The sequence below is a fragment of the Elgaria multicarinata genome, chromosome 5 (assembly GCF_023053635.1).
Source record: "Elgaria multicarinata webbii isolate HBS135686 ecotype San Diego chromosome 5, rElgMul1.1.pri, whole genome shotgun sequence".
In the NCBI taxonomy this organism is placed as follows: domain Eukaryota; kingdom Metazoa; phylum Chordata; class Lepidosauria; order Squamata; family Anguidae; genus Elgaria; species Elgaria multicarinata.
In genome coordinates this window covers 35741541-35885719 of record NC_086175.1, presented here as the reverse complement: position 1 = coordinate 35885719, position 144179 = coordinate 35741541, and the positions used below count along the sequence as shown (strand labels likewise).

At 41.6% G+C, this 144179-nt stretch overlaps 5 protein-coding genes across 11 annotated transcripts; 1 reads left to right on the top strand and 4 right to left on the bottom strand.

Moving 5' to 3' along the window:
• Positions 1-19625: 19625 nt before the first annotated feature.
• LOC134398703 (protein-lysine methyltransferase METTL21E-like) lies at positions 19626-37530 on the bottom strand. 2 transcript variants are annotated; one of them, XM_063126126.1, is made up of 5 exons: positions 37447-37530; positions 36142-36272; positions 25728-25885; positions 22008-22125; positions 19626-20267 (listed from the first exon to the last, which is right to left on the bottom strand). In XM_063126126.1, exons 2-5 carry the CDS (start codon positions 36212-36214, stop codon positions 19846-19848), a joined length of 771 nt encoding a protein of 256 aa, XP_062982196.1. In that variant the 5' UTR covers positions 36215-36272; positions 37447-37530; the 3' UTR covers positions 19626-19845. The 2 variants fall into 2 exon arrangements, with proteins under 2 accessions (XP_062982196.1, XP_062982195.1); XM_063126125.1 differs by lacking the exon at positions 37447-37530 and having other exon boundaries at positions 36142-36475.
• Positions 37531-44407: 6877 nt separating this feature from the next.
• Positions 44408-65670, bottom strand: ERCC5 (ERCC excision repair 5, endonuclease). The gene is made up of 16 exons (XM_063126121.1): positions 65567-65670; positions 64357-64475; positions 63216-63391; positions 62088-62228; positions 61938-62020; positions 61765-61825; positions 59394-59537; positions 56155-56362; positions 55049-55981; positions 53525-53766; positions 52646-52765; positions 50421-50634; positions 49170-49314; positions 47752-47952; positions 47267-47351; positions 44408-45223 (listed from the first exon to the last, which is right to left on the bottom strand). The coding sequence occupies exons 2-16, from the start codon at positions 64442-64444 to the stop codon at positions 44675-44677; spliced, it is 3390 nt and encodes a 1129-aa protein (XP_062982191.1). The 5' UTR covers positions 64445-64475; positions 65567-65670; the 3' UTR covers positions 44408-44674.
• Positions 65671-70212: 4542 nt separating this feature from the next.
• On the bottom strand, positions 70213-86374 carry BIVM (basic, immunoglobulin-like variable motif containing). Of its 2 annotated transcripts, XM_063126120.1 has the most exons (10): positions 86307-86374; positions 82685-83266; positions 80621-80747; positions 79097-79192; positions 78839-78943; positions 77415-77509; positions 76532-76664; positions 74482-74565; positions 72950-73046; positions 70213-71534 (listed from the first exon to the last, which is right to left on the bottom strand). In XM_063126120.1, exons 2-10 carry the CDS (start codon positions 83163-83165, stop codon positions 71241-71243), a joined length of 1512 nt encoding a protein of 503 aa, XP_062982190.1. In that variant the 5' UTR covers positions 83166-83266; positions 86307-86374; the 3' UTR covers positions 70213-71240. The 2 variants fall into 2 exon arrangements, with proteins under 2 accessions (XP_062982190.1, XP_062982189.1); XM_063126119.1 differs by lacking the exon at positions 86307-86374 and having other exon boundaries at positions 82685-83443.
• Positions 86375-87874: 1500 nt separating this feature from the next.
• On the top strand, positions 87875-108725 carry POGLUT2 (protein O-glucosyltransferase 2). 2 transcript variants are annotated; one of them, XM_063127464.1, is made up of 10 exons: positions 87875-88439; positions 90740-90945; positions 93505-93710; positions 94907-94984; positions 98903-99075; positions 100983-101220; positions 103022-103231; positions 104226-104315; positions 105445-105549; positions 108584-108725. In XM_063127464.1, exons 1-10 carry the CDS (start codon positions 88255-88257, stop codon positions 108599-108601), a joined length of 1509 nt encoding a protein of 502 aa, XP_062983534.1. In that variant the 5' UTR covers positions 87875-88254; the 3' UTR covers positions 108602-108725. The 2 variants fall into 2 exon arrangements, with proteins under 2 accessions (XP_062983534.1, XP_062983533.1); XM_063127463.1 differs by having other exon boundaries at positions 88293-88439; positions 90757-90945.
• Positions 108726-110949: 2224 nt separating this feature from the next.
• On the bottom strand, positions 110950-140402 carry TEX30 (testis expressed 30). Of its 4 annotated transcripts, XM_063127459.1 has the most exons (7): positions 140241-140402; positions 139320-139412; positions 115083-115152; positions 114115-114345; positions 113064-113115; positions 112013-112215; positions 110950-111258 (listed from the first exon to the last, which is right to left on the bottom strand). In XM_063127459.1, exons 3-7 carry the CDS (start codon positions 115119-115121, stop codon positions 111097-111099), a joined length of 687 nt encoding a protein of 228 aa, XP_062983529.1. In that variant the 5' UTR covers positions 115122-115152; positions 139320-139412; positions 140241-140402; the 3' UTR covers positions 110950-111096. The 4 variants fall into 4 exon arrangements, with proteins under 4 accessions (XP_062983529.1, XP_062983531.1, XP_062983530.1 ...); XM_063127461.1 differs by lacking the exons at positions 139320-139412; positions 140241-140402 and adding an exon at positions 126250-126306; XM_063127460.1 differs by lacking the exons at positions 139320-139412; positions 140241-140402 and adding an exon at positions 117133-117220.
• Between the last annotated feature and the right edge of the window lie 3777 nt (positions 140403-144179).

Here is a 144179-nt window from a genome sequence, read left to right as displayed (position 1 = left end):
GCCACAGAACCTGGAACAGCTGCCTCCACCACCAACAGGACTTACCTTAATACTCAATTACAGCCACCATTTTACATGAAGATGGAGGCTTTGTAGTTTTCCTAGATCTACAGTCAAAAATGGCTCTGTATGGTAGTTGTAATTTGCTTTCCAGGAGGTTTACTTACCACTAAAATCCAGGAATGTAGTCTTTTCTAAGGTTGTTACATGAACTGTCATTAATATTTGCCAGAGACTGGTAACAAATAATATTTAGACCAGAAATAGTACTCAAATCGTGCAAAGTCTTTCCCAAACAGGCCCGGTTAATATTTCTGCTAATAACTAAACATGGCAATATAGATTAGCATTCATTCATACATTTTCTGATTCTATAACAAGGAAAGTTTGGAAAATGATGCCCTAGAAAATAAATTTCACCTGCATTACTTTAAGTCTGAATATTTTCAATAGATGTCTCAATACAATATTACTGGATGCAAATATGCTAGCTGTTGGATTTTATAAACCGTACCACTTGCTTTGTTGAATGGCACAGGGAGCCTGCATTTGCGTTTTCTGTCTGCCATCATTTTGATCCTTGGAATTTGCTTCAGAAGGTGCTGTGGAAGTGAAATTTACCTTTCTGAGGTGACCTTCTGGAAATAAATATGGCCAAATCGTGGGGGGAATCATGACAAGGTTGAAGTTTACACATTTATTTAGGTATTGCTTTTGATAAAGAAAAAGAAAAAAGTGCCCTCTGGCCAACCTTTTGGTACTGAATAAGACTAGAAATCAGGCTTCTCTCTCTCTCTCTCTCTCTCTCTCTCTTAAATTAGACAAATAATGCATAAAAACAGCTTATTTGTTGATTATCTAGATTAGCCTTCCCCAACCTGATGCCCTCCAGCTGTTACAGACTACAACTCCCATCATCCTTAGGCAGCATGTTCAACCAGGTTGAGGGAAGCTGCTCTATAGTCATGTTTGGTAGCAGTACATCCCTGACCCCCCAAAAGGTTGGTATAAGATTTGCTCAAATGAAATGATGCCGAGTTGCCACAAAGAATAGTTCTTATGTAAACTAAATACAATGGGGCAGCCATGTTTCTTTGAGGGCAGTCTAAATCAGGGTGCAAGGCAGGTGAACATCCAAGATGATGAATACAAGAAGAGAGAATAGTCTCAGGATGCTATAAACCAATTTTATTGCAGAAAAGCCTGGTGCGTTTTCGGCTCTTGCTTTTCGTTTGGTATTCTTCAATGGGTTGTAACAATGTCTGCAGAAATTATTTGCCAGTGTATAAACGCAAGACAATCTGTTGTAAATGAAATTTGTTTATAGCATCCTGAGACTATTCTCTGTTTTTGTGGGCAGTCTAAATCAGCCTACCTCAGTCTGGATAGGAGTGATGGGTGTTGTACTTCAACACATGCAGAGAGCATCAGGTTGGGGAAAGCTGATCTCAATTATTTATAACTAGCTTGACTCACATGGATCGTCTGTGCACTAGTACTTTATTGCTCAGTATCATATTTTTCTAGATTTTCCATGGGTGCCCGGAAAAGCCAGGCCGACCTGGCCCCCACAAGGCACCTTACTCCCACACTTGCATTCCTTTCTGGCATCTGCATGGGAAGGAACACAAGTGCAAACTTTCCCAGTCTTTAAATGTTTAAAAAAAAAACGGGGGGGGGAGAGGAACGTCTGCGCAGATACACATAATAAAATTTTAAAAGGGGGAGGAATCCCCCCCCCGGTTTGTTTATTTATTTATTTTACTTTTACAGGTGCGGGGCCACCCATGGCGACCAATCAGGGGGTGCCATGGGCTCCACTACCAAAAACGTCAGGGTAAGAGCCCGGCTTTTTTGGAGCAGAGTTTCCAGGGTTTGCCCCCGGATGGCTTCGCAATGGTGGCTGCATCATGTAGATGACGTGCCACTACTGCGAAGCAAACCCAAGGCAAACCCTTCGTGTAGATGTGCCCCTGGGGTCCATTGGATTCCCTCCCCCAGAGAGTTTTGGGCAGTATAGAAATGAAATGGGGGAAAAAATACCACCTAACATCAACTTTCTATAGCAGTGGGTTACAAACGGTGCTCCAGGGTAACACTGAAAGATTATATGGTTTTTGCTTTCATTGTGTATGTTGCCCTGAGAGCTTCAGCTATAGAGTGACTCATAAACTGAATAAAATAAATACATCAATATCACAAGTTCTTCAATAAGAAGATCAGTAATGGTCACTGAGACTCCCTATAGGACAGTTTACCCTCCAATACTGACCTTCCCTTACAATCTGCAGCTGCAGGGAGTGTTCACCATGTTGAGTGTATTCTAGGACTCTAAACCACATCCCACACTCCTCTGCAATGTACTGAGGGTTCATGGTAGAGAACTCAATGTGGAAACATTTCTAAAAGACAGAATGCTCAAAAGCCATTGTTAGTCTTATGGAGGAGTGTTTAGCTTTAAAATAACAGTGGGAGGAAAAAAGTTGTCATGACTCCTGACCCCCTGTTCCCATAGTACTCAGAGGAGGACATGGTATGGGCTGCTCCACTCAGGACAGAGAACTTGGTAGTTGCTCCTGTGCCCTACCTCCTATTGGAGGATTTGTCCCTATTGTTGTCTTCAGATGTAGAGCATCATCACACTGGGGAAAATTGTGTTTCCTTACCATCGCTTCTCCGCCCTCGTGTTTATTCTCATTACTTCCTCTTCTGACCAAAAGGGAAAGAGGAAGTAAACAAAGACCCCTCGTGGCCCATTCAGGGGCTGTTTTAATCGCACCGCTTTTCCTGCACACAGATGATCACGGCACATTCCATTTTTAAAAAAAAAGTCAGATAAAAAGCAGTCTATTTTGTGGTGGAAAAATGAGTGGAAGGAGCGGGAGGTATGGAGGTGCTGGACAATGTTGTTTAAAGGATGTGTGCACATCCATAAGTGGGAGGTAGAGAATATGCGATAAAACGTACATCTGATGAACCTATCAGAAGGCAAGTCCCCAATCATGCGTCATCTCCACAATCTTGCAGGAGCCTACAAATACATAATCAGATGAGGGCTGTTTAAAAAACACAGCCATCTCCTCCAGGGAGGTGGGAAACATCTACAGTACAACCTATATAAGGCTTCAGCTCCCTGCTGAGACAACGTATCTTCACAGCTCAGCCAGCAGGACCTAGCAGTCCTGACTTCTGCTTAAATAGCCTTGCCTTGATTTTTGCCTTGACCTGACTTGTCCTGACTCAGCCTGACTGCTTCCACTTCTCATGTAAGCCTCAAGCCCCAGCAGAACAGAATAAAAACAGAACAAGTTGATATCAACAATATCAGACAATCCAAAACTAACAAAGCACCCAAGCACATACACCTCATTCACACACTGTTTTTGTGTGTGTACTTTTTTAGTGCATGTTTAAAATCATAAACTGTGAGTGAGACAAACAGGCGTTTTAAGGCATGTATAGTTGAGATCAGTGGGAGCTTCATGTTTTGCTATGTCAGTGGCAGTATCAGTAATCTCCACCAACAGTAATTACTGGCACCCATGGCTGGTGAGAACCCTTCCAGCCCTTTGCTTGACATGCTTCAAATAAGGAGAATGCTACTGCCACATTTATCCAAGAAAGCCTCACTTTTTGTAATACAGAAGAACCATGAAAATTCTCGCAGCTATTTCTGTTCCTTGTTCTGTCTGACATTGGTTGCTTTTCCTTGCTTTGAGAGAGCAATGCAATAAATGTATCAAATACACATAGAATCCAATGTCTTTTTGTCCTTGCATATTACATTTTGAACAAAATATTTTACAAAACCTTGGTTAAAATATGGTAGGGGCCACTGGAGGCCAGACAATGCTGTTTGCAGGGTGTGCTGATCCAACATGTGGACCACCAATTGCCCTGCACTGAGTTAAACAATGAGCATACAAAAGCAATATAATCTGTTAAACAAGACTTGAACAAAATTACTTGACTTCTCCCAGTTTATTCCAGAAATCATGAAATATCCAAGAGGTGGATCGCTGGGAGCAGGGAGGATGGGTGCTACTATTGATATCAAGGAAATTGTGTGAAGGTTATGCTTTCATGACCAAGATACCACAATATCCCTGAGAGAGTCTATCCTTCTGAGTTCATCAACTCCTATTATCTACTAAAACCACTAAAGGGACCAAAGTTCAAGAGAATCAATGATGAGTGTGAGCACCACGCCATGCAATAAACCACTCCCAAGTGCTACTGTTTATTAGGATTTAGAAGGTCATCCTAAGAATTGCTCAAGGCGAAACCAAGTAGATGCAATCCTTTTGATGGCACACCCTCAAACTTCTAAGAACAGTATCAGCCTGTACCACTTGCATGACTTTATGGTTATTTATTTATTGTCCTTTTTTTTAAAAAAAAATACTTCTAACAATAGTTATATTCCATTTCATTTCTGGATAATGTATGAAATAACATATCAAGAGGGGCACCCTCTGTCCCTTGGTAGATGCTGAATATTATGTTTCTACCACACTAGGAGCATCTCTACATCATGAAAACCCCACTCTTACCAGGATTTCTTCTTCTGGGGTCTTTTCTACGTTTACTATAGCTCCTTTAGACAGTGACCAATGACAACCATGTGATTTGTAACTGAAAACTTTCCCTCTCGGCAATGCTCCATAAAGTTCAATAAAATGTCGTCGTCTAGTGGCTGTATTATAGGGCAATACTGACTTTACACACTGGGGATATCCCACAACAATTTTAAATAGTGCATTATCTCTGATCTTTTTTAAAGCGAGATTACCATGGGAAGGAGCAAGAGGTCTCCTGGAGGGTTATGGCCTCATGTAAAGGACCACAAACCTCAGTAAGTGGCCAATCAGGAACGCACAATAAATTGCTCATGTAGAGAAGCTCTAGGTCTTGGAAGGAGAGAGGGGGACTTACTTTTGAACCCACATGGTCAGACAAATATATGCTCCATAGGCTGATCTTTTCCCAGTGTTGCCTGTGGTATTGCTTTAGAGATTAGTTTCGCATGGCCCCGTACACCATACCTCTTCCAAGGGCTTCAAGGCCAGCCCAAGGCATTTGCCACCTGAGGTGAAGGAGAAAGAACAAATTGTTACTTCCTGAATTTTATAAGGTCACTTACCAAGTCTAGTTAATTATGTTTGTACAGGCTTTGGCAGAATTGGCAAGTGCTTTATCTTATTTGGTGATGGTTTTATTGTATGCTATTACATTTGTAATTTTAGAGCTATGGTTTTAATGGTGTTTATGTGTTTTTCTGTTTTATATGGATTGTTTGCCACGTGGGTCTCCTTGTGAGGCAGGGCAGGATATAAATCAAATAAATAATGGGAAAGAATAACATTTCTCTCGAAAGAGGAGCCATAGTTCAGAGTTAAGGCACATGCTTTGAAATATCTGGGATGATGGGAGTTGTAGTCTAACAGGGCCCCACCTTCGAGTTAAAGGATCTGAGGTAGGAAGGGGAAGAAATTCTATCGGAGACCTAGAAGATCGGCTAGCTGCCAGTTTGTGCTTACCATTCTGCACAAGAAGAGCCAATGCTTTGACTAATATGATACGGCAGTTTTCATACGTTCACATGCTTTCCAGCAGGAGATTCCATGCAGCTTGGATTGAGTGAGCGTGGTGGCATAAATAAGTGGAAACCTCTCAAAACCATATGACCCTGTTCAGATGACGTGCTAAGCCGTGTCATCTGAGCTACGACTTAGCGTGTGATGCAAACCATTCCTAAACATGGTGGCTACATAACCACGGTTTAAACATGCTCACTAACCATGTACTGCAAAAGGGTTAGCAGCCTAACCATGGCTTAGCATGTCATCTGAACAGAACCTATGAGTGTGTTTGTGTGTACACACATACACACACTGCAATCCTTTACCTAATTGCCTGGGAATAAGCCCCATTAAATTCAGTGAGACATGTTTTTGAGGAGACAGATATAGGATTACACTGGTAAGTACTTGGCAGTGCAATCCCAACCATGTTCACTCAAAAGTTATTCACGACGCTCACTGGGAATCACACTTGAGTATATGTTTCAGGCTTGTGGGATCTACTTTATTTTTTACTAGAAGCCCCAGGTCCACCAATGGGAGCCAGGTGCAAAATGGGGATGAGAGTGGAGCCAGGTACAATAAGTTGCTTCCCATGAGCGATAACACTGCAATGATCTGCATGTACAAAATCTTCATTTGAGTTACTGCAGATGAAGGATTCTTACAACCAGGGCAGGATCTACACTACTGCTTATAACAGTTTATAAGGGTTATGACAACTGTTCAGGCCCAGGACACATTACATATACCATTTTCATAATGTTTTAAAAGTGTTATATCCTGCTTGGTGTAGATCAGCCCCTGATATAGAAAGGTTGAGGGGAGCTGTTTTGTTGTTGCCAAGAAACTCTTGATCTACTGCAAATCATTCAGAGGTTTACTAGTAGACCCCAGGCAGGATCTACACTACTATTTTATAACAGTTTATAATGGTTCTGACAACTGTTCGGGCCCAAGACACACTCCATATACCGCTTTCAAACTGTTTTCAAAGTGTTATATCCTGCTTGGTGTAGATCTGGCTCCAGTCTACCTCCCACCCATGCCTGCTCTAGTGTATTTAGGTTTACAGCCTTAATTTAAGGGTGCTGTGTTTAACAAAGATTATACAGTTTTTTAGGCATTTTGAGTTAGGCAAAAAACACCTTTTAAGTTTTACCTAAATCAGATGAGTTCTGATGGCATTTGTAAGAAGGTTAGAGAAGGATAAGGAAACTAAATACAAATTTAATTAGATGCAACATTTGTGTCAAAATGTCGAGTTTCCAAAAGCAAGTAGTTTTGAAATCTTTTTGAAAGTTAAAGAAAGAAAAATTGCCTTTCGAACATATGGTTGATTCACATCTTTTGGAAGGTATTTGCAGCTGATGAAGTTAGAGGTTGCTGGCTGATTTAAATTAAGCAAAGCCAGGGGCAGAAGTAGGCTGGCTCCGGCAGGTTGGCTTTCAAAGAACTGTGATCAAGAAGGGTGTTGAGATGAAGACGTAGACACAGCGTATTTCACTAGGGTGTGCACCCAAGGACTTTTTTTAAAAAAAAGGAGAAACATTTATTGAATAGTCAATCATAAAGGGCATTATTTTTTTATTCATTTGTTCATTTTTATTCATTTATTTTATTCATTTTATTCATTCAGCTTGCCTGACCGTGGGAGGGCCTTTCAGGGGAGGGAGGAGGAGGAGGAGACGCTCCTCAAGTCCCAGTATTGGTGGGGCTTTGTGGTGACACCGGCTGGAGGAAGGGCTTACGATGCAATATTAGCCTTAAGGGGTCTTCCTCCTGGCCTCTTTGAAGCACAGCTCCCTGCAGAGATGCTCCCAGCAGAGCAATTCCTTTTCAGTCCTGCTGGTAAGAGCAATGGTGTTCTCTTGGAGGCAGCAATTCTTCAGTATGGTAGTGGAGCAGCTGGAGGACTATTTCTGCTGCATCTAGATCCCCCTCTGGATCCTTGTTCAATTTCCCCCTTAATTCATGCCTATTGCTTGAGGCATTAGGATGTGCCTGGGCACACCTGGCACACCCCTTGGGCACACCTATGGATGAAGACAATGTTTCTCTCACTCACCTTACATAGAGGTCAACACCATCTAGGCTGGAGGGGGGGCAGGATTTGCTCCAACTCAGCCATCTATCTGATTGTAGCCTCTTGACTTTCTTCTACAGAAATGAATGGCTTCCATTTGCTTCTGTGGGTGTAAGCAAACATAGCCCATGATAGGAATGGGAACTTTGCCAGTCTCTATCAAATGATGCCATGTTAGTCCTGGGTACTTACTTAACATTACTGTTAGGAACAAAAAAATAGGGGTTTCTAGATTTTGTGAAATCTGTCCCACCTATGTTTCACGGATTGTGCAATGTCATTCATTCCAGCCTCCATTCATAAACGAATTCAGGTGTGTTTTTTTCTTGTTATGCAGAAAAACATGCAAAGAATTCTGTAAGAAAGTTTGCAACAATTTACATAGTTTGTATTAATACGTAACATTAAGCTTATTGTCCCCATTCCATTCAACTTTTCCTGATGTATATTTTACAGCATGGCATAGGTCTCAGTAGAAACTTGCACATTTTCCTGCAAATGAATTTGCATAAATTTCAGGAAAGTTTTTTTAAAAAAAGTAATAAAAATCCAGAAGTCCACAGACTCTGCATCTGGGGAGGCCGGTCCACAGTAGATTCCACAGGTTGGATTCTTAGAAATTCGAACTCATTTTAGCCCATCTCAAATTTCTGCAGCATCCCTAACAAGAAAGCCTTAAGAAAATCATAGACATATGTTTTGTGCCTTACAAATTGGAAGGCATGTGTTAAAGGTGAAGATCACAACATCAATGTGTCAGCCTGGGTAAGGAAATCCCTTTTGTATTTTATAAACAGATGTTTACTTCAACGTCATCTTCCATTAAACCAGAAATTATAAAATTTCTAAAATTAAGATGCTATCACTGGATCAGTTGGATAATGAGAATCTGATTGCCTCAATTATCACCTAGTACCAGGTATAATTGAGCCAATAGTTCTCAAATAGAATATTTTATAGTTTTTAGGTCATACTTGGCAAGAGTGCTGCTGCTGTGATGAATATGTAATGATCTAGTACCAGAACTGGTGAGGTGTGATCTCTAGCAGAAAGCATTATAGAAGGGAGATCATTCTAAGTGAGAACTTCTGCCCTATCTCATTAATTAATTGTGTTTCACAAAATCTTGTCAGTTACTTTGGAAAGGTCAGGTTGATTTCCTGCCTGGCTGATTCACTGGAGGCAATACATGTAAAATATCTAATTTATTAAAGCAACCAAACAAACAAATTGAGCATCCTATCTGTGACAGTTTCAGAGTGTGCCCAGTAAACCTTTGGCAGGCTGCTTTACGGACAGCCCAAGAGAATTTTAAGTCAACTAGTGCTGATTTTTCACTTTGGCGGTGGGTGTCTGTTGCTGTCTGTGCACGTCCCAAGGTCTACTTAGGGAGGCTCTAATTTTCCCTTATATACTCAATCTTCATCCATAGAACAATTCCGTTTCCTGCAGCCATGCACAGGGTGCCCCACTCGGGTGATCTCCAAACCAACAGCAAGTTGCATGCTTGCTGTCACAGTCATGGAGCTCCTCTACACTCCTATCATTCCCACCTGTAACTAAGGCAAAAGCAGCATCGAGGGTAGGCATAGTGGGGCACCAGCCTGGGCCCACTGACAAGAGCCTCCTGGAGTTGCTCCTCCTCTTCACCACTGCAACCTGCTTGTTCACCTGCCTCTTGCTCTGGCCCCGATAATAGTAGTGGTGAGAAAGAGGGACAATAGATACCCCTGCATGCTTGCTCACTGGGTCTCTGCCTGTCAAGCAAGCAAGTAGTAGCAGGGATAAGGATGAGGATGAGGAGCAATAGCAGCTGGTGACCATGGTAGTGAGAAGGTAGACTCAAAGCTCCATCTGACAAGCGTTTTACTAGACGCTCATTACTGGGCACTCATAAATTACTCACGTGACATCATCTGCCTCTCACCTGTATTCTGCCCCTTCTGGCCATTATTGTGCTGCAAAAAAAAAAAAACCCCCACCATAGAAAGTCCGGTTGCTGCTCTCTCCTACCGGACTGAATGGGGCTAATTACTTCCTGATTTCAGGAAGCGACATGGGAGCAGCGACAGAAGAGCCACGCATTTGACTAGGTGTGATGGAGCTTTTGCTGAGGGAGGGGGCCCATTGAGAGCCCTCAAAACCTGGAACTGGCACTGGACCACAGAGAAGTGTAGGAATTAAGAGAGGCAGTCCAACCTTTTAGAGTTGGAAGAGGGGTTGCACGAAACCTGGGGGCTGTCTAAACAATTGCATGACGCTGCAATCGCGCACCCACCTCGGGGCTTTCCACCAAAGCTGCGGAGAAAAAAAGTTGGAGACTTACCCTGACCTTTTTCTTCAGAGCAAGGTGAGGATGCGCAAGTCGACATCAAGACAATCCCAAAGCATCACTATGGAGTCGCACAGGAGGTGTGGCCAAGTGGAGCCTGATGGAAGGTGACCTGTGACTGGTCACCTTCCAGGAAGAGGGCAGGGATGGCTCTGGTCCCTGGATGGCCACCCAGAAACCCTGCACTCCCTCCTTGGCATCGGGTATTCCCTACGCAACCCCGGAGAAAGGAAGCCATGGCATTGCCAAGGGACATGGCACTGTGAAGACACCCCCACACCCAGAAAAGCACCTGGGATTAGAAGTTGGAGGAAAGGAGTGCAGCCTTTTAGAGGGCTGGATTTGGCCCCTGGAGTGAGGTTTTGCATTCCTGGGCTAGAATATTTTTGGTCAAGGCTCTGCCCTTCTATTTGATTACATGATTTTCTAATACCACCATCCCCACCCCCAATTTTGGTGGCTTTCTGTGGTTTTCAGAAATGTACTTCCCCACCATTGTGTGATGTCTTCAGTCACTGTTTCATCATGTATACAGTACACATATCACACGCTGTGAAATGTGCATGGCATCTGACTGTAGAAATATGTTATCCTTTCTCTCTCCCAGTGAAGTCATGGTGGTAGGAGGAACTGGTAAAAAGCAACTCTTGCTCTGGTCTTGACGTAGTTTCAGATTAGAGACAAAGCAATGAAATGACGCAGAGGCCAACCATTGCTGGGGGCAGAGGGTGTGATCCACCAGTTTCAGCTTCCGCCATCAATCAATCAATCAATCAACCAATGCAGTTCAGACCATCCTGTGCCACAAGCAGAGAATTGCTTTAAGAGCAAACAGGTTACAATGATGACTCAGGCGGACAAACTTTTAAAGAGAATTATGATCCACGCATTATAATCAGCAGCTAAAATATCCCAAAATTGTTCATATTCTCTGCGCTCCGTTGCTTTGATTGCTGCTCCTTGGACATCAGCACTGAATGCTGCTAATTGTCCCAATCATGCTTTTTTTAAAAAAAAACACTGATGCAACTCAAAAAACTGTAACCTCACAGAATCCATTACCTGGGTGAATCTTCTCCTAATCATTCAAATCAGTAGGGGGAGAAAGCAGTGTGTGTGTGTGTGTGTCCTTTGTAAGTGTTTGGCTTGCAGAATGGTGGTTCACCATCATTATAAAAATGGAGCATTTTTTAGTACTTCACCATGAGCAGGGCTGCCCTCTAACCTCTTTCGATGGATGTTTATTACAGCTGCTGACATCAATGGCTTTGCCTGTTGCAAAGCAGGGACAAAATAAAGTTTGTTACGAGGCACCCTCTAATATTTTGACAAGAGGGGTGCTCTTGTTTACTTCTGGCAAAAGGTCTGCTTAATATTCCCTCTCCTTAATATTACAGACTGGTGAAGACTTTTCTCTACCTTCTGTCAGCTGTATTCATTTTCCCTCAAAAAGTCTATCCTGCGCTGACTTAAAAGCAGAGGGTTTGCCCTGTCATGTTAAGATATATCAGTAAGACAGAGTTCTTCCACAGGAAGCTGTCACAGTACACGATGAACATCCCCAGCTGCTCACTGCTTGTGGAATGGTGCCTCAGTGTTCATGTGCAACGTATGTTTATATGCAAGCACAATAAAACCAAGATCCATCACTTGGAAATTTAATTTTCTAGAGACCCAAAGGAGGGGCACATTAACCAAATGATAAATTTCCAATATGGCAAAATAGGGACAAAATAAAGTAATGTAATTTACCAGAGACAATGACCAGAGAACTGGGACTGACCCTGATAAGTAAAGAGCAGAGGATATGCTGCACAATGCTTCTTCTATTGTCAGGGTTCACAACTCTTCTCTTGTTGCAGGGCAAGGCAGCCTGGTGCCCTCCAGATGGTTTGGACTACAAGTCCCATAAACCCCAACTGGTATGACCAATAGCCAGCATTTATGGGAATTGTAGCCTAAAACACATTTTCAAACTGTGCTCCAGGGTAACACTGGAAGATGATCTTGTTTTTGCTTTTATTGTGGGTGTTGCCTTGAGAGCTTCAGCTAGAGGGTGACTCATAAACTGAATTAATTAAATATCACAAGTTCTTCAAAAAGAAGATCAGTAATGGTCGCTGAGACTCCCTATAGGACAGTTTACCCTCTAATACTGACCTTTCCTTACAGTCTGCAGCTGCAAGGAGAGTCTGGACCCTGGAATCTAGCAAAGGCAATAAGAGACAACAAATGTAAGTTTTGAAGCTTCTTCTTTGCTTGGGCTGAAAAGTCACCGTAACTTGAGAGTAACACTGCTTGAAATAATCCCTCCTGACAATACTGCATTTCTACCCCCAGCCCTCCAGATCATTATTGTTGCTTGCTGGATTTGTTCCTTTCAGTTTTCATCTTATTTATACTTACTTACTGGTGTACGTTTCCCACCTTACCCCAAAATTCACAACTGTTATTAACAAATAAAAGGCCCAGGGTGGTTTTTTTTAGGAAGAGCTGTACTGACACCCAGTGGCAATGCATTGCCATGGCATCTTCTTGACTGCTAATGAAAGCTTTTTCTAGAGTGGTAACCAAACCCTGATCATTATCTAAGTGTGACATACTGGATGGGAACCAGAGACAGAAGATGCATCCACGGTATCTTGGATTTACATCAAAGCTGAAATGTTAGCTGTATTATCTCCAAACTAGGCAGACCTGCCTTTAAAGCATTCATTATTGAACTGCTCCTTTAGCAGTTATATCTTAATTAAAATACAGCTGACAATGCACCTGTCTATAAATCTTCTTAATAAAACCCATTCATTGGAGGGAGGCAAGGAAGGGTCACCCTTTTCAGTCCCATTCATCAGAACTGGAAACCTTTAGTTGCTGTTGTTGTTAGCTAGTTTTATTTTACAAGTGCACTTAATAGTTTGGAGAAGTGTTAACATTTAAAGACTCTGGGAAAGTTTACTTAGTAGCTCCAGGATGGAAAACACAAAAACCAAGCCATGTAAGTTAGGAATGGAGGGAAGGACACAGATGAGGTCAAGATTCCAACTGCTAAGTGTTCCATGTCTAGAGGAGACTGATCTCCCTGGGAGAATATCACCTTTCAGCCTGTGCCACTTCTAAGGCTTGGTATATCATGTTCTTTTTCTTCTTCTTCTTTTAATCCTTACCTGTCCACCCTCCCCATCTGCCTCTCCCAAACCTCCCCCTTTGCTTTGGTTGACAGAAAATACAAATGCCCAGGACAGAGCCGATATATTTTGCCAGTCATGGAAAATGCCGGGAACAGCTCTTTGTTCTAGGGTGGCCACCTGTCCCACTTTACAGCGGACAGTCCTCCATTTGAATGGCTGTCTGGTCCATGCCTGTTTCAAAGAATAATTAAAAAAGGGATGTGGGCGGGGCCTTGGAGTCACGTATCAACAATTAGCACCTGGACAGCAGATGAGGTGGGTCACCTGGTCACGGTACCCCCCACTATGGGGAGATGTATTTCTCCTTAAATTCTAGTAATTCTTTTTCCTAAATGTGCATCTATACATCTAGATTAGCATATGCAAATCTGTGCCCTCGTTTGTCTTCTTTTTTGATGAGGTATTTCTTCCTTTTTGGTGATATGGAAGTGGCCGCCCTTATCCAACATATGTGCTTTCAGCACACCTTACAACACTGCAAATGGGTTTGGCTGCCAACTTTTTTTCTCACCAGCCCCTGCTCCTGTGTCTTTTAACAACAGCTTAGGTAGGTCAATTTGTTTCTTTCCAGGGCCAGCATGACAGACAGCACCACTGGGCAGCTGCAGAAGGCCCATGCCCTGAGGAAGACCCAGTAATGGCTGCACCACTGCCCCCGTTCCCAACCTGCCACTAGTTCTCCCACAGGAACACTGTGAGGAGGCAATGGGGCTCAGGTCAGTAAAGCTTGCCTCCTCCCATCTGCTGTCACCCATTGATGACATCATCTGAAAGCCCCGTCTCCATGTTCTGAAAGGCTTTACCAGCTCATTTCTGCTGCTCAAATTGCTGTGCATTTTGGTTTTTTCCGGGTCAGTAAGCGATCCAAATTACCAGAAATCCTGAGACACACTTCTTGGCTTCCATGTTACTACACTGGTGCCCTTAAAATATTGCCATGCCAAAAAACTACTTGGGTTGCTTTTGCAATAGGTTCGGCTCTGTGAATTACACAAGTGGACTATTTTGGTAGGGTTAGAATTTCCTCAATTTTGGGTCTTTTCATTTGAGACAATAAGTGTGGTGGATGTCTAAGTAATGGTAAGAGGAAATGTAGTGTAAGCCCAAGACATTTTGCTGCCTGAGGCAGAGCAGCAAATGGGGCTTCCCTAGCCCAATAGATACACACACAAGTTCAAAGTGCAGGCTGCCCAGTGCTGATCAAGCTATTTCGGAACTTGTGATTTAATGTCCCACAAGTATCTCTCCCCCTCCCTGGCAGAAAAATAGAATAAAAATAAATTACATAACTAACCATTTGCTGCCTGTTTGTGACATCTAAAATTAGCTGCCTGAAGTAATCACCTTGTTCTTCCTAATGGTAGGGCCAGGCCACTGAAGATATCCTTGACACAACCTCCAAGGTGCTAATTACTAAAGTGCCTTCAGGAGTAGCTGTGTAAGATGGAGAAGGAAAACAGTAAGGTTGCAAATGGGAGGGGGCAAGCTTGCTTTACACTCTCTTTTTTCCCCTCCTATGAAAAAAGGCCTCTTTTACTCTTCCTTTATTTTTTTTTATCATCAAAGGTTAATTCCCCTGGTCAACGAGGAAATACTTCCTATTTCACACCACTCTCTATGCTTTGAGCCAAAGCTTACAGAAGGGGGTGGACCACTTTCATTTAAGGTGTCCAGTGGGATCAGTCACCCTCACCCTGTGTTTTCCATCAGCCAGGTTTAAAAGAATGACTTTGGGAATTCATAGGGACAATGTCCTGCAGCCCCACTTTTTAGCCCTGAGGCAAAGCAGAGATGAAAGCAACTTCAACATTACATACTAAAGATCTCAGAGCTTGTTATCCCACTTCTCATAGAGGCCGAAAAATGCAGCACTGGCCTGAACTAGGGTGGCCAGGTGTCCTCTTTTGCCGAGGACTGTCCTCGGTAAGAAGGGATAGCAGAGAGCCTTCTTTTATTTGAAGGGGTCCTTTATTAGAAGTTCTGTCCTGTCCAATTCCAGTTGAAAGATAAAGAAACATAAGAATTGTTGCCCATCCACAGTTAGCACCTGGACAGTAGGCTAAATGGGCAGGCATGCATGTCACTTTGGCTAGATCTACACTACTGCTTTACAGCGGTATTGAAGTGCGCTGATAACTGTTGGGGCACAATCCACATTCCATGTACCGCTTTCATAGTGTTATTTCCTGCTTTTTATTCCACATTCGTAATGATTTGACACAAGGTGTAGATCTGGCCCTATGGTTGCAGTCTTCCACACTATGGTAGAATGTACTGTATTTCTATTTAAATTATAATAGTTATTTCTAAATTTGCATTGATATGTATAATTAAGCCTATGCAAGTGTTATGCAAATCCCTGCCCTCTTTTGTCCTTTTCTTTGGTGATGCAAGTCCTCTCTTCTTCTTCTTTTCCATTCATAAACAGCCAGCCTAATGAAGTAGCAGTGATTCTCATTTCAACCATTGCATTGAGAAGCCTTTACACCAGGGATGGGGGGGGGGGACCTGCAACTTGCGTCATCCCTGACCATTGGCTGGGGCTAATGGGATTTGAAACCCAATAACATCTGGGTGGCCAGAGGTTCCCCATCCCTGTTTTATTCTGTCTGCATTCTCTGCATGGAAGCCTGTTTAAAATGTACAGATAACCAACTCCCTAGGACTGATCAGAATAATAATAATAATAATAATAATAATAATAATAACAACAACAACAACCACTTGACTATCCATCTGGATCAACGCGGGGAACAACAACAAGTATAAAACACATAAAACTGAATTAAAAACATAGTATACATTAAAACATCATAAAAACATCCTAGCATCCTAAAATTCCACTGGAAAGTGCCCCCACCATCCGCTTCTCAGCCTTATTGGGCCTGTTCAGACAACACGCTAAGCCATGGTTAGGCTACAAACCCAAATGTTACTGAGCAAGTTTAGAGATGCTAAAAGATCCATTGGCCATGATGTCTGAGGAGGATGGGAGTTGTAGTTAAACTCATCTGGAGGATGCTAGGTCATTGAACATGGTGTAAGCATTCCTGTTACCAGTGTTGCTTGCAGGATAATACTCCTGCTTTATTGGGAAAGATGAATGAGCAAAAGGAGGGGGGCATGAATTCCCTCATTCTCAAGTTCCCATTCTCCACCTGCGAGCCAACATCTTTATCTGCCACACAGAGAGCTCCCCTGCAATTGATACCTTTTGTGCCAATAGGAAGGCTAGGCTTGAATGATTCTAACATTCCACTGCAGGATTTTATCTTTTAAAATTGTCCTGAAATATGTGATCCCACATCTGCAGTCTGAAGCAGTTCAATCCTTCCCGGGCACTGTGACAAAACTCAAACGAGACATGCACCCTGTCTCTTGAAGCAAGTACAATGTGACAAACAAAGAACGAGGCAAAACCAGACAACAGTGCGTGGCTACGTGCATTGGTTGAGACACTGATCACAACAAGAGATGGTCTTGTGTGCACTGATACACCTCCAAAGTGGAAATTTTCTCCATCAGAGAGAGCACAAGTAAACTGCATGTGATGCACAGTAAAGACACCAATTTTTGGTATTTTTGGCACTCAATTCAGCTTTGTGCTAGGAGCTCACTTTGCTTGGATCTCAAACAACCACTGGGTGGCAGCACAGCTGAACATTTCTGGCACAGAACCCTAACCCTGTACATGCAGTAAGGTGTATTTTTTTAAAGGAGCATTGCTAAGGGGACTGGGCATTGGAGGGAATGTTACTGAATCACCCGCTGAATTGTTCATTTTAATATGAACTTGCCAGAGTAATGCAATTGCAGAATTGATTGATTGGCACCTGCTGTTTAGAATAGCTCTAGGAGAGAAAAATGACAGAAATATATGAGTTATTCAATGATTTAAAAAAAAAAACTACCTGCCAGTTTAAGACCAGAAGTAAGGCTATCTCATGTTGCTTCAAGCTTCACAAAGCCAGGAAATTGGAAGCTAAGGCTGATTCCTTAACAGACATGCCCCGTGATCAGTAATGATATTGTGCAATGTCACCAATTGTTCTTTCTCGAACACATTAGTTGCCACTTTTGGGGAGATGATTATTACATAGATTTCGTATTGGTACATTTTGTCATATTTGCTGATGCACATGCTCTTTTAAATGATCTCCGTGCTTCCTGGAAATTAACGCATGGTCAGCACAAATGTATTCTCCATGACCTTCTAACAGCTAGAAGACTGATATTACAACATTGGAAGGATAAACACTTACCTCCTATAATGCAATGAGTTGAAGACCTTACCATGCTTTCAACATTTGAATGGGTGGTATATAGATGCCACCTGTGAATGGACACTTATTTGGATATTTGGTCTACTTTTGTTGAAGTTATGTATAGTTCTGAACCTTCTGTATATTCGTACAAACATACACACACACTTCATGTGTATGTATTAAAATTGATATATTCAAATCTATGTAGCCACCTCAACTTGTTTCATGGGTGAGCCAGCTGTGTTCCTCCCCCCACCCACAATATTTTATATAATTCTATTACTCAACAGCACATGATAGCCAAGACGTGAACTGACTCCACTGGATAGCATTGTTCTAAATGATGTGAGATCTCAAGAAATTTATCAGCTATCATCAATTACACCCACTTCATCCTTTGATGTTAAAAACAAGCTATGAACATGCACGTGTGAATGAACCCTCTGACATTACTGTGTGAAGTCTATCAGTGACAAGCATTACATAGATACTTTAAATGTGTAAAAATGTACTGTTATATTTTTTAATTACAGTTTTCAGCCAAGCCTCAGCCCAAAGTCTCGAGGTTGGGGAGAAGGAGGAGGAGGAGGAGGAGGGAGAGATAACACATTATAACAGGAACACCCCTACAGAACATGCAAAGTTACCCAATGAAAGAAGTCAGCATCGTTGACTTTAAAAATTACATATTGCAAGATGGTGAGTAGGTAGTGGGATGTGTAGTAAATCCTCTGAGAAAAAGATGAGCGAGAAAACACCCCATCTCAAATCCAGTCACCACCTTATAGTGTTAACAGAAGACATGACAAAATCTGCCTTGAAAGCATCCAAGTTGGAGCAGTCTTGTGAATGTACTTTTGGTTCTTAGAAACGCATGGTGACAGCCATCGAAATTAGCAGCCTATTGTTTCTTCCTCCTCCTCCCTCTAGAGTAAAGTGCAGTTTTTAAAAAGCATGACCAGGGGTGCTTCCAGACATTCCTCGAATGTTACAGTGGGTCCAGAAGAGAACTTCCTACTCATAAGTCTCCCATGGTTTTCTACCACTTCCTCATTCTTTTCTATTACCACAAATAATGTTAAGAAAGAAAAGACAGACTAGCAGCACAATGCCTTCTCATTGGTACCCCTAGGAGCCCTCCATCTGGAAGCACCAGAGATATCATTGCGCTTCATGTTTCCACTTCATTGGCCGCTGATTGCTAGGTGGGGGAACTCGGAAGAGACATCACCTCACATGTTTGTTTTATCAGGAGAGAAAAGATGTGTGAGTGTTGTTTTGGGTGACAGTCCCTCTTGTTAACAGCCACCCACCTCAACTCATTTGTTTGTGAAGGAGCATCAAGGCGCCTTTTTTAGGCCTATTTGTCAGAAACAGACTATGAGAAAGTACATTTGTTTGTGGGCTATACCATTTCAGTCTGCAAAAAAGGGATACATGATACCCACCCCACCAAAGTCCCAGCATTCAGGAAATTAGCATGTGAGGAGGAAGAGTCTTAGCCTGGCTTCCTGCCTGACAAGTTTATTTCCTGTTCGCCTGTATTTTATTTTATTTGATTTTTGTACTGAGCAGCATTTAATCATGTGAGGCTTCACAAATCCATACCTACCACTTCAGGACCAGCCTAAGGCATTTTCTGCATGAGGCAAAGGACATGATGGCACCCCCACTCCCCCTGCCCTATTCTATTCCACAAAAGCTGACGAGACTGGCACCTGAATCTTACTTCAACATCGGCATCCTCTGCCACCTCTAAGAACAGCCACAGGCTAGTATAGGGGGCAGAGGGCAGGCCATGTAGCACTGTAGTGCAGCTTTGTCCCCCAAGAGCTCGCTGCTTTCCCTCACTCCCAGCATCTGCTGCCTGAGGCGTTTGCCTCACTCTGCCCAATCATGGTAAGGCCGGCCCTCCGTCACCAACATAATGTTTTGCTGAAGGTGAAGATATTAAGCTAGGATGTGGGCCTGGCCTCACAGTCCAATATGTGTTTACATAAAAGCATGCATTGGCTGCCTGTATGTTTCCGAGCCCGATTCAAGGTAATGGTTTTAAACTATAAAGCCTTACATGGCTTGGGACCACAATTACGGGTTTTAAATTTTGTATATCTGTTTTCTTAAATGTTCAATGTTTTAATCTTTGTAAACTACCCAGAGAGCTGTTAGAAATGTAATTAACGACAACAACAACAACAACAACAAACCTTAGACTTGCAATGTCCCATTCTCACATCATGAATCTGTAGTTGGACTGTACAACTTCAGACTGCAGGGAAAAGATCAAATCCTCAAGCATGCCACCAATCTTGCACATTGAAAATTAATGTGTCCCCTCTAACAGAGCTGGCTAACAATTAGACATTTGTATAAACAGCCAACTAATTAACAGTCAGGATGCAGTATTCAGGGACCATTTCACCCTGTGTCTTCGCTTCGCTTTAAACAGGGTTATACTTAAGCTAGGAAAATCAGAAATCACTTCCAGGTCAAACAGCTTTTTGAATCTGTCCACAAACTGGTTTTCTTTCTCGAGTCTGAATCGCATGGCCCAGATAATGACAGTGTTTTCCGTACACAAGTGGTCAAAGGTGAGAAGTAGCTCTTCCAGGTAAGGGTGGTGGTAGACCACATCAGCAGCCAAGATGTAGTCAAACCGGTACAAAGACCTGGGGAAGTTCTTCTCCAGGTCAACCCCCCAAAACAGTTCTTTCACCTGGGGTTCATGTGTGCATCTCATCTTTGTGTTTCTGCGAAGGTTGTACTGAAGGTTTCCGAGTAATTCAGGCAGGTCGGTGGCAATCACACGCGCGCCTGTGACAGAAGGGGACAGAGAATGAAAGTCCTTCTGGTGGACAGTTCAAAGAGCAAGTTGAGAACAGCTTTGCCGAAATTCTTGCCAGTATAATTAACTGCCAGGGCCTACCCTGATAGGTACAATATTATTCTTTGCTCCCCAGTTCCCCAAGTGGTAAAGGCCCACAGCAACTTTAGTTTCCTTTGGATGAATGACTCACAGCGTTTTTGTATTAGTTGTTTTGCTTACAAAATATATGTTGAGCAGGGGTGGGCACAAAGTAGATCTCAGAATGTTTTATACTTCAGTTGCCAGCATTCCTGGCCATTGGCCATGCTGGCAGGGGATTCTGGGAGTTGAAGTCCAAAATATCTGGAGATCTACCTTCTGCTCACCTCTGACATAGAGCATAATCAGAGACAGAGAGGTATATCAAGTCCCCAGTCCTGCAATTTGCAATAGAAGATTCCCACTTGCTCCAGTAGGAGCTTTTTTTATCCAACGCAAATAGTAGGCGCAAGGCAGGGAAGCTGATCTGTATCAGAAGTAGAGATGTAAAATTTCCAGAAATTTTGAAGCCATGGGGAAAAAAACCCTGGTGTGTGTGTCTACTTCCCCGCCCCCCCAGAAAAGAATGGAATTTTTTTTTGAATTTTTTGTTTTTGTAAAAAATGCAATATTAGCACTTTTTACAAATTGAAAGTCACTTTGTTACTTTAGGAACATAAAATATAATTATGTACAAGTTGGTTTGGCATAAAATTATTTCATTTGGTATATTAAAAGCCCAGTGTACTCAAACAAGTATTACAAATTGAATTTACTTTTTTAAATGTTTGCTTTTTTTGGTAACAAATGGAGCTACAAACTCCTGAACTGTAAGGAACCTCTTTTGGTTTTGTCAGTTTATGAGGAGCAGGCAAAAACAATTAAAAAAAACCCAGAAGAAACCATCAACATTAGTAACAAAGAAAAACATTTATGTCTCCGCTAGTCCTCCAGTGTAAAGCACTCATTCCTATAAAAAAATGAGAAAAAGGTAGGGACCAAGATGAATATGCAAAAAAAAAAAAAAAAAAAAAATCAGAGTCATTTTCTGTGCTATAGCTATCACTATCAGTTTCAATCTCTGCTTCAACAGCAGTGCTCCCTAGAGGCAGAAATGCATCTTGCTCCTGCATTTGAGACTTGTAGTTTCAGTTTGCAACCTAGGACTTGCTTGTGCTCAGTGCACAGAAATTGTAATAATCTGATACTGTACATAGTTTTTAGAAATCATTTGGAGAAGTAAATATCTGAACACCTTGTTCTAAACATTTTATTCGTCATGCTAAAATAAAACATTCCATAATCCATTTTCTTCATTTCCCCCCCCCCCCAATTTCCCCAAGTTTTGGGGAAAAAACCTAAAAAGGCTTTGGGGAGGAAAACTTGTTTTTTCCCTAAAATTTTCAGTCCCACCCACCCACCCACCCAGGCCTTCACATCTCTAATCAGAACTGCCATCGGGGAGAAAGGAATTTTAAAAACCCTACTTTCCCACAAGCAGCTAGGGCCCTAATCTGTATCAGCAACTCCACAACAGCAATTCAACTTTTAATTGGTGTCTCATCTAGTTCGGCCCTTAGTATTGCAACAAGCTAATTTTGCACCTAACTGACATTGCCACTGCCTTTTGTTTTACATCCATGGAGATATCCATATCAGATGCGCTATTTTTGAAACAGAGGCCAAGTCTTTCAATTACTATTACTCACCAAGGAAGCTGGCTACTATAGAGACCAGACCTGTTCCTGCTCCAATTTCAATGACAGTTTTGTCAACCATGTTACACGATTTCACATTGGTTTCCAAAAAGTGGCACAGAACAAGAGCCTGGGGATGAAAAAGACAAACAAACCCAACAATGCAAGGGCTGATTGACATGGAAACTGTAGCAGTACAAAAACAGAATGAAAATAAATGCCTTTGCTAGCCACAGCACCAAGAAAATGTAATCCATACTCATTATAGGCTGCCCTATAATGAGTATAAACTACCTAGTAAAGGGGGAAATTACTGCAGTTTATATGGACAGGAACACCTTTTGACAGGACAAATATATGAACAGATATTCCGGCAGCTGTAACAGAGAGAGATGAAAGGAGGAAACAGGGCCATTCTACCAGTCCTGCTGAAAGACTTTATTTTTCCCGTTTTCCCTCCCCATTAAATTCCTTTTTCATTCTGTGTCGTGTTGTTTTAGATTGTGAGCCTGTGGACATGGCCTGTCTTGCTTCAGGAGACATTGACTGAGAAGCAGAATGCAAAATAAATAAATACTCTGGAATTTAAAGGAAAACCCAGAACTTCCTTGTTCTCTAGAATATTTTCTGTAAGCTGTAAAACCCCTTCAACATTTTGACTTAAATCTGGCTTGCACAGTGAATTGTAAGAGAGACCTTGTCTTGCTCTCTGTTCTAAAGAAGAGTCCTCTACTGTCACGAGTACATCTTCTGAACCACCTACATCAATGATTGTGGAAATGGTATATTTGGAGAACCTGCCAATTTGGTTACAACAGTCCTATCTGTCTAGCTGCCAGAAAAGAGTGTCGGGACAATGGGCTTCAGACAGGGAGAAATTGTGTTTCCTTACTGTGGCTCTGCTTACGGTTTCCCTTCTGCATTTGCAACAAGCTGAAATTACATGAGCAACAGAGTAGCAACTATGGAGCAGTGCTCCCTAGAGGGCACAACTTTGCCTAAACATTTTGCTAGCAGAAACAGCAACAGAAAACTGGACTCATCTGGAAATACCTAGGTAGTTACATTACTTACTACACTAATATACCATCAAATAAGTCAATTGAAGTACCATGGTGACTGCATGAGAAAGTTTTGGAAGAGGAGGAGCCAAATGTGAACCGCCCAGAGAGCTTCGGCTATTGGGCGGTATAAAAATGTAATAAATAAATAAATAAATGGCAGTTGGTCTGAGGCAAAATGGCAGTTGAAAAGTGCCTTTCTATCTCACCTTTCCCTCCGAGGCAACTAGATGGAGAGGTTGCTGATACAGACAGTTCTGGATGGAAGGAGCTAAATGGCAAATATTTAGTTCCTTTAGGCCCTTCCCCCCATCCTGCAGTGATGTCCTGAAATTTTGCAGAATTTACAGCTGGTAGCACAGGAAATACATAAACTCTACTGGCTCCAAAGTACTGAAAAATCCCAAGACAGTTTCTAAGCAGCTTATCTAAACCTTTGCAAGGTTTCCTTCCTCCACATGTTATATTGGGCATATAGTGCACAATTTTCATCCAGTCATTGGCTGGACTCAGAGCCATTGTGTTTTCTGTCCATGCCCTGGGACCTATAATAAAAAGCATGCTGCTGTATGTCATGCATCCACATGTTAAATTTTCACAAGTCTCCAGCCATGGGAATCATTTGTTAACCTGATCTGAATGTGCATACTAGAAGTGTTGTTGTTGTTTCTGTTAGATGTAATCAATGTCGAGTGTGCAAGAAACACAGCCTGTCATAAGGGAAGAGTGCAGCAAAGACTCAGATAGTTAATCAGTTAGAGACATGTTTGTATTATGTTGTTTATTTTGACTGGTTAGTATCTCTTTAAGTGAAGATTCTATGTGTGTCCCATAATGCAATTCTCAGGCTTGCTTTCTGTTGATAGTTAGTAAGACGTCTCTAAGAGGTCTTGATTAGGGCTGTGCAGGGGGACACCACCACCCCCGATCCGCCTCAGAGGCTGATCCGGCACCAGGTAAGCCCCCCTCCCCCCTTCTCCACTTACCTGCATCCGCCACCGGAAGTGGCAGCTTGCGTCCGGCAGCTTCCACTCTACTTCAGCGTCGTTGGAGTGGAAGCTGCTGGACGCAAACCGGTGGTGGACCCAGGAAAGGGGGGAGAGGGGATTACGTGTTGCCTCCGTCGCCGCCACCATCTTTCTTCTGGCGGCTTCCAGTGTTGCTGCCAGAAATGAAAGGGGTAGGCCACATGATATCTTAAAATCGTGCAGCCTACTCCCTTTCATTTCCGGTGGTGGCACCGGAAGCCGCCAGAAGAAAGATGGCGGCAGGAACAGAGGCAGCAGGAAAGGAGACTGGAGGGGCAGCTCTGAAGCACCGAGGCAGTCCGAAGCTTCAGAGCCAATTGGCTTTGGCTTCGGACCACCTTGGCCTTTGGCCAAACTGCCTCAGATCCATGATCCAGAGCTCTGAATCACCCCGATCCACTTCGGATTTGGGGTTCAGAACCGAGGCAGTGCACAGCCCTAGTCTTGATAACATTAGTTTATATCTCCACTCCTAGTCTATTAACGTTTCATATTTGTTCTAAGAATAAACAAATTCATATTTTTGTTTTCTACTATTAATGAAACATCTCTAGCAATGGTCTTTAAAAACACACAAATTAAAACTTCCGCCAACAGTTTTCACTCTATTGCGCTGTATGTTGTCCACCTGTCCCCCTCTGGCTACTATGCTCAGTTGGGGGAACATGTCATGAATGATTCCCATAGCTAGAAACTTGTGAAGATTTAACATGGCATACAGCATGCTTTTTTATTATAAGTCCCAGAGCATGGAGAGAAAATGCAAGAGCTCTGAGTCTAGCTAGTGTCTGGATGAAGAGTGCCTGGAAACAAAATGAATAATACCAATGTTGGAAGACAGGTGGGATAGAAGTGTAATAAATAAATAAATAATATTAATTGCATGTGCCTCGCTTCTGACATTGGGTTGTGGAAAGTACATTGGCTTAGGCCCCCTTTTGAACTTGATGCCCAATTCATGAACCCTAGCCAGGCCCAGGAATACGGGCAGGTAAACTAGAAGGACAGGTGAGACAGTACAATCCACACACACACACACACACACACACACACACACACACGTAGGCTCCCCAGATTTACAGACACGTTTTCCATAGGGCTTTTGGGTTTTTTGCAGGTTTCAACAGCTGCCCATATATTTCGAATAGACCATCCTTGCATTTAATATATTGGCTGGTTACCATAGGCAGCTAGGAATTCCATGCGAGCTAGTGAGCAGGCTGGCTGAGGAGGGACGTAGCGTTCCACCCCTCCTCCACTAGTTTGTTTGTTTGTATGTTTGTTTGCCTGGTTTGTTTCTATGCTAGATACAGAGGAAGGGCAAACTCTTGCTCCACAACCAGAATGGAAATGAAGCTGGCCCAGCAGATGGAAAATAGATCATTCCGTCCCTCCACCAATCTCCTTGGTAGTAGAAGGCTTGCTTTCTTTTTTTACCAGCCTGCATTCAATGCTGGTCAAGGTGGGGGGGGGGTTTCCCCCCTCCATCACCAGCATGGAAATTTAGAGCTTTTGATTCTTGTCAGGCTAATAAAAAAAAATTCAGACTTGTAACTTTGGACGTATTTACAAGGGTGACACATAACCCCTTATACTGCTTTGTTTCAGATCACAGAGCGAATAATATTTTTGGATTACAATACCGAAGGCCAGACCACAGCTCCGTAACTCTCGGTGGCTTCTGTAATCTTTATCTTTTGGCCAGCAAAATGAAATCCTTCCCAGGCTTGGTTAGTTATCAGTGATGGAAAGAAACACCTCCCCATGATTTCTGCAACTAGCTGCTCATCTCCATTTTGTCCTGGAAATAAAACAATAAAAAAATGGTATATATTAATAACAGTAGCCAAGCTCAGCTAAATATAGTGCAATGACCTAATCACAAAGCTGCTAACCTCTATCCGGGCAGCCCACCCTAGCCAATTGAGTTATGTCACTGCCCACAAATGTTCCCAACAATGAATTGTTTAGTATGATGGTCATCCATCATACTTCGCATTTATGAAGACGTAAAAATAGAACATTATTTTTCCTTTCCTCAACACCAATGAGACAAAGAGGCCAGTTAGAAAAGTCAAAATATTCTCGTAACTGGTTTAGACCTCATGAAGGAGGTTGGAGGAGTATATTTAAAAGCAGTCAAGGATGAGGCCATTTTCTACTTGTCCTGTAGGTTTCTTTAGCCCAAGCCATGACATCTTGGTTCCTGGGATAGCTAGGGACTGGATTTCAGAGGGTAGGATTAGGGCATTGGAGCTTTAGCCTGAGGGTTAGATTATCCTGGAGGTGGAAGGGGTACATTTATTTTTATTTCAGTGTCTGATTATTAGAAGTGATAAAGTAGGCAAGGAAATAATAAAAACTTGAAATGTCAATTTAACTACATGAAACTTGAGCTGAACTGAAACTTCTTAAACCTTATAAATAAAGTTTTATTTTGTTTTTACTAACCATGCAATGCTCGGTATCGTTCGTTACTAACAGAGGGCTAAATAAAACGACAGAAGAAATAAGCCAAATGCTATCAATCTACACACAAAGAAATTGAAGGTTCACCTTTCATAAGGAGGAGAATTGTGGTAGTGTCAAAATAAACGTATACAAAAGGTTTTTCTCACCAAAAGAGGAGAGTAGTGGTTGCTGAAGTGAATAAGCTAACTGATCAAGGGACAATCATAACCCTAAATGGGGTTATAAGTGATGTATTCCTTCCACATACACTTGCTCTAAGATAGTACCTCAAGGAGAAGGTTAATGGTATTTACAGGGACACGGCAATGTCCCTGTACTTAAGGTCGGAGAGTAGATAAAGCATTCTACCATTATAAAGGGGTAATTGGGGGGTGGTCATTCTAACGTTCATAAAATCGATAATGTTTCACCAATCTTCCTGAAATTTACAAATGCCAGGAAGAAACGTTGGTTTTACATACCCTGAAAATTTCAAGAAGATTTGTGAAAGATTGAGGAAGGGGGCAGTTTAAAGTAGAAAAGAAAAGAAAACCTCTCTGAATCAAAATGGTTCTGATAATGTAGGCTGGTGATTTTTTTATCTATAAAATTTGGAGTATTCAGCCCCTTACCCATTAATCCAGTGGTGGTGTCTTCTTCCTCCTTCATTGTAGTTGGTAGAATGCCTTTTTTTAAAAAAAAAAAAATCCCTTCGACTGATTTTTAATTAATATTTATTCATCCTGTTAGAATGAATACAGAAGCCTAATTCAGGGATAGCACGACACAGGCTCAGTAGCATCGCTCTCCCCCTCCCTCCTGCCTCAGATAGATTAGAATGTTGGAAATAAAATGGCTGCCTGCTTCCACTAGCACAAATATTTCCTTAGTGGAATCATCAGTGGTCTTCTCAGAAATTCCACTGAGTGTAATGCTCTTACTCCCAAGTAAGTGTGATGGGGATTGTAGCCTTTTTAAAACTGCCTGGAACCTTGGAAAGGGGAGAGTGAGAGATGTTACTGTGAATTTCCTCTCCTTTCCAGCACAATAATCCTATAATTAACAACTTGCTTTGTGTGTGTGTGTGTGTGTGTGTGTGTGTGTGTGTGTGTGTGTGTGTGTTCTTTTATTCTTCATTTCATCATTGCTGCTGCTTGATGAAGCTTCCTCCCCCATATCATATTGCATATCATAACCTGCTGCCCTCCAGATGTTTCAAATTACAAGGCCCAGCACTCCTGACCATGGGACATACTGACTCGCAATAATGGGAGTTGTAGTCCAACACCTTTGAAGGGCACCAGGTTGGGGAAGGGCTGCTCTAAACAAAAAAAGAGAAGTAGGTGGCCCTAAGTTGTTTGTCATCAGTTTTTCACAACCCCACAGTCACCTCTGCATACCATATTCTCCATCCTGACCTCATGGTTTACAGTATCTGCTTTGGGAGAAGGAGAATTTCACTTGCACTTATTGCCTCTTTAGGGAGGCTGTGGCTTTAAGGCTTGTGAGCCTTAACTCCCAATTTCCCCGCTTTTTGGTGCTTGGTTGAAAACTGTAGAGCCTTAACGTTGTTTTGTAAAACATAGGTTTTTTGTTTAATGAATATAGGCCTTAAGTTCTGGAGGTAGAATTTGTACTGGGTTGTTTATAAATATTAAAGTGGAGTGGTGATGATAAAATAATCACATGAGGGGAAGAATGACACATCACAGATGGAGTTACTCCAGCCCCTTCATCATTTTGGTTGCCTTTTTCTGCACCTTTTTGAGGTGTGCTGTCCAGAACTATAGACAGCATTCCATGTGTGGTATCACTGAATATTACTATAAAAGCATTATGATATTGGCAGTTTTATTTTCAATTTCTTTCCCAATGATCAACAACATGGAAATTGCCTTTTTCACAACAGCTGCATACTGGGTCAATGTTTTTATTTACCTATCTTTACTGGTTCATTCCTAATTCCTGATCATTTATAAACAAGTTAAAATGCACCACACCAGTCCTCCCAATAGAGATCCTTGTGGGAGCCCACTGTTTACATCCATCCATTTCAAGAACTGACCATTCATTCCTGCTCTTCTCCAAATGATCTACCAGGGCATAGGAGCAATCTCACCTGGGAATGAAAAAATCCACCTAGAATACTTAAGTTGCTGAAGAAACTATGCTTGTATCTCATCACAAAGTACTGACAAGGTGACTTTACCTCCAATTGTAAGGAGACAGTGGAGATCAAGATGACAGGGGTTATGGTACGGACTCCAGCGATGCCCTCAAGTGTCCTGAAAAGCTCTGAAGCAGTTCCAGTTGGCACAACTACCGAAACCCTAGACCATGGCAACATGGTGATGTAGCACATGCCCTGGCAGTGTTTAGCTCTTAGACAGCACATTCTTTCTCTGACACAGAAACTCTCATCTACACAGGGGCAGCGATGAAAGCAGGTGAGAACGATCCTACAGGGAGTCCTGGTGATGATTTCCTGACCATTCTTCAGGATGCAATGGGAGTCCGGCAGAAGCCTGAAACAGGCCTACAGCACAGACATTACTTTAGGGGAGGCACCCCAGCAGGGTGCTTCAGCATGAGGAAAGGCCCCAACCTGCAGCTTGACCAAAGCATTTGATATGACAGAGAAGAATTCTGTAGCTGACTGGTAGTAAGCACCAGAACCTAGTTATGAAAGCATCAGACAGCCTGATGGGAAGACTCCTGCCTGCTACCTTAGAGAGTTGTTGCTAGTCAGAGTTGGCCGTAGAGGCAGCCAGCAGGAGCTCCAGCTTCAAACAAACAAACAACTCTCCCACAACTTCCCTATATTTCCATGACCGTATATCTATTCACTTTCAAGTGGATATTGATCTATATGGATAGCCAGCTAGTCTAGCCAAATTGGCTCCAGTTTCTGAGGTTCCATTCAGAACCTCAGATTTCATCATGGGAGGCATATATAGCTGGATCCTAAAAGCTGCATTACTTATACAGGGCCAATTGACTGGAATGATTCAGAAGCTCTTTCTGGTCTGAGCACGTTTCTACATTAAGGGGGGGGGACTCGCACCCTTACCATTTTTTTCTACTTCTGGGGTATTTCTGAGTTGAGTATTGCTCTTTTAGATCGTGACCATGTGATTTGTAATTGAAAACTTCCCCTCTTCCCAATGCTCCATAAAGTTAAATGAAACAGCACTGTCTAGTGGCTCACGATATCCCACAATAATTTTAAACAGTGCATTGTCTCTGATCTTTTTAAAAGTGAAATTACCAGGGGGAGGCGTGGGAGATGTGCTGGAGGTTGATACCATTATGTAAAGGACCTGCAAACTTCCATGAGTGGCCAATCATGAGCGCGCAATAAATTGCTCATACAGAGAAGCCCTAAGTGTGACTCCTCTATGGGTGGCAAACATCAAAGCCTTCTCAACTCATGTCAGGGACTCAGGACCAACTAGAAGCAATGCAGGAGATCCATAAACAGGCTCTCTTGTGTTGGTTTTGTTGTTTTTTAGTTAAATGCTTTCAAAAGGTTAAAAAATAAATAAATTAGGAGTGCAATCTGCATAGAGAACGTAATACTGTGGGAGAGTGATTAACTCTTAACTCCCTGCACTACCCACTCTCAATTAAAATAATCCCAGACCTGTTATTTTCCCCACTGACAGTAACTTTCTTTTCTTGATCTATCATAGCAGAGAGAGAGAGAGAGAGAGATGGAGAGTCTTTTGCCTTTCGTGTTATACCTTCACTACTACCACCACCTCAGAAGTCGAGGAAGGCTGGTCAAAAACATTTGAAGTCCCACCCCAGTCTCCCCAGTTGCCCTCACAAACACTTTTTGTCACCCTGCCAAAGGCAGTCCTCACAGTGTAACCATAAACCTTACAAGGATTAATGCAACATTTATCTATCTCTGGCTGCAATTTTATACCCCTTTACCTGGGTGTAAATCCTATTCCTCAGTGGAACTTGCTTCTAAGTAGGGGTGGCGTGGGGTAGGCATAGAATTGCACTGTCAGTGGTATTGTAAAATCAAGCAAGTTCAAGACGAGCACATTCGAAGAGGTCAGCTGAGGACTTCACCCAGGCATAGATACGGCTTATGTACACACAATTATAAATACAACATCCAACCAACAGATTAAGGTATTAACGTTTGTGCATATTCCGTTCCACCCTGTTGGATCCTTACTAAAGTCCCATAAATTGACTGGCCATCTTATTTAGACTGCTCACCCAAGCATATTCCTTGAAACTGCTAAAGGTCCACCCTTCTACTCTTTCTTGCTTCTATTTTAAGGAAACCTGTAAATGCTGAGTTCACTTTAACTCCATAATCCTTTAGTGTCATTCTTTTTTCCTTTTGTATGTAAGATTCTGCCCCCTCCTCCCCCCACCCCTCTACCACCATTCCTAGAAATGTATCTGGGAAACTGCATCCATTCATGACTTCACAATGGGGATTTCAACATGTGAAAACATCTCTGTAAAGCTGAAGGCAATGAGTCCTTTGCCAAATACTAGAAAGTGGATTCAGGGGTTACTAGGTCACATGTCTATAAATGTGGTGAAGAAAAATGGTTGGGGATCTGAGCTGTGCTTTTGACAGATTCTTTCTTCCGTGATCGCAGCAACATGCTTCGCTGCTTCAGCTTAAATGTGCCCTATAACTCTTATCTAATATTTATTCATAACTCGTAGAGCTTTTCTACATGAGGCATTTATTGCGGCTCATGATTCCCTACTTGTGGTTATTTATGGTTTCTTTAGGCAACGACCTGATCCTCCAGTTTCATTTCTGTTTTTTAGAATGGGGGAAATGGGGTGTTATTTGTGAAAGAGATGTTTGCATTTGTGTATTTGCACTATTCTGCTATAGCACAGCTCCACCTAGAGGTTATGTAGCAAAAAAGCAGGAAAGGAAAAGCTCTTTGTATAGAACTCAAATCTCAGTTCTATGATGAAACCAAAAGTAGATACAGCAATTAACAGCTTTGTGTGGAAAAGCTCATAGATTGTCAGAGTCAAACTACATGCTATGTTAGTTGCGTAACATGTAGCTGAGCCTATTCTTCTTTTTGTACTTTAGAGGAAATTCCCGCTGCCTTGATTCCGATTGGGACTACAGTGCACGGGGATAGGGGATTAAACCTCCCCCTACCCATTCGCTTCCAGAAATTCCACCTTCACCTCTATACACAGGGCTTTTAAAAAGAGGAAAAAATGAAGCCAATTGAGATTCCCTTGAACTCCATTTCAACTCGATTGAAATGGAGTTCAATCGAGTGCTGGGCTGAAAACAACAGGAATGAAATTTAATAGGGATAAATGCCAAGTTCTACATTTAGGAAATAGAAACCAAATGCACAGTTACAAGATGGGGGATACTTGGCTCAGCAATACTACAAACGAGAAAGATCTTGGAATTGTTGTAGATCGCAAGCTGAATATGAGCCAACAGAGCGATATGGCTGCAAGAAAGGCAAATGCTATTTTGGGCTGCATTAATAGAAGTATAGCTTCCAAATCACGTGAGGTACTGGTTCCTCTCTATTCGGCCCTGGTTAGGCCTCATCTAGAGTATTGCGTCCAGTTCTGGGCTCCACAATTCAAGAAGGACGCAGACAAGCTGGAGCGTGTTCAGAGGAGGGCAACCAGGATGATCAGGGGTCTGGAAACAAAGCCCTATGAAGAGAGACTGAAAGAACTGGGCATGTTTAGCCTGGAGAAGAGAAGATTGAAGGGAGACATGATAGCACTCTTCAAATACTTAAAAGGTTGTCACACAGAGGAGGGCCAGGGTCTCTTCTCGATCCTCCCAGGGTGCAGGACACGGAATAACGGGCTCAAGTTAAAGGAAGCCAGATTCCGGCTGGACATCAGGAAAAACTTCCTGACTGTTAAAGCAGTGCGACAATGGAATCAGTTACCTAGGGAGGTTGTGGGCTCTCCCACACTAGAGGCATCCAAGAGGCAGCTGGACAACCATCTGTCAGGGATGCTTTAGGGTGGATTCCTGCATTGAGCAGGGGGTTGGACTCGATGGCCTTGTAGGCCCCTTCCAACTCTGCTATTCTATGATTCTATGAAGTCAATAGAAGCGTTTTTGTTTTTTTAATCCCCATGTTGGGGGTGGGGATGGAATTTGGGGAAATAAATGAGAGGAGAGAGGTTTAGTCCTCCCCTCTTGATGTGCACTGGTCCCAATCCAAATCAGGGACGCATGCATGTACTCTAAAGTAGAAAAGAATAGGCTCAGCTAAGTACATGCCAAGCAATTAATGCAACATGCAATTTCACCGTTAACCACTGACACACACATCTTCTTATCTTTCCTCCCCTCATACAACTGTTCCCACCATCCCTTGAAGCCTGAATTCCGGCTGCTTTGCTCTTTCATTCCTTCATTTAGTGTCTCTCTCTCATCTGTCTTCTTATGCCTAAAAAGGAGTGTGGTGCAGTGGACATGGGAATTTCCAGGCCAAATTAAAAAGGGGGATGTTGGCATCAATGGAAGCTCCCCCACTTTTTTTAACATCCTCTGGTGGGGGTGCTTCAAGCAGGGCATGGTGGGAAAGAAGGTTTAATCCTCTCTTCATGTATATGGTGGTCCTTATCCAAATCAGGGTCATGCACACTTAGTCTAGAGTAAAATAAAATATTATTCTCAGCTACGCTCTACGCAATTAATGTAACATGTAGTTTGATCATCACACCTGCATTCTAAAAGTAATATATATGCAGAGAATTGCAAAACATGCCCTTTCTGAACATAACTCTGTGTCTCTTCACAGGGTCGCAACTTCGTCTTTTCTTGACCATAGCAGCTGTGGTGTTCTCCTACAGGATAAGGCAACTATTTGGGGCAGCATGAGAAGTATGTTTCTGTTCTGAAAATAGTTCCCACTTCCTCCAGGCCATTTATCTATTGACTTATTATTTATTATTTGTGGCCAAACAAGCAGCTCTGAGAAGCCGAAGGGAAACAGCAAGCAGCTCAGACTAATCTGACTGAAGCACTAGCATTACTAGGTTAATTCCTGCAATTGCAAGTGAGCTTTTCTAGACGAGGCTGTTTAACTCGCTGTTTCTGCTTCTGGTTTTGTTGCAGAATTAAGATCAGATTATTTTCCTTTCCTGCTTTTCTGTAGTTTCCACTATATAACCTGTAGGTGGCACTGTGGTATAGTGGAATTATGGAACTACACTTGTGAGGACTAGTGCTTTGTTTCGCTTTCACACAAAAATTAGTGGATATTCCCAGTTAAGTCCTGCCAGTTTAACATTGCAGTTGTGTTTGCACACACATTATTCTTTCTATTTCCAATGTTCATGAATCATAGAATAGCAGAGTTGGAAGGGGCCTACAAGGCCATCGAGTCCAACCCACTGCTCAATGCAGGAATCCATCCTAAAGCATCCCTGACAGATGGTTGTCCAGCTGCCTCTTGAATGCCTCTAGTGTGGGAGAGCCCACAACCTCCCTAGGTAACTGATTCCATTGTCGTACTGCTCTAACAGTCAGGAAGTTTTTCCTGATGTCCAGCTGGAGTCTGGCTTCCTTTAACTTGAGCCCGTTATTCTGTGTCTTGCACTCTGGGAGGATTGAGAAGAGATCCTGGCCCTCCTCTGTGTGACAACCTTTTAAGTATTTGAAGAGTGCTATCATGTCTCCCTTCAATCTTCTCTTCTCCAGGCTAAACATGCCCAGTTCTTTCAGTCTCTCTTCATAGGGCTTTGTTTCCAGACCCCTGATCATCCTGGTTGTCCTCCTCTGAACACGCTCCAGCTTGTCTGCATCCTTCTTGAATTGTGGAGCCCAGAACTGGACGCAATACTCTAGATGAGGCCTAACTAGGGCCGAATAGAGAGGAACCAGTACCTCACGTGATTTGGAAGCTATACTTCTATTAATGCAGCCCAAAATAGCATTTGCCTTTCTTGCAGCCATATCGCACTGTTGGCTCATATTCAGCTTGCAACCTACAACAATTCCAAGATCCTTCTCGTTTGTAGTATTGCTGAGCCAAGTATCCCCCATCTTGTAACTGTGCATTTGGTTTCTATTTCCTAAATGTAGAACTTGGCATTTATCCCTATTAAATTTCATTCCTGTTGTTTTCAGCCCAGCACTCCAGCCTATCACTTTGAAGTTTGTTTCTGTCTTCCAGCGTATTAGCTATCCCACCCAGTTTTGTGTCATCTGCAGATTTGATATGCGTTCTCTGCACCTCCTTGTCCAAATCATTAATAAAAATGTTGAAGAGCACTGAGCCCTGCGGTACCCCACTCGTTGGCTCTCCCCAGTTTGAGAAGGTTCTATTGATAAGTACTCTTTGAGTCCGATTCTGTAGCCAACTGTGAATCCACCTAATAGTTGTTCCATCTAGCCCACTTTTAGCTAGTTTGTTAATCAGAATGTCATGTGGTACTTTGTCAAAAGCTTTGCTGATGTCAAGATATATGACGTCCACAGCATTCCCACAGTCCACAAGGGAGGTTACCTTATCAAAAAATGAGATCAATTTTGTCTGACAGGACTTGTTCTTGACAAATCCATGTTGGCTTCTAGTGATCACCGCATTGATTTCAAGGTGTTTACAGATTGACTTCTTTATAATCTGCTCCAGAATTTTCCCAGGGATGGATGTCAGACTGACTGGTCTGTAGTTCCCAGGTTCCTCCTTTTTGCCCTTTTTGAAGATAGGGACAACGTTAGCCCTCCTCCAGTCGTCCGGCACCTCACCCGTCTTCCATGATTTTGCAAAGATAATAGACAAAGGTTCGGAGAGTTCTTCCGCTAGCTCCTTCATTACTCTAGGATGCAGTTCATCGGGCCTTGGAGATTTGAACTCATTCAAGGAAATTAGGTGTTCTTTGACCATTTGTTTATCAATCTCAAACTGTAATCCTGCCCCCTCAACTTCTGCTTCACTTTTTCCAGGGTGGTCATAGACCCGCTTTTGGGAGAAGACTGAGGCAAAGTAGGAATTGAGCACTTCAGCCTTTTCTTTGTCATCTGTTAGCAATTTGCCATCCTCATTAAGCAGTTGAACCCCCATTTCTTTCCTCTGCCTTTTACTACTCACGTATCTGAAGAAAGCCTTTTTATTGCTTTTAGCATCCCTCGCTAATCTCAGCTCATTCACAGCTTTAGCCTTCCTGACGCCATTTCGGCACTTCTGCGCCACTTGTCTGTACTCTTCTTTTGTAGCCTGGCCTTCCTTCCACTTCCTATATGTATCCCTTTTTGTTTTCAGGTCATCTATAAGCTATGAGTGCCGTTCCTTAAGTAGACAAAATGACACCACTGATGTGCAAGCTTGGAGGAACCCTGAGGTTTCCAGAAGTACACACACACAAATCTTTGGGGCTGGAAACCTAAGGGGGAAACCCCCAAACAGCCCAATGAGATCTCACTGGCCACAGAATACTGACTGACTGGGTGGAGAAAGGAAAACCATCCTGAACAGTGATGCAAAACTCCAATGTTTTGTTGTTCATACTAGTAGCTAATACATCACCAATCAGCAAATATGAGGCATGTTTTTCCAGCAAACTAGCAGGACAAAACCAGGAAGCGGAATCAGCAGGGAGAATATTTACCTTCTTTGTGGTCTGGCTTTCTAGATATTTCTTCCGATACAAGGCGATTGTGCTGCAATGATTTTGAATCCATTTTGCACAACGTACTGGACAGATAAGGTTATAGTTACTAGAAATGAAAACAGAAATGCCTAGATATCAACACAAGGAGGAATTATACACACACCTGGGTATGAGTATAGTAAGGAGCTAGAACCCATGGCATTTCTCCCATTGGTCATGCATTTGCTTTCAGATAAATGTACGCCGCCCTGAGATCCCAGTGATATAGGGCAGGATACAAATGTTTTAATTAATAAATAAGAGGAGTTATGAATCTACCATGTTAATCAACAACCAATAATAATATTCGAATGCACCAATTTTTGGTAGGCTGTGGTAGCAACAATCAAGGCTAAAATATTAGTAAGCTCAGGTTGAAGTGTGTCAGAGCCATAAACATGGACTTTATGGCAGAATGAATGAAGTGCCTTGGTAGAGACTGTGAGCTCCATGTGGCTTTTCACAATGTTCTCAGAAGAAGGCCCTTTATCAGCAATTGTCCTCACAAAGCAATTCCTTGGAGGAATATCTGTTTCATTTAATATATTTCATCTGTGGACGCCTATTTTCCCCACTTCTTCATCGTATGAATGCTGATATTCAGTGACCATCAGCATTTTTTGTCTGGGCTTGTGAACACTAGCATAAGAATGTTAACATGCACCCTATTTTTCCCCCCAACAATCACTGTGACATATAACATGTTCACAGTAGTTACAGCAACCATGGTCAACCCCCAGTTATTAACCCCTATTAGGAGTTGTTAACCCACCAAGGTGACAAAGCAGTTTGTGGCAGAAATAAAATATACAGTATTACAGTGCATAGGTGGGTTGTCATGTAACAGCAAATGATAATAAACATCCTCACAACAGAGATCCATTTTTTTCTGGGTGTTACACATACTTGGAATTCCATTGCCATTCCATCAGAAGAGGAGTGACATTGAGTTGTATGCAATGGCCCTGTTCAAAGACACCTTAAAACATGGCTTTAACCATAGTGAATAAGGCTTTCTGGCTTAACCACCATGGTTAAGCCATGGTTTAAGGTATCTTCTTAACAGGGGCCAATGTTAGTCTATTATAAGTCCCATTCATTTCAATGGGTCCACTCTAAGTGGGACTAAACCTGGATACAACCCATTGTTTTGAGAGTCCTTACACTGCTAACAAGAATAAAAAACAAACAACGTAGTTGTATGTATATAGAATATAAACATAGATTTTGAAAAATGGGCCATATAATCCTAGGCATATTTACTCTGACGTAAGCTCCACCATGTTCAATGTAGCTTAATCCAAGTTCATAGGATCATGTATTAGCTCTGTAGAAGCAGAGAAAAAGGGATCACCAGAGAATCTTGCTGCATTTTGAGCCACAGCATTGTTTAGCTACACACTCTGGCCTTTTAACAAATGTTATTCTAAAGGTCATCCCCAGAGGACATTGTTATTTGTAATCTGGAACAGCCTACCAGGCTCAGAAATATCAGCTTGTTACCCTGCTGATTAAATTTGTATATGTTCTGACCAAGACTGAAACACTTCTGATAAGAACAGTTCCATATATCTAAACATACACTACCTCCTATGAAGGCTTGAGAGGCATTAAGTGTAATTTTTAAAATCCTGCGATGATTAAACTGCCTTCCTTAAACATCCACTGTGAGGCATTCAGCAACATACCTATTTTTTGCTGTTGTTGCAGGTTTCCAGAAAAGTGAAGGCAAAAATGTACAACTGCCGGTCCTTTCTCCTCAACTCTGGTTAGTTCATGAAGAGCGCTATAAAGAAATGGCAATAAAATTTGAGCAGCCCTCCACAGTATTAGGAACTAATAAACCCTGACAGCTGCCACATGAACCAAGTGGGCACACCCCTTAAATTTCATTGGTAAAAGAAAAGCTCAGCACAGTTGCATAACGGAGGGGGAAGATATTTCCTAGAAGATCTGGCATTATACCAGGCACACTCATCACTACCCAGCCTCAAATAAGGAAAAATGAGGCTGAAATCCTATATCCATTTGCCTGGGAGTGAGACCCATTAAATTCAGTGGGACTTACTTCTGAGCCTATATATATATATATATATATATATATATATATATATATATATATATATATAATTTCCCCTTTTTATTGTGAATATCAACAAAACAGAACTGAAAATACATAGTGTAGAGGAGGGGGAGAAACACATTACATATATAGGAATATCATCATTTTTCATCATGTGTATCCTTCATTCCAAAAACTGAACTGATCCACAGCCCATATATATAAGTATTTAGTAGCAGTAAATAAATATGATACAGTTGAAGACAGGATTGTAATAATGAATTGGAATGTCCTATTTTGCCTAATCCATGGACTGTTGCTCTAGCATCTGTATCTGAAGCTTCTACGGACCTTAGGCTACGTCTCATTCAGCCAAAAAAAAAAAGTATTGTTTTGGGTTTATTGGACTCCACAACGCCTTTTCAATAAAGGTCTGTCTAAATCGCACAATTGTTGGAGATGTAGTACATTTAATGCTTCCTTAACTCATATGTTTTGGCAATGTCCAAACTTGCTCTTTTGGGGGAGGAGGTTATAATAAGGATAAACGTCGTATTGAAACAATCTATAATATGGAATAACGTGCACATCTTCCTAAACTACTTACCAGCTTCTTGGAAGTTAACACATGGTCAGCGCAGATGGATCTTCAGGGCCATCATGACAGCCAAAAAACTTATACTATCACTTTGGAAGGACAGATGCTCACTGCCCATAATGCAATGGACTGAAGACCTAATAACACTATCAACTTGTTATATAGGCGCAAATTCCGAGTGGATAAATACACGGATATCTGGTCTGCTTTTCTTGAAATCAATGTCTAGAACAGAAGTACATTCACTGCATTCAGTAAGAATGTACCTGTCTCTTAGGAGAGAGTGGTAAAACACTCTACAAGTTTGAACATTTTACAAGTGTTCTACAAGTTTGCCGTGTGGTTCACTTTCTACTCAGGGAAAGCAAGCTATGCAGATCCAGCTGTAATAGCACTGACACAGACACACACACACAACCCTGACCCCTCCAAGCAGTTGTCTAAGTCAGGGCTGGCATCAATGGTAGGCATGGTGGGGCACCTGTCAGGGGCCCACACCCCAGCAGGGGAGCCCTGGCAAGAGCCCCCTGGAGCTGCTACTCCTCATTTATTTATTTATTTATTTATTTATTTATTTATTTATTTATTTATTACATTTCTATACCGCCCAATAGCCGGAGCTCTCTGGGCGGTTCACAAAAATTGCTTCACCATGGCAAGCAGCTTGTTCACCTGCCTCTCACTCTGCTGGTGAGAAGACGCTCTGCCCTTCAAGCGAGCAAGCAGCAGCAATGATGAGAGGATGAAGAGCATTAGCAGCTGTTGCCAATGGTGGTGAGAAGATAGGGTTACTGAGGGCGGGGGGCCCATTGGAGGTGTCATTTTAAAAATGTCTGTAGTTGCTTTATTTTAATAAGAGAGTGAAGGATGAAGACAAAAATGAATAAATGCAAGCATGCAGCATTTTCTTTCTTTTTTTTATGTAAGGCAAAGAGCCCATTGGAGTGGACGGAAGCAGAAGAAGAACCAAAACAGACAGCTGAATCTTGTTGTTCACTTTGCTGTCATCATGGATGTCGGTCATGCAGATTGGGAGGTGGAGAAATCCACTGTTGGTGATTGAGGTTCAAATGCTATGGATTTCACCTGAAGATGGTGCAGGTGAATAAGAACATAAGAAGAGCCATGCTGGATCAGACCAAGGGTCCATCTAGCCCAGCACTCTATTCACACAGTGACCAAGCAGCTGTCAACTAGAGATCCAAAAGCAGGACACGGTGCAACAGCACCCTCCGGCCCATGTTCCCCAGCAGCTAGTGTATAAGCTTACTTCATCTGAAACTGGAGAGAGCATAGACGCATCAGGACTAGTAGCCACTGATAGCCTTCTCCTCCAGGAATTTGTCTAAGTCATACAGAAGGGTACCATGGTCAGTGGTATCGAAAGCCACTAAAGGGCCCAGAGGAAACAACAAGATTTATTGTTTTTAATATTTATGAATTTGCATTAAAAGAAATTTCTAAGCAATAGTCAAAATAGCCGTACATCCTTAGTTAAGGTTCGACAGGAAAAAAGCATTCTACCATTATAAAGGGGTAAATGGGGTATTGGTCATTCTAACATTCATAAAATCAAAAATGTTTCACCAATCTTCCTGAAATTATCACTATATACTGATCAAGATTACTTTCCTGGAAATACTTGTTGGAACAAGTACGTTTTCAGTAGGTGCCGAAGCCCCAGAAGGGTTAGTGCCTGTCTAATATGCATCAATAAACAGCTTCAGAGAGTGAGTGTTATGATACTAAAGGCTCTACCTTCAGTGGTTCCCAAACTTTTTCAGGTCACCGCCCACTTAGTTCCACAAACTCATGCCCAGCGCCCCCCTACCCTACACTATAAAAATCATTATTCAGAATAGCGGTTTTCATTGACCCACTAAGGAAGATAATAACAATAAAATTCAAAACAGTAACAATTAATTGAATATTTATTCAAAATCCAAAGCACCCGCCGCAGGCTTGCCTAGGGAGGGAGGGAAAAGAGAGCGAATGCCTCTGTTTTGCAGCCAGCGTGGCGGGGCACACCAAGCAGGGTATGTCTCTTCATTAGCATTTTGGTGCTTTTGAAACATTACAATTCACCATTAAAAGGACTCTTCTTAAACTGTATTAATACATGTGTGGATTCTTCCCCTATATGGCTTGGGACTAAACTACCTTCTCCCATAAAAATGTCCCTGGGTTTTAAGACTTTCTAGAGAGGCACTTCTCAGAAAAGACCACCTCAAACGCCCCCCTGCCGCCCCTTTGCGCCCCCCCCCGCTGCCCCCTTGCCTCTTAACGCCCCCTATGCAATCCCACCGCCCCCAAGGGGGCACTACCGCCCACTTTGGGAACCACTGATATAGGCAGTCACTGCAGATCCCTTAGGGTTGCAGTCCACCTTCCATTCCCTGGCGTACGTCAACCAGGGTGACCAAAGCTCTGTCCCATAACCAGGTCTGAAACTTGATTGTAATTGATCTAAATAATCAGGATCACCCAACCCCACCTGGAGTTGAGAGGCCACTACACGCTCCAGGATTTGAATTTGACTTCTTCAGTGGGGACTTCATTGCTGCTTCCTTCAAAGCTGCAGGGACCTCACCATCCCTCAAGAAGACACTGACCACCTCCAAGGTCCAAATACCCATCCCAGATCTGGCTGATTTCACAAGTCAGGATGAGCAAGGATCTAAACAGGAAGTAGTAGGCCTCAGTCCTCCAAACAGTTTGTCCATGTCCTTTTTGTTTTAGCAATTTTTAAAAAATATTTTGGCCCTTGCTAGCACAAGCTAAGATGCATGTAGACAGTGGAGCTCTCCTGTCTCTGCGTAAGAATCTAAATAATGATATGTTTAGGGTAGACATGTGTCCTATTTCACAAAGGATAGTCTTCTATTTAAGGGCATCCTCTATTTGAAGTCCAGTACAAGTCCATTTTCAAAGATAAAGAATCCTATGAAAGGAATTAGGACTCTTGAAGTTGCCCATCAACAAGACCTAGTCAGCAGGCTAAGCAGGCACATAGCTCACTATGTGGATCATAGTTTTCCCCACTATGGTGAGATGTATTATACTTTTATTTAAATTATGGTAATTATTTCTAAATTTGCATCTAGCCCTCTAATTTAGCACATGCCATTTTAATGCAAAACCTATTTTCTCCATTTTGGGGGGTGGGTGATGCATTACCCCCTCTTTTAGCAGTGTTTAAATAGCCACCCTAGCTAAGGTCAGTTAAGGGGTAGGCAATACTCTGACTGCTTTGGACTACGATTTCCATTTATACATGCATTTCACACACACACACACCAAAATCCCAGTTGGACTGTAACACCTTGTGAACAAGGATTTCTGCCATTTTGCAGGGTTTAATTCTGGAACAAACTAGTTACAACAGTTGTACAAATCAATGAAAAAGCATCTTCCCAAGGACATGAGAGGACTAGTGGGATTGGATTTTGTTCAGCAGCAGGGATTAACACGGAGCACTCGGGTGAGACAAGACATGCTCTATAAAATCTCATGCCTGAAAAGATGGATTTGTTACCGTTATGAAATCCTACACTTGATAGAATGATAGGTCACCTTCAGTGCTCATCCTTAGGAGACATAGGTAATGTAATTTCTTGGTAAACTCCCTGTATGCTTTGTTGGAACTTTCAAGTAATAAAATGTTAAACAGCAACAGTCTTTTCCTCTCAGTAGGACCATTAAAAGATCATGCTCAGGGAAGGACACTTTTTCTTTTACAGGGCCAATCTAGATAGCCTTTGGCACCAGAAGGAGAAGCAAATAGTCTTCAGAAAATGGGATTTTCTCAGGTCCACAACAGGTGAGGAAAAGGCCAAATTCCCCCTTCACAACTCCTACAATCTCAATAATTATCATGTGCCCCACACCAGTAATTGCTATTTGTACTTGCACATTAAATGCAAAGATGCCTTTAACCGTTTAACGTGTTGCCTGGCCCTCAAACATGCAGAGCAGGTAATCTCCTTGCTCTATTTCTTTACATGGTATGTAGAGTTCTGCGATTCTTTCTTCCACGTATGCGTATCAGTTGGGTAGGGTAACCCATAAGACTATGATGGAGCAGAAGGGTACGCTTAACCCTCTCCTCTGGTCAGATGCAGCCTGCTCCAAGCTGATTTGGGTTGTGAAAAATATGTATTCTCTAACTCCACGTGATGCACATTTAAGGCTTCATCTTCCAGATCAAAAAATGAAATACTCTAGCTCTGACACAGAATTATAAAAGTGGAAATAAACACAAGCTTAACTAGGACCCATCTGTTACATGCTTCCCTTGTCCTAAAACCAGATGGAGTGGGGCGTTCTAGCAGGGAGAGACGGAAGTAAGCTGCCTTTGATATTTGAGGTAGCACATAACCCATCATGACTAGTAGTCTCCTCCTCCATGAATTTAACTAATCCCCCTGTAAAGCCATCAAAGTTAGCAGCCATCACTATATCTTGACGTACGAAATTCTACAGCACATCCATTGGTCTGGTATCACTGCACACCCCCTTCAACTACATTGGATGATCCCTGGTTGTAGTGTTTTCTTCACACCATGCATCATTTTCCACATTTCTAATCTGTCCACCCTCACTCACCCTTTTTCTAAGCTAAAACCCCCCAAATGTTGTAACCTTTTCTCACAGGGGAGTTGTGCCAGCCCCTTTGGTCACCCTTTTCTCTAAGCTACTGCTCTGTGATCCCAATAATCCACTAGATCTACGTCCTCTTCATGGCAGTAGACTTGTTTGTATATTGTTTGTTACACACACTTTTTCTTTGAAGCAGTGCTGGGATACTTTATGAAAACTTCTGGACTTCTCACAAAACTGGCAATGAAGACAAAGGCAAAATTTGTGTGTTTTGACTGTTCGTGTTCAATAAATATGCTCTACCTGGGCAAAATGAAGGAAGACCATCCAGAGAGGAAATAACACCACACCCTATTTGCAAACTTAGCACCGATGGCTAATGTTCACTGTTATGTCTGGGGAAATGTATGCCCATGTTTTTGATGGGCCTGTTCAGAAGACACCTTAAACCTTGCTGGTTAAAGCTTTTGGTTAAGCAGCAGGGTTTAAGGTGTATTGTGTGATGCATTTTGCTAAACCCTGCCCACTCGCTAACCACAGTTGGACCATCTGCAGCAGGGTTAGCGGCTCTAACCATGGCTTAAAGTGTTGTGTGAAACAGCACAGCTTGTGGGTTAGTGCTAACCCCAGAGAACCACAGTTTCACTAACCACAGAGCCTGAAGTGTCATCTGAACAAGCCCAATAGGTGTTCTGTAGTTTGCACTGAAAAATGATCAATACCCCCCCCTTCCTGTCAAATATAATTTTGCACAGAATGCCACACTTAAATTGATTTTGAATTCAGGCGAACAGCAAGGAATGAGGGAACTGAAGCTGCCCAAAATATTTCCTCCTAGCAGAATGCAGAAACCCTGCATGGTACGCAACTTATCATATTTCATGAAGTGTGAAGCTGACAGGCAACATTATGAAACGATCTCATTTCCATTATGAAAAACATATGCATTACAAATCACCTTCAGAAACTTCTCAAGGGAGGCAAACTCACATTTATTTTTCTCGATGGGGCAAAAATTCATATTATCCTTTTAAAGAGGTTTAAAAATTCCACCCGTTAGCAGTTCTCTGATGTAAATAGTGCCAATATATACCAAAAAAAAAAAAAAAAAGTTAATGGAGGTGGGAGTTGAGGAAGAGAGGGAATTCATCTTCTCCTAATGAAAGTTACATTGTGCTATTTATAGTTTTTTTTAACAAAAAAATCCAATGTACATTACTAGCGAGTAGAACTTATTTCCTACTCCTTCCCTTTGAAGACTTGCCCTTTGCTTTTTTGCCCTCAAAAACAGGTCTGGCTGTCACCATAGACATTTCCTCGTCTGCACTGGAGCTGCTATCCCCTGCTTCATCCCGTGTTGGTTCAAGCTCCACGTTGGTTTCACAACTTCCTGCGTCAGCTTTGAGCGTCTTTGCAGTTTTCCTTCTTTTGCTCTTCTCTGAGGCTTCCTTCCCCAGGTCTTCAACAGATGCCTCACTAGATGCCTCCGAAAGCTCAATCTCCCCTATAAAGCCTCCGCCTGAAGAACTCTGCTCTGTAGGTGAGGGGCACTTTTTCCTCTTTCCCCGCCACCTGTGGACTCCATCTGGGCCTCGCTCTACCTTCCCTTTCCTCCGCTTAAACTCCTGCTCTAGGACTGTAGTTGCCTCCAGGGCTTCACTTTGCTCTTCTTCCTTCTCTTTCCTCCTCATACAAGTCACAGCCCTGCGGAGCCTTTGACTCTTGATGGCTTGTTTCTCTGCTTGCGCTAATCGGAAGAATGAGTCAATGCGGAGCTGAGTCTGCAAAGGAAACAAGAGCATCCCCACCAAGAGAGGTTAGGAGAATTACAAAGTCCTCTTCATTGCAATAAGACAAATGGGATCTGCAACAAAATACTGGCAGTATGTCCTCACACAGTTTGGGATATTATAAGGTGTAAATGACTCAAGCCGCCCAATTCACTCAAGCCCTTTGGTTTCCCATTTCTCTTTCCCAACTGACATTCCAGGTTCTCCAGCTCCTAGTGACCACTGGGTATCCTCAGTCCTTTTGAAGCTGTTGGGGAGAGGGTATGCCCTCTTTTGGACTTGCTGTTCGGGGCTACCAGGAGGAGGGCCTTCTCTGCAGTGGCACCCAGGCTGTGGAATGAGCTCCCTAAAGAGGTTCGCCTGGCACCTACACTATACCAGGTGAAACCCTTTTTATTTTCCCAGCATTTTAAGTCTAGTAACTTAATTTCAACTTTGCTGTTTTCAATTTGTATTTTAAGACTTTATTAAATTCTGCATTATTGCTTAATTTTATACCGTCTGTGTCTTTATACTGTATTTTATATTATGCTTTTATGCTGTTTGTTCTATATTTTGAATGGTTTCCATGGTTTTTAATTTTTGTAAACCGTCCAGAGAGCTTTAGCTATTGGGCAGTATAAAAATGCAATAAATACATAATTCTATAACCCTCAGGGTTCCCCCAAATGTGTTGATAGTACCGTCTTTTTTCTCAGTGACCCTGCTTTGGCTCCATTTCTAAGGTGCCACAACCAAATCAAAAGGCTACCCATCAAAAACAAATCCAGTAAACCCAACCTGATTAGAATGACATCAGAGATCCCCAAAGATGCAAAATGTATAAAACATAGCCTGTGGCAGAGGTGCTAAACATGGCATAGGAACCATGAATTTGTGGGAACCCTGAACTGGAGAATGGAGTGATTGTGGGCCTGGCTGTGGCAAAAACATCTCTGATCTCTCCCATGCTCCCTGGCTCAGTAGGGGCAAAACCACACCAAGTCACAGTGGCCATATTTGAATTGCAGTGAGGGTTAGAGAGATAGTCTCTCTTTATTTTGAAGTGGATTTGTGGCACACATGCTACTTAAGTTCTTTCCAGAAGAAAGGTGGAATATTCATCTTATAAACAGGGCATTACTCATTTTTCAGATTGCAGAACTGTTCCGCAATCCTGGAACACAAGCTGAATTCGCATGGTGGGTTGTATTTTGAGACAGGCCTACTTTTCTTAATGGGGGGTTGATTCATCATCTGCTTTCTTGAGTTAACCTTCAGTGATGCCAATTTTTACAGTGATGCAGTTGTCAATATATACTTGCTGATGATTATTTAAGTAAGAACGTAAGAACATAAGAAGTGCCCTGCTGGATCAGACCAAGGGTCCATCTAGTCCAGCACTCTGTTCACACAGTGGCCAACCAGCCATCGGCCAGGGATGAACAAGCAGGACACAGATAAGGACAATTATATTATCCTTATCTATGGATAAGTAGCCAGTCTCATTGCTCTGTTCGAGTCAGATTTATATTGATAAGTACCCTTGTCTTGTTGCAACAAAACTGCTTTGGACACTTCACCACCATCAAAACAAAGAAACAAAGCCCTATGAAGAGAGACTGAAACAACTGGGCATGGTTAGCCTGGAGAAGAGAAGATTGAGGGGAGGCACAATACCACACTTCAAATACTTAAAAGGTTATCATACAGAGGAGGGCCAGGATCTCTTCTCAATCATCTCAGAGTGCAGGACACGGAATAACAGGCTCAAGTTAAAGGAAGCCAGATTCCAGCTGGACATCAGGAAAAAAATCCTGACTGTTAGCGCAGTACGACAATGGAATCAGTTACCTAGGGAGGTTGTGGGCTCCCCCACACTAGAGGTATTCAAGAGGCAGCTGGACAGCCATCTGTCAGGTATGTTTTAGGGTGGATTCCTGCATTGAGCAGGGGGTTGGACTCAATGGCCTTTTAGGCCTCTTCCAACTCTACTATTCTATGATTCTATGAAAACTATCCCCACAGAGAGACACGTTTGTGCTTCAGTAATACCTGCTGAGCATTCATCTGTTTAAGGACAGGCAGTAGGAGGTCATCTGTTTTTAACTTCGTCCAGCCAAAATGACTCTGGCAAAATGTGCAAGCAGTTAAGGAAAGGAAAGTAATAATGAAAGAAAATCCGAGCATGAATGAAAGTTCCTTAAAACAGCTTAGTAAGGGGGTGGTATTGTAATCCACATTTTACAAATCTCTATGTAAGAATTATATGGAGCAGCACAGTGTCAAAGAAACACACAAATGGTATGCAAATTAATGGCTTTTAAATGTCGTTTGAGTTTAGAGAGAGAGAGTTCTATCCCCTGCTCACCAGAGAATTAATTCACCAACCATATGAACTGTGCACTTGCATGCAGAGGGGAGCAAGACAGCACCCCATTGGCGTAAAGTTCACTTATGCAACCATTTCTATTAGAGCAGCTTCCCTTTGTAACTACAGCTTACCAAGGGAAGAACAAAACAGAAGGGGAAAAGGATATTCTCTGATCTGTTCCAAGTCGGGTCTTCCCCAAATGAAGGATCCCTTAGACTCATCCACCACAGGGCGCAGATAAGCTTCTGCTACTGCAGGGTTTGGGAAACCAGGTCCAAGCTGCAACTGCCGCAATTTTTTCTTCACTTTAGTATCGTACGGGTTGGGCCTCGTTTTCTTGCTCTTCTGAGCCTCAGCCCACCATTCCCTGGAAAAAAGTAGAATGGTTTTTTTTAAAAAACAACAACAACAACCTCACACACACACATAAGAACAGCCCTGCTGGATCAGACGAAGGGTCCATCTCATCCAACATTCTGTCCCCACAGTGGCCAACCAGGTGTGCATGAGAAACCAAAAAGTAGGCCACGAGCACAACAGCACCCTCTACTCATGTTCTCCAGCAGCTAGCGCCAGAAGGCATACTGCCTCCGATACCGGAGATAATATATGGACAGCATGACTAGACTGCACTTGTTAATGAGCAGAAATATGGACTTCACAGAGTTCCAAAATGCTGCTAAGAGTCCTGTATAGCTTAACACAGTAAGCAGAATTTTAGCAGGCTTTAGCTGACAAGAGCAGGCCTCATTCCCTGGATGTCCCTCTCAATGTTATGTCACCCTTTTCTCACTGGGCCCGTTCAGAAGATACCTTAAACCATGGCCTTAACTATGGTGAATAAGGCTTTTTGCTTTATTCACCATGGTTAAAGCCATGGTTTAAGGTGAACACAGCCCGGCTTTCTGGCTTAACCAGTGGTTAAAGCCATGGTTTAAGGTGTCTTCTGAATGGGGCAACCAAGTCTTATCTTAAGGTGAGCTGGGAGGTTTTCATCCCTTAGAAGGCACTAGGAAGGCAATTAGTTTCCCAGATTAAATGCTTTGGGAACTTGCGAGAGGGAGCCCTCCTGCTTCTTCTGAAAGGGGGGAGGGATGCAGCCTGTCAGCTCCTGAGAGAGGCAGGAACCTAGCAGGGAAGCCTATAATAACCAATGTGTGAGTTTCATGCTTCAGCCTCGCTTCAGGAAGAATTGCACAACTGGCCTGGAGAACCAGCTGTGGCTCAAAGGGATGGCTTCCGTCTATCGTGGCCCCCCCGATAGACACCCAGTTATGAAAGCTTAATCAGCTGGAAGGAGGTGCTAATTTTCTTTGCAAGTATACATTCTGCATTCATTTCACATCAATAAACTGTCATCTTTTGCAGAAGTGTCTTGATAAGCAAAAGAACCTGATTGATGACTTGGACCTGTCAGAACTAGAACCCAACTGAACACAACTAATCACTCAACTCTAAATCACGCTGATATTTCACTGTGTTTACAGAAGCCAGACATCCTGGCTCATAATATTTCAAAGTAGAAGACAAAAATTAATAATAATGGAAGACAGGAATCAATAGCCCACGAGAAAAATTGCCTACATAAGTTTGAAGAGAGGCTCCATTCCTCGTCCAGGGAATTCGTTCAAGACTTCCATCGCCGTTACATAACCAACGTTAGGAATGCCTTCTGTGTAATCACTGCCAAGTAGGTAGGCCAAATTTATTAACTTGTTCCGATCCAAGCCTGAGAGAAAGAATCAGTAACGTGTATGTGATAAAAAAAAAAAAACACCCTACGAATTCTAAGGCATTTGTTTTGTCAATAAAACAGCACCACAGCTCTGTAGTAGACTGCAGGTTTGATTGAATAAAATGCAAACTTCAGTCCATAACATTCTTAACACACGGGTGGCATAAAGAACTTGGGACAGCAGGATTTGATTCCGGCTGCACATCAGGTACCTCAGTAAAGAGGGGCGGGGACGACGACAAAAAAACATCCCACAAACTATAATTATTATAAAGCATCTTCATATATTTACAAATATCCACCAAAAGCAGATATTGAGAGCACATATAAAAGCTGTAAGCCTTCAACAGACCACTGGCAACAAATGACTTATATTTATAGAAAAGTCTGTCCTATCCCACAGGCTCAGAGCAGATAACAGTAATTATACTACTATGTCCACGGGAAAAGCTAGTTTGAATTTTATTGCTGCAACAGGCCCAAAATGCAAGCTGATATATACTAGCCCTAGAAGCTTTACATGTTTTAAGCTTCTTCTGACTAAAATACTGTTATTTATAGCTACCACTGCATTTCTGAACAGACATAATTCATTCCCAAACTTGGAAGCAAATCATCAGTCCCTGAACACTAACTTGGAAAGCCTAGTGTTAATCCATAGTTCAACAACAGCAAGCACAAAGATCAAACCACTTTAGATGGTGAAATTAACAGCACATGTCTATGTTTGTCTATTCAGAAGTGAGTCCCAATGAATTCAATGGCACTTATACCAGGCACAATCCTAGGCATGTGTAAACAGGAAAAAAAAGTCCTACAGAGTTGTAGGACTTCTTTCACTCTAAACATGCATAGGATTGCACCCTAAGTCACCAATTTGATGGTCCTCAAAAAGAACGAAAGGACGAAAGAGAGATCCTAACAAAATGTATTTGGGTATCTATTACTGATTGTGAAATAAATATCCCAGCAAAATTTTGCTCGTACATTGAAATTACAATGACCACATTTCTCAGTTTAAGTGAGATAATATATGTTTGAAAACGTATAGAGGAATTCAAGATTCAAGAACTCCACATAAACAAAAGTTTGGCCCTTACCTAGCTGATTCTGGAAGTCCACAAACTGATAATATTCCACATACTTGTTTTGACTGAAGAAGTTTTTATACACATGCCGTCCTCCAAACAACCAAATGTCACTGTCGTCTGTGATGGTCCCAGAGGTTTGATCAGTGAGGTCCAAGACAGCACACTGAGCCTCTGCTTCCATAGGGGCCTCAATGTACGGAATGCCAAAGAGGCGTAGAAGCTCCTACAGAGAATGGGAAAACAATATTTAAACCCACAGCTATTCTCATACGACAGCCCATTCCCAAAATGCAACAGCAAGTAGAGAGAGAACACTTAGGGAAGGTAGACCCAAGCAAATCTCTTAAACTCATCTGCTCAGGTAACAGCTACCCATTACAGCAATTATTGGAAAAAGTCCTACTGCATTATGAAAATTCACTAGAGCATGTTCCGCAGGTAGCAAAGCTCAAATTATACCCCAGGAAGACTTACAATTTACGAACGATGCCAAAGGTAGTTCAATCCTATGCATGTCTTCTCAGAAGTAAGTCCCGCTGAATTCAATGAGACTTACTTTGGGGTAAATATGTATACATTGCAATCTAAGGTGGCTACCAGGAGGAGGGCCTTCTCTGCTGTGGCACCCCAGCCGTGGAATGAGCTCCCAAGGGAGGTTCGCCTGGCACCAACACTATATTCTTTTAGACACCAGGAGAAGCCCTTTTCATTCTCCCAGTATTTTAACAGTCTATAAATTAATTTTAGCTTTGCTGTTTTAATTTTTTATTTTAAATTTGTATTTCTGCACTACTTTTATCCTGGTTGTGCTTTTATGTTGTATTTTATATTATGATTTTATACTGTTGTTTTATACTTTGAATGGTCTTAATTTCTGTGAGCAGCCCAGAGAGCTTCAGCAATAAATAGATAAATAAATAAATGGCCAGATTAAGTACAGCCTCAATTTTACATTTTTAAAAAGTCAAAACTATGCCTATTGATTGGGTGAGCAGTACAAATTCATCTTCTGCAGGCAAGTGTTTCTCATCCACTTCTTCCAAGTTTGATTCTGCTATATTTGCAGTTATGTGATATGCCATTTAACCCTGGCGTTGCACTGGATGGACAGTTTACACTATTTTTAGCTTTCTATGAAAATCATATGAGGGCTTTCCCGTTTTCTTTCTTCTTCCCAACTGCAAATCCTGGCAGTACAATAAATGAATTGCTCACTTTACAACTGTTATTTCACTTTTTAGTGATGGTTCTGAAAAAGCTATTTTCAATTCATTTATACACGATCCTTGCCTAAAAGTTTTCTGCCAACAGTTTGATCCAAAATGATATTTTCAATTTGCAAAGTAACAAAAGGAAATAAGTAGGCAATTTGGTACTTTTTATAATTGACTTCTGTCTCTCTCTCTCATGCGCACGCCCCCTGTTCAGACAACACACTAAACCATGCTGCTTAGCGTGTTGTCTGAATAGGGCCTCTCTCTCTCTCGCTCGCTCTCCAGTTTCTTTCTCCAAGGATAATACATGAAGAAATTACTAACATGAGAAATTTAATGTGAGTGAGTGAGCAGTTCTTAGTTAATTATGAAGTAATGTGGAATGGGTTCCTTGGAGGGAAAAAGGCGGGATATAAATGCAGTAATACATAATGTTGACAGTTTCCTTTTCTTAAGAAAACTTATCTCAATTTCTTTTCTCATATGTCTGAAAATATCCATTTGCTGTGGCTGATTTTAAAAGATACTGGTTTCTTTTTAATGCTCCTCTTTTCTTTTTCCCCCCCTTATACTTGCACCAAGCAGAACACTGTAATCAGCTAAATAATCCCCCTTTATATTGTTTACTCTTCTTTTATTATTTATTTATTGCATTTCTATACAGCCGATAGCAGTATAATCTATACATTAGCCTTGAAGTAATTCAATGAAATGGATCAAGACACCATTGCTCAAATAAACTAATGAAAAGAAAATATATTATCCAAAGGCAGACCCCCAAAAAATCTATCCCACCCTGCAACACACACACACACACACACACACACACACACAACTTCCACAGTCACAAGGAAAGCCATAGTTGTCCAATGTAGAGAGATGGACTTCAGATTCAATTCCTACTTCTACATGTACTTCACTGAATATTCTTGCCCACATCAACACTTTGGTTTCCCCTTCTGTAAAATGGGAATCTCCATAAGTGGTTGCGAACAAACTAGATGGATTATAAATGCATACCTGACTTTCTAAAAACATCTGTCCCGTCACAGTGGCAGCAATACGTTCCTGCTGTTGTTTCTGAGCCTGAAGCGTGTTTTGTTCGACAGAAAGATTCATTTCCAGGGCTTCCAATTCCTCCTGCAAATAGAAAGCAAGCTCAAAGCTTCGCTTAACGCACAGATCTGAAAAGAAATTCTTTGCACCAAGCAAACCCAAATTGCTTATTTCTCCCATGAAGCTTGGAAAGGAAATTCGAGAAAGAATGTTTTCTCCAGTTACACATGCATGCATCCATCAACAAAATTTCGACTCTCCTTTTTTTAGTTAAAAAGGAAAGAGCGAGTTTCTAGTGTTCACAACCACAGGCAGAATCTGAAAACATGGAAACAGCAAACAAGTCATCAGAAGATGAAACTTGTGTCCGCATCCTCAGTCACAGAGATATTAAACGCCCTATCCCGACTGACTTCAAATTCCTCCTTTTTGTCCTTATTTATTTACGATATTTATATACCACTCCCCTTTCAGAATTTCGGAGCAGTGGACAAAATAAAACAGAATAAAATCAGAATAAAAACACACCAAAAAGACATTTTAAAAAGTGCAAAATAAATTGCGGCTGGTTGTTAAGGGAAGGCTTCCTGGAACAACGACGTTTTCAGGAGGCACCAGAAGGAATACAAAGTTGGCACCTGCCTGACCTCCAGAGGCAGAGAATTCCACAGGAGGGAGGCCACCACACTGAAGGCTCTTAATTCCTTTCAAATCTCTGCACAAATTGAACAGTAAAAGTTATGCAAACTCTGAATAGAATATTTTAAGAATGCAGGCATCCCTGGTTCACAGAACAGCCCTCCCTTGTTATTCACTCAGTACAGATGGCAGCAAAATAATTACCGTATTAATATCCTGCCATTCATTAACTGCCGCATCCGCCTGGCCTTTGATTTCAGCATCTTCTTGCAGAGCCAGCTCTGCATCTTCGCCAGTGTTTTCTGGTGGGCTCTCCACAGCACCGTTGCTCTCTGCTGCATCTTCAGATGCTGTCTCTTCCTCCTGTTCAGCGGAAACAGGTGACTTCTCAAGGGTTTCACGTTGAGGTTCACCAGTTAGTTCAGCTTCCACTTCAATGAAGCTATCTGATCAGTTCAAAGAAAAAAAGTAGGAAAGATTATTTATTGATTACTATTTATTTATTTACAATATTTATATACCACTCCCCATTCAAAATTTCAGAGCGGTGTACAAGATAAAATAAAATAAAAACAGAATAAAACATTTTAAAATAGATTTTAAAAGAAGCAAAATGTATAGTGGAACGTGGCTAGTCATTAAGGAAAGGCTTCCTGGAATAATGTTGTTTTCAGGAGGCGCTGAAAGGAATACAAAGTTGGCGCCTGCCTGACCTCCAGAGGCAGGGAATTTCATAGGAGGGGGGCTACCATGCTGAAGGCTCTTCCCATGGTGGGCTCCAATCGGAGGATGGATCTATGTGGAACCACCAGGAGATTGGTTTCTTCGGCCCCGTTCAGAAGACACCTTAAACCATGACTTTAACCATGGTGGTTGAGCCAGAAAGCTAGGCTGTGTTCAGAAGACACTTTAAACCACGGCTTTAACCAGTGTGAATAAAGTAAAAGGCCTTATTCACTGTAGGAAGAGAGCTGTCTAGAGCCATGAAAAAGATAAAGGAAAGGGCACAGGGTGAAGAAAGAAGAAACAGGAGGATGCAGGAAGGAGCAGAACTTAAGAGCAAGAATGTTGTTACAGCAGGATCAGAAGAATACAATGAACACGCGCACTGTAAGCTGACCACATGCAGTGATACAAAGACAATAAGAAGTCCTGGTAGTTTTAGGACAGCCCCACTCTGGTGCCCTCCAGATGTGTTGTACTACGACTCACATGATCCCCAGCCAGCATGGCCATGTTTTAGCACATCTATCTCTCCCTCACACACACACAGGGCATGTCTAGGTGGGGCGATATCCAGGGGATTGTCCTGGGATTATCCTTGTGCATCCACATGACGCACAGGGGATCCTGGGAACAGAGAGGGATGATCCCTGCAATTCCCCGGGATATCGCCCTACCCTTCTGTCCCGACTTTTCCCACAGTCCTGGGATGATCCCAAGACTGTGGAACGTGTGGCCGGGTGTCCCATTTTCTTCCCAGCTCCTCGCGAGTAAACGTGAGGAGCCCGGAACTGGGCACATGGCACGGAGTTCTGCAAGTGCTCCGTGCCCATCGGGGGTAGGGTGGGAGCAGGGTCAGGGCAATTGTTTCTTTAAAAAAAATGGCAGGAGCGTCCTCTTCCTCCTGGGACATCACGTGTGTAGACTGAGAACGAGATCATCCCCCTCGTCTAGCCATGCCCACACACACACACACACACACTTTCTTTTCGAAAGTCCACATACCATCAGAATCACTCTCTTCAGACTGCGATCGATGTTCCATCCTTTCTTCGCTACGATGTGCCGTTTCTGAAGCAAACACAACTTCGTGCGGCATACAGGAGCTCTTTTTTTCTAGCTGGTGAACCAATTCCCTTAAAGGTTCGGCTTGTCTAATTTTGGAATCGGTTGAGGAGACTGACAGAGACGGCGGTGTCAAAGACCTGACTGGCTGCTGCACACCACTGTTTCTATTCCCAACTTGCGCCGAATTCACATCTGTTTTGGAAGCCTGGGTTCCCACACCTCGTCCTTCCCTATCTGCCCCAGGAGAAAGTCCTTTTTCGATGAGCAGGCTTTCAGGTACGCTCTGATCCCTTTCCAACAAGAGTACTTTTTGATCCAATTTGCTCTCTTGGGTAATGATTCGATTTCCTGATTGCCCAATAGGCAAAATTGGAAGCCCTTTCGCACTCTGAACTTCAAGGGCCTGGTCCTCCTCATCTGAGCTACTGGAAAGAAGGTCCTTCACAGAAGGTCTTTCTCCTTCACTATCACCAGCAGTACTGGTAAGAGCTACTCTAACATCCTCTTCCTCCTCACATAAAGCCTTCCGAATAGCCCTCAGAGTTCTTGGGGACACATTGCCAGCATCTGTGCTAGGGCCAAACCAGGGTTTATCTGAATCAAGCCGATTTTTGTTTTCATCTTCCAATTCCTCCTCTGAACTGCTTCCCAGCATCGCAGCCTGGATAGCAAGCACCGTTCTGGGAGAAGGAGGTTCCGGGTAAGTACTGCTGCTTGATTCGGCCTTTAAGAGATCACTTGGAGGTGGCTTGACATGAACCTGAGCCTCGTTAACATTCCTACTAGGCTTCGACTCCTCAGGTACTGTGGAAGAACGGCCTGCAGGTGTCGTCACCGGACCTCTGGAGGTATCTCCTTTGGACTGGATACCTGAAAGAAAGAAGTGACCACCACTGATTATTTATATGTTATAATAGAGGTTTGGTAAACTGCAGAGGAAAAAGATAGATTAAAAACTGCAATGACGATTATTTGTTGCTGCATGTTGTGCATTAAGGGGCACTCGATACCTTTAGAAAACTGGAGCATTACTGCAATGCTACCTTTTATCAAGATGTAGTGAGAAGTATCTTCAGACACAACCCTCCTGGTCTCCACTTCTTTCAAGAAACCCCCGTCGTCTTCATACTGGCTCTGGATTTGGCCCGAGTGCTGATCATTCATCTCCTTCTGCACCTTTTCTATGTGACGGTTTAAGCTGCTTTTCTTAAGCAATCCCTTTAGCTGATACTGGGAGAAGTCACTGGATCCCTTTAATCAAAATACAGTAATTACGCATCAGCCTGGAAGAGAAGATCCTGCATATCCAGAGCAAATGCATTTACTATGTAAGAAGACAAGGAAATGTATCACTTTTTTTGTTTTGTTTTTGGTATCATCAGCTATATCTGTTACTTGGATGCATTATCAATTGATTAGGGATAGTTCTGTCGTAAGCTGGACTATTTCCACAGGTTCTTACAGTGGCGCCATATCATGTTTCGGCGTTGCAGGAGTGTTGAATCCCTTTCAGCTCAAGGGCCAAATTTCGTTTCAGAAAAGCTCTTTGGGTCACATTTCAGGGGTAAGCAGAGCCTAGACAGAAGGACTGGGGCCCAAAATACCCACATATTTTAGCTTAAAGCTTTTGCTGCTGGCAACTAAGTGTTAAGAGAAGAGGAAAAAAACTGTACAAATAGTTGGGGAACCACCAATCAGCAGTCAGGAGAAAGGGGATGGGGCTAGTCAAATGGTGTGTGGCCATCTGGGGAATCTTGGAGGACCAGACTGGGAGCACACCCAGGCGTGTGATCCCAATCCTAGATTTGGCCCCTAGGCTTGAAGTTCTGCAACCCTGCTGTATAGCAACACTGCACCAGAGAGGGCCTAGCAAGGGGACATTGCTTCTTCAGTCAACAAGAACAGAAGTGAAGGCCTGCATTTGGGAATGGAGCCTGGCGAGAAAAGGCCTTTAAAGCCCTAAATGGTTTGGGACCAAGTTACTTGAAGGACCACCTTCACCCATATCAGCCTGCCTGTACTTTAAGATCAGAAAGAGAGGCCCTTCTCATTTGCCTACCTGTGAGAGAAATTAGGTGGGTGTCTACACGGGAGACGGCCTTCTCTGCAGTGGTCCCACGCCATTGAAACAAACTTCCATTGGAGGTCTGCCATGCACAATCCTTGCAGGTTTTTAAGAAGGCCCTCTCTTGATGAGTACGGTTTTGCTGCTATTGCTATTGTTTCTTGGTGATTTTATTATTAGCTTTTATTGTTTCAACTGCTATTTTATTGCGCCTGTTTCTATTGCTTTTAACGTTTCAAACTGTTTTTATGTATTTTATTGTGGTAAGCCGCCTTGTGAGGGCTTCTGCCCTGAAAGGAGGCCAAGATATGTTTTAAATAAAATAAACAAAATAAAATAAGGTGAGATCAGAACGAAAGGTCTAGTAGACAGAATACTGAACCTTGCCCGAAGAGAGTTGGCTTCAAATCCCTGCTGAGGCAGAAATTGAAAACGGCCGTAGGCAAGTCACTGTGCATCTCCCTTAGTTTCTCACACATAAAGTGGTTAAGAAAAGAAGCAACTGCTCTCTCACAGGCTTGCTGAGAAAATAAAATGAGATACGCAGTTGCAACAAAAGTTACTGCTTAAAATGATTTTTTTTTCTTGGTGTGCTTTTAATATCCTTATTGTAAGCTGCACTGACTGCTCTTTTAGCAGAGAAGCAGGATATAAATACCTAATAAAGACTGCAGCACACTTTTGCAGAAAATAACAGTAACAAGTTTCCAAATTCCTCAGAGCAGAGGTCAAGAATAAAAATTTGGTAATCACAGTATTATAAACCAAAAGTATGGTCACTCAAGTATTGGTTCCCTAGTGATGCCAATACCCTAAATAGCCAGGATTAGTTATATTTAATATTGGTTATTTACGGAGAAGTGGGCGGATTTAGAACAGCTGCTTAAAGACAGCAGGCAGGCCTATGACTAACGTACGTCTGTGAATGATTTCTAAACATGTCTATTTGCACTATCAGCTGTTGCTATGCTGAGAAACAAGCAACAGCCCTTCCTACTGTTGTCTGAGCAGGAAATGCAAGTCCACCCTCTTCAACTGCACCATTTTAGCTCAATTCCTTTAATTTACAGCGCAATACTTATCCGTGTCTAATCAGAAATAAGTCTAATGGAATTCAGTGACGCTTACTTCCTAATATAGAGCTGCAACTTGAAAATGTTAACACATGAGAAAGAATCCTTACAGGTAGGTCTTAGTGAAGGTCCTGAGAAAACAGGGAAATGAAGCTCTTTCTCTTCCCATATTTAAGCAGGCACTTAAGACATATTCGTTTCAACAAGCCTTTGACTGTTAGCATTTCAAGCATTCAGCCTATTCTCTTACTGAAATAGGTTTTGTAATTTAATTTTTATGTCTACTTTAAATTGCAGTGGTTTTGGTTTTGATGTTTTAGGGAATGTTTTACATATTCTCTTACGAACTTTAAATATAGTTTTACAGAACTGTAGGATAGAACACTAATAAATAAGAAAAAATGTTATGGAGAAAGACATAGTTGTGCAAGTATGATTCTAAAAAAGAACAGGCAAAATTGTATGGCATTCTTAGCCCGTAGGAATATTTTGTCAATTGGAAAGCTCCAAAGACAGTATGATGTGGAGCCAGGAAGGCAAAACTGTGCAGCTGACTGGTAGTAAAATGGAAGTGTAAACAGCAAGGTTTGTATTCAATGTCTAATTTAAATCTTATTTATTCCAATGGGTCTACTCTATGTAGGATTAATATTGAACGCAACCTCAAGAGATGAAAACTGATTTCAATACAAGTTTGCCCTTTCTCACAAGGTGCCCTATTTCTCAAACTCTTAATAGGAATCACAAACACTTAATAGGAATCACAATGACCTTGTTCAGAAGACACGATAAGCCACTCCGATTAAGCATTGTGAGCTAAATATTATGGCTTAGCGTGACATGTGAACCATGACTCAGTCTGCCGTGTGAAACATTCCTAAACATGGTGGCTACATAACCATGGTTTAAACACGTTCACTAACCATTTGCTGCAAAAGGGTTAGCAGCCTACCCCTGGCTCAGTGTGTTGTCTGAATAGGTCTAAAGTGAATGTTCTGCTGTCAGAATCCCACTGGGAGAATATAGACTGAGAATGATTACCCTGATATCCCAATGTAAACACTTAGCCTGACAGTAGAGGGTTTCCTAAAAAAAGATTCATCTTCTGCTGGCTTGAAAATGCAAGGGAAGGCATGTGCATTACCTCCGGCATTGCCTCGACTAAAGTTCTTCTTCGTTTTGTGAATTCCTTCATGTCAGTGAGGATCTCATGCTTTACTTCAGGGGGCAGGCTCAGGAAATCTTCTGAGTCAACGTCTACAGAGTGAGGGTTTTCAAACAGTTCTTCCTAATGCAAGATGTAAAAGCCAGTACACAAAATTGTGGGGCTTTGCAAGGTTAGTGGGCTGAAATAACCACAGACCATGCAAAAGCATTAAAAGAAAACACACATGCAATCCGACAGTGAGACATTTGAAATTAATCATTTTCTTTTCCAAATGGGACAATTGAGGAAGTTGCAACTTTGGGGCACAACACAGCTACCAAAATGGGTGCATAAGGAACCTAGAGGGTACAAGGTGAACCTCTGTGCACATAAAACCACTAGGCAGCCCCATACGGGATGAGGAATGGGGCGAACCAGTTTCCGCTTTGGCCTTCTTCACAACAATGTCCAAAAATATCCCTTTATTCCCCCTCGCCCACGGCAAGACATGAAAGGCAGCCACAAATTTATACGGGAGAAGGGTGCACTAGAAGATGTTACTGGGGTAAAAGCTGGCTTTGCTCCTGGTCCCAGTAACCCCAACCACACAAAATCAAACCTCCTCCTTTCTGCATATCCCTACCTGAGTAGTCCAACCCTAGGCTCTGTTTCTTGGGTGATGATACTTAATAAGAATTGGTTAACTATGAAAATAACTTGCCAGCACAAGGAAGGGGGGAATATTTTGAAGACATTATGCTTGGTAGTAACTCAAACAACCTATTTATTTGGAATTTCTTGCTTTCAGCTGGAGTGACTTTCCTTTTATGAAGGTAGACAGATAAGTTAGAAAAACACCTTTTAGAAATCACAATCAGAGTTTCTTTGGTTGCCACAGACAAGAAATTTTTCAAAGTATATAATGATCACACATGCAAATTGGTCTCTTCCTTTAATTTTAGCATGCTGGGTGATTATGTATGGAGTCATACATCCACATGTATGTATGGAGTCATACAACCACATGAAAAGGAGGACAGGGCTCCTGTATCTTTAACAGTTGCAGAGAAAAGGGAATTTCAGCAGGTGTCATTTCTATGTATAGAGAAACTCGTGAAATATCCTCTTCGTCACCAGTTAAAGCTGCAGGAGCTATACTAGAGTGACCAGATTTAAAAGAGGGCAGGGCACCTGCAGCTTTAACTGTTGTAATGGAGAGGAAATTTCAGCAGGTTCTCCATATATACAAATGACACCTGCTGAAATTCCCTTTTCTATGCAACTGTTAAAGATACAGGAGCCCTGTCCTGCTTTTCATATGGTCACCCTAGTCATACAGGATAGGAGTATTACATTAGCCATGATAGCTACAAACGTCTCCAACCTCTAACCATCACAAGTATACAGCTTTTCAAAAGAGGGTGACTAGTATCTACGCTGTACCGTTTATGGGTTTCCCCAGATTGTCTGGCTTGTCATCATTGGAAATGAAGCACTAGACTAAATGGATCTTTGGTCTGTTCCAACAAGTTAGGTATTGTGAAATAAGAGTAAAGTCTCTTCACTGGCTGCCAATTAGTTTCTGGGCAAAGTATAAAGTGTTGGTTATTACCTTTAAAGCCCTACATGGTTTGGATCCAGGCTACCTGCGGGATCGCCTTCTCCTGTACAATCAGCCCCACACACTCAGGTCCTCTGGGAAGAACCTACTTCAGTCTGCCAAAATTAGACTGACAAGTATTACTCAGAGGACCTTCTCTTCTGCTGCTCCCAGACTGTGGAATGGCCTGCCGGAGAAGACTCGTCAACTTAATAGTCTTTTAGCATTTAAGAAAGCTATAAAGACTGATCAGGCCTATCCAGTGGAATTTTAGGATGTTTTTAGGATGTTTTAATAATGTATACTATGTTTTTAATCCATTTTATGTATTTTATACTTGTTATTGTTTTCCGCCTCGATCCAAATGGAGAGGCGGTATTGTTATCATTTTTATTATAGCAGTATCTAGAAAGCTTCATACATATAATCTCATGGAAGGCTCACAACAATCCTATAAGATAGGTCATGGTTATTAGCCCCATACTGCAGGAGAGGATTTGCTGATAGTGGCTTGTGATCACCAGGATCAGAGGCAGTATGCCTCTAATTACCGGTTGCTTGGGGGAAATAGTGGGAGAAGGCACTATTGCCTTCTCCCACTATCATGTCCTCCTTGTGAGATCCCCTAGGCATCTAGTTGACCACTGTGGTAAGCAGGATGCTGGACTAGGAACAGACCAAATGCCTATTAGCAGGGCTCTGAACAAATGCGCAAAGAAATATAAATGGGCACAGAAGAATGTAAAATCAAATGCTGAAGATAATTACCTGCAGTATCTTTTTCTGTGTCATTCTCTCCTCCCATTCCTTTTCATCTTCCTCTTCTGAGCTGTATCACAAAAGTATCAATGGTATCAACACACTTTCTATAGAAAGGAAGAGTATTTTGTGTCTATTTTTTTGAATGGTTATATTGTAAACCTTGAACTTCTTTCACTCACCTATCTTTTTCATCTTCTTGTAAAGAAGGCAAAACATAAATATCATCGACTTCTTCTCTTCTTATTTCTGAAAGGCTGGGGAACTCAGCATTGCTGGGGAAAATTAAGATGTATAAATGTTAAGTTTTTGCTAATCTTACGGTTCAAAACACACACATGGAGGGGATGTTCTTGCCTCTTGCCTGCTAGCGCCGTTTTGACAGCTTGTCGTTTCAGGAAAGTTTTCAAAAGTTTCTCCGTAGTTTTCTTGGAGTCAGTGGCTGCAACTTCTTTTCGTTGTCTTCGCTTGCTCTACAGCAACATTGGTGAAATAATATTTCTATTACATGATCGTGTTATTTTCCTTAGGCTACAATCCTCTACTCACTTACTTGGGAGTAAGCCCCACTGAACCTAATGGGACTTACCTCTAAGCATACATGCTGTTAATTTAATTCTTATTTTGCATCAGCCAAGATAGTGGTATTTCCAGTGGGCTTTCTTTTTAGAATATTTCTTCCTTTAATTATCAATTACCTGATAACCTAAATCCACAAATGACCCAGAGGTTCACTGAAGTAGATTTCATCATTAGGGAACACAGTTCAATCTCTGTCTCAAAGACTTGTAAATTAGTTCCTCCATTTTGCTATAGCTGCGTTTCTACTCCTCTAACAATGCAATCATATATGTGTCTACAACAAAGTAAGCCCCACTGAGTTTAATGAGGCTTCTTCCCAGGTAATCCAGGACTGCAGTCTGAATCTGCAATGCTATACTTGCTCACTTGGGAGTAAGGCCCACTGAACTCAGTGGGATTTAGTTCTGAGTAGACATGCTTCTCGCCTGCCCAAGGACCTCCACTTCCCTTACTGGGCTTCGTCCTTTTTCCTCTGCTGCCCCTCATGCCTGGAACGCTCTTCCAGAACACTTGAGAACTACCAACTCAATCACAGCTTTTAAAACTCAGCTAAAAACTTTTCTTTTCCCTATAGCTTTTAAACTTTGAGTTTGTTCTGACTCTATACTGTTAGCTTCACCCTACCAGCGGTGCCTGTTTACATTCTCTTTCCCTCCTTATTGTTTACTACAACTTTATTAGATTGTAAGCCTATGCGGCAGGGTCTTGCTATTTACTGTGTGGTCTGTGCAGCACCATGTACATCGATGGTGCTATATAAATAAATAATAATAATAATAAAATAACATGCATAAGGTTGGACTACAAATTTCAATCTTCTATACAGTGTATAGAATATTTGGAATATTATATTTGGAAATGTTGCACAAAGCACATACCAAAGTTTGCCTCTTCAAAAGTGGTGCTTCTCCATCAAAAACGAAGACAGGACGGATCCGAAAGAATAGCAGCTTGCAAAGTCGGTGAAACAAAGTGAGGAGATGAGCATTGTGGATGGAATTTCCATGGCGGTCCCTTGCGCCTTTAACAGCTTGATTCAGCCAAATGCTGATATCTTAGAAAAGCATTCATAGGAAGACAAGCAGAGAAACCGATACATGCAAACAAGCAGCACATCTCAAGCTTAAATTGCCTGCCTCTGACAAAGTCAGGTCTAGCATGTACCACAATGACGCTGTTCAGAAGACACGCTAAGCCACGGTGGTTAAGCATTTTGAGCTAAACATTATGGCTTAGTGTGTCATGTGAGCCATGACTTAGGTTTTTTTGTGTGTGTTTTGTACATTTCTTTTCCTAGGTTTAAAATGTTTAAAATTTTGTAAGGCCGCCTTGAGGCCCAGTATTGGGCAAAAGGCGGGTTACAAATAAATGTAACAATAATGATAATTAGTGTATTGTGTGAACCATTCTTTACCATGGTGGCCACTTAACCATGATTTAAACATCATCACTAACCATTTGCTGCAAAGGGGTTAGTGGCCTGACCATGATTTAGCATGTTATGTGAACAGGCCCCAAAATTTTCTTTCTGATTTAAGAGGTGCCATAGGACTCTTTGTTAGATTCATTTGCGCCTCATGAGCACTCTGAGAGACGTAAGTCTAATTTTACCTTTTAAAAGTACTATTATTATACAGTTCTAATTACTCAGTGCATAGGTCAAGGTCTGCAAAAGCAGTAGTACTCAGTAACTGTGCAATCCTATTAATCTATTCAGAAGTAAGTCCCAATGGGACTTGCTCAGATGCAAGGGTGTATAGGATTGCACTTAAATAAATAACATTTCTCCAATGAATAGGTGGCTGGCGGAAGTTGGAAAGCTGATGTCTGCACCAAGTAGACTGAAGGGAAAGCTTGGGCAGTCTGAAGGCACAGCAGTGAATGTGTGAGCTACTACTCTGCTCATAGAGCAGGCCTACTCTGAGGGGATACCTCTGCCAGCTGGTTTTTTGGGAAATGCCATTTGGGTGGTCAAACTAACCAGACGTTTACATAGTCAGATTCCATTTTTAAGGATACCAACAGCAAGAATTTTTCCTTCCAGTGTTTCCGGGTTTATAGGTCTTCCAGAGCACTCCAGCAGTTTCCAAAGTCCTTGAACTCCCATCTTTTATTAAATATTTTAATGAAAGGTGAATCTGTTAGAAACAATAAATATATCGGTGTGTAAAAGAACATTATTAGGAAAAAACCCTACATTTGCAAAAAAAAAAAGGGTAGAACAATATTTAGTTATAGCTACTTATTCTATTTGTTATTATTTTGCCATATCTACAAGCGCTCCACAAAGCATTTAGCTGAACACTAACTAGAAGAGTTATCAAAAATTTAAGGCAACACAGACATGCACAGCTTATCAAACCTATGATAACCACAATAAGAACATAATTCAGCTTGATAGAACAGACAGGGAAAACAGTATATGGCCTAAACATATATATTTCTCTTGATCAACCTTGCTTCCATCTCCCTCCTTGCAACCATATCTCCTGTGGCAAATATTTAATTGTACGCTTCTTGGGGGCAGGGACCTGCCTTTTTTGCTGTCGCTCAGTAAAGTGCTATATACATTAATAGCACATTATCCTGTATCAAAAACACGTCCTAAAATTGAAACCATGAAGTCAAGAAGAGTCAGAAGCGACTGAACGAATAAACAACAACAAAAATTGAAACCAGATTCCAGACAGGGGCACCTTGCTGCGGTTTTGATTAGAGAATAGGGTGACCATATGAAAAGGAGGACAGGGCTCTGAATCTTTAACAATTGTATTGAAAAAGGAATTTCAGCAGGTGTCATTTGTATATATGGAGAACCTGGTGAAATTCCCTCTTCATCACAACAGTTAAAGCTGCAGGTGCCCTGTCCTCTTTTAAATGTGGTCACAGTATAGTTGCAGTATAGCTCCTGCAGCTTTAACTGTTGTGATGAAGAGGGAATTTCACCAGGTTCTCCATATATACAAATGACACCTGCTGAAATTCCCTTTTCAATACAACTGTTAAAGATACAGGAGCCCTGTCCTCTTTTTCATATGGTCACCCTATTAGAGGAGAGACCTCTTCCAGGAGCCTACCTCGGCCTAGGGGGAAAAAAAAGAAAGATAGGGAGCTCTTATTTTGGGAAAAGACAGACGTGGGAGCCAACGACGGATCCAGCTCAGGGACTTAACGTTGCGGAGGAAGAAGGAAGGAAGGGTCATTCGAGGCTACACAAACATGCCCTTACCGAACCTCCGCCATCGCCGTGACGTCACCGACCCTTCCGCATCTTCAGACGAAGAGAGCCTGCGCCTGTCGCCACTGCCTGCTGGGAGATGTAGTTCCTGCCGAGTGGCGCTGCTGCTTCGGTGGCTGAGCTTTGCGCGCCTCCTGGGGTGGAGCAGCGACGTGGAGCGAAAGCCCAGCTGCTGAACGGAATCGTGCTCACTCGTTCCGCCCAGTAGGCTTGGCTTTACCAAGGCTGCGACCCCTACCCGTTTACCTCCGAGTAATCCTACTGAACAGGGCCTAGTTGGGAGGGGACGTGTATAGGATCATAACGATGGTGGTTGAGACGTGCCATTCGCAAGCACAGCTGGTTCCAGATTTCGGCGTCTCCCTTCTCTGTATGCTGTCCATGGGGCCCTTCCCAGGAAGTGTGGGAGGCGGCAGCAGGCCCTATCTGGCGGACTAGCCCCTTCTCTAGCCGCCTAGATATTAAGTGGGAAGGAACAGCCGCTGCCCCGGTAGGAGTTGGGCCCGGTGAAGGCGCGTTTTTGCTGAGCTCCGGTCGTGTTTTCTCTTTCAAAAGGGAGGAGACTAGCGGACAGAATTGGGACTACGGAGGATGCCCAGAAAGAGAGAGTGGGCAAGTAGGCAGTGATGCTCATCCAAGCAGGGGTGGTGGTGGTTTTTAGTGTGCAGTTGTGTGGGGGGGGGGGGGGAATGTGCAGTTGGAAATCTGATAATGAATGTGCAGTTTAAAAAAGCGGTGAAAAAATTAAGACACGTGCTATGTGTATGTTAAGAACTTAACAATAGACAGTCAGGGATGGCATGTAACGCAAATTATATAAGGAGGCAGGTGAAAGAGCCCTTGATGGTGTGACTGGTGTCATAAGAACATAAGAAAAGCCATGCTGGATCAGACCAAGGGTCCATCTAGTCCAGCACTCTGTTCACATAGTGGACAACCGGCCAGAGACCAACAAGCAGGACATGTGCAACATCACGCTCCCACCCATGTTCCCCAGCAACTAGTGCACACAGGCTTACTGCCTCAAATACTGGAGATATAGCACACAACCATCAGGGCTAGTAGCCATTGATAGCCTTAGCCCCCAGGAATTCATCCAACCCCCCTTCTAAAGCCATCCAAATTGGTGGCCATCACTACATCTTGTGGCAGTGAGTTCCATAATTTAACTATGTGTTGTGTGAAGAAGTACTTCCTTTAATTTGTCCTGTGACAGTGTTGCCTCAGTAGATGTGGGGACAGAGTTGGCACTTGGGTTTATTGCATCGTCTGGTCCCTCCGTCTGTGTCTCTGTCCCAAGTACTATTGCTGGTTAACAATCTGCTTCAGGTTGGGAAATTGCTTGTAGGCCAGGACTGGTTTCCCTCCCAAGGCTTGTGAGAGAGAAGTGTCTGTGCTGCTGATGGGTTGGAGTTCACTGATGATCCATTGCAGTGATTGAAGGGTGATGCAGCAAAGATCATATCTATAAAAAGAAAACAATCTAAAAGCATATTTTCTACTGCCAATCAGAAGAATCTGACGAAGAAAGATCTGTCATGGTGAAAGGCTGCAAAAGGTGGGAAAGCTGTTGAAGAAATGCTGCTGGAGGGTGGAATGGCGGCTTTTATCAAATTGCTTGTTATGGCAGGAGCTTGCAAAAGACTGACCAGGGGCACTAAAGCCTCTAAGAGAGAAAATATCTCAAATAACATCTAATCTGTCTGGTATTGAAGATATTGCTAATGCCGCCATGGAATTACCTTTGCAACACCAAATGGAGCTAGAGAAATTAGCAAAGGTGAAAGATTTGCAGCTAGGGCAGGAGGATTAGGAAAACAGGAGCCATGGGTGGAACATCAGAATCCATAGTATGCTAGAATCAGAGGAAGAGAAAGACCTAAGCTTAACAGGCTTAATTTAGGATTCGAGGTCCAACCAGCAGACTTTGAAAAGACACACAACAGCCCTCAGGCTAAAACCACAGAAATACAGAAATCCCATGACATAATACTCTGCTTTGAAAAATTTAGCACAAGCAGGGGGGGGAAATCAAAGTAAGATTCCCATCTAAAGCAATTACTTTAAACAGCCAAAGTTTATGGTTTCTTCTTATGCCCCCCTCCCAGAGTCAAAACATGGCAATGGCAATGTCAGTTGAAGGTGTAACAGACCAGCTCAGGTTTGTCTCGCTCCTATCACAGCCCACTTGGACACAATTACGGAGTATATGAATGAGTGTAGGAGACAGCAAATGCTGCTGTTAGCATGGCAACAAAACCACAGGGCAAAGTCAGAGACTTCACAGCAAGAGAAAATGAACTGAGGCTTAAAAGAACATTTTGAGGCTCAGGTTCAAGTTCTGAGGTTAAAAAGGACCAAATTTACAGCTCGTATGGCTAATTTACCATTCAGAGGATTTCCAGAGAGAGTAGAGGGACAGAGTGCTGAAGCCTTACTGTGAATTTTCCTTATGCTTTGCTAATAGATTGGGCAAACAGACGGTGGCCTCCACAGCCCCTGAGAAATGAATTTCAAAAGCTGGGACCTTGTAGCCTAATTTGTAGTCATGAAGACTAAAGATTTCATCCTCAGATTGACTAGAGCGGCTGCAGAATTTTAATGTGAAGATAATATAATTCAGGTGTATCACAATCTGTCTCCAGATACCCACAGACGCAAAGCATCATTTCATGAAATCACAAATATTCTACAAGAGGCTGGCCTGCCCTACTCTGGGACTACCCTTTTAAATTGAGGATCTCTTACAAGGGTACTACCTAGCTTCTTACTAATTTAAATTAAGGAGTCCAAATGTTGAGGGATCTTAATCTACACATCCATTACAAGAGTCAAAATCTGGAGAGCCATTTTGCTGTTAATGATGCTGCAGATTGAGAACTCTGGTTTTCCAGCCCATCAGAACCACCTCCACCATCATTCACACCGTTAACTATATTAAGGTTGTGTTATTCACTTGTCCTTTGCCTTTGTGATTGTTCATCAACCTTAAGCATAAATGCTTGTGAAAAGAGGGCAGGGAGAACTTATTGTTCCCAATATGCCTTACATGTCACTTTCCAAGGTATAAATAAGCCAGCATTCACAGGTGACTTAGATTAGGAGATACCCCTTGTTACACCAATAGTGCCTCTCAATCATGAACAAAATGGGCAATCTAGTCCTTCCCACTGCTATATGGGTGGATTTAGAGGTGGTGTACTGTGGGAAATGTATTTTCTATATGCTTTTTGTTGTTTTAAAGTTTGTTCATGTTTTGGGTTATAAATTATTCTCTAAACAAAGGGAGAGGAAAAATGAGGAAATGTTATCAAGTATTTCAGGTATATTTCTTTGGATTCTTGTGCTTTATTTATGGCAACATTTGACAGTATGTCCTTTTATTATTAAAAGAGTTGTGGTTGTATGTTTTACTAATTTAAGTATTTCCTGTTTACTGAGATTAATTTTTGTAGCTTTATTTTCTTGTATGTATTCTGGTTGCTGAGGTGAGTTTTGGCAGACCAGGAGACTCACTTTAGTTGTTGTTTTTTGACTGATACATATTTGCAGATTCCTATTCCCATTTGCCCTCATCTATTGAAGCCATTGCCATGCTTATGCACATATGACATATAGCATCCAATTAGCGTTCTTTTTGTGGAAAATAAATGACACAAGTTGAGATACTATCCTTAAATGTAACAGAATTGCATATCCTGTTAAAGCAAGAGAATTACCCAATCCCTTAGTAGGGAGCACCCTGATATTCTAATGTTGCAGGAAACTCACAAGCCAGATATTGAAGTTCTTAGGAATCCTTGGCTTGGGGATCAATTCATTGCCTGTGGAACATCAAAGAAATGTGGGCAGACTACAATAACTGCATCCTCACTTCATTTCCAACTTCAAAGTTTTCTATTGGATGATGAGGGGCTGCTTTGTTTTTCTTAAGGGCTTATTGCAGTCCAAAAATATACTGTTGCAACCATTTATGTTCCCAATATAGGTCAAATCCAGTTCTTTGAGAGAGTATTTCTCAAATTGGCAGTATTTGGGGAGGGAGATTTAATACTTTAAAAAAAAAATACAGTGTATGATTGATAGTCTGCCCCCATCCGCCCATATTGGAAATGTCAAAATACACTTACTTCCATAGATCCTTTTACAACACAAAAATATGCGCACATACCAATTTCTCTTGGAAACACAAGCAGCAATACAGCAATATAACAAAACTACACTTCCTGCTCTTCTGTAGAGCCCATTTTTTACTATCCATCTATCCTGTGGAGGATATTCCGGGCAAAACTGAGAAAGGGGAGCAAAGCTGCAGAATTCGTACCACCATGAAAACAAAGATGGTTTCAATTAGGACTACCACTGTGACAGAAACCACAGCTGAGTACAGTTCAGGCCCTTTGACTGCACTTAAATCCCTTTATATCTAATCATTTCATCATTTGAGCAAGAGAAGAGACGTGATTTTAAACTTCCACATTTGATGTGATAGGATTAAATCTTTTCACACCAAACTTTCTTATACATGTGCCACAAAAGTAGAAAATTATTTTTATTCAAAGGAAATCTTTTCCCTAAGTCTCCCATTTTTGATTAAGAGGACTGGAAACCTACCAAATTACAAAAGAACAAGATGATTCTTGATCCCACTGATATTTTTATTAAAATGTTTTCTCATGAGAACAAAATATACTTCCAAATAAAGCTACTTGACATGATCATTTGAAAAAAATACAAACAGTGTTCTGGCCAAAGAGGTATATCACTGCGGCTGCCAGTGTGTTTCGGCACTTAAAGCATCTCCCATATTTACAATAAAACAATTAAAGGAGTGAAGTGAAAAAGATCCAGATACCACAAGGAAAAAAAATGTAAGTGCAACCCACGATTGCAAGTTTGGGTGCTTTTTGGGTAGGCAAATAAGATGGATTGAGGGTTTGTTTAAAAGCGGCCTGTCAAATGTGAAGGAAATTCAGATCACACAAAAAGCTGCTGGAGGAATATACACCTGGCAGTGAAAGTTTTTTCTGCCTCCTCTCAAAAGGAAGCAAGCAGGTACCTCATCTTTCCAGGGGAAATTATATTATTATTGCCTATGACTGTCAAAGAAGGTCCCCAGTTAACGCAAACAACTTAAGTTTTACAGAACCATGTTCCAAATGGATAGACCACTCAATTATATTCATTTAATGTTTGGTGTTTTGTAAGTTTTGATGTCCTTATTGCATTTCTGAAAGTTTTTTTAAAAAAAACAATTACTCTATACATTTACCACCCTTATAACAATGTGTGTTTAATAAATCATTTTGGAAAGTAACAAATCTCATGCTTTGAGTATTAACTATTCCTTTTAATAATAGGTTTCCACTCTCCCCCTGCCTCCCCCACTATGGCTTTGATCTAGATTTGTTCTGATTTCATGGCCTAAAATGCAGGTCAATTGTTGATTATAGTGATTATACTGGATTGTAAGTGTACAATATTCTGTGCTTGTGCTAACATCTCTTATCATTCCCAACATAACTATCCACACATTTAATGCAACAAGCATTCCTAAGATTGCATTTTGTACTGAAATCTCTATCCATTCCCTACTCTGTGCATAATAAACGTTACCATATCTGAGGAATAATTTACACAACAGCAGTTATACAAGCAGTTCCTTTTAGTCATTCCCATCATACCCTGTGTAACTCTGAAAGCCGCTATTCCGCCTTTCATGAAGATGAGACAACTTTTTCCAGACAGACTCCTGGTGGAAACTAGCACTGAAAGATCTACCCAGGCGCCCATGTTGCTTTTTTGAGATATTGTCTTCACTCTCAGATTTGGCTATACCCAGCGTCTGTGATTGGGGTTGCAAGTCTTGTTTAGCGTTTCCAAATGGAAAATTCCAGGGACCAAACCTTTGCCAGTTAAGCCTCTGAAGAGCAATGATGCAATGCAGATTTCCTCCTACCTAAAAACGAAAACAAACGGTTTGTCACATTTTGTAAAAACAGCATTCATCTTTCTTCATCAGGGATGGGCAACTTGTGGCCCTTGAGAACTTTTGGCCTACAAATTGTGATTTCATTGAAAACCACATGATTGCTGCAGGTTTAACACCCCCTCTGTCTTTTGGAGTGTATTGTTGTTGTTGTTGTATTGTAATCTCACCTTTTGCCCAATACTGGGCCTCAAGGCAGCCTTACAAAATTTAAAACATATACATTTTAAACATAGGAAAAGAAATGTGAAAAAAACCACCCATAGATGGAAGACCAGATTATTCTCCAAAGGCCTGCTGGAACAAACAAGTTTTTGCCTGCTTCCGAAAGCCCATCAAGGAGGGAGCCAGTCTAGCTTCCCCGGGAAGAGCGTTCCAAAGCACTGGAGCAGCCACCAAGAAGGCCCTCTCCCATGTTCCCACCAAGTGCGCCTGTGAAGATGGTGGGACTGAAAGAAGGGCTTCTCCAGAAGATCTCAAAGCACGGGCAGGCTCATAAGGGAGAATATGAAATATGATCTTTCAGATAGGCTCTTACCAAAAATCACATTCAGCATTGTTCATCACATATGGTAAAAACATTCTCATGGCCTGTGGACTAAAAGACAGAATAACTCCTTTGTCAGTCTCCCGCTCCTCAAGACTGCATTGCATACTGGAATCCATATCAAAAAAATGTTTAGAATCAGTCAATATATAAGTGTGCCAAGTTTCATACTTTTAATCCGAAGTTCATGATTTTAGGTTTAACCGCTCTGCTAATAAGCAGGGAGCTGTTGAAAAAAGTCACAATATTCTGACTTCAAGCACAGGGAAGCTAAGCAAATAATTTCCCTTTTATTAAAAGAGCTGGTGGTATTTAAAAAAAAGTTATTTGGTATAGAGATCAGATCTACACCAAGCAGGATATAGCGGTATGAAAGCGGTACATAAAAGGCAGGAGCTACACCAAGCAGGATATAGCACTATGAAAGCGGTATATGGTATGTGTCATGAGCCCTAACAGTTATCTGTGCACTTCAAGCAGTAGTGTGGCTCTTGCTTTTATATACCGCTTTCGTACCACTTTCATAGTGCTATATCCTGCTTGGTGTAGATCTGGCCAGAGAAGTAGTTTTAATAGTTCGTTTGCATCAGCTCTTCTATTTAGTTCAAGTATGAAAAATGGAAGGCACATTAGAGGTAAATGCACTTATATCAGATGTTCCCAACCTTATGTCCTCCTTACTTGCCAAGTATACAGTAATTAATTGTTCCACTATCCAAATTAATCATGCTGTGATTTTCTCCACAGTTAATGTCCTAAGGCAAACCAATGTAATGAGTATCATAAATGCTACCTCATGACACACATGTAGCTTTGCATTAATATGAAGCCATCTTACCTTCTTTGTCTTCCGATGCTGAAGGCCCCTTTCCAAATGCCTAATATCTAAGTATTCAGGATTTTGAGTGTTTAAGTCTATTGCAATATCTGCCCACCTACATAACGAGATGAAAAAGATCACAAATCAAATGCAGAGCTGGGGTGAAATGCAAAGCAACCACTGCACAAATAGTTGCTATGGTCTGAAACTATTTGGGATTCAGAGAAGAATACAAAGGGCTCATCTAAACCAAGCAGGATATTCCAGTATGAAACTGATATGAAAGCAGTATATAAAAGGCAGGAGCCACATTATTGCTTTATAGCGGCACTGAAGTGCACTGGCAACTGTTGGGGCCCATGACACATCTACACCAAGCGGGATATAACACTATGAAAGCGATATATGGTACGTGTCAATGGGCGCCAACAGTTGTCAGTGCAGTTCAATACCGCTGTAAAGCAGTAGTGTGGGTCCTGCCTTTTATATATTCCTTTCATATCGCTTTCATTGTGGAATATCCTGCTTGGTCTAGATGAGCCCAAACTTAAATAGAAGCATATGCAGCAGATAATGAGCACTCTAGTTAATTTATTTAGGCCTTCCCTGAGGTGTCTTGACCCAGTGGGGATTTCCAAGAGGAGGGTACATGCCCATAAGACAGAATTTTCCATTCCCTCTCAGATTGCAAAGGCTGTGGCATTGCACAGCTGCCAAAGGGACAGGTCACTTTTTCAGTCACCAGGATCTGTTAGGGTTCCCCCCCTTTCTTATGGAAAATCAACTGGTTATTTGTGTTGTGTGGAGGGCACCATTGGTTATTTCCTCGACCACCATTGGTTATTTTGTCAGCCACAAAGTTGCAAGGCAAAAGTGGTCAAAGCGGTGGCTACCATTCTAGTCCAGCTGGCAGGATAGATTTTCAGCAGCAACGGCTGATGGGATACTAGCAAGAGGACGGAGGAAGGAGAGAGGGCAGGGGATGAGTGAGTCAACTCAGTGTGGACTAATAAGCAACTCAACGCTGATCCTAATTCACACCACAGTTGATTATCATCATATGTGGGGACTACCTCCCAGATAAACAACTATGAAGTTGATTATCGTGTTGTCTGAACGCAGCCTCTGACTCGACTCTTGGTAGATCCAGTGCCAAGGAGAAGTTATGAATGTTACACGGTTTATCTTGGAAATTTCTGTTTTCTGGTTAAGACAATGTCTTTGCAGAAAAGGTTTTTAGCTAAATCATACATCTTTCAAATTTTGAAGTGTAGTTTAAAATTCATGACTTTCAGCACAGCTTTTTTTCTTCTTCTACACGATAGACATCTGCCAAGCCTTTTCCCCTATGTAGGATAGGATTCAGCTTAGATTCAACCAATCTACCTGTCGTTTATAGAAGTGAAAAGCCTCACAAAAGATATAACAAGTGAAAATTCAGAATACTCTTGGAATCAATGATTGTGTTCATTTTTTGCACATGCATTCTTTATATTTTAAATTCTTAAGACCTTTATATCTAGTAAGCTCACTAGGGAGCGCTAACTTACTTTTTGCAATGAATAGTTGGGTGCTTTCGGCTTGGCTCTCCAATGAGTATCCAGTGTTCCACTTCTTGTTGTAAGAGACGCCCTCTGGTGCAGGAAAAAAAATGATATGCAGACATTCACCATTGTAAGAAACCTTATGAATAACGTTTCTAATGTTTTTGGAAAAGGGGGCATATGTATCTCAATATTACTAGTTAGCTGTTGTACTATTACATAACACCCATTATTTTTAGTCAAGCTTAATAAAAAATGTCAGCTATGCTTCAGAGAACTTGCTTCATACTCAAACATGAAAAAAGATCTGGAAAGCAGATTCACTGATCCCAACATTCAATAACATATCCAGTCATTTCAGTTTCAATCTAAAATACCCTGTATCGAGGGGCACTGCAGTTAACTAGTATTGTACATGGTATATCAATGCCAATATGCATTCTTAAATATGGACAACCCATATTCCTGAAGAGTTGACTGTGTATCTCACTGCATCCCCTCTATGCCTGTTTCTGTATATATAATAGCTTGCACACATGGAAATGGGTTTGCTCTTCTTTGCTGTATTCACCCAGTCAGAACCCTGGTAGATGGTTTCTCCTGCCCTTGAGCAGGAGGCTGGACTGGATGGCCTTTAAGTCCCTTTAAACCCCAGGATTGTGGTGCAAAGAATTAAGGGTACTTTTGTACTTTAGCATGCAAGCACAAAATATGCATGCAGTACAACACTTCATTATCTCCTTCATGTGGAACACATTAACGCTTATTCCTTTAAATACTCTTGAATGGCAAGTAGAAGATAAAATCCCCACTCAGATGTATTTTAAAGGAAGAGTGGTAATTCCTATGTATGTGAGCCCTTCCAAACTGGCACATGTATTTTCTGCTTAGGCACCTGGTAAAAAGTACAAAACAATGAAAGAACAGCCTTTTGGACTTTGCCTTTCAGTGCAATATTCTGTTATTAGCCAATACAGACAGATACTTTGGTAGTCCCTCTGCTAATTTTCTTAGTACAAAAAAATGTGCAGTACACTGCCTACTTAAAAAAAATAGAGATGCATCATCTCAAGACAGAGAACTCCTCTAGGCCTACCTGAGGCAAAGCTGGATGGATCTCAAATGCAATTTGTGTGGACACTTAGCATATAGTTCATAAGGAAAAGGGATGAGACCAAACCCATTTTCTTCATCTAATGATGTTCCAGAGATCATACATTGAACAATACCAACATCACACTCAAAAGCAAAGTTCTTTCAGGAGTATTCAGTGACAGAGTAATTTATTGGGGGAAAATATGTGGAATATTTTCGGACAAAGTATCGGACAAAGTGGTTCTTGTGGGAACAGATAAACAGTTAATATTGCCACTGTTTTAGAGGACAATGTCTAGAAAGTCTATTACCATGTATGAATTGGTTGGCCTGCAATATTAAGCACAGCTACACTAACAGCGATCAATAACCCACTTCACATATTTACTAGAAAGACTGTCTATGTGAGCAACTTAAAAGTAGCATTTTCACAGCTGTTCCGGTACCATTTCCAATGCTTTACATGAATTGTAAGTTTCCAAAATCTTTATCCATAAATAGAGTTCAGTCTTTGGACTGGACTTTTCATTCCATTCACCAATTCAAAAATAATTGGGCAGGATTCAACTTATTGCTCTGTGAACAGAAGGACTTCTTTGAACCTATGCGGCAGGGTCTTGCTATTTACTGTTTTACTCTGTACAGCACCATGTACATTGATGGTGCTGTATAAATAAATAAATAATAATAATAATAATAATAATAATAATAATAACCATGGGAAAATCTGCTTCATGAGTGGGAATGTCCTGTGAATGGAAGAGCAGCAATGGTGGATACTGCCAACTGACCCCAACCCAGCTCCCTGCAATATATTTCTTCTATCATCTACTGCCTGCAGCCCAGTTGTTGCTTCTGCTTCTGCCTCTCTATGTCCAGAATACTGTAACTTAAAGCAGCCTGCATTTAACAACATTTTAAATAAGGAGTTAGAGCAGCAGATATGTCATGGAAAACTTACTTGTATGCCTTGCTAGGTTTTACTGGGGTTGCTTCAAATCCAATTGGACAAAAATAATGATTTTGGCAATGATAAATGTAGGCTATCGATTCATCACGCAGTCCTTGTGTTAGTTTTGTCAAAGCTCCTGAAGCTACAAATAAAACCATTGACAAATGAGTCCATATTGAAAAGAAACATCCTATTAAATTTAGCACCTACCAAAATATTTCATGTACAGTATTTGCAAGATCTCAGGGACTTCATGAAAGGGAAACATATATTTAAAAACCCACCGAAATAAAAACCATAGCTTCTATGCTATCCATAGCTTGTTAGTACACATTGTTAAAATAAGCTATTAAAATAAAGCCAATGTTTATGCTCTGCCATTGAATACTTGCCCAACCAGAAAGGTTCTGTCCTGCCTCCAGAAGCAGCTCAGCTGAACCTCTAAGAGTTGGGTTCAATGTTAGTCCTTTTTAGAGTAGAACCCTTGAAATGAATGGAACTTAAGTTGTACAAACTTTGGATAAAACCCTAGTTCTCCAAGTAAAGTAGGAGGAGAGACAGCTATGGCTTCTTCTTGTCCGTTTCCTCAACAGGCCCTTTATCCAAGCCTCCTCTCTTCCCTGTTATGGTGTGCAGCACACACAGAGAGAATTGCTTGCCACTGTAGGTGAGAGAGGTAGTTTTGATGACAGGCCTGTGGAGGAAATTCTACAGAAGTCTGTTCTCTTGCTTCAACAATGTTTAATGCCTAGTTAATGCGGTGGTAACCCTGCAAGGATGTTACTCCAAAATTCAAGAATCAGTATGCTACAGAATAAAACATATTGGTTTGTCCTGTGTTATGTTCCCATTTTCTTATTATTCTCTATTGTTATTAAAATTAGCTACTTACCAGTCTCTCCAGCTGTCTTATACTTCCCATGAGGTTTATAGAGAAAATATGAGCATCCTTTTACATGGAAATTATCATTAATTTGTCTGAACCACCTGAAAAGCACAGTAGTGCAGAAATTGTGTTCTAAATGCAAAAAAAGTGATCTATCAAACCACAGTAAGAAAACATTCCCCCCTTTTATTTCACCTTTAAACACTATCCACATTATATAAAACAGGTATATGTTCACAACACGGCCTAATAAAACATGCAGCACAATCCTATGCAGGTTTATTCAGAAGTAGTTTCATTGAATTCAATGGGTCTTACCCCCAAGTAAGCATGCCTAGGATTGTAGCCTTTTTCTTTGTAATACATTTATTAACAAAGCCTGGATTTCATTGATTATTTCCAATCAATGTGTGTACTCCAAACTGGTCACATGCATTTCTACGCTCATTCTCTGCTTTCTTGCTTTACTCAGACTTTTCCCTTCTGACATTCTCCCCTTTCCCTAATTCTAACAGACAACCTCATCTCCCAACCATTTTTTCCTATTGCTTTTTGGTCCTCTACCCCTCCTTCTCCAGTCCTTTTTTCTTGTCTTGCTCCCCTATATTAAGAGTAGTTGAGTCAGTGACAGAGGGCTCATCTACACCAAGCAGGATATTCCACTGTGAAAGCGGTATATAAAAGGCAAGAACCACACTACTGCTTTATAGCGGTATTGAAGTGCACTGCAGGATCTACACTACTGCTTTATAGTGGTTCTGAAGTGCACTGACAACGGTTGGGGCCCAGGACACATCTACACCAAGCAGGATATAACACTATGAAAATGCTATGAAAGCGGTATGTGGTATGTGTCAATGGACCCCAACAGTTGTCAGTGCACTTCAATACCACAATAAAGCAGAAGTGTGGCTCCTGCCTTTTGTATACCGCTTTCATAATGGAATATCCTGCTTGGTGTAGATGAGCCCAGAGACCCTTTTCCCAATCCTCTTCTCTGTGACATTAAGGGCAGCTCAACCAGATGACAGAGGCTTTTCTACCACAACAAGCCTGTTAGTGCGTTACACAATGTTCCCTGCAAGTTTAAAAACACACTCAGAAAAGCAGTTCACTAAGACTTCCACCACTTATAACGAAATCCTGTGCATGTCTACTCAGAGGTAAGCCCCACTGAAATCAATGAGCTGAACTCCCAGGTATTATTATTATTTATTTATTTATTTATTTATTTATATAGCACCATCAATGTACATGGTGCTGTAACTGGGGTATAGTAACTACAGCCTTAACCTACTTCTACAGAGTAATAATAGTTTGAATACTATTGAATGTGTATATGTGGGGGTGCATGTGCACACTTGTTTGTGTGTGTGTATAAACACACAAGCCCCTGTGGTACAGTATGAGATTTCAAGCACAGTTTTTACCTCATTAATGTCGTATTTCCAGTAAATGGACCAAATCTAATTTCTTCAAAAGGAGGTTGAAAGCCCAATATATGCAAAGCTTCTTCTTGAGTAATAGGTGGTAAGCTGGTTTTAAAATAAGATGACAATGTAAGGAATTATAAAAAGCAAGGATTAGGCTGCATCTTAAGAACACTTACTAGCATGTAAGCCCCACCGAATGTAATAGGACTTACTCCCAAGTGAGCATATTTAAATAGGTATTGCAGAATTACTTACTTTCCAGCTCCCATTGTGCTATATAGGAAATTCCAGCAAGAGACTAACGAGGAAATCCCACAGGACGTCTTATATTGTGGCCGACTTATACAGTACCTTAAAAAAAATACATTGTTCATGGAGCTATGTTAAACTTCCATTTGTTATAATTCAGATACAAATATAGCAAAATAACATATTTCACTTATACTTGTCATGAATTAATAGTTGTGGAATTTTCTTCACAGCTGAAAAGATGGCCCTATCTTAAGTAATAAGTTGATGTAGGTAGAACAGCTTCCCTAGATATTAATAGCCAATGGGACAGCAATATAACTTGACAGAACAGAGACAAGACGCCTCTTTAGGAAACAGATGTGCAGATGCCCAAACATGATTTTACCATTTAGTTTATCTTTAAAGAATTAACCAATACTGCAAAAATCTCTATGCAATCTCTTAAGAACACTAGTTATTTCAGGCCATTTTATATGGTTTGTTGGCGCGACGCAACCATTGTGTAAGATTAGCGAGAGAAATTTAATCCATCTGTTTTAACGTTTCTCAAACTCTGTTCTAGCAAGCCACCTAAGTCAACCGGGCTGAAAAAAGGCTGGCAACATCCAATGCAACTGGTCCATTGTTTCCTCTTGTAGCAGGGGTTAGAACCAACTACCAGAGAGACAAGAAAAGGCAGGCTCTTAAGCAGGGTTTTTCTTCCCTGTTAACTGTTCCTCACTTCGCAGGGACAGGATTGCAGAGGAATGAGCCACTTGACTTTGTTTTGTATCTGTCCCAAGTTACTGACTATGGCCTCCCAGGAGATGCTTCTGTCTTAAGAAGGATGGGGGTGAAGCGAAGATCATGGAGAGTTCAAACCTGTGCCAACAAAATGGCAAAGATCACTTCCACATGCCAGGACAGGTAGCAGTCTAAAGTGTCTTCTCCTACACCAACATGTCAGCTACTGCAGCTTTGGTGTGCTGTCTTTCCTCCCAACTCAATGGAATTAGCCATGATCACCCAGCCAGAAGTACTGTGTAAAACATCTGACTATACTCCTTGAGGTGATTTTATGTCTGGGAAAAGAAGGACCAGCAAAAGGGAAAGGAAGATCATGTGCACCTCCTACATTCCAAGAAAAAGGGACACTGAAAAGAAAAGAAAAATGAGGGGAGGAACCACTATCAAAGTGTACTATACTCCACACTCCTCAGTCAGTATTTCACCCCTTATCCTTCCTTCATCTTAGAATATTCATGGTTATTTTCTCCCCACTCCCAAGCAGGAGGCAAAACATCCATTTATGAGAGGGGCTGGGTGGTTACAGCGTCTAAGTACACACAAAATTCTATAACAGAGCCACAAGACAGCAGCCTTGTAATATATGCATCTTTTTGATTCAATATATTTATATCCCAAAGATTCCTGTGATTTGAATAGGAATTACAGACTGGCATAACATGGATTAAAAAACGATGTTAAAGCATTGAGCGTTAAACATTCAGAATTGTAATAGTATTAATGATAGGTTTTGAATACTACCATCTCCGGAGGTCTAATACTTTCCGTTGTTTTATTTCTTCAAGTGCATAATGTTGTGGACATTCTCTGTATTGGTTACTTTTTTTATCTACAGACGTTTTCTTGGTTCCTTGCTTCTTCACATTGCCTGTAAAATATGTTCAATAAATAATTTCTGGATATTAGAAAGCATGCCATTTTTCTGAAACAATTACATTTCCAACAAAACGGCTCTTAAAAAGGCTATCATACAACAAGGGAATTATGTTTCACGCACACACAGGCCATATTGTATCCCCAAATTACAAAAAGTCTGAGCAATGTTTAACTTAAGTTTATGTAGTTTGGTTTAATGTACTTAATTTATCCTGGATGCAATAATCAGATTTATACAGATGTTTTACTCCTCTGGTAAGACAAGAAAAATGGTAGAGTTCTAGGATACAGGAGAGAGAGATACAGAAAGCAAAGCATGATTGAGAAGATGGGACCCATAGGGAGAAACGGGTTAACCAAGTCACGGAAATTTAATCGAAGGGCGAACATCCACTGATTACTACGCAGACAGCAGAAACTGTGCACACTTTAAAGTAACTTTCTTCAATTATGACCAAACTGTTAGGGCACTGTAAAATATAGTCTTTCTTTCCTTTGATGCACATAAAAAGCAGTGTGGTGTAGTGGTTAGAGTGTTGGACTAGGATCTGGGCAATTTGCTTTCTAGTCCCCATTCTGCCATGAAGCTCACTGGATGACTTTGGGCCAGTCACTGACTCTCAGCCTAATCTATCTCACAGGGTTGTTGTGAGGATAAAACGGAGAAGGGAACCACGTAAACCACCCTGGGATCCCTTGCAAGAGGGAAAAAGGCAAGGTAGAAAAGTAATAATTGTGACTTCAATATAATCGCTGTACAGGGGACAAACCCACAAGTAGATAATACTGCTGTATCCAAAATAAGACCATTAGGTATAGTAGCTCAAAGTATAAAGGCGCTACTAAAGCCACAGCAACCTTCACAAATATATTTTCTCTAGAAAATAATAATAATAATAAATTTATTTATTTATTACCCGCCTCTCCCTTTGGATCGAGGCGGGGAACAACATTAATACAACAAATCAACACATCTTAAACATTCTTGATTTCACATTCATCTGGGTAGGCCTCAAGTTGTTTCATAGTAGCAGTAGGACTCATTACAACTTCCTCCCAGAATGCCTACACTGCACTGTATTAGTCTTCCTTCAAATCTCTGCAAAATCCACCTCTTTGCGAAGCCTTTAGCTTAATCTCTCAGTCTTCATCCCCCAGATACAATGAAGCCTCAGAATATATGACTGCATCTGTGTGTATTCTTCCTCTTTGGGGTAGCCCTTTCTTCCCTCCACTTTCAAAGTTCAAATTGCTAGCTCCTTAGCACAGGGCTTTACTGCTTAAAGCATCATAGAGAAGGATAATGCAACAGCAGAACACCTTGACACAACCAGTTTTCTACTTTTCTGTAAGGTGCAAATATTGCTCTGCTCATGCTATTAACTATCATTTCCAAATTCGTTTGACTGAGAGCCTGTGGGCACAGTCCATCTTATTTTTAATTTTCATGTAGCACCTAGATTATGATATTTTCTCAAATCTGCTTAAAGTTAAATGGAATATGAGTACGTTGACGCTGCTGGAAACAAGCTAAGAAATCTATTACGCCAAGAACATTCTACTACACAGCTAGAGGAGAATGAATAAAGAACAAGAAGACACAATTTCCTGCAACATGGCGTGAAGGTATAAGGTATTTTAAACCAAACTGAAGAACAGTGTGCAGTATTGTATGTTGCCCACATGCCAGTGGGATCCACTGGGAGTTAGCACTTTGTAAAGAAATTAGAAACAAAAATGCTAGTTTCTGAGATGGGGCAGGTCAGCAGTACTCACAAAAAGGAGCTCTGCTGATGTGTCCCAATCTACTTCACAAACTGCTAACTTCCCATCGCACTAGTTGTGGGCTCTGCTGTCATTCTGGAATGAATGGAACCATAGCAGCAGTATAGGATACTGCCCAGTGATTATATACATAACAATATGTACCTGCTCGATTCTTCAGGTCTGGGGATGTGTCACTGAATTCAGACTTATCAATTTCCCATGCCAGTGGAAGTTTTCCAAGGCTACTAGACAAACTTTCCAGGTTAGTATCTTCATTGTAAACTATGTCTGACGTGCCAGTTCGAATGCCAATGAAACCCGGCGAATTATTTCCAACATTTAAGGCAGCGTTGTCTTGTAAGCAGGCACTAACTGTAGCACTTGGGCTTTTGCAAATTGATGTAACCTGGTTTAAAAAAGCATAGTCTGAACAGATAGTGTAAAACTTTTCTCGGGTATGAGTCACAGGACATCCCCATGGATAATGCCTGTCTCCACTAGATCCCAGAGAGGCAACAGAGGCACCCGCAGCACAAAATGGTTTTACAGTACCATGAAGATTCACTTCTGAAGCCTTTCTTCCAGGTCCACACTCATTTTCTTCAGAACCACTCTCTAGCTGAGAGTCTGCAATATTAGGCATTGAAGGAATGTAAAAAGATTTTTTTAAAGACAGTAACAGGTCAACGGCCCAAATGCTCCTTTCAGACTCGGATGCCGTCTACATTATTTCCTTTGTATTTTCTGAAATAGAAAAGATACCATGTTGTTTTCAGCTGATAATATCTCAAGAGTAATATCTACCACTGGCAAAGGGGCCCCCACTGGCAGGTCCTACATAAGAGCTCCTAAAATCTTGGAGAGAATCCTGGTGATTGCTTTGGTTGAGAATCTCTGCTCCCCCACTTCCCACCATGTGGACTGTATAACTTGGCAAAGGAATACATGAATGTCTTTGAAAAAAAGGACAGTGGAGAAGCCAAATGGCACCACAATTACAACAAAGCCAAGCATTAGGCTATCTGCCAATTTTTAGAGAAGCATTAAAAGGCATGTACATTTAAAAATAATGTAATGGTTTCCCTTTTGTAGCCTCCAAGACTTTTAAGACTGGCCTCCAAGCAAAAAGGTTGTGTCTTCCAGACCTTGCTGCCTTTCCTTCTTGACATGTTTATAAGTTCTCATGAATTCTCTACCTGCTTATTGAACTAAATCTGAACTTTCCATTCACCACAACAGTGTAGCAACACTAGTTAATTGTATTACGTTTTGACTCATTCCAATATATAACCAGTACTTTAATGAATTCATAGCAAGATTAGGATTTTAAAAGATTCTGGGCTAAGCTCCTTATCTGCCACAGGCTTTAACGTCACTGTTTCAATGTTTTCTTTGCTTAATACATGGCTGGGTTTTGACTCTTAAGCCATGGTTGCCTTGATAAAATAATTTCCAAGAGCACACTCTTCTTATGATTTCTTCACCCCGACACACAGACTGGATTTCCCCCCACCAATTATAGTCTGCAATCTGTAGATTACCTCTAACTCTAACAATGTGAACAATTATTTTTCTTCATTAACTATTATAGGTACAATTTTGGATGAGGGCTTCTGCATGAACAAAAGAGCCTTGCTGGATCAGACCAAAGATCTGTCTACTTCAGTGGTCTTGTAAATAAGTTGGCAAAAGTTACTTGCCCATAATTTACTTATATATATATTTTACTAGCCTGCTTGTTTATACACAGTTGTGTTAATTATTTGTTATATATCAATAACATGGGGGAACAGGGAAAGTACCTGTTCCTCCTGTAAATGACAAAAGCATTACTTCCGAGTTACCCGGAGGATTCTTACTATTTCAAACCTGAAGTCTAACATTTGGGTTTCAAACAGTGCCAGATGCTTCTGGCAGCATGCAGGTAGCAGAGGTTCTAATTAACTACCATAGATAATAGCCATTAATAGACCTCCCTGCCCACATACTAATTTGTTTAAGCCTTTTGAAAATTAGCAAACATCTAAATTAGCAACCATCACATCACTTTATGCTAGTGAATTCCAGTAAATTTCAATCATTCCTTTCAATTAATTCCATGATTTAATTTGAGGATGCATAAAAAATATTTTATGCACCCTTAACCTACTTCCAGTTTCATTAGATCCACAATTCTAGTATTATGAGAATCTTCTCTCCTATATTTTCTCAATATTTCTCATTTTACAAATCATGTTCTCCCTTAGTAGCCTTTTCTTCTAAACTTAAAAAGCTCCAAATGCTTAAGCCTTTGCTTGATTGTCCTTTTCAGTATCTTTGCAGGCTTTATTATATCATTTTTGAGACTGAACAATCAGAACTTGAAAGAGGAAAACAAAGATTTAGGAAACCATTACAACTCAGCTGAATGCTGCACATCTAGACCACAGGGACTGGGAGTGGGGTGGAGGAGGCTGTATGCATGTGTGAAATTACTGGAACTAGAGAAAGGCGCTCAGACTGTGTTCTCAACAAGGGGGGGGTAGGGTTCCAGGGGAGGAATTGGGTCTACTATTCAGCAAAGTATGATGTCCTGTAGATTATGTCTTCCTACACATGTTACTAAAAACGTCCCAGAAAAGTGTCATGTCGCCTGCAAAAGCCAGGCCTTTGCTCTCTTTTCCCTCTCTCACAATCCTAGAAGTTTCAAGCTTCCCATTTAAAGGGGCAACGCGAACTATCGGAGCTGAGAACGTCAAAGGGGCCATGCTTTGCGTTGCCCCTTTAAATGGGACTAATACAGAAAAATAAATAAAAGGTTTTCAATATTATATGCATATTATTTGGAATGCACCTTTTCAGTTAGACTATCTTGGGAAGGGGGGAATTATATTCTGAACAATGGTAAAAGGGGGAATGGAGCAAAAAAGGTTGAGAACCACTGCATTAGATCATAAGATGAGTCAAAGGTCTGTTAAGTTCAGCATTTCATTTCCAACACAGGCCATGCAGATACCAGAACAGCCTTTTAAATAAGCACACAAGCGTTATTAGCCTGAAAACAAAACAGAAAAAAACACCTGCCTGAATACAGTTTGAACCCCCTCCTCCACAGCTTGCATGGCAACACAGGCTACTAGCCTCTTAGCAGGCTAGTAAGAAAATTTGACTTTTTTTTACCGAAGGGACTACAGAGCAATCCATCTCTAAAACCCGGGGTCATCCCATGAAACTGATTGGTGGGAGATCCAGGACAAATAAAAGGAAGTACTTCTTCACACAGCGCATAGTTAAATTATGGAACTCACTACCACAAGATGTAGCGATGGCCACCAGTCTGGATGGCTTTAAGAGGGGGTTGGATAAATTTCTGGAGGCAAAGGCTACTACAATGATGCGCTCCTCCTCTCCTCTCACCTGCGTGGAACTGAAGATTGCTTACTGCTACCAGGCTGCCATTGAATGCTCCCAGGTAAGTGGGATGAAAACAACGCGCTGCCACTGAACATGGATGCTCCATTCAATGACCACAGCTAATACAGTAGCCACTGACAGAAGTAATGTTCTCCAGCAATCTGTCCAATCTAATCCCCTTCTCTTAAAGGGAAGAGTCCATCATCGTATCTTGTGGTGGCGGATATCCTGAGTTTCTGCTTCCCGCTGTGGGAAGACCTAGCGAAGGGCTCTTCCAGAATCAGCAGCAAAACCAACACCCTCGTTCATAAAGAAGGGACCCTTAAGGCCCGCCCTGGGGGGGGGGATTTATGAGGCCTACAAAGACCACCCCCCTTCTCTTCGCGATTACCTGCTTAGCGGCAGCCATGACTCACAGGGCGGCGGTGACACTTCCAATGCCTGCTGCTGCTGCGCCCACCACGGCCGAAGGGAAGCGCTCCAGCTCACCTGCGCGCGCCTCTTTCTCCTCCCCCGCACAAGCCACGCCCCTCCCTCGGAGGCTTCTGAGCGACTTGCATCCAATGCTGCCTGACTCGTGAGTGACGCGAGCCGGAGAGGCTGCTCGGCTCTTACCTTGCTTGTAGCCCGCGCGCGTGGTGGGAAGCCGCCGCCACGTGATTGGTTGGCTGGGGAAATCAAATCAAATAAATAAATAAATAAATAAAAATAAATAAAGGCGCCCCTCCTCTTTCTTTCCTCCCTTGGAATAGTTTCTTCTGTCCAGGCAGACCCTTGGTCATTGCGAGGAGATGTAGGACTTTGGGCTTGGCGTGTTGGCTTTCAGATACAGAATTGCCTGGGGAGTAAATCCCATTGAACCGGTGGGTGGGTGGGTGAGTTTAAAAGAGACACCTGATTTACCACGCAGTCTTATCCATGTCTATTCAGAAGTTAGCTGTATTCAATCAATTCAATGGGGTTTGCTCCCAGGTAAGTGGGTACAGCTGGGATGCAGAAGGTGAGGTTGGACTGCAACTCCCATGATCACTTACCATTATTATTATTATTATTATTTGTTTGTTTGTTTATTTATATAGCACCAACAATGTACTTGGTGCTGTACAAAATATACAAATAAAACAGCGATTTACCATTAACTATGCTGGCTAAGGCTGATGGGAATTGCAGTCCAACAACATGTGGAGGAGGGTTAGACAGTCCCCAGTAGGGTATAGGGTTGCAGCCTTGGGATTACGCTGCATGGGAGAGTGAGGAGAAAGGGCCTGGGCTGAAGTATTTAAAATACGTTCCTCCTCACAGTTGAGGTATTGTCCAACTGTGGATTGTGCGGGTTTATTCCTCATAGACCAGTATGGCTATCTTTGTGTGTGAAGGGGAGGGGTGTTTTTTTCAGTCTCACCCGCTCTGTCATACTTTGATGCATTCATTGTAACCATTCATCTTTCTTCAGTCACAAGCTTGCTACCCGTTTAGAGATGTGAAAGCAAGAAACCCGTTTCCCATTTTTTTTCTCAATGCTAACTATATAAGACAATCTGCAATATCAGAGAATTAGAATCACTCCTTATAAGCTGTTTTTAATGGGGGGGGGGATCTTGCTAAAAAAACAAGGGGAAATGTTTTTCTTCCTAACCCCCTCCTATCTTTCCAGTTCCCCCCCCCCACTGCTTTAACAGTATGTGTGACGTACTTGTGGGGGCTCCCAAACCCCTTTCTTAACCTCCTGCGGTGTCGATTTTTTAGGCGCTCCTAGGCAGGAAGATATTTTTCATAGAGCATCTTTAATAGGTTGATTTTAATGTTTTAAATGTGGTTGGACTACATTTCCCAGCATTACTGGTGAGCCTGGGAAGTGACTCCCATGTGATTTTTCATTCGGAAGAAGTTTTGTTGGGCCAATGACCCCACCCCCTCCCCTTCCCCACCCCTTCTGCGCTTTGCAGTAAGACTGGAGAGTGTTACTGCTGCTGGAGAGGAAAGGGTGAAGGCGTAAGAAAGGCTCCACACGCAAGACAAAGGAACTGGGAAGTGGGTGTAGTTTTTGATCAATTTTATTCTCTCCTTCCTCATGAATTATCCAGAGCAAAGAAGCCATTCCCGTGTAGTTTTTGTAGAGGGACTTGAATTTCTGAAGTTTGCATTAAAGAAAACATCGGGCACGGCGAACGATGTGTATCTGAGCAGATACTATTTCGATTGAGGTTGAAGATACCACATTATACTTACTTCTGTACATCTACCTCTAAGGGAGCAATATTTTTGCAGCTCCCCCCCCCCACACACACACACTTCGGCAGCATTTGTTTTGTTTTGCTTCTTAAGAGGAAATCCTGTAAATGTGTAGCATTTGGCTGAGTTGCTACTTGCTGTTGGGAACCATTCTTCTGGTGTTTTGTGAATCAGCTGGTGGAAGCCAGCTAAGTCCAGAGAACAGTTTAATATGGGGACCTGGCCTGAGAGCAGATGTGGCCCTTCCTGCTCGGTATTTTTATGTCCAGGCTGTGGACACCGAAGGGCAGAGGTAAGCACAGCTAACAGCTTTAGATAACAGCTTTTTTAAAAAAATGGAGAGGGGCCATAAAGGAGAGGTAAAATAATTCAATAACATGACTTTGCAAATCTGAAACTGATTTTTTAATGGCCCCCATAAATCTGGGGAAATGTAACATTAGCAATGGTGTGCGCCTCTCTATTTCAGTCCACCCACTGTGGCCCGAAACATAATTTGAGGAGAAAGTCACGCATTGGACAATAACATATTTGGATTTGCCACCAAGAATATGATATGGTCGGTCATTGCTCCCTGACTGGCGTGGGATTGTTCATTTATTTAAAGTATTTCTGTCCTGCCCTTCATTATCAAATCACCGGGCACTATACAAAATTCATTGAAACAACTAAAATAAAATACAAAGATCAAACAAAACAAAATATCTACTTATCTATGTGTTAAAATCAACAAAACCTTGTGTAAACTGTAGTGGGGCAGTTGTCCTGAAACCTGCATTAGTTTTGATTGGGGCAGGTTGAGGGAATCAAAACTGCTCTCCTCTATTTGACTTACAAATACCCAGAAAATGTTGCTGCGTAGGCATCCAGATGGGGTAACGCACACATTTCTACATATGCTTTCCCTTCACTGAATAAGTGCAGGTTTTCCCCTCTTGCACAAAAAACTGTATGAGGGCCCAGTTTCCTGATGAAGCCCTGCAGCTTCGTCAGGCTGACTGTGTATAATTTTGCATATGTGTGCTTTTAAATGAAATCTACAGAATTTCATTATCTTGTTGTTTTCAATGTCATTTATTACATTTGTTAATGTGTTTCAAACCTACAAAACTGTTAGATTTCATGAGGTCTTGGGCAGCCCAGCTCCTCCTTCGGAGGAAAATATTTCCAACTCTTGTCCTCTTTTGGCTGCAGTCCTACGCATAGTTAGGCAGCTTAAATTAATTTCAGCTGCTTAATTATTTGCAGCAGCAGCGTGTAATGAATGTTGGGGATTTTAACCTTGCAAAGTCTACTGGTTTTTTTCAAGTTCATCCCAACCTTATATTTGGATCTAATACTAAGGCATTTCATTAAATAAAAGCAATTGGATATAGAAAGAGAATCAGTCATGAATTTGTGGATTGGGAAAGGAGTAGCTCAGTAAAGAAAAGTGAACAAATTCAGTAGTGGAATAATGGAGTTTACCTCCATTTACAGTACCTTCTCCCAGACCTCCCAAAATAAGTACATTCGCCCCTAGCTTAGATGGCTTTAAAAGGGGGATTAGACAATTTAATGGAGAAACAGTTTATCAATGGCTACTCATCATGATGATGGGTATTTGCAATCTCCAGGTTACACAGGTTGATCCTAGAACGTACTTAAATGCATGACATCTTACTGTCAAAATGACACTCTGAGGCTAGTCATAGTACGAAATGGTTACTTAGAACATAGTGGCTCCGTTCAGAAGACATGTTAAACCACGACTTTAACAACGGTGGTTAAGCCAGAAAGCCAGGCTGTGTTCAGAAGACACTTTAAACCATGGCTTTAACCATGGTGACTAAGGCAAAAGCTTTATTCACAGTGGCTAAAGCCATGGGTTAAGGTGTCTTCTGAACACAGCCCAGCTTTCTGTCTTAACCACTGTGGTAAAAGCCGTGGTTTAAGGTGTCTTCTGAATGGGGCCAATGACATTTATCTCAGGAGGTGTTATTTTCAGTTAAACTATGCAGGCCTGAGCAGTGTTTGGGGGGGCCTCAGATATTTTTCAGGGTTGCTAAGTAAGAAAGATTGCTGAAAGGCACCACTCCTGATCTTCCCTTGCAATGTGCAGCTGAATTGGAACATTTTATGGAATCGAGGGGGCTGTGGGGTGTCAGAGGAACTCACCAGGTCTAACATTAATTGAGTAGACAATCTGTTACAGACCCCAAAATCCTTTAGAGGTGTTCATTGGCAGACAAGATAATATGGAAGAGATTCTCTGGAAGTTTGAAAACCCAATGAGTTATGCGGTAGTATGAAGTAGTGGATTAGAATCTATGGGATGCTTTGATTCTGGTTTATTAACAGAGCAAAACCAGGGATCTTGGTTCAGACATAATGCTAAACAATTAATGGACTAAGGTTTCCTGGTTTGTTTAGCCACTTCTGCTGGCAGGAAAAGTTAAGAGGGAGCTGAACAGGGAGTGTGTATCAGCACACCTGCTTGTTTCTTACATGTGAACTGGCCCATTCTTAAACTTTCCATCCCAAGCCTGGAATTGTAGCCATAAGAAAACTTGTTTGATTTTAGCATTGCCATTATCTTTGCTCTCTGCCTAGGTTTATTGTCTCTCCAGGTGAAAATGCATTTCAAGTGAAGATCACAGCCCCCGAGGAGCAGTTCACACGGGTTGGAGTGCAAATCTTAGACAGGAAAGATGGTTCCTTCATTGTGAGGTACAGAATGTATGCAAGCTACAAAAACCTGAAGATCGAGGTTCAAACCAAAGATGAACACGTTGCCAAATCTCCATATATTTTAAAAGGTACCAAAATGGCATCATACGATATTAATTTTGAAACTGAGTTATTTGCAAAGCAGTATGGTGTGATGCACAAGTATGTTGCAGTTGGGACTGATGTTTGGCTAGGAAAATGAAATAAATGGCTCCCTGACCTGCACAGTGGGGAAGTTGTGTGTGGCATTTATCCCCGTTTTTGTCTCCTAATATATGGGCAGTTATATCATTGCAAGGGAGGAGTAAAGATGCATCTAGACCAGGAGTGGGCAACTTTGGGAGGTCCAGGGGCCATTTTCTTCCCCATCAACTCCTTCTGTGGGCTGTAACCACCCGCCCCCACAAATGCCAAATCAGAATAAATAAAGAAAACAAAAACAAAGGTGCTACAAAGTTTTAAAATGTTAAGAATTCACTTACAAACAATGTAATTTTGGCCCTATTTAGCAGCTCAAGGTACCATTTTCTTTGCATATTTTTTTTAAAAAAGCGTTTGGCAGGGGAGCTGTGCTGTGTGTGTGTGGGTGCATGTTTCCCACCCCTGATCTAGACCAAGGATAGACAACGTTGTACACTGCCTGCAGATTTTTTGAACTACAACTCCCAGCCAGCATAGCCAATAATCAGGGATTCTGGGAATTATAGTCAAAAGCATATGGAGGACACCAGCCTGTCTCCCCCTGATTCTAGACTGCCTGATACAGTCCATGCTACAGCTGAGGAACCTCAGAAGCATCATCTTTGCCCAAAATGGTAGACCCATACATGAGCCTTTACTGAATGAGCAAAGGTACTCTTGAGAGGCAATATTAACTGGCCTATGTCGCAGTTGTGAGGAGAATGCCTGTGCATTGTTCTAGGAGTTGATGGAGAAAATTGATATGGTAACAATGAAAACTGTCTCAAGTTTTCGTCCAGAAAAACACCCTGTGCTCTAGCTATGAGAAGAGTGGAAGATAACAGTGCTGCACCCATCTGAGAACCCAGATTTCTTATTAATAAGACTATCAGAGCCCTGCCTCCTTGATACAATCCTTTGTGAATGCTACAAAGCAGCAGACAAATGGCTCATGCCATCAAGAGAAAATAACAATGCCAATATATAAACTAGAATGGATGTTTGGGAATCATTTATTCAAATGATTGGTCTCTGGGAGTCTTGACAAATTCTAGATTCATATTTACTTCTTTGTTTGCTTTAACGTTGTATTTTGCATTATTCTGAAGTGCCAGAGCAGGTACTATTTTGACAGTTTTAAATTTTGTACACTTGTAATGTTCACTGTTTTAACTTTTGTAAACAGCCCAGAGAGCTTCGGCTATGGGGCGGTATATAAATTTGATAAATAAATAAATAAATAAATAAAATGATATGTTTAATTTAGATGGCAGGGTGTTTGTCTTGAAAGGCAAGATACAAATTCTATTAATATGTTGTGAAATATACTATAAGAATGCATAACAAATTCATGATATGTTCCATCCAAAGTTAAGTGCGTTTTACCTGTGAGCGATTTAAGTATGTGGTTTACTTTGGCTGGACAGCACTACAAATTTGTTAATATGGCCCAGGCTCCAAATTCCTCTGTGATTCCAGTGCAGGGGAAACTTCAAGCTGGTTTGGTGTTGAATCTGAGGAACAGCAGCCTGCAGGCAACCCAAAGGAAGAGATTTAACACTGGACTATTCCTCTGATGCCAGAAATCCGGACTTTCCAAAGAAGAAACTAAAATCCACAGCTCCATCATGTCTCCAATGAGCAAATGGGCATTTTAATTGAGAAAATGGTGCAGCATTAATCCCACCCAGTGCTGTAGTCCCAATCTAGATTAGGGGCACTGTGACTGCTGTTGGATTCTTAAACACACTTAAACACACACACACGAGAACTAGTTATGGATCTCCTGCATCTTGACTAGCTGAGCCTCGACACTTTTGTCAAAGCAAACTTCGTTGTTCTTGGTCGACTTCACCAGGAGCTATCCTAGTAGATCATGCCCAGTCTTAGCTACTTAGAACCCGGATATATGCTGCCTGCTACTAGACTTTCGGTACAGGTCAATCTCCTCCAGGCCATGTTCAGCACACCTCAGGGCTTTGCTGGAGCAGAACAGTAAGCCTCAGTGACTTGACATCTGGCTACGAAAAGTGAGCAAATTATATACAGATCTACTGTGTCCAGAAAATGTTCAACTTCTACTCTGGGGATGCTTAAGGGAAAGGGAGTATACCATAGTTGTGGGGAACTGACTGAAAGTATCCCGTGTGTCTTTGCCATTCATATGTATAGATGATACTGTAAAGTGGGATCTCTTACCTCATCATGGCGATCCCAAATAAATGTAGGAGTAGGGTTCTTTTACACTTAAATTGTGGCATGATGTAAATCACAATGCTTCAAACTAAGTTAAACTCATTCTTGTATTTGGCCCAGTGAATATACAATATATGACAGCCTTCCCAGGGGCATTCCTGACCATTGGCCATACTGGGATTAGTAGTCCAAAACATCTGGAGGCCACCAGGTTGGGGAAGGTTAACATACAACTTCTGATACACGTTTTTAAACAAATCTGTTGTACACAGGCCCAGTCTATCACGAGAACTGTGATTGCCCTCAGGAAGATGGGAGTGCTTGGCTGGAAGAGATGAGCTGCCCACAAGCCATTCTGCAGATTCAGAGAGATCTGGTGCATTTTCCTACCATTGATCCTGATAAAATTGCCAAAGAAATTCCACAACGGTTTGGGCAGAGGCAGAGCTTGTGCCATTACACCATAAAAGACAACAAGGTACACTCTGTGCTTGGACAACATAAAGTCACTGTTTTGCAAGTCAATGTACGATGGTAAGATCCCTGGAGAACAAGGGAAGGTAGTGGTGTTGTAGGGCCTGCTAGCAACTCCTCTGGGATGCAAGCAGTCTGGAAGCTGCCAGCCAACTAGGCATACAATGAGAGAGGTGGCAGAGAGCTAGGAGTACCATAGCAAATCTCGACAGAACCATCTTATCTTTCAGTAGTCAATCCCAGGCTAAAGAGAGCATAAGAACCCAGAAGGAGCCAAGGCAAAGCAGTGCCTTGCTGGATCAGACAAGGCCCACCTAATCTGTTATGAGCTGTCAGCAAGATGCCTATAGAATAGGGGTACCCAATATGGTGCCCATCGGCTCCACTGCGCTCCCAAACACCCAAGGTGCTCTACCCCTCTCACTTTTTGTTTCCCACTTTTGAGAGGGAGACATCATGTGTATGATCAACTTCTCATGTTCTCCCTAGCACCTCGTATTCAGAGGTAAACAACTCTTTAACATGCATGTTCCACGTTACTATCATGGCAAGTTGCTCTTGACGGGCCTCTCTATGAATTTCTATCACCCCTTTCATACCTATCATAGTGTCCATCACCACACTTTGGGGCAGTAAATACCATGCTGTGTATGCACTGCGTGAAAAAATACCAGTGTTTGCCATGAACATAAAGGGATTTATCTGCAAATATGGATTATAGCAATGAGAATGGTGGAAGACATTAACACCTGTCACCAAAGCGTCTGGGAGTTGGCTTCATTCGCTGTGGATTGGATCCCTTTACAGCAGCTCAAAAAGAAACCATTGACACTATTGTTATGAAGGGGGGTGGCTTCTCTTGAACGCAAATGTTATTTTCCCCCCTGAGAATTCCACCAAATGCTGTGGAACATGCCAGTTCTGTGTGACAAATGATTCCAGAATGCTCCTCTTTAGAAATTGATAAACTGTTATCTGTTGGCCTGGCAGCCTTGCTGAGCAATAGTAGTAGCAACATCATAGTTATTGGCAGTCATAAATCCAGTGTTTTTGAGTTTTGCAGTCCCAAAGTTAAAGAAAGTGAACCCCCAATGTTTGTTTGATTGATTTAGGTTAAAAAATGGAGATGATTTTGGTGGTAAGCCATTTCTTTTTGAAAGAAGGAAAAAAACCAATTCTACAATTCTTGAATTATTTTAGGTTTTTATAAAGACACACGGTGAACATGTGGGATTCAGGATTTTTATGGATGCCATACTGCTTTCCTTGACTAGAAAAGTGAGTATATGTCTTACATACAAACTAGTTACAGAAAATTTTATTTCTTATTTTACTTTATTTTCAATTCATGTGTCACATCCTCTGTGATACATTTGGTACCCAAAGCTCTGTTAAACACAATAAAAACCACAAACGGTTAAAAAAGAGGGAGAGTGTATTAAGGCCTAGAAACATGTATTAAAATGAAAGATGACTAAATAGAAAACTCTGATGTGAGCAAATGAAACAACTCTAGCTGCCATTACTCAGCAGGAAAGGATTTCTAGGGAAGCCACTTTTAAACTAAATTTTGGTAAATGTTTATACATTTGTGCTGTTAAATGCTTCCCCCGCCCACATTTTGTTTCATGGGTGATTTGTAATATTCCACATTGTTCTAAATACATGTACAGTTTTATTTTGATTTTGCATTGCCACATAATTCTGTTCACCTTTTACCTTCCATTTACATCTATGGAGCTCATGTTTTGAAAATCTACATGTTTGGCACTGTGGCTGATATCCAAAGAGTCTTTTGGTTGTGTCCACAGCCCTTCTGAGCACACATAGAGAAGCTTCCTCCTTCTGGTTGCAGATCATCAGCTCAAATTTAATACTGCTCTAATAGGTCATCTGACTTTCAGGGATGCCTTTCAGAGCCATGAATGGTACAGCAGTGGAAATGGGGGCCCTGTAAAAGCTATGTTACACGTGTGTGTGCGTGCGTGCACACACACACACGTACAACACTGTTTACAGATCTTCGAATCCCAGCCTATATAAATAATAGATGCCTGCAGGGTGTGTCATAAGTATCTCAAAAAAACAAATCCAGATGACTCAGGCAAGCTAACTATGTTTAAGTAAAGCAAAAATCTCCAGGGTCACTAGCATGAGTAATAACTTCTGCTTACTCCAGACTGGAAAAGAGAGACAAAACTTTCAATTGCTCCGTAGAAGTGGGACTTACAACAGGCACAGCTTCTCCTGGCTCATTGCTGCACTGTTCATGGAATTTATGGCTTAGCTGTAATCAGCTGAACTCCCACAAACTTAGAGGTGAACTAGATGTGATGTGGAAGTCCCATGATTAAAACCGGTGTGGTGTAGTGATTAAGTGATTAGAGTAGGGGCTGGCAATCTTGTGCCCTCCAAATGTTGTGTATTACAACTCCCATCAGCCCCAGCCTGGCTAATAGTGAGAGATTGTGGGAGGTGTAGTCTAAACATATGCATGGCAGTATTGGGTTCAAATTCCTACTCAACCTTGAAGTTCACCACGTAGCTTTAGGCCAATTACTATCACTCAACCTAATCAATTTCACCAGGTTGTTGTAAGGATAAACTTCTACTTTGAATTCCTTGGAAGAAAGGCAGGATATAAAAGTAGTGAGTGAAATGGACTTCCACTTTTTTTTTTCTTTTTGCAATACTCATCCCTGGTTGGCCTAAACTGGACTAGGGCTGGGTAGTGGAGTTAATCCCTGCTGAAAATTACCCCCCTCCCAGCACTGGTAATATAGAAAGGCACACAGAGCTGTGCCTGCAAGTTTTACCAATGGGTGGAAATAGCAATTTGGAGGGGTGCCATTTTTAGCAAATTACCCACCCACCCATGCCAGGATTCCAGTCTGGTCAGACCTCCTTTTCCATCCCTGGTTTAAAAGAAAAAGACAAAGTGAGTTCCATGATTGGAACTCTTGACAAGCCGAAGTCCTGGTTACCCTATCCTGATCTCATAAAACTCAAAATACCTATCAGCTTAGCATTCCCCTCTGGAAAAAAAATATCTTCCGTAACATCCAGTCCTCTATGTTCTATATCCTGTATCTAAATGTTGAGTTCCCTGCCATTTTAGATCAGTGATTTTCACCATTTCTGCCTTGAGGGAACTGTCCCTATTTACCAAAAGAGAAGGGCATGGAAGCGCAAGCATCTCTCCTTCCTCTTGGCAGCAGCAGGAATGTTGCCTCCGCATCCCGTCCCCCTTCTTGTGTGCTGAATGGGGACAGGAGGCGCAAGAATCTCTCCTCGTCACAGCTGCAGGACAGCTCGTTGCATCCTCACGAAGCCCCTCCTTCCTGTCAGGGTTATGGCAACAGGGAAGGAGGCAGTGTTGCTATAGCCACCCACTTCCCTGTTGCTGTGGCCCTGACAAGGAAGGACGTGTCGGTGCAGAGCCATGTGATCCCTTGATAGGGATGATGGCGCTCGGCACTGACGCATCCTTCGCAGGCGGATGGAGTCTGCTCTGACATGCAAGGAGACTGTTCAGCAGCTTCTTGTTTCTGTGACAGCCATGGTGCATGTTTCTCTGCGTGTGGCCACCACAGAAGCAAGAAGCAGCCGCCTGCCTCTTCTAGCACAGACATTTCCTTAGTGGAATCACAAGTGTCTTCTCAGAAGTAAGTTCCATTGAGTGTAATGGTCTTACTCCCAGGTAAGTGTGTAGGGGATTGTAGCCTTTTTAAAACTGCCTGGAACCTTGGCCAGGAGGAGAGTGAGAGATGTTACTGGGAATTTCCTCTCCGTTCCAGCACAATAATACTATAATTAACAACTTTTTGTAAGCCTCTTTATACACTGCAAAAAGTAGTTCATATGAATTCTTTTAGTTACTCATTATGATTGTTGGGTTTTGGTTTAACCACTAAGCAGCCTGGTTTCAGACCCTACCACAAGGAAACTATGGAATTGAATGGGACTGAAACTTTAGTTCATAAGCAGGCCTGGCTTTCTGAGAAACAGACTCAGCCTGGTTGTTGCCTTAGAAGAGTTCTCTTTTCCCTTTTGGAACGATGGGAGTTATAGTGCAACACCTTTGGAGGGCACCAGGTTGGGAAGGGCTGCTCTAAATAAAAAAAGAGAAGTAGGTGGCCCGAAGTTGTTCGTCATCAGTTTTCCACAACCCCACAGTCACCTCTGCATATCCTATTCTCCATCCTGTCCTCATGGTTTATATCTGCTTTGGAAGATTGAGAATTTCACTGGCACTTTCTGCCTCCTTAGGGAGGATGTGGTATTAAGGCTTGTGAGCCTTAACTCCCAATTTCCCTACTTTTTGGTGCTTGGTTGAAAACTGTAGAGCCTTAACGTTGTTTTGTAAACCGTAGGTTTTTTGTTTAATGAATATGACTTGTAATTGGCTCTGTTAACTTGGAACCCCCCAACCTAGAATCTTTTCCAAACATATGCCAAAATTTTGTGCTAGTTTTGTGCCGTAAACAAAAGTTTGTGCTAGTTTGTGTCATGGCAAATATAGACCAGCAGATGGCGCTGTGCTCTTAAAATTTGGGACTCATTATTATCCTTTGAAGTACATATCCCCTTTTACTGGAAGGAGACAGAAGAAAAAGATAAATATAGTAACAAAAATTAACTCCCTGTCAGCTGAGCCTTGCCTTCCAAAACTAGCCCAAACTCATTCCCAGAGAAGCTCAGTAGCCTTGGGCAGGATAGTGGTTAAGAAAAAGAGCATTAAGCAAATTGTTCTTTCTCAGCTTCAGGTCCCATCTGTAAGGCTGTAATGTGGTGGGTAATAATTATGAGTATAATATAAGCACTTGCTATATATGGGTGTTTAGAATATGTACATTTCAGAAAATAAAATCAGCTGAAATTGTGCCCAAAGGGCTATGGAAAGTCAATGAAAACCTTGGAGTAGTGGTGTAATATATTTTCAGCAGTCCACTCCTGTGAGAAAGTGAGCTGCCATTAACTTTCCAACTGCATCCTCCAAATATTGTTCAGAGGCTAGAATCTACTTCAGTAATCAAGTTTATAGCTTTGGAGGATATTTGCCTGGTTTGTTGCCTGTGAGTTGTAATCATCACAAAGTTGTAAATGAAAAACTGATGTCACTTTTGGGGTGGTAAGAATGTGATCCAGCTTACCCAAAGTAGTATATTTTGAATGCTCTGCCTTAATGTGTCTTAGGTGAAAATGCCAGATGTAGAGTTTTTTGTCAATTTGGGAGACTGGCCTTTGGAGAAAAAAAAATCCTCTCAGGACATCCATCCCATCTTCTCATGGTGTGGATCCACCGATTCAAAAGATATTGTTATGCCAACCTATGACCTGACAGACTCCGTTTTAGAAACAATGGGGAGGTAAGAATTTCTGTACTGTTTTAAAAGGTAATTACAGATATTATAAGCTTGCACAGGATGCTTTATATTGATACTGCTAAAAGGCATCACCTCTGAACATAGAAAATGAGGGAGTTTGAAGCAACATAAGACAGACACGAGAGGAGGATGGGTAGGAAGGAAGGGGGTAGGTTGCCCACATGACATACTCCTTGGGGGTTAGGTGGAAGAAAATGGGGAGATCAATAAATGAGTGCACTTCATGATTTACATAGTAATTGCCTCTCTGAACCAAATCAAAACACTTCCCCGTGTATGTAATCCATGCTGATGAATGATAAGCTTGTTAAAGGCCCATTTTTGGCCAGTGTTTTCAAGTCATTGCTTTCTCTTGCTCCTCCATACTAGGTCCGTGGCATTTACAATATGGGTATTTTTCTTCCTCTATAAGTCCTTGTGACAAAATGATAATTCATGTTATTGTTTATATGTGTATATTTAAGTGTTTGGTTCAGGTTTAGATTTGCTGTGGCCAATTCTTTTATTTTCAGGAAATGGTAAGTAAGTGGGGGGTGGGAGTTAGAATAGTGAGCAGTATGAATGGTGTCATCTGATTGATTGATTGGTTGATTTGAATAGAGAGAGAGAGAGAGAGAGCGCGGAGAGTAAGAGACAGCTAGAACAGTCAGTCAGGGTTCAGGAGAGTAGGAGTGAGTGAGGTTTAGTAGAGGCTTGTTTCAGGATAGTATTAAGTAAGTGGGGTTATAGGATTTGGAGGTGGTTATTATTCCCTGGGAGGTAGATGTACGTGGATAAAGTAGAATAATCTTAAAAGTGTCTTTTAAAAATCTTTTTCTATATGAATAAATGTTATTCTTATTTTGTTTAACAACCACGTCTGCTCAGTCATATGTGTTACTTCAGGTGGACAATACACACGCACATTCTCACACAAAAGTTTATTATTCCCTCATTCTTCTAGAAGATAATAGGGTGGTGGCAGCGAAGGAGAGGTTTAATAATAGACGTCACAGAGGCCGGTGACGCCACAGTCCTCTAACATCCCTTAGCATCTTTGTGGATATCACACTGAGCTAAACGAAACCGAACTGCCTTGGCCTAGACTTATGATTCATTCCACAACAGAGCCCATATGACTAGATGCTTCTATTGTCTACTTAATGCATTTGTTACAGGATGAGTGCAGCCCCAGAAGGCAGGCAAGAGCCAAGGGTGTAGCCCAGACAACTTAACTATAGAAGGAGTCACTTTGTGACCCTGCCTAACTGTCTGGAAGATGGTAATTACAACTTTTATCTCTTTCCAGATGCAGGGTGAGGCAAAGAAATGTAAGGGGCAAGTTACTGATTTCTTTGTCCACAACAGTCATTGCAGAACTACAAATGAGAGGATCCCAGTTCCTTCACTGGCTTCTCAGAGCATGTTCAATCCCATGCTGTCTTCTCTCTCTCCCAGGATAACATGGCAAAGGGGCCAAGTCTTAAGTGAGACAAGACCCTGTTATCTGCAGTCTCACTAAGCTACATTTCCCACCATCTGTGGCTATTCCTCCTTAGTCCAAATGCAGCTGAAGGATGGGCTGTTAAGGAGGGTGGCTGTTAATGAGGGAGTCCCACCGCCTGGGAACCCCTCCTGCCTCTCTGGCCCAGGATGGTGTAATGGTGAGAGTGTTGGACTAGAACTAAGGAGATCCCAGGTCAAGTCCCCATTCAGCCATGAAGGCCACTGGGTGACTTTTGGCCAGTCACTGACTCTCAAGCTAATCCTAACTCCCAGGGTTGCTGTGATGAGGAACATTGTGTGCACCACCTTGAGCTCCTTGGAAGAAAAGGCAGGGCATGAATATGGAAAAAAAACCAAACAAAGAAATAGTTGCATGTAAACATTTCCCCCTTTACTCCCGACAGAGTCAGTCTGGACATGATGTCTGTTCAAGCAAACACTGGGCCTCCGTGGGAAGAGAAGAACAGCACAGCAATCTGGAGGGGTCGCGACAGCCGTAAAGAGAGGCTTGAACTGGTGAAAATGAGCAGAAAATACCCAGATATCATTGATGCAGCTTTTACAAACTTCTTCTTTTTCAAGCATGATGAAAGTCTCTATGGCCCCATTGTGAAGCATATTTCCTTTTTTGATTTCTTCAAGGTAGGATGTATAAACGTGATTGCGTTTTGATAAAATTTGAGCTCAAGTACATTGAGATAGATCCAGATATTGGCAGCTTTCAAGGTCACGGCATCAAGGATGAAAGCTATTTCTTATAATAATGCATTTGAGTAATTACCCAATTTTGTAACCTCAGGCTGTGTCTAGATAATTTTCTTTTTTTAAAAAAACAAACAAACCAGTTTTATTGTTATTTCCAAACATAAAAAACAGACAAGTAAACAAACATCACAAAAACAACACATATACATTTAAAATGGGCTTCTGGTTTACTCCACAGCAAAAATACGTAGCAATAAGTTCTTTTACTCTTTAATCACAAAAAACAAAAAATGAGAAATTCCCCTCTTTTTGATGTCTTAAAATTTTCTTCTTATTCGTTGAATCCACAGACAAACAGGTCATTCTGTCTAGCTAATTTTTGAAGAATTAAAAATGGTATAATAAAGCCATTGTTACTTATGACAAAAAGTGTTCATTTTGTCTGATCTGCTATAGTATCTTGTTATCTTGTAAAGAAAATCTGTACAGATTTTCTGTCCAGCCTTTGACAATCTGTACAGCCTTTGAGAATCACATCTCAGGTTTTAATATTATGAATATCCCTCTGATGTGGAATCCTAAAAATATTCCTGACTTGTTGGCAGCACAAATCAAGAAGTAACATTGGTATTAGACTTACAGGTTTAGTTAGCCCAAGCTCACATGTTTCTGCACCAATTCTGTGGCTAGTGCCCCATGGGTACATCATGAAGTTGGCTCATCCTGTAATCCCAGTACAAATGTTTATAACATGAAACAATTGTATGAAAGTGGTTTTTGGTGTTCTCTTGGAGGGTTAATATCTGAACCAGAACTCAGATTAGCAAAGCTATACTGTACATGTTGTTGCTGCACACATATATTTCTCTGTTTGAACCAATCATCATTATCAGTAGAAGGACATATTTTAAGATAAAGATTTAAGATGTCTTTGCACTATTTTTTTGTTGAAAACTTAAAGTATAAAAATGGGGTTCCTTTCATAAGATTTGAGCTTTGGTTAGTTTTGCAAAGGATCAGAAGCTCAAAGATACAGAAGTTTACTGCAGTGAAACTAACTAAAATGTAACGAAGGGCGTTTGTGCTTATTTTGTTTTTAGGTTTATGCTTAAGATTTCTTAAGTGTAAACCTAAAAATATAGCATGTGAACACAATGGCCCCGTTCAGAAGACACCTTAAACCATGGCTTTAACCATGGTGGTTAAGCCAGAAAGCTGGAATGTGTTCAGAAGACACTTTAAACCATGACTTTAACCATAGTAAATAAAGCAAAAAGCCTTATTCGCCGTGGTTAAAGACATAGTTTAAGGTGTCTTCTGAACACGGCCTGGCTTTCTGGCTTAACCAGCATGGTTAAAGCCGTGGTTTAAGGTGTCTTCTGAACGGGCCCAATATGTATCTTACAGCTACGCTTATGAGAGAGCAGAAATTGGTTAGAGCTCTTTATCAAGTATTATTATTATTATTTATTTATATAGCACCATCAATGTACATGGTGCTGTACAGAGTAAAACAATAAATAGCAAGACCCTGCCGCATAGGCTTACATTCTAATAAGTATACATCCGGTAGCACACTCAGGTTCCAAGTAATGTGTAAAATGACCCAGAGACTGCCTGAAATCATGCATCCAGATATTCTGCAGGTACTCAGTCATCGGTCATACATGGCTTGGCTTGGGGAGAACACTTCAACAGCCCTTCAAGCAGATTAATTTATATGTTGTGTCTTTTGCAGTATAAATATCAAATTAATATCGATGGCACAGTGGCTGCATACAGACTGCCTTATCTGCTAGCGGGAAACAGCATCGTGCTAAAGCAGGATTCTATCTACTATGAACATTTTTATAATGAACTACAGCCTTGGAAGCACTACATTCCATTTAAAAATGACTTGAGTGATCTTCTGGAAAAGCTCCAGTGGGCAAAAGACCATGATGAAGAGGTAAAGATAATTTTCATTTGGTCCTAAGTAAGATATTTGTTTCAAAGGGTGTCTCTACATTAAGCAAAACAAAAAACAAACACCCACGTTCTTACTGGGGCTTTCTGCTTTCGGTTTCTTTGCAGGATTAGGAGGGACTTCTTTACACAGCAGACATGTGGTTTAGTCTGCAACCCTCGGCACACTTACTTGGGAGTAAGCCCCATTGAACTTAATGGGATGCTCTGAATCAACAGAGGATGTTGATTTTGATCTTGGTGGAATGGAGGAACAGATCTCTCTCTCTCCTCATTGCAGGGAGGCATTTTATCCTCTTCTCTCTCTGATCGGCCTGCAATAGAGAAATGTGCTTAAGCATTTACATGGCAGACACAAGGCTTGAATCAAGGAAAGTCTTTGCTTGGAAAGTTCATAGAGCTACACTGTATTACACACCGTGAATATGGTGCCATTAACTTTTATTATTAGCTTAGCTCCAGTCTTTTTGAAAGCAGGATCACAGGGGAACTGTGCAGGAGACATTCTGGAGGTTGACAACGTCATGGGAGGGTGCTGTTGCACCATGTGCTGTTTTGTTGGTCCCTAGTCGACAGCTGATTGGCCACTGTGTGAACAGAGTGCTGGACTAGATGGACCCTCGGTCTGATCCAGCATGGCACTTTTTATGTTCTTATGTAAAGTACCTGCTAAGTTCTGTGATTGACTAATCACAACCATGCAATAAATCACTCATGTAGAGAAACCCAAAATCTGTTTGGCTTGATTACATAATGTAATAAATCACTTCTACCTAGTATGTTACATTTTCTTTTCTCTCCTTCAATTTAATTCAGTTTGAAGTATTGGAAATTGATAACCAGAAATTGATTCTTTGATTTGGTACAGGTGGGAGTAGATGGATGGAAGGGAAATTTAGGAACATATACTATAATGGGGGGGAGTTCAAATATGAAAATACATTAACTCCATCCCCCTTTTATTTTCTTCATGCCAGGCAAAGAATATTGCAAAGGCTGGACAAGAATTTGCAAGAAATAACCTCATGGGAGATCATATATTCTGTTATTACTTCAAACTTTTCCAGGTTAGACTCTTTTTCATTACTTGAATAAAATATAAAACTTCTAAGCTCCATCAGTTTATCCCTGTTGAAATGAATGGGAAAGCAAAACTATGAAATGCCTGTACTAATTGGGGTTCATTCTATCCCCTAGCAGCTTCTCAAAATAATGTAAGGAAAAGAAAACATTTTGCCTGCATCATAAATTCAATTTTTGTGGGTTATACCACTTCGAGAGCACTAGTTTTTTGTATTATTACTTTTTTAAAAAAGTATACATTCTTGCGTGTACAAAAGCAAAACATTACAAGCATTGGGTTGGACTCCAGGAATACATTTTATCTTAGGAGGTTAATTCTTGACACATGAATTAACACTGCTTTCTTACTTGTAATGTTCTTTTGTGGGGCTGGGGGGGACCCCTTTCTGGAGACATTGGACCCCTTCCATTATATACTATTTCATCTAAGCGTTTTAGGCTTTTGTTTTGCTTCCTCAGATGCTTGTGCTGTTCCCATGGGCATCTGGTTGGCCACTGTGGGAATAGAATGCTGGATAGGTCTTTGGTCTGATCCAGTGCCCCTCTTCCTGTGTCATCTTGTCTTATATAGGTTTTTTCCCCATAGTATATACAGGCATCTTCACAACCTCTAATTCCATCTTTTTTGCATGTATCAAGATTGGTGTTATGGTAATATATCAAAATATTCTAAAGCAGCCAGTTCAGATTAAAGGACAACCTTTAAAAACATATTACCAGTGGAGTTTAATAATCAAGATATGCAAGTAAGCACTGTGTGAAAGGTATGCCCTAAAAATTAAGTTGGCATTTTGCTAAAGTTGCATTCTAGCTTTCACAAATCCCGTTCTAATGTAGAGGGATATGTTCTTCAAAGTAGCAATCAGGAAAGATCAAAGAACCTAGCTTTAGAAAGCCCCTCCCAAAACACAGCTGAAAATGTCTGTGTATTAACGCGGAGATATTGATATTTCAGCAAGTCACCAGATGGTCCCTGTATCAGCTTACAGTCCTTGTGATATTGAATCTCATGGTCTCCAAGTTGTTTCTTGGAGCAATAGGCAATATGGGATTATCAAGAGTTGAGGGAGCAAGATAAAAAGTATATTTTTAATATATATATATTTTAATTAGGAATATGCCAAACTACAAGTGAGTGACCCAAAAGTTAGAGATGGCATGGAAAATGTGGAACAGCCAGATGATGACCTCTTTCCTTGTAGCTGCTACCGAAAAAAGGTACAGTATGTTCAAGTTAACATTTAAGAGCTGTCTGTTGAGTGTCTTTTACATACCTTTTAATTTAATAGGAACACTGTATGCGTCACTCGCTGAGATTCTAAGTTGGGGAGAATAGATTTTAAACAGAATCATTTGCTGCTTTTCCACATGAGGTGGGGGAAGAAAGAAACAGAGGCCTTAGCTAGACTTACCTGAAAGTCTGCGACAGAGGAGGGAAGATCTCGCGTTGCGATTAACGCAACATACCTCCTCTGTTTACACGTGAGGCGCGACGACCTCAGGAAGAGAGGCGTCGTGCCCATTTTTGTTTTTAACTTTTAAAGAAGACGGAGCACATGAACGCTCATGCGCTAAAGGTAGGTTTTTTTAAATTTAACTTCATTTCCCCGCTCCCCACCCCGACCCCTGATGGGAGCAGCTCCCGGTGAGGAATCGTGTGGAGCCGGGTCAACCCGTGGCAATGGGCCACACTTTCCGTGGTCTCGGGTTCAGCCCGAGACCGCAGAAAAAGCAGGCCCAAAGTGGAGGGCTCCATCCCAGGGCAAGGGAGGGATGATCTCTCCCTGACCCCAGGATCCCCTGTGCGTCATGTGGACACACAGGGACAATCCTGAGGTTCACCCTGTGATAAAGCCTGATCTAGCTAAGGCCAGAGATTCTTGTAACTCTGAATAGTGTAATAGAAAACTACTGATGTTTGAAAGTGGCTTAAATAGTGTGTGTGCATACTTCATGACATCCCATTGAGGGCTGTTGTATTGTGCTGAGTGCCTGCAGGTGCCATTTTTACATGGTGCCCGTGAGCCCCCCAAAAAGAAGAGATAGTCTAGTGTTAAAAAGTAGAAAAGTTTTAATCTCTTTTATTAGATGTCTCAAACGTTTAAAAATGTATTGTTGTTACAAGACTTTTTCAATAAAAGCTCAACGTTTCGGATCTGCCCGTGATCTGCCCGGATCTGCCAGCTTGCTGTGGCTTGTCATGTCATACAAACCCATGTGGCGGGTGTTGTTTGAGGGTTGGACAACTGGAAAATAAGGCATGGGTTATTTGAGGATTGTTTAACTAACAAACAACCTGACACCAGGGTTCATATGACTCAAGCCAGTACAACATAACGGCCCCTGCAAGTAAGTTAAGCCACAGTGAGGTATTGTGTCGTGCAAACCTGGTCACTGAGGTAGCAAGAAATGCCTTCAGTTCTAGTTTCAGAATAACCATGGCTACATGCATTCCATTGGAAAAGAAATAAACCGTGTGTCTGACAAATTCTGTCCCAAGGGATTCTGGATTATGTTACTGGTAAAATTCAAGCAATTATAGCAAATCTACACAATAGTTCTTCTGTAATTCTGCAATTTGCTAACTCCCTCTCCTGTTTTGCATAATTCTTGTTTTGGCAACACTTTGACACTGAAGCGTTACCCCAAACTAATGGTAATCTTATTCAACCATTTTTCTGGCTCCTTTCATCAGGTATTACCCACATCCTTTCAAGCATATCTTTGCCACCATATGGCCTAGTAATTTCCTTTTAAAAGTCACATTAAGATGAGATTCTAAAGCATCTGAATTCCGTACTCAGTACTACATTGTGTTTTTCTATATTCCTGCAGAATAAATCAAAATAAGGCTTTAAAAAAAAGTTTAATAAGCTTCAGGAGTAATTAACAGCCAAATATTTTAGAACATTTTCTTTGCTTGCTGTATTGTTTATAGAACCTGTGCTATCCAACTCTTGAGCTTACCTGAAGAATATTTATTTTTAAAGACAAGACTGAGGTTGCAATAAAAATGTATTCCTTTCAAAAGATCTCCTTACTGCTCTGCTAAATAAGTTGTATTTCTAAAGTGAGCCAGAAAGTGTGGCAAATTAAAAACGAAGGCATTATTACAAGTCAGTGTAGTTCTGGGAAGAGGGTTACTGAGACTCCCTCTGGATGCTGGAAGAGAGATCTTTTGGAGCCTGTGCGATTTTTTATATTTAAAATAAAAAATGGAGTACGTATTTCCAACATCCAATCCCATTCTAGCATGACCAAGAAAGAGAACTCCGGTGTGATTCTCAACAGCTGGGGTCACCAGAGGCAGGGATGTTTAGTTCCCATCCCCAAAGTGGCCCTGGGTGCACTTCTATTGTCCCATATATTGTATGGGTAAAAGAAAGTTCTGCACTTATGAATAATGTTGCTGTGGGGGCAAAATCTCCTTGTGGTCTCTAAGACTGGATGTCCTACACACAACAGACAAGGACTCCACATGGAAGCAATGACCCTTCTCTCCCTCTTGAAGGCAGTTCCAGGTTTGCTAGAGAGTGGCAATGTTTTTCCAGCACTTCCTCTCCACTAAATCAGATTTGGGAGGGAAGAGGGAAGGAGACAACACAGAGTATACATCCATACCTGGAAGCAGCTTCTGGATCAAAACACTGAACCTGTCCCAACACCTTATGCCACAATCCATGGATAGATGGATTGGAAAGAATAACAGGGCATAATAGTAAGAAGGGATTCTACAAGGCCCAGAGGTTGGAGTTGGGAAGACTTAAGTATTCTTGAGCCACAGAGACTGATATGAACTACAAATGCAAGCATAGGGTGTTTAGTTGGTTTTATGGTGATACCTGTTCACAAATATATGGTTGAGTAGATAGCATGCAAGGCAGTCGTAGTCCCAAAGGAGCATCTATCTCACACTAACAGAAGCATCCCTGAAGCCCTAATAACGCCTTTCAAACAGCCTCCAAATCTAGAAGTCTACACACTCACTTACTCTGGCAAAATTAAAATGCAGAACTGAGTGTGATGCATTCCAGTAAGCTTGGAGTAGTCTCAGGCCAGCAGAGTCGATTAATCAAGATGTTATTGTTCACTGCTGTGCCCATCTGTTCAAGAACCTATACAGAACCTATACCAGGGGTGGGGGTTGCATAATAGAATAGCCTGGTTAGAACAGTATTAGGGTAAAGTAAAATTATTCAGGACTATCTTAATAGTGAAAGCACTAACAACTACATTTTCTTCTTACTTACAGGTAAAAGAGGAACTTTAATGGAAGAAAGTAAAATGGTTGTTTGCAATATTTGCCTATCTTTGGATTTGAATAAAAATACTAAGTGTGCAATAGTCTGAATGCCTTCTATTGTGCAGTATTACAATGTTTTTTATAATTTTTTAATAAATAAATATTCTTTCCATAAATTTGTGTTCATTTTTATTTAAAGACAAGCTTTGATTTTTCTGTCTCCATTTGCAACCCAAAATACAATAGGCTGGTTTGCACGATCAAACAACCCGCAGCTAACAAACCATGTATTGTTTGTAAGCAAGAGTGAGAATAAACTGAGTTGCACTGTGCTTATTTCAATATATCAGCCTCATTGCATCATTCCCGAGAGGGAACAAGTGAGCGTATTGCCACCCACCTGCTCACCACTTTTGCTTTCAACCTTCTTTCTGAAACCACCCAGGAAAGCCCCCATTCCTGGGTTGTTGTCATGACATGCAATGCTGGCGTTCTGGGTTGTTTAGGGTTAAACAACCCAGAGCTTTAGTTCAACAACAAATCATGGGATAAAGTCTGGGTTGTTTAACCCTAAACAATCCCGAGTGCTCGGCTTGCATATCAGGATGACAATCCAGGAACAGAGCATTGTCCCTGGGTTGTTTCAGAAAGTGGAAGGGGGCCAGAGGTCAACATTCTCCTCTCTACCCAAGCCTCATACCATGTTGAGTTCTATAAGGGCAACAACTGGAAAAGCACTAATCTAGAAACTCTGTCTGCCACTGCCCTCTGCCAAATGAAGAGACAGAGACCATCTATGAAAATCAATTGCTCATTTGCACCTTCTACAGCTCACTTTTCATTAAGCAGATCTGTTTGGATTGCTGTAGCAAGCTGCCTTGAGAAAACCAGTTTTGAAAAGCGGCTAAAAATATAAAATAACACTTAATTGCTGGATTGGCATCCGCTAAAATAATCTGTGAAGATGAGATGTGTGTAATAGAACACTTCAATTTTTAATAATCTACAAAACTATAGCTAACAAGAAAAAAATACAGCTGGCCTTTTAACTATAACTGTTAAAGTAATTGGCTACAGTCTGATAAAACTGTGCCAGCTCTTCTCAAGCAAGCTGGTTAGCAGGGTTTATAATAAGCTTGTTTAATTCGGTATTCTTTTTCAAGTCTATTTTGTAACAGCTGTTCAATGAGAGCCCCTTTCATGTGGATTGTGGACAAACTGTATTGGGCTTCTAATTATCAAATGGCACTGAAGCCCTGACTAAGAGGTCTAGCAATTTGGGGTTTTTAAATCAGAATAAAAATTATTCAAAGCCATTTAGAGAACCATGGCAAAGGCAAACTTTTTTATATACTTTTTTGAAGTCAATAGTTATCATTCATGCTGTCTCTGTACACAGCTCTCCTTGTATAACAGCAAGCACAAGGATCTCACGTGGACTTCTACAGGGCTTTACACAAAAGATTATTTATTCAAGCCTTTTCTTTGGATAATACAAGTATGTCAATTAGCTGCTCCACCTGTGCAACATCTCTCCAGGTATGCTTTGTTCCTGTTTAGCCATGAAGTCTTGAGTGACTAAGATATTTTGATTTGTACTTCTTAATTTTGCAAGGAGTGTTATGGTGGAAGGAGGAGAGGTATAAGCACGCACAGTATAGAGAAACTCTGAATCTCACCAACAGCTCTCTTTATTGCCACTCCAAATACCAGCCTCCCCAATCTGTTGCCCCCCAGATATGTTGGACTACAACAACTATCTCGGAATGATGGGAATTATAGCTCAATTCCATGCAGCTGGAGCACATCTAATTGAGAACACTGCCTTACATAATGAGTATACAAGATATTTGTTTCATGTATAAAAATTCTGCATATGGCATGTGCATGCAATATATTTTAACCAAAATACAGAAGTCACTAGTTCTTTTGAAAGTTTAGAAATAACCAGATGAATCCAAATCCAAACCAAAAAAAGGGGGAATTTGATATAAAAATTATTTCTAAAAACTTCTAGAATACACTAGCAAAGTTTTAAGGTCATTCACTTCTTAATTCACACACAGTTTACTATGCTCTAACATGACTGCTTGTACTGCTACCTATGAAGTTAAAATGTTTCACAATCTTACTAACCCTTTTACACAGGAGAGGTGCAACAAAAAGTGCAAAACAGATAATCAGGCTGAAGTTTAACCTTAACTGATTTTTTTTTTTTTTTTTTTTGGCAGGGAAGCTATTATGTATAAAGGAAATGTGAAATATCTTAGAAAAGTTTAATAAAAACACAAAAAAGTTTATTTCTTTCAATGATCACTAATACTATCCAATATAGAAAATAAAGTACCTAAGACAAAACATATAACCCACTCCAATGAAATTATAGAAGAGATCCAAGTTTTTTATTTGTCAAAATGCTACTCCTGGTTGGCTGAAAACATTTCATTCTTCTAAAAAGGTGTTACCAATCATTTGTATACAGAATGCAGATGCTATTTAGAAGTTGGCCATTGCTTGTGTTCTTACACAGTGATTTCTTTGATCCAAGACAAAACCTGCATATTTATTTCCAACAAGATGTCATCAGCAGTTCGTCCTCTCACTGCCATGCTGTGGTTTGCCTTTTCAATCCAGTGAATTTTCTTAGGTGCTTTCATCTTAATTGCAACACCTTCCAAAAGTTGCTGTTAAAACAATGGACAAAATTTATTTATTACATTTCTATACCACTCAATAGCCGAAACAGGCATGATAAGAAATGTTCTCAGGACAACAGCCTCTAAATGCCAGCAAGATTAAAGAAAGACATATCAAACTTGTGCTTTAGTAGATAAGACAGAAAAAAAAATCTTGGGGATTAAGAGTATTAAACTAGGACTGGGGAGGCCTAACTTTAAACCCCCATTCAGCTATGAAACTCACTGGCTGAACTAGGGCCAATCACGAATTCTCAATGTAACCTACTACACAGAATTGTGGTTAGGATAAAACAAGAGTAGGAGAAAAGACTCGTGTACACTGCCTTGCTCCTTGAAAGACAGGCAGGATAAAACGCAAATAAATAAAATAAAATCTGCTTGATTCAGGAAAATAGACTAAGCTCGCTGCCAAAGGAAGTGTATATGAGCTGTAGTAGGAAAAACATGTGCCTTCTGAACAAGAATTCTAAAAATGCAGTATATTTTGCTTTTGATGCAAAATGGCCAATTCCAAAGTAGGGGGAGGGAATGTGTTTTTACATGGGTTTGATTCACAAAGGTAAGGGTGAGGGGCTCTGCTACAGAAATGTCATCTGTCATTACTTTGAAGGTAGTAACTAGCAATGCAAACCCCTTGCCTGAAGCTCCCTCTTCAATTCAGTGTCTGAAAACAGATCATTCTTGCACATTTAAGTAAGGCTGTTATTTCCTCTACCTTTCAGTGCATTTAGAAACTCACTTTATCACACATTTCATCTGCAGTTCCAGACACAAATAGCACAGGGGACTTAATGAATAATAAATCTTCATCCCGAAGCTTAGTCTGAAGCTTTGGTCGATGCAGTGGATAAGACAAACATATCAGGCCTTGAATGAAACTATCATTATCTTGGTCAGCTTGATGTGTCACAGAGGCTGCAGCACGTGAACCCATTGAACGGCCTATATCCACAAGAGAAATCAAGGAGGAAAAGGTCAAAGCTGCATACATTCTAGTATAAGAACAGCAAGTTACATTTGTCTCATGCTAATCAGAGAAAATACTGTATTATTAGAGCAATAAAGGTTATATAGTGTGGCCTATAATTCCAAACAGTCCAAGACTTTTTGAATGTTTCAAGTGACCTGAAAACTGAACACAAATGTAAGCATAAATGCTGCAATGAAATGTAATACATTTATGGCATATGACAATGTAAACACCTGAAACTATTTACCACTATCCTTGCCAAATAACTGGTTAGTGAGTTGGTAGATGGAGCTCCTCAATTAAGAGTTTGAATGTAGAACTGTTCATTTTGGTATTTGAGCATTTAGGTGAGGGCAAAAGTGTAAATTGTTGGGGGGGGGGTTGGACTAAGCTTTGGTTGTTGCAACAGATAAGGCTTGATAACAGGACTTGAACGAAATCCTTATCGTAAAACCTCTGGAATGTGACATTTGCCTCATTCAAAAACATTTCATAGTTCCTAATTTCCAGGAGTGCAACAGGGAATTGTGTAATATTTGTTTATTATTAAGAACATAAGAGCCATGCTGGATCCGACCAAGGGTCCATCTAGTCCAGCACTCTGTTCACACAGTGGCCAATCAGCCATCGGCCAGGGATGAACAAGCAGGACATGGTGCAACAGCACCCTCCCACCCGTGTTCCCTGACAACTGGTGCACACAGGCTTACTGCCTCGAATACTGGAGATAGCACACAACCATCAGGGCTAGTAGCCATTGATAGCTTTCGCCACTAGGAATTTATTCATAGAGCACAAAGCACCATCAAATTTTTCTTACCTCCCAGAAAAATGCCAGAAAGCTTGTAGTCACCTGATGATCTTAAATACTCCTTTAAAAAAAAAAAGATTGTTTCAACTGTTTCAAGAATTTATTTTAAGAGTAAAATAATAATATTGTGTGGATTATCAGTAAATCACTCCACTGGCTGCCAATTAGTTTCCGGGCAAAGTACAAAGTGTTGGTCATCACCTTTAAAGCCCTAAATGGTTTGGGTCCAGGTTACATGCGGGATCGCCTTCTCCCATATAGTCCGCCCCGCACACTCAGGTACTCTGGGGTGAACTTACTTCAGTCAGCTAAAACTAGGCTGACATCAGTTTCCCAGAGGACCTTTTCTTCTGTCGCCCCCAGACTGTGGAATGGCCTGCCGGAGGAGATTCGTAAAATTAACACTATGTGTGATTTTAAGGCAGCTTTAAAGACTAGCCTTTTCCGGCAGGCCTATCCAGATCAATGTTAAATCATGATTTTTTAAGATGTATTGATTTCTGTTCTAATGTTGTTCCCCGCCTCGATCCAAAGGGAGAGGCGGGTAAGAAATAAATTTATTATTATTATTATTTATTATTAAATACAAATGTAGTACTTTAATTAACCATAAGATAAATGGAATCCATCAGAAGATATGCACAGCAAAATGCTACCTACACGATAGATATTTAACCTATATATAAACAAAGCTGAGGGTATAGTTATGTAGGCCTTAGCTAGACCTAAGGTTTATCCTGGGATCATCCCGGGGTCATCCCTGTTCATGTAAATGACACACAGGATATCCTGGGAGCAGGCAGGGATGATCCCAGGATAAACCTTAGGTCATAGAACCTAAGGCCATAGAAATGCTTTGGATAACATCACTTGATAGAATAGAAAGTTTGATCCATTTTCATGGGTAAGATCCAACTCAACCCACATATGAAGTCCTTATGTTGATTGGGTGAAACCACATATGGGCTACAAGAGGTTCTAAGGGACTTTAGGGTTCTATAATGCACCCAAAATTTTATTTCTCCTTCTTGAACTAAAAACCAAGCTTGGTCTTTCATACCACAACTGCCTTATATGCTTTAGCTCTATGGATGATGTTAAGGCTTTTGCAGGTAAATCGCAGACAAAGAAACCCATGAGATGCAAGGTAGTTTGCCAGGGATATGAGGTGAGAGAAATTCATATCGCCAGATGCTCCATGAGTGAGAATCACAGCATATGGTAGTATCTTGTCAGGGATAGAGAAAGCAGCATCTAGATATTTGCTTCCAAAAGGTATTTTCACATTAGTCTAGAAATAAAAATATTGAAGTCAATAAATATATTTCCAGCCTGCATACACAAAATACGCCATTGTACTTTACATTCAAAAATGCAAGGAAAACTGTTCCTGAATAAGACAAATACTTATTCAGAAGATTTAGTTTTCTGTTTCTTTCAATCACATAATTCAGCATCTCCAGGAATAACCCACATTAATCAATCACTGATTAATAATCACATTAATCAATTTTACACACATTTTCCAATGTGTGTAAAATTAATCTTAAGTTTTTAAGAATCCCACCAACTTGATATCTATCCATATCATTAACACTGTAAAGCAGGGCTTGTAAATACCAAGCAAATGAGTTTTACAAAACTTTTTTTCCCCTTTTAGCATGCAGGTGACTAACATGGGCATCAACACATGCTAGTAAGGTTTCTACTATAAATCACTGTAATAAAATAGTTTTTTTATGCTCTAGTAACTTTTCTGAATTTATTTTCAATAGAATGAGCTTCACAGTGCAATTCTATGCATGTCTACTCAAAAGTAAAAGCAACAAAGTGTCTTGTGTCACCTTAAAGACTAACAAATTTATTGTGGCACAAACTTTTGTAAACCAGAATTCACGTCATCAGACACAGCTACCCCTCTGGAAAATGATCAAATTAAGTCCTATTAAGTTACATGGGACATGCTTCCAGGTAAGCAGGCACATGCTTGTAGCCTTGTATAAATAAAAGCCCAGAGTTATAACGTACCTCTGCATAGTCACCCATTTTCTTTTTATGGTCTTGCATGTTTGTGTCTATAAAGTTGTACTATAGATAACTGTAATAAAATAAACCAAACATTAATGGATGCAGTTAATGGATGAGGCCCAGTATTGGGCAAATGGCGGGATACAAATAAATAAATATAATAATAATAGTAATAATAATAATAATAATAATAATTTGTAAGGCAGCCTTGCATGTACAGTGTGCTCCATTGCTTATTATATGTTCCCAGCATCTGATATTCAGTAATCTACTATGATCCAGGCACATTTGGCTATCTTGATTCTTCTTCAAGCACTAGCTGGATATTCAGCAGCCCAAAGTACTCAAGGCTCGCTGGTGGCCAAACCAATGTGTATGTCTACTGATCAGTGCTTATAGATCCCACTCCCTCGTGCTTTACTTTTGTGGAACAAAATTTCTCTCCAGAATCAAGTTTATTTATTAAAAATGCAAAGCAGGTCCACAAAGTGACCAAGACAACTCTCCCCACATGTGAACAGATTAAGCACAGGTACACATCCTTTTAGTAACGTTCCTTAGGCCTCAGCTAGACCTAAGGTTTATCCTGGGGTCATCCCTGTTCATGTAAATGACACACAGGGGATCCAGGGATCAGGCAGGGACGACCCCAGAATAAACCTTAGGTCTAGCTAAGTTTGAGATGGAGCAGCTCCCTGCCCTACTTTTAAAATTGGGGAGGTGATCTACATACCAATGTTATTAGGGCCAAAACAGTTATTAATTTAGATGTGCGTCCTGCAGCTACTTTTTTTGGTTCATTTTTACTCTAGAGTGAACATCGGTCCCTGAGCTACGTCAAGACCTGGGGGGTGGGGTGGGGGGTTGTAAGAGGGCTTTTAAGACTTGTTCATAAATGATCTAGAATTAGGAGTGAGCAGAGAAGTGGCCAAGTTTGCCGATGACACCAAATTATTTAAGGTTGTTAAAACACAAAGGGAGCGTGAAGAGCTCCAAGTTGGGAGAGTGGGTGTCCAAATGGCAGATGCGATTCAGTGCAAGCAAGTGTAAGGTGATGCGCATTGAGTACTTCTTCACACAACGCATAGTTAAATTATGGAACTCACTACGCATGATGTAATGATGGCCACCAATTAGGATGGCTTTAAAAGGGGGTTGGATAAATTCCTGGAGGCAAAGGCTGTCAATGGCTACTAGCCCTGATGGTTGTGTGCAATTTCCAATATTCGAGGCAATAAGCCTGTGTGCCCCAGTTGCTGGGGAACATGGGTAGGTGGGTGCTCTTGCACCATGTCCTGCTTTGTTGGCCAAAGCTGGTTGGCCACTGTGTGAACAGATTGCTGGATTAGATGGACCCTTGGTCTGATCCAGCATGGCTCTTACGTTCTTAAGATCTGGATCAGTGCTCCTGCGCCTACTCTAAAGTAAAAACGAACAAAACCCATGGCTGCTAGACACAACACTAATGTCTATTTTGGCCCTTAGACAAGTGGTAGCATCAACGGGCAGCAAACGAGTGATTTAATTTATTACTACAGATTTACCACAAGACTGTAGGGTGCCATCTAGACTTTCTGCTTCAAGCACCAAAAAGTGCGTGTGACAGAGAATGAGAAGGTAAGAACATTCGTACTAAATTTTGCAGCCACCATTGTTCAGATATGCCGTTTCCATGCCCTTTTGGGGCGGGTTCGCAGTAAAAATATATACATTTCCTTCCCTATATCCATGTTTGTACCTGTTGAGGAGAACACTTAATGCCTCTAAGGGGGCTCTAATCCCCGGAGATATATATCACAATAAAATTGTTATGACTATCCCGCCCCACCCCAGAATGTATGTATTGGACATACATGACCCGCCCAGAGAGCTTCGGCTATCGGGCGGTATAAAAATGTAATAAATAAATAAATGAACCGGAGGCGACCAGGAGAAAGCTGGCTTGTATGAGGCTGCTACCCGCTTCGGTTTTAGGAGAATTGCCTCCTCCGCCCTCCCTTCTGAGGAAGCTTCCCACAGTTGCTGAGGCTGCAACCCTTTACTCGCTTACTTGGGAGTAAGCCCGTGGGAATCCAACAGGACATACTTCCGAACACACAGCTGGAATCATGTCTCCCCTCCCGCCATGCCGTCCTTCCCTGTCTCTCAGGGTGCCCACTAAGGAGGATCCTCCGTGCCATTAAGGGCATGCCGGGAATTGTAGTGCAGCGAAGCTCCCTCCCGACCGCCCCCATAGCCTCTTCTGTGAAAAAGGGCGCTGGAAGTCCTCGTCTGAGCGGGCCTATTAGCCTTTCTGAGGGAGGGACGTTACCTCGAGGGCCGAGGCAAGGCTGTCATCCGCTCCCCTTCAATTTCTCGCCTTTTTTATCCCCCTGTTTGAGCATCAATGATTTCCCCCTGACTAGCAGTGCAGTACTATGAGCTTCCAGCGTGAGGTTTTGAGGCATTGTTGAATCACCTTGACAGCTTACCTGATCCTGTGCGTGTTTGAAGAAAGCCACAGGGCAGCAGGAGCTTCCCCCTGAAGTAAAATACTTCCCTCGGAGTGAGGGACACACCCAAAGTGTTTTAAAGCCAGGAGGGAACTCAAGACGGTTAAGTTAATAGAGTGACCCTATGAAAAGGAGGACAGGGCTCCTGTATCTTTAACAGTTGCATAGAAAAGGTAATTTCAGCAGGTGTCATTTGTATATATGGAGAACCTGGTGAAATTCCATCTTCATCACAACAGTTAAAGCTGCAGGAGCTATACTAGAGACCAGATTTAAAAGAGGGCAGGGCACCTGCAGCTTTAACTGTTGTGATGAAGAGGGAATTTCACCAGGTTCTCCATATATACAAATGACACCTGCATACATTTCCTTTTCAATACAACTGTTAAAGTTACAGGAGCCCTGTCCTCCTTTTCATATGGTCACCCTAGGTTAAGACGTGATCAATGTTGCCTAGTTTTCATTTTTACAAAAAAAATTAATGGGCTGATAATGTTATAATCTATCACATGCAATCAATCAATCCTTTATTTACAGTCAATAGACCAGAAAAAGAAAGGTACAATCATTCCAAGCAAAAGGTCAGTAAGATAACCTAAGCATATAAAACATATCATTAATAATACATTTTAATACATAAAAATCAAGGGTAAAAGGGAGTAAGATCAGAGCAAGAATGGGACATATGTTAACATTAGACCTTGAACAGAACATAGGAGGAAAATTCAATAATGCTGAATAACTACCACGCTTCAGGGCACAATCCTATGTATGATTAGTCAGCAGAAAAGTCCTACAATTCGCAGCATGCATGTAGTCTGAGGAACGCTGGGAGTTGTAGGCTTAGTTACCACGGTTTGGAAGTATAGGTGTGCTCCGGAAGCTGGAGCTAGCGCAGAATGCTGCAGCTCAGCTGTTGTCTGAAGCTGCCCCTTTCCACCATTTAATACCTCTGCTGAGGGAACTGCACTGGCTGCCTATTCGCTACCAGGCCAGGTTTAAGATTCTTGTACTTGTGTACAAAGCCCTAAACAACTTGGGACCAGGATACCTGAGAGAGCACCTTCTCCCCTACCAACCTGCCCGGTCACTGAGGTCATCCGAGAGCATGCTCCTGGTGGTTCCACATAGATCCATCCTCTGATTGGAGTCCACCAAGGGAAGAGCCTTCAGCGTGGTGGCTCCCCTCCTGTGGAATTCCCTGCCTCTGGAGGTCAGGCAGGTGCCAACTTTGTATTCCTTTTGGCACCTCCTGAAAACATCATTGTTCCAGGAAGCGTTTCCTTACTGACCAGCCACGGTTCGCTGTACATTTTGCTTCTTTTAAAACCTATTTTAAAGTGTTTTATTCTGTTTTTATTTTATCTTGTACACCACTCTGAAATTTTCAATGGAAAGCGGTATATAAATATTGTAAATAAATAAATAAATAAATAAATGTGCCCTGGATAAAAACAGGCATAAGAGCAGGCTGTTGGACGACAAATCAGAACAATTCAAGTAGTTGATAACTCTGACAGTGACCTTTTGTTGTGTACAGTGGTTCAGATAGGTAATTTTAGACTGAAGTGAGAATTAATTAAATTAATAGCACGCATCCAGAGCATATACAGAGTGCTATTTTGTACCTCAAGGACTCTGCAGCTTGACAAAGCAACTAACGCCTACGCATAGTTTCCGTAGCTTACCCACAAAAACCAACATCCTATAGAGAGCGGAATCCTGCCCTACATAGGATAGCAACAGGCCCAGAGCCACAGAATTATTTTAGAAATACACCCCACCCACCTGACTGTTCTTTGCCACTGTGTATAAAACCTCAGGTGAAACGTCACTCGAAGCTGTATTGCTGGTTTGTATTCTGCATGCTGACAGCCTAGCTCTGAGCAATAAACACGTGTTGGAGCTTACCCCTGTGTCTTGAGCATATTGGAAGGAGACTAGACACGGACCTTTGGGTCCCCTTGAAGACCCTTACCACAAGACCCTGGACTTAATGGTCGTATGGGAGCCCCCTTTAGACAGCCATGGGTATTACTTCAGGAGTGAAGTGTACAACTAACATTTCTCCCCGCCATTCCATGATTTTAAATTAATTCTACATTCCTGACATGTTAGACGAACAATAACTCTTTGTCATACCTGATGTTAAAAAAAAATCTGAATATACGCAGGTTTGCATTTTAACCTCACTAAGTCATAGTGCCATTATGATTATAAGAATAACATGGAGTTTGCTTCTGCTGCTCTGATGCTGGACATTTACTTGGGAATAAGCACCATTTTGTTGTAGAAGAGGATAGTAAATTTTTAAAATATTTTTTTTAAAAAAAATGAGCATCTCTAACTGCACATGCCTGGTCACCTGCCCCCTTTTTATTCTCCCAGCATTTTAACAGTCTATAAATAAATGTTAACTTGATGTTTTAAATTTGTAATTTTTCATTGCTGCTGTTTTTATCTGGTTGAGCTTTTATATTGTATTTTATATTATGGTTTTATACTGTTGTTTTATACTTTGAATGGTTTTAATTTTTGTGAACCGCCCAGAGAGCTCCGGCTATTGGGCGGTATAGAAATGTAATAAATAAATAAATAAATAATAGCAACATGCTTTTAAATTAAGAAAGGGTGTTGTGGTGAGCAGCATCAACTCAAGTAGGTCCCAGTATGGCCATGCAGGCCCAGGAGCTGAGCACAGGCCTGGTTGCCACTACCCCTGTCACTTGCTGCTCTCTGGACATGACTTCCCCAATTGGGTGCCCTCCAGATACTTTGGAATTCCAACTCCTAACAGAAATGCTGGGAATAGTCCAAAATATCTGGAGAACGCCCAGTTGGGGAAGGCTGCTCTGCGTGATTTGTGTGGAGCTAGCTCCAACTCCAAGGTCCAGCCCTAGCTGCACCACTGTATTTCCAGAGGAGTAGCATGTAAGTGTAAAATTAAGCTTGCTTCCTTCCCTCTAACTCTACATATATTCCTTACTCAAGAGGGAAGTGTTTACATGGCTTTTTGAAGCAATAGATTAAAGTAGCATCTCAGAACTGCTTTCTGAGGATTTGCCAACAAATACCTAGTGTGCCCCCACTGCCCTCATCAACCTTTATGGGCTTAGGAGATAAACAAGACATTATAGAAATAGCAAAGATTTCTGTGTTTGTGATTTATATGCCAGGGAGAGAGCACACATGCAAAGAACTCTGTGCAGATGGTATTAAATGTGCTGTATGTAACTAGAAATTTTGGAAAGTTTGCTTTGTCAACGTTTAAAAGGCAAGAGGTCAGGTGACTGCCCAGCTATTTTGGGCTGTGATCATCAGTTGGAAATCTCCTTACATCATAGTTTAATGCCTGATGGGAAATAAACGTGTCCAAAGATCTTAATGTCAACTGACTTCATACTAGTGGAATTTGTGAAGACCAAGAGTCAAATCCACAAGGTCTGTGAAAGATTCATGCAAGAGATCAGATCAGCTGCTATGGCAGAGTATCTTGAAGAGGATCCTTGCTAAATTTGTTGTGGCCGAAATTACCAAAGAGAGGAAAATGGCCAGGAAAAAAGAATTATTAAAGAAAATATAGTTCTAATATAAGAAGTCTGAACTACTCAGTTAATTACTTTCCTTCAGCTTTAACAAAGAAATTGTGATGAGATGTTTACAGTGCAATCCTATGCATGTTCACTCAGAAGTAAGACCCATTGAGGTCAATTATGTTTACTTTTGGGTGTGTATACAACTGAAACCATAATGAACTCTACAAATATAGAGAAGGGGAAAGGAAAGCACACAGGCCAAGGTAAGGAGGAAGTACTTGGATCATTTGAAATAATATGATTCATTGGAGCCTAATGACATTAACCTAAGAATTGTGAAGAAGTTTTGCTATCGTATTCAGTTTTGGGCTTTGTAACAGAAGAGAAGAGCAAATACTATACTTATCTCTATGGACTAGTTATCTTGATTTCCATACCTGGAAAGGCTGAGCATATAATTAGTCATGTAAAGAAGGGGGTTACAGATGAACCTGCTATACGAGCCCAGAAACTGCAGAGGGGAACAGGCTCTGAGTTTTCACTTTAAAAAGGCAAGTCTTTAGGCCTTGTGGGAAGAGAGCTGCAAAGCAAAATGTGCAAGAAACATTTTAACTAATTTGTGAGAAATGATCCTGCTTCTGTCTTTCAGAGTTTTTAGCCAATGAGTGAAGTTACATCTGTGACTGACATTAGGAAAGCCATGCTATGTAAAAATAAAATTAGAGCCACGCACACATTGGCCTGGTTTGCACATCATGAGGACCCAGGCTTGTTTAAACCCTGGATAGTCATAAATGAGTGGGAGTGTGCAAGCTTACCTGGTCGCCCAATTGCTCCTGATGCAAATGGGAAAAGCTAAACATTTTAGGGACACCGGGCTAATCTACACCTGCAGCCCTTTCGCAACAAAAGAGGCATGTTCCTGAAGGTTCCCTGCTTCCGTGATCTCCCCTCATGGGGCACATGCAACTGATCTGCACCGCAATTAGAGGAGTGCCGTTGCGGGAGCATGTGTGCTCCGTTACAGTGGTTCCACATATGTATCGGTAGAAGTGGGTGGAGCTAGGCAGATGGCTATGGGGCACAGGATTTTTTTCAAGTTACTCGTGAGGGATGCATACGAGAGCACACACGCAGCAACACATGGGGGGGATAGGAATTTGTTTGAATATGAGCTTCTGTCCAGATATATATTTGTATTAAAAAAACAACTCGGCAGTAAAATGCCGATACCCATGCACACGCCCCTCACAGCTAATTGGCTGATCACTGAGCCCAGAACTCATGGCGAACAGCAATTACCTCGCAAAGGGAGGGGGCACACTGCAAACATTCTTCCCAATGGATGTGAGAGAGCCGGAAAAATTATTACAAAAGCAGTCAGGGATATTCCGGTAAGTGAGAGGTGGAGCTGACATCACCATGGGATCATGTGGCCCATTAGTGTTGACCACAATACAATCCTGGTGTAGACTCCCCCTTTGTCCCTGGATTGTTTATCATGACTTCGTCCATTTGCTCGGCTTCGTCCATTGTCTTCCGCTGCCCCTTATACCTGGAATGCTCTTCCAGAACATTTGCGAACTACAAGTTCAATCACAGTTTTTAAAGCTCAGCAAAAAAAAAAAAAATTTTTTTCTAAAGCTTTTGAACTTGATTTTGATCTTACTTTTATACTGTTAGTTTTACTCTACCCTTTGCCTGTTTGGTGCATTCTCTTCCCCTTCTTATTGTTTTATTATGATTCTATTAGAATGTAAGCCTATGCGGCAGGGTCTTGCTATTTTATTGTTTTACTCTGTACAGCACCATGTACACCGATGTTGTTGTTTATTTGTTCAGTCACTTCCGACTCTTCATGACTTCATGGACCAGCTCACGCCAGAGTTTTCTGTTGGCCATCGCCACCCCTATCTCCCCCAAGGTCAAGTCCATCACCTCCAGAATATCATCCATCCATCTTGCCCTTGGTCGGCCCCTCTTCCTTTTGCCTTCCACTTTCCCTAGCATCAGCATCTTCTCCAGGGTATCCTGTCTTCTCATTATGTGGCCAAAGTACTTCAGTTTTTGCCTTTAATATCATTCCCTCAAGTGAGCAGTCTGGCTTTATTTCCTGGAGTATGGACTGGTTTGATCTTCTTGCACACTCAGAATTTTCCTCCAACACCACAGTTTAAAAGCATCTATCTTCCTTCGCTCAGCCTTCCTTATGGTTCAGCTCTCGCAGCCATAGGTTACTACGGGGAATACCATTGCTTTAACTATGCAAACCTTTGTTGTCAGTGTGGTGTCTCTGCTCTTAACTATTTTATCAAGATTTGTCATTGCTCTCCTCCCAAGAAGTAAACGTCTTCTGATTTCCTGGCTGCAGTCAGCGTCTGCAGTAATCTTTGCACCCAGAAATACAAAGTCTGTCACTGCCTCCACGTTTTCTCCCTCTATTTGCCAGTTATCAATGAAGCTGGTTGCCATAAACTTAGTGGTTTGTTTTTTTTAGGTTTAACTGCAACCCAGCTTTTGCACTTTCTTCTTTCACCTTCGTCATAAGGCTCCTCAGCTCCTCCTCGCTTTCAGCCATCAAAGTGGTATCATCTGCATATCTGAGATTGTTAATATTTCATCCCGCGATTTTGACTCCAGCCTTGGATTCGTCAAGCCCAGCACGTTGCATGATGTGTTCTGCGTACAAGTTGAATACGTAGGGTGAGAGTGTACAACCCTGCTGTACTCCCTTCCCAATCTTAAACCAGTCCGTTGTTTCTTGGTCTGTTCTTACCGTTGCTACTTGGTTGTTATACAGATTCCTCAGGAGGCAGACAAGATGACTTGGTATCCCCATACCACCAAGAACTTGCCACAATTTGTTATGATCCACACAGTCAAAGGCTTTAGAATAGTCAATAAAACAGAAATAGATGTTTTTCTGGAACTCCCTGGCTTTCTCCATTATCCTGCGGATATTGACAATTTGGTCTCTAGTTCCTCTGGCTTTTCTAAACCCAGCTTGTACATCTGGCAATTCTCGCTCCATGGATTGCTGGAGTCTACCTTGCAGGATCTTGAGCATTACCTTGCTGGCATGTGAAAAAAGTGCCACTGTCCGATAGTTTGAACATTCTTTAGTGTTTCCCTTTTTTGGTATGGGGATATAAGTTGATTTTTTCCAGTCTGATGGCCATTCTTGTGTTTTCCAAATTTGCTGGCATATGGCATGCATCACCTTGACAGCATCATCTTGCAATATTTTAAACAGTTCAGCTGGGATACCGTCGTCTCCTGCTGCCTTGTTATTAGCAATGCTTCTTAAGGCCCATTCAACCTCACTCTTCAGGATGTCTGGCTCTAACTCATTGACCACACCGTCTGACATATCCCCAATAATATTATCCTTCCTGTACACTATATAAATAACTAATAATAATAACGACAGAGGCCATGGCTAGACCAGACCTATATCCCGGGATTGTCCCGGGATCATACCTGCGCATCCAAATAACACACAGGGGATACCGGGAGCAGGCAGGGAGGACCCCTCCATTTGCCTGGGATAATCCTTAGGTCTAGCTAAAGCCAGAGAGACAACCCAGAGTTGGAACTCAACCACCTACAGTTCTGTGTTCAGACATTACTATAAACAACCCAGGATTGAAGGATCCCTGGGTTGTTGAGCTCAACACAAGCAATGAAGTTGCTAGGGAGCCAGCATGTTTGATTGATTGCTTCTACTTGTTCCGACTACCCAAAATTTTACAAAACCCTAGGTAATCATACAAACTGAGGCCGTTGCTAGACAAGGAGTTAGTGCGGTGTGAGGCCCGGTCTACCTCCTGTGCATCTAGATGACGCACAGGGGATTCTGGGGTCAGGCTGGGCTAAGTCCTCGCTTGAACCGGGATAAGCGGATTTGCTTATGGCCCGGCTTTTCCGCAGGGCCATAAGCGGAAGATCTAGGAGGGTCCATGGCTTTTCCCGGCTGCTCACTTACTCGCGAGTAGCCGGGAGAAGCCACGGACTGGGCACAGCATTCCATAGGAGCTCTGTGCCCATCGGGCCAGGGTGGGAATCACCGGGGGGTGGGAGATGGGGGCCGGGGGAAACAGCGGACCCAGCAGGAGAGAGGGAGGGGGAAGAAGAACAGGGACAGGCATGGCAGATGGGGGACGGGCATGGCAAGCAGGGACAGGGGACAGGCATGACGGACGGGGGACGGGCATGGCAAGCAGGGACAGGGGACAGGCATGGCGGACGGGGGGAAGAAGAACGGGGACGGGACAGGCATGGCGAGCAGGGGGAGGACGAGTGAGCGGGCAGGGGGTGGGCACGGGCAAGCGGGCAGGGGGTGGGCATGGCAAGAGGGGACGGGCATGTTGGACGGGGACAGGGCCTGGTGGACGGGGAGGGGGAAGAAGGATGGCGACAGGGCCTGGGGGATGGGGGATGAGCGAGTGGGCAGGGGGGGCATCAGGCATTGTGGCGGGGGGAAATCAGGGGCAGGGGGAGCGGGGAACCCTTTATTTTTTTAAAAAAAATACTTACGGTTCCATTTGTGTGCTCCTACGCAAAGTGCCCTTTAAGGTAGGGAAAAAATGGAGGACGCGACGGGGCTTCCCTCGGCCCCGTCGCGTCTTGCGTGTGGACAGGGCCTACAGGCTGCACTACTTCTAGCGCGGCCTGGCCCCTCCTCCCACACGGATTATCTGGAGGTCAAGCAAGGCCCTGAGTCAGTGTTACAGATGGGGCTTCCTGGTTCATTTTGATACTGCTTTTGGTCTTTCCTGGTAAAGAAGTGTTTTTTAACAAGAGACAACAATTAAGACATCCAGGATATTAGTGAATGCTCTCACACTGTCTAATCCAGGACCAGTTTTTTTGCCTTACAAACCAAGTTAAGCATTGTATGAAAATACCCTAAAATGCACTTGGCACTGTTCTGATTCATGGTAATATTCATGTAAAGTAGCTCCAACCCCACCCCACAAAACCCGCCAATAATTCTCTGTGTTCCATCGTTTCTATTATTATTATTATTATTATTATTATTATTGAACATGATACATCACTGATCTGACAAACTTCAATTTATAAGTTACTAGACATCCTGTAGGATGATGGAATAGAAATGTTGGCAAAGTTCCATACTTTCCTTGTATGGCATCACCTGTCAGTAAAGTCTCCCTGCTCCCTCTCCAAGAAACCTTCTAAGCCTTAGAATCTGAGCAGTATGCACACCATCTATTTTGATCATAGATGTGTAGCCTGTTTCCACAGTTATATTTAGTTCCGGTCATTTATAAAATCCTCAAAGAAGTTCCAAGCCTTCAGTCATAAAATAATGTACATTCTCTCTTTTAAAGGGTTATAAACCAAATTCTAACATACAGAAAAAGAGATGGAGACAGAAGAATCATCCAGTCACTTTTTGTGTTGTCTAAATAAAGACTGAAGAAAGTAATTTTATTCTTGTTAAGGTAAAATGTAATACAGTGGAAGTAATATGGGAGTGGCATTATTTATTCATTCCCCTCCTTTGACTTCTTTTGAAAGGAATTAGCCATCTAACATGATTTTTTAAATGGTGTCTTCATACCCCACTAGGAAAAGGCCCCACTTTTACCAAGTGTATTATGCATCGCTTTTAGGGTGTAAGTGTACTAAAACGAAGATATATAATATTTTTAAAAAAATTAAAAACACACCATAAATTCTCCAGTGTGGTCTGACAAGCATGGCATGTTAATCTGTTTACTGATTTAGGTCTCTCTGACAGGCTTGATATGCCAAAGACAGCTGTTCCTGAAGAATAAGTGGCACTTCATGAAAGAATGCATGCACACAAAACCTTATGCCAAAATACACTTGCTAGTGCCATAAGTGCCCTAAGACTCTATTATCCATAGTGTGGTTTTGGATTTGCATTAATTTTCCGCGACCTATACAATTCTTTGCTTGTAAAGTTTGATTTACCTTGTAGAAGTACTCCATTGCAGATTTAGGTAGGGTGACCAACTGTCAGGATTTCCCCGGATTTGTCCTGGTTTTTGTTCTTTCCATGGTGTCAGGGGGGATTTTCTATAATTTTCAATAGTGTCCTGGAATGACACACCTTCCCCTTTAAGGCTGCCATTAGCATGGCAGGAGGGAATGACATGCTTTCTTGAGGCACATCATTCCGCCACCCCGAGCTCCAATTGAGGTCTTAAAGGGGAAAGTGGGTCATTCGTGGACATTATAGAAAAGGCCCCAATTGGAGTGGGTGGTGGTGGTGCAGAATGAAATCCTTTCCCCTCCTCCACTCCAATCGGGTTCTTTAAGGTGGTGGGGGAATAACGTACTTTCTGCAAGACTCAGAAAGCTGCTTCCCCCCCCACACACTAGGTGTCCTCTTTTTTGGTTTCCCAAATATGGTCACCCTAGATTTAGGAGAAGAAGAAAGATCTTTTGTAAGGATCTTCTTAACCCTACAATGTATCAAATTAGATTCTTGTTTTCATCTTTAGAGTACTAACGCTCACTTTGCTGGACTGATATGGTTTAAGGGTTATAATATCTACTTTTATATTCCTTTGTTATACTAATTTAGCAAAAACATATTGCACAGAAATATGCATACTATTATTCCTACCCCAACCATTGCGATTAAATGACACATAATAATTGTCTATTGTTTTACCTCCATCCAACCTGGACTCCATAGTACCCTATCCATTGTTTAAATGGATACTGTTATTTTATACGGTGTTTTTATATTTTTGATGGTTTAAATTTTGTATACATTTTAATGTTCACTGCTTTTAACTTTTGTAAACCGCCCAGAGAGCTTCAGCTATGGGGCGGTATATAAATTTAATAAATAAATAAATAAATATCACAAGCTAGGCCCCAGGCCTAACGCCGCCCCCCCTCCCCCCGGGCAACCCCCCCCCAAAAAACCCCAACTCAGGTAAAATGAATAAAGTGTCAGTTGATGTATTTCATCCATATATTTCTCTGGATGTAGAGTGGATGCCTTATACTGCTGTATAACAATGTGTTTCTTGATTCAGGCTACTTTGATCTGTATTTCCAGAAATTAAACAAGCAGACTTCATATATTTGGGATTTGGCATTTCTCAGCTAGATGTCCTTTCAGACACACTTAATATAAAATTATTGTATGCATGCTAGATTAACAGTGTTGTTCAAACACCAAACAGCTGATCTGAGCTTCATTTGGCTGCAGCCACATTAGTTTCTCTACATCACAGATGATTTAAAATGATGTCTTCATGTTTGTTATTCACCTAGTACTAAGGGTTGCAGAAGCAGAGCAGCAGAAGCTGGTACTGTCTCTGAGTTCACATTGCAGCTTACAGAAACACAATAGGGGAAGGAATTTAAAAGTTCATCCACAAATTCATCTAATCCAACCACTTGTTGAAAATGTCACCTAGGAGTAGGAGCTAAAATGTCAATTGATCTTATCACTCCTCCACTTCTGTTCTTCGATAGCTCAAAGCAGATTTGAGAACATGCAATTTTGAGCACATATTTGGAACTCCACATAGGAGAAGGTAGCTAAGAGGGATGTTCTGAGTAGAAAAATGGATGGTTGGGGACCCAATCCTCCCCACTACTCTTCTGCTCAAAATCACTTTCCCAGAACCACTTCATTACACATATGCAATATGTATTTATTTTTATTTGTTGTATTTACTACATTTGGGGTGCAGTTTTATGCATCTTTACAACTCCTAGCATGCCCTTGTTTTTTTTTTTTTTTTAAAAAACCAGAGCACAGTTCCAAAGCAGCACAATTCCTACTAAGGGCTAAAACAGACACTACTTTCAATCTGAGTCTACTAGTGATGTCTTTTCCCCCATTTTCATTTTTTTTTTTTACTCTAGAGTAGGTACAGGGTGCCCAGTCTGGTTCTTAAAAGTACCTGCACTCTCCCCCCCCTGCTGGTGTACTAATTCAGATCAGGGGCCCTAGGCCTAGTCTAGAATAACTAGTGTAAAGCCCATGTTGCCATGGGCACTAGTAGTTCTGCTCCTTTCCCACCTTTTTGCCCCTCAATCCCCACACACAGAGTAGCTCATGAATAATGCAAATATGGCTCATGCATAATGAATTTCCCCTCTGAAATTTGCATGCGGTGCAGCTCTGTCCCCTCCCTCGCGCATGTGCCATCATTGGCCGCTTCCATTCCCTTCCCCATCCCCGCTGGTGGCGATGGCCTAACTGCACAGCTGTGCCCAGAGCCCAACTTCATGACACGCTGATTGGCCAAGCAGGACTATCCATCCTCCTCCTGGTGGAGGGGCTGCCCTGCCTGTTTTGGCACAGAATAAATGAATTGCTACTAAAGCTCAAGCTTTGAACTTTTTCAAACTTTCAAAATTTTCTGCACATCTACACTGCTCAAGCTTCTGTTTAAAACAAAAATGAACAAAATTGATCTAGTAGATCTTGAATAATAAGCCTTACACTACCATATTCCCATATAAGGTGTCTGAGATACCCAATTTTTTTAAAGAAGTAATGTCCTTTTGGCCCTGACACAGAATACACCTGTAATACCATTGCATGGGAAAGAGCAGAAAAATTGATACAGCTTCTTTGTGAACATGTAAGCAAGTCCAACAAACACAGTGTACACTGCATACTTCATTGAATTTACACTGCAAGTGAACCGGAATGGTATTTTTATTTGTTTAATTAGTCTGTGTGATGGATGTGTCTTTATGCTTGTGTTCTGTGAGAGAGATTTTTCTTTGCTGCTATAAATTTGTCACTCCCCTATTTAGGGGTACTGCATTCCAGCAAAGGTATTATGTGACATGATACATCCATTGGTGTATAAGCAGCAGCTGTTTCGATTCACCAATACCTTGCACTGGAGAGAGGCGGGAGTTGTTGGCAGCGTGTAACATTTTATGGCTGTTCTCTCTTGTAGTCTCATTGAACTAATCAGAGTAAATGCCAGTAAACAAACCTCTCTGGGCTTCTGCCTCTCTGAGAAAAGTAGCAAAGCCACAGCCACTTCCACATATTTTCAAAATCGAACATCTACTGCATATGAGTTTTTATTTGTTGCCTCAGGCTTAGACACCTACAGTTTAGTGTAGAAATTTTCTCTTCTAAAGCATAGCGTAAAGTTAGTATGAAACAGACATGCTACCATGATTGCTGTTCTTACATGAATTTAACACCTCATAAACCCAAAGTACAAAACCTTTAACATTTAACCATTGGTTCCAGAAGCATGATGACATCCATCCATAGCCACACAATTACTCATAGCTGGGTGAGTTATGTGCGAGTGGTTATTGTTATTTATAACGGGAAAGAAATACCACTGAAGAGTTTCTAATCTAAGAATGCAGTTCATGTCAATAGGGACAGGAAAAAAAACTTGTATTAGTCTTTATTGAAATTAATAGCTGGTTTCAGACCATATTGCAGCAAAAGTCGTGGATTTGCCTCTCCAATATAGTGTTACACTATCAAAAATTCTAGTTTAAGCCTCAATCCTTCATTTACAGCACAGCCAATTTCACCTGGGACTTAATAAAATAGTTTGGTAAGACTCATCCCTCCTGGGGCAAAACAAACAAAAAATGTTTACAATGCAATTCTATATATGCCTAGTCAGAAGTAATCCCACTGAGTTCATGGGTGTTACTTCCAGGAAAGTGGTCATAAGATTTCAGCTTTAGTCTCCATGACATTTTAAAATCTTTGTTCTATCCACTGAAACTACCAGAAAGAATAGCTTTTCATATTATTGACTAATTCAATATTATGAAATCATTGTATAAAACTTAGTTCAACAAGTGTTTTTGATTATGATAAATAGTTAATATACAAGTGGAGACCTTTGGAAATTTGCAGATATTTGTAATATGATAGTTTCTGTGCTCACTCTCTGTTTCTCATACAATCATTCACACGCAGACATCACTCACTCCCTATTTGCACTATTCCCACATACCCCCATTCATACCTGCTGTGTTGTTCTGGAAGCCTGTTCTATTCAAGACCCAGTCAAAGAGCTTCTCTCAATGAGTGATTTATAGCACACTTATGATTGGCCACTCACAGAAGTTTGCGGGTCCATTGCATGATGGTTGTCATTGATCACTGTCTGAAGGGGACCATAGTAAATGTGAAAACACCTGAGAAAAAGAAAGCCTGGTAAGAATGCAGGGTTTTTCTTAATGTACAGATGCCAAAAGTAGATTCTTTGGATTAACAAAATAAAACTAGACAGCATGTGAAAGGAATTACACCTTATAGACAGAAAATGGATGAGAATAAAAATGCAGCTGGCAAGTCCCGAAGAACTAACATTTGCTGGGGGCCGAAATCAACAGCAAATAGAGATCATTGCTAGAACCCATGTTCTCCAGGTTTGTGTGCATGTTCCCCCTGGAGTGAAGCCAAATTGGTTAGGATCAGCTCCATCTTATATTCCCTCTCTGATATTCTAGTACATGCCCCAAAGCATTGCAGGCAGGTAATATTTTACCTGTCCTATGACTAACAGATCCAAACATTTCAACACAGTGTGTGTGGGGGGGAATCCTCCTCATATTCTCAGCAGGATAGAAAAGCAAAGGAAACAGAGGATATTAGACAGCTGAAGTATTGACTTGAAGATTACACTCTTATCAGCGTCAGACAGCTAGCAATTGTTTTCATGTGTATTGGTGCCTGCTTACTTGATACTAATCTCTCTCAATGACAAGCCTGCAGAAGTTGGCCACTATAGAGGCCTACTCTAAGAAACAAGAAAAGTTTCCTTTGAACAGGTTTTTATAGATTTAATAAACAGCATATAGGACAACTGTGTAAGTTCGACACCAGAACTGACTCCTCACCATTTGTTTTGGTATCAAATTTACTACACCTGCACTTTAACAGCAGACAACCAGTAGGGCTGCTTCCACCCTTCTATATACTTCTTCCCAACAATAGCCCAATCTATCCCACCCTCTTTAGCTAGAGTGACCAGATACAAAAGAGGGCAGGGCTCCTGCAGCTTTAACTGTTGTGACTAAGAGAGAACTTTACCAGGTGCTGCATGCATACAAATGACACCTGCTGAAATTCCATTTTCTATATAACTGTTACAGATACAGGAGCCCTGTCCTCCTTTTCATATGGCATAGGGTCCTGTTGTCACACATCAAACTGTTCCTTTCTAGCAGAACTATCTCGGCCACCATCTATGCCCAGAGTCACCATGTATTGGCCATAGCTAATGTCAATTCATAGGACTGGGCTGCTCAGGAAACATTCTGTTTATGTTGTAGTGGTTTTATTGAACTAAACATTAATTACTTTCCATGTGACATTACACGAGTGGATTTGGAAAGAAGCAATGCTTTTGGCTTTGCATTCCCTTTTCAACTGTGGGAAAGGCAGCACTCCAGATAGATAAAACTTAGTTTTATCACAGGTTGTATAAAATAATAGTGCTGTAATACATTTTAATATTCTGTCGGTGCCAGTATGATTTTTCATTAGAGACTATTTAATCATGTTCCTTTTCTTCCATCCAATCATCTATCTTTCCCCTCATATCCCTTTATTTCGTTTTTAAAATTATAGCTCCATAAATCACACATTTAGATTTTTCAGTATAATATATAACACAGTATTGCTGCTGAATTAGCTCTACAGAAATGAGTAAGACTTCAACTCTACATTTCTTCAATGTAGCTCTAATTTCTATATATTTTATATGATTATTTTTTTCTGTGAAGTGGTTTTGATGTGTATTGCCCTTATTGGTCTTCTCTGGATTTTCATTTTTATTTTTCTTGGATTAGATCTATTTATTTTGTGGGGGTGGGATTACAACAAAATATAAATGTAAAACATTCTACTCAACACAGAATTGCTCAGTAGAGAAGCATTATTATAAATGTAATTTTCACTTAAAACCTCCCTGTTAGGACTTCTAAATGTCCCCTGAAAGCATTGCCACTTTTTCTAGATTATTTGATACCCATTGGACTTACTGGGTATATTTCAGAATATCACAACAGCATTGAACATGATGATGGCCAAGACACACTGCTTTGGTGTGCCCCTTATTTTTGCCACTTTGATCTGACAATCTAGCATTAATGTCTACAACTTCCAAGATACATTGATTCTATGTGCAGGATGACAGTGCCCTACTACTAACAAGCTTGGGAAAGTGCACCACAACTATTCTTTCTCTTTTTAGCATGAAATATATGAACTATTTATTTATTTATTTATTTATTACATTTTTATACCGCCCAATAGCCGAAGCTCTCTGGGCGGTTCACAAAAATTAAAATCATCATAAAACAACCAACAAGTTAAAAATACAAATACAAAATACAATATAAAAAGCACAACCAGGATAAAACCATGCAGCAAAATTGATATAAGGTTAAAATACAGAGTTAAAACAGTATAATTTAAATTTAAGTTAAAATTAAGTGTTAAAATACTGAGTGAATAAAAAGGTCTTCAGCTGGCGACGAAAGGAGTACAGTGTAGGCGCCAGGCGGACCTCTCTGGGGAGCTCATTCCACAACCGGGGTGCCACAGCGGAGAACTACTAGTACTGAGTTTTAGTACCACCACAACCGGTTTTTGTGAACCACCCAGGGAGCTTCAGGTGTTGGGCAGTATAAAAATGCAATAAATAATAATAATAATAATAATAATAATAATAATAATAATAATAATCCACTACAAATGTTTATTTTATGAATGAACGTGTTTTCTGCCCTTTTCATTCATCTCTTAAAAAAAACTCCCCCTAGTACAATTGACATCATTTTAGGTTTTGTGGGAGTCTTACATCTGATCATGCCTTGCCTCATTCTCACTTTCTAAACGCCACCTATATGGTTTCTGTGCTAAGCAGGGTTGCTATGTGAGGTCAACTGTGCCAGGTGGTAAGACCTCCATCTTAAATTAGGGGCTGCGTGTCACAAAATCTCTCCCTATTTACAAGAGTTTGTTTTGTGCCAAGTCGAAAACCTACTACAAGATGCTGCATAGACAGATTTTTGGAACTCACATGACAGGCGGGAGCACCAGACGTGTTTGGCACGCCTTTTCCAGTCATTATAAATCAGAGGTTTATGACAAGCACAAGTTCAGAAGAAAGTTGAAACAGGTCTTTCTCCAAAGTGGTATGCAACTCCAAACAGTTCCTTATCAAGCCACTTTTTATTTATAGGGGATAAAACATGTCCATTTTTAACCTCTGACTTTTCTGGAATAACCATGGTCTTTCCTAGATGATCACCTGGTTGATCTTATGTGCAAAGCATCAGTACATGCTTTGGATTTCAGAGAGTAGCTCATATGACTTTAATTGACCTCTGGAGTCATTCAGCTAGAAGATTGAAGAGCTACCCTTTGCTTTTCTGAGCCATTGCTATCCAAACTCTCAACAAGAAAACAAGAAAGGTTTGTGTAGTTGCACATCTGACCATGGAACTTTGGATAAAGCCGTCCACAGAGAAGTTGATCTTAGAGGGAGAGCAGTTCAACTAGCGTTCTCACATATGTTCAGCTCTTGGGCTTTAAGCAATAAGGTCTTGGCCTGATATTTTATGGACAGGAACAGCATTGGGAAGGTGGCTGGCGCCTTCCAGGGAAAAACTGTTCTTTGTTTATAGATGATTTCACCATGATTATCTTCTCCTGATTGCTATGCTAGGTTTTTCTGTATAATGAATCTCAAAGGGAGTATCTTTCGCTGTGGGGTTTTATTTTTATGGAGATGGAGCGAAATAACCCCGGTTTGGGAATCTTTTCTTACATTCTTTTCAAATCTTCTTGAAACTATATTTTAAGTTAACTGCTTAGTTGCATATTCTCAAATATTACAGTATTTTATTCAATTTTTGTATTCATATAGATCAGAAATTAAATGATGATGACCAGATTCCAGAGGTCTGGAAAGGTCAGACTTAACCTTTAAGGAGCCACAAGTCTCTTTGTTTGTTTATGATGAATAGGCATATCTATTATCTATCACATTTTTTTATCCCATCTTTCCTCCAAGGAGTTAAGAGCAGTATACATAGGAGTTAATCCATTCTATCCTCACAACAATACTGTAAGATAAGTTAGGTAGGTTGTGTCTGCCCCAAGACCATCTTCTAGTGGGCTTCCTGTCTGAGTGGGATTGAATTTGGACCTTCCTGATCCAAGCCTAAGACTATGAGTGTCATCAGACGAGCATTTTATAGCACGTTCATTACTGGCTACTTACAGATGTTTGTGGGTCCTTTTGATGACACTGTCCACCTCTCATGCATCTCCCGCTCTTTCTGACCATTTTTCCGTGCCAAAAAAAGACACAGAAAATCTGTCTTTTTGGGGTTGAAGTGAAACATGCTGCCATTTCCTACTGTTTGCAGGAAAAGCAGCGCAATAAAAATGCCCACTGAATGGGCCACATAGTCATTGTTTAATTCTTCTTCCTTCCCTGTGTGAAGAAGGAAGAAGTGTTGTGGGACAGAAGCAGGGGAGAAGCAACGGTAGGGAAACACGATTCCCCTTCATCTGATGTTGCAGTGAAGGGGAGTGTGTTTGGGGTTGGGGAAAAGCCCATTCTTTGCAGCTTGATTCTGCTGCCACCCCCCACCCCCACCCCACCTGACAGACATCACCATCAGTTGACCAGCCTCTCCTTCCCAACAGGTATTAAGGGCAAGGCTGCCAGGGGCAGCGCCTCTGTGTCGCGCAAAGTGCGACGCTAAGTGTGCGCTTGGCGTCACACTTAGCATCACAATGAGCAGCAGCAGAGGAAAGAAGACACCAGTCCTGCTATTTTACTATTTGTATTTTTAAATATGTGCCTGGGGAGCTCAGGGGGGCAAGGGGGTGCTCACATAGCTGTGGTCATGGGTAAGGGGAGGTATGGCGATGGGGGAATAACAGGCCAGATGAGGAGAAGAGAGGCTAGATTTCTTACAGCTATCCCCTCTTCTAGTTTTTCCCCCCAACCAGATGGTTCCCTCTGCAAGGGTGGGGGGCCTATTAAAATGGTCTGACCCCGGAGGCTAATGGACTCCGATGGATTCCAGAGGGCTCTGGGGGATTTTCCGCTGGTATGGCTGGTGCTCCTGTCAAAGCCCAGGTTACTCTGTGGAATGCAGAGATGACTTGGGTGGTTGACACAATCGCGCCCAAGCATCCTCTCCCTCTGAGCAGAGCCCGGCCAACTCCTTGGTATACACCTGAGCTGAGGGCAATGAAGCAAGAGGGGAGATGGCTAGAACGCAGGTGGAGGAAAACTCGTGCTGGGTCTGATCGAACACGGGTTAGAGCTCACTATTGAGCCTACTCTGTGGCGGTGAGGGTGGCAAAGAGGCAGTTCTTTTCCACCAGCATTGCGTCTTCTCAGTGTTGTCCGGCAGAGCTTTTCCATGTGGTTCGTGGCCTGTTACACTCTGGGCCAGGGCGAGAAATGGTGGAACCCTCGGTAGCACGCTGTGACAATTTTGCACGGCACTTTGAAGATAAAGTCGCTCAGATTCGTCATGAATTGGACACCACACTTAATGCAGCACCACTAGTAGAGGCGTTCAGAGCGCCGTCCGGCTCAGTTTTATTCGATGAGTTTCAGTTATTGAGGCCCGAGGATGTGGACAAGGTGCTTGGCCAAGTCCGGTCGACCACCTGTGTTCTTGCCCCTCATGGCTCATTACATCAAATAAGGAGGGGATTGCCAGCTGGGTCCAGGAGGTTGTAAATGCTTCCTTGAGAGAGGGAGTGGTGCCGGCCTCTTTAAAAGAGGCGGTAATTAGACCACTCCTGAAGAAGCCTAACCTGGACCCGGAGGATGTTAACAACTACAAGCCGGTGGCTAATATCCCCTTCCTGGGCAAGGTGCTTGAGCGGGTGGTTGCAGGACAACTCCAGGCACTCTTGAATGAAACGGATTATCTAGATCCATTTCAATCGGGTTTCAGGCCTAGTTTTGGAACGGAAACTGCCTTGGTCGCCCTGTGGGATGACCTCTGTCGGGAGAGAGACAGGGGGAGTGAGACCCTGTTGGTTCTTCTGGACCTCTCAGTGGCTTTCAATACCATCGACCATGGTATCCTTCTGGATAGGTTGTCTGAGCTGGGAGTTGGAGGTACTGTGTTGCAGTGGTTCCACTCCTACTTTGGATGGCCGATTCCAGAAGGTGGTGCTGGGGGATTATTGCTCTGTGCCGTGGCACCTAAGCCATGGGGTTCCACAGGGCTCTATTTTATCCCCTATGTTGTTTAACATATACATGAAGCCGCTGGGGGAGGTTATCTGGAGATGTGGACTGAGGTGTCATCAATATGCAGATGATACCCAGCTCTACCTTTCCTTTTCATCAAATCCAGGTGAGGCAGTGGCTGATCTGAACCAGTGCCTGGGCACGGTAATGGACTGGATGAGGGCTAACAAACTGAGACTCAATCCAGACAAGACGGAGGTACTGTTAGCGGGTGGTTCATCTGTCCAGCGAGGTGATGTTTGCCCTGTCCTGGATGGGGTTGCACTCTCCCTAAAGGATCAGGTCCATAGTTTGGGGGTGCTCTTGGATCCAGAACTGTCACTTGAGGCACAGGTGAACTCAGTGGCAAAGAGCACCTTTTATCAGCTTAGGCTGATATACCGATTGCACCCTTATCTGGACGGAGGTAGCCTAGCTACAGTTATCCATGCTTTGATAACCTCTCGTTTGGATTACTGCAATGCGTTATATGTGGGGCTGCCTTTGAAAATGATCCGGAAACTTCAACTGGTACAAAACAGAGCAACACGGTTACTAACAGGGACTGGCTGACGAGACTACATCACGCCAGTCCTTTTCCAGCTTCATTGGCTGCCAGTCCAGGTCCGGGCCCGATTAAAAGTGCTGGTATTAACATTTAAAGCTCTAAACGGCTTGGGGCCAGGCTATCTGAAGGAACGCCTCCTCCCATATGTACCTGCCCGGACCCTAAGGTCATCCTTAGGGGTCCTTCTCCGCGAGCCCCTGCCAAAGGAAGTGAGGCAGGTGGCTACCAGGAAGAGGGCCTTTTCTGCTGTGGAATGAGCTCCCTAAGGAGGTTCGCTTGGCACCTACATTATATGTCTTTAGATGCCAGGTGAAAACCTTTTTATTCTCCCAGCATTTTAACAGTCTATAAATAAATTTTAACTGGTGTTTTAAATTTGTAATTTTGCATTGCTGCTGTTTTTATCTGGTTGAGCTTTTATATTGTATTTTATATTATGGTTTTATACTGTTGTTTTATACTTTGAATGTTTTTAATTTTTGTGAACCACCCAGAGAGCTCCGGCTATTGGGCGGTATAGAAATGCAATAAATAAATAAATAGATTTTATTTTTATTTATTTAATACTTTTCTATCCCACCTTTCAGCAATGCTGACAGGATGGTTATGCATTCTACACAACACTGGCATTTGTAGGTTTATTACAAGAATTATTATTATTATTATTATTATTATTATTATTATTATTATTATTAATCTATAGTGGACTCTCAGAGCGGTTCCACACATTACAATTGCTGCAGGAAACAGCCAGGCTTCCTAGACCCATGTTCATGAGTGTTTAAAGATGCAGGTACACGTCTGTTTACCATCCACATTTTACTGTTGGCCACAGAAAATATGTAATGCATAGAGTCTCACTTTAAAACAGAATGCATCTTTGTGTTACTACCACATCTCAGATTTACTTATGTTGAGTCCTTGGCTATTTCAGCATAGTGGAAAATAAATGAACATACCCAAATTAGGAATGGCTCATTTTCCACCTCCACCACCTAGAGAGACTGATGGCTACCCTACACACAGCCTGAGCCGAGGAAACCTCTCCTCAATTTTGGCAGGATATAGCAAAGTTTCCGAAGACTAGATCAGTTTACTCGCACAGCAGGGAGGATGTACAGAATGCTACCAAGAGATATAGAGCAATTTATGGGTCCTCCCTGCTGCTGCGGAGCTTTTGCTGTTCTTTCAAGGAGGCATTGCTGATTCAACCTGGTTTAATAACTGCAAGCACATTTACCTCCCACATTTCAACCTCTTCAGTGGTACAACTAGGTAATTTCAGACAATGGGTCTAATTGGTGGGCCATTAGATGGCCATAAAACCCACACACAACTGTTTGCCAAGCCTGATAAAAAGGAAGATAGAAATGTGCAGTTTTGCATTTTTTACTCACTTAAATCGTAGCACTATCTGACTACCGGAATAAATCAACTTCTGCTTCTGTTGCCCTGATGTTAAACCCATTTACTTGGGAATAAGCACCATGCTGTTGTAGAAAAAGATAATATATTTTAAAAGTAAAAAGTAATAAAATGAGCGTCTGTAACATTAAACGCTATACAGGCTCAAGATGCCCAAACAGGCAGCTTCTGATGCCGTGCCTATTTGCCACTGACCCCATCATCTGCTGCTCCCCGCATGATCATTTGGGGGTGGGGGTGTTGTGGGATTTTGAACTTCAGCCCTCAAACTTTCCAAATGTTCAGGAAATAAGCTGTCCGAACGCTTGCAATCCAAACTTCCATGAGGGAATGGAATGTTATGTCTGTTTCTTCTCTGTTCACCTGCATCATCGGTCATTTTCACATGGGACAAAGCTACAGGTTAAGTGAGAGATCCATGAGTTCTCACAATGTATTTATTTCCCTTTTAAGTAGCTGTCCAAGTTGAATCAGAGGAACAGCACTGGAGAAGGCAGTTCCATTTTGCCATTTTCACCATCTAAATCACCCACTAAGTATGCTGTTAGGGGGAGATTCCCCACCCCACCCCACCCCCCTGAGGCAAACAGCAGCTGGAGGGAAGGCAATATTTGGATCAGAGGGATGGGTATGAGGGGAGAGGATTAAACACACTCCTTCTGCAGTGCTGCTGCTCTAATCTAATTCAGGGACCCTGAATGGGTACTTTGGCCTACAGACAACTCGTTCAAAAATCATTAAAAGACTGCAGTAGGCCCCAGGCAAGTGGCAAACATTTTCCTTGTTTGTAACTGTTAAAAAAACAGTTATTAGTGAAAAGAACTGCAATTCCATGGTCCATTACCGAAATACACAGGTTTTACTGAAGATGGAACATGGTAAAATATGCTCACCTCCAATCACCCCTTCCCAGTTGCTCCTTGGCTTGGTATTTATTTTAACACCTATTCATGATGCAAACAAATCCTGGCACAGTCACTCCTGATCCATAATGTGGACTATGAAAGCTTTGCAATTTGACCTCATTACTCCTGGTTTCAGATTTCATCAGAAGCAGCAAGCCAAGATATTTTCCTGTTAGTAGCACTGTGGAGAATCAGAAATGTGTGGATCAATCCTGTGTGGCCTGGATCTCCAGCTGAAGCACCTAAAGATAAAATAGATGTAGGGGCGATATGTGAGTGAAAGAGCTGAGGAGGGTTTTTTTTTTTTTTAAAAAAAGGACTTTCTTATAATTGTGCATATTGATGTTCATATGTCCTTCCAGTTCACAGCAATGTGTGTGCATCCATATGTATAACCGTATGGATGGCCAGCTCTGGATACTGTCCAGTGTTTCCTGCGTTCAGCATTTCGTCTGCTGGACAGCAATTGTTTTGGGTATAAATCACAACTGAGAAGGTACAAATGTTTTTTTCTTTCTCATCCTGACCAACAGACATTTGGTCAGGCCCAGTATTGGGCAAAAGGCGGGATACAAATAATAATAACAACAACAACAACAACAACAACAACAACAACAACAACAACTTAAACACATGGATCAGGCAGGAGATGAGATAGTTACAGATGCTGCTGCCCATTTCACACACATCCCAGTCCTTTTGTCTGCCAACACACACACACACACACACACCTTCATCACCCTCTGCCTGCAGTAGAGTGAAAGGAGGAGGCGAAGACAAATGGAACAGTGGAATAGGAAGGGAAAAAGCAAGGAGGAGGAGCTGTAGTTACATCTTCAGCTTGACCCATGCTACAATCAGGAGATTGACCCAGGAGTTTATCTATCTATTTATTTATTGTATTTCAGTACCACCCAATAGCTGAAGCTCTCTGAATGGATCACAAAAATCAGAACTCCTGACTGATGGCAATGGACCCTGGGAGAAAATATAGTTGTTTGCCCTAAAAGCACCGGCTTGATAATTTATAATGCACTTTCAGCATGCAAAACAATGTGCAGTTACTTTCATTTAATCTCACAATATCCCTGGGAAGTAGGTTAATTTTGTTATTATATAGACTACACTTGCTTGAAACCACTCCCATAGCTGAGCTGGGATATGGTTTTTATGCATGTTTACTATGAAGTAGATTCCACCTTGTTCAGGGACATGTACTTCCAGGAAAGTGCCTACATGATTGCAGCCTTACAGTACAATCCTATACAGGTCTACTTAGAAGTAAACCTTACTGAGTTTAACGGGACTTACTACAAGGGATGTGTGCATAGAATTGCGTTCTTAGTTCCCCAAATCTCCCTATGCGCTGTAACATGCAGGTCCACTGATCAAAACTGCCTGAGAGAAATGTAGAGCATTCAGAAATCAGAATACTGGGTAAATAGGACTCCTGTTTACATAATCCCTGAGATTCACGGCGGGATACCAATGTTTTAACACCAAAACAAAACAACAACAACAACAAAAAAAGAGGATGCATACCACAATTGTATAATTGGAAGCATTTGGCAAAGATAACTTTGGTATTAGCCAATTTTTAAAATTCTAGTTAATTAATTATGTGCTCATTGATCAATTTAATTTAAATAAATGTACAGATTTCCACAGCCTCAATGGCCCCATTCAGAAGACACCTTAAACCATGGCTTTAACCATGGTGAATAAAGCAAAAAGGCTTATTCAATGTGGTTAAAGCCATGGTTTAAGGAGTCTTCTGAATGGTCCCAATGTCTGAGATATTGAAGAATATGCAATGTAACTTTCACTTTCATAAGCAAAAGTCTCACACTATTCATTGTTAGAAAAAAGGACCACCCTTAATGCATTCTCTTTTTCATCTCCTGCTGTAGAAACAAAACAAAAATAAAAATAACACCAGGGTGCATGTACCCCTAATTTATAACCTCATCCATTTCAACTGGCCACCCACCAACTGATCAGTTAATAAGCTAGCTGATTAATATCCCAATTAAATTGATTAAAGGCTGCAATCCTATACTTTGTAAGACCTCTGGCAGTAAATTTACTGAATTCAAGGGGGCTTAATCCTGAGTAGATATGTATGGGACTGCACTGCACATCTATTTCTCAGTATACATGCAGTAAAATCCTGAACACTGAGCATGAAAACTGATTGTAATCATATTCATGAACTTATGCCACCATGAGTTAACTTCATTCTGCTTGGTGACCCATCTCATGAATGTTTTGACCCATGCAGCTTACCATCTCTTGGCTCACTTTTGCTGGGGGGGGGGATCTATAAGGTGCTGCTTTACTTACGGATCCCCCCCCCAAAACCCCACAGCATCAGTGCTGCAAAGCAGCATCAATAGGGTTATATGGCAAGAGTGAGTGTGGGCTATCCAGCCAGGAAAATTTGCAGTGCTGTTGTCACATGATGGTAATGGACAGCATATATCGAGGAGCCAAAAACTGCCCAAACCTTTTTTTTCCCTGGCAACTCTGTGCAACATTGTAGCTTTGAAAGCTTCTATTTGCACATCTGTACTGTTACAGTTTATTGAATTTACGTGTTATACATAATAACTGTTCTTACTTTCATTCCAGACTTTAATATCACCATGGCAGCCATTACCTGGGGCTTGTCTGTCCCCTGCCCTATATTTTTGCACCTACCTTGCACTGGAATCCCCCCCCCCCCGCAACTATGTCCACTCTCTTAATCCGAACTGAAGCCACCACTGAAAAATGAACAAACAACCATGGTGACATCAGCGCAATGTTAAAAGTCGCGGTAAAATGACACATTGAAAATGCGCAGCTTCGCAGGGAATAGCACAATATGCTGCAAATTGGCGGCCGCATCATATAAACAACAGGGCGCAAGAGCGCAGCCATGCCAGAGTATAGCGCGTACAGACAAGTCCCACATGCTGTTTATCCCATCAGTGTTGGGATGGGAGATTTTGGGATGGGAGATTTTGCATCTTGCAGAATGTTGTCTTTTGGGCAACTCTTTATATTACAGGATACTTCATGTTCCAGGTTTTAAATTGCAAAAGCCCAATCTGTGATGTACTGTATACGTTTTCCAGCCTGTGAATAGATGTGACCCAAGGGAACATTTGAACCATTCTGGATGCTGTTTGCTTTCATACCTTTCATAGGATTATCCTCCTTCAGAGGTAAAATGTCACTGCAACAGTGTCAAAGTTTACATATTCCACTGTAAATGGGATCCACTGTGCTAATCCTCCCTGGATTTAAATAGATGGCCAATGCAGTGATTGATGGAGGAGGAGAAGTCACCCTTGTGATGTTAGGGGTGCAAGGTAGGAAGATTATACTGTTGGTCTTGCTGCAGCTGCTGCTGCCATAGAGAGATTGTGGAGTAGCCAGGTTGCTTTTCAGAAGCTGTTTAGTCTGAGGAGTGGGGCAGGGGTCCGACTTTCCAGACAGAAAAACAGTCTTCCTTGCTACTCTGAGACGTGCATGAAGGCCCTGTCAGGGAAAAGGAGGAGACATCTACAGGTAGGCCTGGCTTCTACTCTCGTGGGGACGTTTTGCTTTGACAGTACAGATTTGTGTGTGTGACCCATTGCATTTCACATACATGCCTTAAATGGCTACTAATAAGCAGAGGAGGTACACAAGAGACAGAAGATAGCTTCATTAAAATCATACTGTACAATACTCATGAATGAGGAGCCAAAGGGCCTGCTATTTAAATAAAAATAACAGCAACCATGGCTGTGACACACACCCTTTAACCGGAGTCTAACGATTAGCACTGAATTTACGCTCTGGCTAACTTCTGCACAAACCGGTTCACCCACCTCTGAGAGCAGTAATGCATTGAAGAACAAAGTAGTCTGAAGCGTCTCCTGCTGTCTTTCCTAATCA

Bases quoted from the DNA above. Each gene is read 5' to 3' on its own strand.
- LOC134398703 (XM_063126126.1), bottom strand. From the start codon at position 36,214: ATGGATTCAAAATCATTGCAGCACAATCGCCTTGTATCGGAAGAAATA. The intron at 22,126-25,727 runs GTATTGTAATCC...TTTCATCCCCAG, and splicing joins GAGCTGTGGTCTGGCCTTCG to GCTCTTGTTCTGTGCCACTT. The intron at 20,268-22,007 runs GTGAGTAATAGT...CTTCTGTCACAG, and splicing joins TATAGTAGCCAGCTTCCTTG to GCGCGCGTGTGATTGCCACC.
- ERCC5 (XM_063126121.1), bottom strand. From the start codon at position 64,444: ATGGGAGTTCAAGGACTTTGGAAACTGCTGGAGTGCTCTGGAAGACCT. The intron at 63,392-64,356 runs GTATCCTTAAAA...TGCTTTTCTAAG, and splicing joins AGGAAAAATTCTTGCTGTTG to ATATCAGCATTTGGCTGAAT. The intron at 45,224-47,266 runs GTATTACTGAAG...TTTCCTTTGCAG, and splicing joins AACAGATGAATGCTCAGCAG to ACTCAGCTCCGCATTGACTC.
- BIVM (XM_063126120.1), bottom strand. From the start codon at position 83,165: ATGCCTAATATTGCAGACTCTCAGCTAGAGAGTGGTTCTGAAGAAAAT. The intron at 78,944-79,096 runs GTAAGTAATTCT...TTTTAAAACCAG, and splicing joins AGCACAATGGGAGCTGGAAA to CTTACCACCTATTACTCAAG. The intron at 77,510-78,838 runs GTAAAAACTGTG...TGTGCTTTTCAG, and splicing joins GGAAATACGACATTAATGAG to GTGGTTCAGACAAATTAATG.
- POGLUT2 (XM_063127464.1), top strand. From the start codon at position 88,255: ATGTGTAGCATTTGGCTGAGTTGCTACTTGCTGTTGGGAACCATTCTT. The intron at 94,985-98,902 runs GTGAGTATATGT...AATGTGTCTTAG, and splicing joins TGCTTTCCTTGACTAGAAAA to GTGAAAATGCCAGATGTAGA. The intron at 104,316-105,444 runs GTTAGACTCTTT...TATTTTAATTAG, and splicing joins ATTACTTCAAACTTTTCCAG to GAATATGCCAAACTACAAGT.
- TEX30 (XM_063127459.1), bottom strand. From the start codon at position 115,121: ATGCAAGACCATAAAAAGAAAATGGGTGACTATGCAGAG. The intron at 114,346-115,082 runs GTACGTTATAAC...TTTTATTTCTAG, and splicing joins AAATGGGTGACTATGCAGAG to ACTAATGTGAAAATACCTTT. The intron at 111,259-112,012 runs GTGAGTTTCTAA...TTGTTTTAACAG, and splicing joins CAGATGAAATGTGTGATAAA to CAACTTTTGGAAGGTGTTGC.